At 34.1% G+C, this 121,896-nt stretch overlaps 8 protein-coding genes across 11 annotated transcripts in view; 5 read left to right on the top strand and 3 right to left on the bottom strand.

The window, feature by feature from the left end:
- Positions 1 to 5,673: 5,673 nt before the first annotated feature.
- LOC101887290 (syntaxin-16) lies at positions 5,674 to 7,090 on the top strand. The gene is made up of 3 exons (XM_005184406.4): positions 5,674 to 5,876; positions 5,942 to 6,075; positions 6,141 to 7,090. Exons 1-3 carry the CDS (start codon positions 5,793 to 5,795, stop codon positions 6,976 to 6,978), a joined length of 1,056 nt encoding a protein of 351 aa, XP_005184463.1. The 5' UTR covers positions 5,674 to 5,792; the 3' UTR covers positions 6,979 to 7,090.
- On the bottom strand, positions 7,003 to 8,060 carry LOC101887459 (RNA-binding protein pno1). The gene is made up of 3 exons (XM_005184407.4): positions 7,765 to 8,060; positions 7,615 to 7,708; positions 7,003 to 7,551 (listed from the first exon to the last, which is right to left on the bottom strand). Exons 1-3 carry the CDS (start codon positions 7,953 to 7,955, stop codon positions 7,138 to 7,140), a joined length of 699 nt encoding a protein of 232 aa, XP_005184464.1. The 5' UTR covers positions 7,956 to 8,060; the 3' UTR covers positions 7,003 to 7,137.
- Positions 8,061 to 9,104: 1,044 nt separating this feature from the next.
- LOC101887636 (uncharacterized) lies at positions 9,105 to 10,170 on the top strand. The gene is made up of 2 exons (XM_005184408.4): positions 9,105 to 9,273; positions 9,334 to 10,170. The coding sequence occupies exons 1-2, from the start codon at positions 9,199 to 9,201 to the stop codon at positions 9,982 to 9,984; spliced, it is 726 nt and encodes a 241-aa protein (XP_005184465.1). The 5' UTR covers positions 9,105 to 9,198; the 3' UTR covers positions 9,985 to 10,170.
- A 1,926-nt stretch (positions 10,171 to 12,096) lies between these two features.
- On the top strand, positions 12,097 to 15,357 carry LOC101901636 (sialin). 2 transcript variants are annotated; one of them, XM_059132097.1, is made up of 2 exons: positions 12,097 to 12,888; positions 12,984 to 15,357. In XM_059132097.1, exons 1-2 carry the CDS (start codon positions 12,657 to 12,659, stop codon positions 14,543 to 14,545), a joined length of 1,794 nt encoding a protein of 597 aa, XP_058988080.1. In that variant the 5' UTR covers positions 12,097 to 12,656; the 3' UTR covers positions 14,546 to 15,357. The 2 variants fall into 2 exon arrangements, with proteins under 2 accessions (XP_058988080.1, XP_005184461.1); XM_005184404.4 differs by having other exon boundaries at positions 12,101 to 12,894.
- A 3,452-nt stretch (positions 15,358 to 18,809) lies between these two features.
- LOC101901364 (neprilysin-1) lies at positions 18,810 to 83,461 on the bottom strand. Of its 3 annotated transcripts, none has more exons than XM_059132067.1 (11): positions 83,273 to 83,461; positions 42,995 to 44,212; positions 28,478 to 28,531; positions 28,278 to 28,405; positions 24,882 to 24,999; positions 23,809 to 24,812; positions 23,523 to 23,685; positions 23,343 to 23,462; positions 20,001 to 20,047; positions 19,780 to 19,929; positions 18,810 to 19,711 (listed from the first exon to the last, which is right to left on the bottom strand). In XM_059132067.1, the coding sequence occupies exons 2-11, from the start codon at positions 43,632 to 43,634 to the stop codon at positions 19,439 to 19,441; spliced, it is 2,697 nt and encodes an 898-aa protein (XP_058988050.1). In that variant the 5' UTR covers positions 43,635 to 44,212; positions 83,273 to 83,461; the 3' UTR covers positions 18,810 to 19,438. The 3 variants fall into 3 exon arrangements, with proteins under 3 accessions (XP_058988050.1, XP_058988051.1, XP_058988052.1); XM_059132068.1 differs by lacking the exon at positions 83,273 to 83,461 and adding an exon at positions 58,774 to 58,835; XM_059132069.1 differs by lacking the exon at positions 83,273 to 83,461 and adding an exon at positions 57,925 to 58,131.
- Positions 83,462 to 98,399: 14,938 nt separating this feature from the next.
- On the top strand, positions 98,400 to 104,089 carry LOC101889629 (protein THEM6). The gene is made up of 3 exons (XM_005178939.4): positions 98,400 to 99,894; positions 103,390 to 103,604; positions 103,669 to 104,089. The coding sequence occupies exons 1-3, from the start codon at positions 99,732 to 99,734 to the stop codon at positions 104,014 to 104,016; spliced, it is 726 nt and encodes a 241-aa protein (XP_005178996.2). The 5' UTR covers positions 98,400 to 99,731; the 3' UTR covers positions 104,017 to 104,089.
- A 6,770-nt stretch (positions 104,090 to 110,859) lies between these two features.
- Positions 110,860 to 111,974, bottom strand: LOC101887780 (protein THEM6). The gene is made up of 3 exons (XM_005178928.4): positions 111,916 to 111,974; positions 111,504 to 111,671; positions 110,860 to 111,437 (listed from the first exon to the last, which is right to left on the bottom strand). Exons 2-3 carry the CDS (start codon positions 111,637 to 111,639, stop codon positions 110,992 to 110,994), a joined length of 582 nt encoding a protein of 193 aa, XP_005178985.2. The 5' UTR covers positions 111,640 to 111,671; positions 111,916 to 111,974; the 3' UTR covers positions 110,860 to 110,991.
- Positions 111,975 to 119,757: 7,783 nt separating this feature from the next.
- LOC101887498 (tetraspanin-9) overlaps positions 119,758 to 121,896 on the top strand; it is a 30,495-nt gene continuing 28,356 nt past the window's right edge. The window contains exon 1 of the mRNA XM_005178926.4: positions 119,758 to 120,234. The gene's annotated coding sequence lies outside the window, so the exon portion shown is untranslated. The remainder of the gene's footprint in view (positions 120,235 to 121,896) is intronic.

Below are 121,896 nucleotides of genomic sequence, written 5' to 3'. Positions count from 1 at the left end.
TTGTACGCCGGAAATGAAGCGAAGAACCTCATTTTGTATCCATTCTTGGGTGGCACGTGCTGAGTGCGATGGTGCTGAGTCCTGTTGGAATATCCAATGTCTGCGGCCACAATGTTTGCGTGTCCAAGGCTTTAATACACCCTCCAGAATATTTTCGCGATAATATTCGGCATTTATTCTGATGCCACGGTCGATTAATACAAGCGGAGAGAGACTATCGGCTTTTATGGCGGCCCACATCATTACCATGGCCGGCGCTTGAGTTCTGGCTTATAAATGACAGAAGTCTGAAGTTGGTTGCAGTTTTTTCATATTTTTTGGTGTTCTCTCCAAACTTTGATCGACCACCACTTCCTAAAATGTATTTACTTTCGTCGGTAAATAGAACACGATTCCAATAATCAATTCCCTTGTCGATCTGTAATTTGGCAAACTCTATGCGAAGTTTTGCTATTCTGCTTCTAACACATTGCTACATGACGCACATTTCTTACAGTTCTCGAATGGAAGAGATTGTCTGAATATTTTTCCACATGTTCCACCAATTTCGCAGCACTCATTTTTGGATCCTGACGTACTTTCTTTAGAATACTGCTAACATCTAGTTTAGGCAACTTTTGCGGTCTACCAGATCAGTTGTACCGCTTCCATTAGAATTTTATAACAGTTGAACGGCTTTAATTATTTTTTTTAAGATTTCTTCATATGAATTATTTTCTTTACGTAACGTAATTATTATAATTCTAAATAAAATATGAGTTTATTTTTGATTTTCCATTTATAAAGACTCGCGATGTACCAAGAAAATTTTATGGAATACTTTGCACACTAAAATACTTCAAAAAAAATGGGAGTTCCCCTTGCTCAGCGTTTACATTCTTTCATATTTGTAGGAGTTGCTACTTTGTATGTATACTTTTTTCCCGCCAATTTTACATTATGTTTCAAAAATTTTTATTATAAATATAAACAAACTTACAACTTATCGTCTTGAAATCGTCATGGCACAATAAAATGGTAAAGTAGAGCTACCAGCTGTTTAAAATTGCTAATCTAGTTTCTAATTGTGCCCGACTTCTGCCAATTTACTGTATTTATTTATTGTTTTGAAATATAAAAACGCAATATTTTCAAAATCAGTGATTGAATAAAGTAATTTACATTACGGGGGCGCATAATAATCAGTTTTGCCATAGAATTGAAAGATTGAATAGTTTGGATCATATTTTTGAAAGAAGATCCGGATATTTCATTCTTTGTTCACGCTTTTTAACCCATTTTAAAAATGAGGAAAATTTTCAAATAAATGAGAAAACTTGTTGCATATAATTTTTGATAATTCTGGCAGGAAGCGGGTATAGCCTAGTACTGTATTTCTGTAGTTTTACGAAACTGCTCTACCTCCTTATTGTACCATGGAGATCGTAAGGCGTATGTTTTAATTTACTCCAGACATTTCCATAGAGGGTGTTGACTTAGTCGTTTTATTTTATTTAATTTTATCCAGGTAGATTAAATGGTAGTTCCGCTATAAGATTGGTAAGAGTGTTGTCCTTATCACAGCCAAAGCTCTTCTAAGTTCATTTTTAAAGAAAACTTTTATTTTTTGCCGAAGTTTTAGTTAAATTTGAGATGGTAAAAGCGTCGTATTCAATTTTTGGCCGAGCGAAAGCTTTGAAAACTTTTGATAGCGTCAATCCAAATTTGCAGCCTCTTAAAATTTTAAAAATGAACAATTGCGACAATTTCATGCTGATGGGGACAAAAGGACTCCGAAAACTTTACTATTTTTTTTTTTTTTTGTTTATGATTTTCGAATAAAATTAATAACGATAATTTTGTCCATGTTGAAGTTTAGATTTATTAGTAAACATTCTATTTTTAAATTAATTATTTATCGTGACAGAGAAGGGAAAAATCATCGGCAATTCGGAATAACATTTGCACATTCCTGATGGATATTTTATGCGATATTTTACATTTGTCATGGCCATCAAGAAGCCTCGCTTGTTGCCTAAATCATTCTGTAAATTCCTTATAATATTCATTTTCAATTCTGACAAAAAAACACTAATTTCCAACACCTTCCACAATCCTACTTGGCCTCAAGACTAAAACTACAAACTAAATTTAATTTCAATAAACAAAACCCTTAAAACATACATTAAAAGAGAAATTAAAAAAAAAACAGAAAACATTTCCAAAAAAGGCAATAAATAATGTTTAAGCTTAACTAAGTCAATGAAAACCAATAAAAACATCAAACAATATAGTTATATTTAAAAAATAAATATTTTCAAAGAAAATGGTTGTAAAATAACTGAAAGAATAAAAAAACAAAACAAACAATTTAAATAAACTACTTTTTTGTAAAATGCCAACTACTAAAAAGTTTTATGAGAAAAGCATGGTAACTGCAAAGATATGAACAAATGGAATTGTTAATAATAATAATAGAATATTTCGATTTTTCTCATACATATAAAAAAAACAAAATAAAAACAAGGAAAAAACGACGAAGAAGAAGAAGAATTGCAGGTTTAAATATCAAAAAGAAGTAATAAAAACAAATAATTTAAAACAATTGAGTAAAAACATAGTTGAAAAAAAAAACAAATTAAAACATGAAAATAAACCACAAAAATATAATCGAAATATGAGTAAAGTTTAAACAACAAACAAACAAATCAATGAAAATCCAAAAACAACAAGAACACATTGTTAATGTTAATATCACACAACAAACAAAGAAAAAACACACACATGTAATAAACAAATTAAATTAAATTTCATATAAACTGAATCGAAGAAAACAAAATTAATAAAGCAAACAAATGAATAAGTTGAAAATAGAAATCTCAGGTGTTTTCAATTACGAAATGTTAAAACAGTCGTTGGTAAGTATCGACAGATATTCCATCATTAATTCCAATTTCAAACAAACGAAAAAACTCAACAAATCCTTTTCCATTAAAAACTATTTTTGAAAAGTCCTCAATTTGTGTAGAACAATTCGCCGAACGCCCAATTGTGTTCCAGCTGATCGGCGTTTATTGATTGTATTTATCGATAATAATCGATCATTGTCTATGACGTTTAACGGTCGATCATTGTCTATGACGGTTTTTTGCATTCCTCTATATCCTTTATTTGCTTTTTTGTGATAATTTCTGTTGTTGCAATAATTGTTTGTCTGATTGAACAATAGAATTGTTTGGAACAATATACCCTTAAAAAAATATGTACAGGGTGAGATAAAAAAACTGCAACAAAGTCATTTGCAATATTTTTTACATTTTTTTTAATTTTATTGAATTAAAGCAAACCATGTCGGAAATAGCATCAAATTTTAGAATAAGTTTAGATTTGTTAGAATTGGTCACCTTTCGCACGAATTATGGCCATTGGTATTTCGGCCCAATCCCGGCGAAGCGCTTGCTTGAGGTGATCGACACTTTGGTGATCGACACGGATTGGTATCCGGAGATTTTGGTGACCATTGTGCGCTGGAAATGAAGCGAGGAACCTTATTTTGTAACCATTCTTGGGTGACGCGTGCTGAGTGCGATGGTGCTGAGTCCTGTTGGAATGTCCAATGTCTGCGGCCAAAATATTTGCGTGCCCTCCAGAATATTTTCGCGACAATATTCGGCATTTATTCAAATGCCATGGTCGATTAATACGAGCGGAGAGCGGCCACTGCGACGCGTGTTTTGATCAAGTCGCTTCTTTTCTTTTCGAACCATTTCTGCTGATGTTGCTGTTTTCTTTCGTCCACTTCCTTGACGTCGGGTAACGAGCGATGGTACGAGACACAAAAGATTTATTCACATTTAAATGCTGGAGTGCTCTAACGATAGCCACTTGTGGTTTTCCATGTGGCTAAATTACTCTGGTGATCCTGCAATGTTTTTTATTTACAAACATATTAAATTCTTGCAGGTCCTGGAATAGAGTAATAGAGTATATGTTATCCCTTGCTTACAAAGAGCGCCACAAGTGAGGGAAATGAAAACTACAAAATCTTACATAATAGGCTTTTGCCTGTGCTATTTAAAATCCTTTTATGTTGTTGTTTTACTCAATAGAATTGCCATTCATTTCTTTTGTTTTTTTGTTATTTGGCAACCTTGCAAGCATTACTTTTTACCTTGCCATGTGAACACTACATCAGCTGTTATGGCCACTATCGATTAAAAGCAACAAACTATCGATATTATGCCAATAAAGCGACTATCGGTATTGCCATTAACTTTTTAAGCTTCATTTTTTCCATTGAAATTCGAAGTTCGCCATCTGAATTATCATTAATCATAAATTCTTACACTTTGTTTCTATGTTTTTATGGTATTTTGAAACAAAAGATAATTTATATGAAAAACAAATTGAAGAAAAAACAAACCTTTTCTCCCAAATGTATTTTGTTTAATTGTATACCTTTACTTGAGTTTTTATACTTTTCCATAAAACATTGACAGTTTTTATATTTGCTAATATATTAAATTAGTTAAAAACCTAATTTTGCTTTCGTTTGAATATATGTGTCTATGTCAGAATTTATTTCATATGCCAGCAAGAATCTACTAGTTTTGAATTTTTTTCGATCTTATAAAGGGGAAATTTGGTTATCATAGTAAGAACTTCTACATTTTTGATTTTTCTTTTTTCTAAGAATTTTTAAAACTACAAATTTGTTAGTATCAATATGATGTGAAAATTTCTGAAGTCTTTAAAAATTGTATATATACAATAGATTTATTAATAAAATTTTGACAATGACTTGTTGTCAAATTGATATATTTTGAAAAAATTGTAAACAATTAATTTAATTTTACCACGGCAGTGCCATTTCGTCCGATAAAATCGATAGAAAAAAACTATTAATCGATATCATCTTTTAAAATCAAGTATCGGTATTGCCATTGACCATTTGTCAGCTCTATTTTCAGTGTAAAGATTAGTTTTTAGTTTAACTCATGGTACAATGAAGAGAAGGTAGGTCAACTTTGAAAAAATTGCAAGTATAGAGGTCTACCTGTTTGGCTTGTAATGTCAGAATTACTATCAAAATAATAAAAAAAGCAAACAACTTGTTGCATTGATTTTGAATAAATAATTTAAAACCGCGAAAACTGAATGAATGGTCAAAAATTATTTTCAATATCATGTTCTATATGTCTCTTATGGTTTAATTCGCGACAAAAACTGTAGATTTTGTCGATGCATTCGTTGCAATAAGCATTTTGAAAACACCCGAATTTGAATATTTTCTGAACAACTTTTTATTATTGAAAAGAAGACACACACATAAGCAAATAAAGTTGACATATTAAGCCAGAAAAATGAAAAAATTAAAATCATATGATAGTTCTGCCCTACCTTGAATTCATTGTACCATGGTTTAACTGTGCTACAAATGATTAAGATGTAAATGCGTTATAAGATGGTTCCTTCTTATTCTCAATAGGGAGAGAAGCATTTTCAAACAAACGATAGTAGCAACTAGTTCCGCGCTCTTTAATGAAGATGTTATGTATTACAACAGAGTACCCCACGTCTTTGCTTTCTGTTTATTTTTTATCGGGTATTCCTTTGTGGCCTTCATATTCGTTTCGTTGGGACGTTTTTCATTTTTGTTTTCCAAAACAGCTGATTATGCTTTATTGTAATTGGAATGACAGCACGAAAAGTCAACGAAACGAAAAGTGAAAAGTGAATACACAATATTAATTAAATTTCCAATTTTAAACAATAACAAACGACATTGAGGATAGAAATTGAAATATAGCAAGATGTCGTCCCGTAATCTGACGGAGGTTTTCAACATTATGCGAAATAATGCATCAAAAAATCGCAATTTATATTCCGATGACAAAGTACGTTTGTCCTTGTAAATACAATATGGTTGGTTTCTTGATTCCCTGTTTTCCTTATTCTATAGGGTGGTACTGATGCTGAGTTATTGTTAAAACGTTCTGTCCATGATGCTGAAGAGGGTATGGAACTAAGAGATGATTATGGAAGTCAGCCGACATGGATAGATAAATTGGAAGAGGCCCAGTACAGCATGTCCAAGTAAGTTTTGCCCAGACAATGAGTGAGTAATGAATTGTATGTCATCCCTTATATTACTTTTGCAGAATAAAACCCAAATTAGACGAACTTGGCTCATTGCAAGCCCGTTCCTTACTGCGTCCAGCCTTCGACGAGAGCAAAGAGGAAGAACTAGAAATGGAACAGTTGAGCCAGGAAATATCCAAACTTATTACCTCAACGCATCGCCATGTTCAGTGTATACGTTATAGTTTAGGCGAGGGAGGAAAGTTAGAACAACGCCTTACGGCCAATGTGGTGACATATCTTATGATGAGTCTGCAAGAGCTGACACTTAAATTTCGTTATAGTCAAAATTCCTATTTGAAGCAATTGAATTCACGAGAAGAACGCAGCCAGCAGTTCTTTGATGATTTTAGTAATGGCAGCAATGGAGGAGAACGTGACAATTATGTTGATTCCTTTGACAATTTTCTACAACCCACCCCACCAAACACGGCAACAACACTCACGCGTAACAACTATTTATATGAAGATGATGATGAAGCCAAAGATAGTGAATTGGATGCCCATTTCCAAAGGCCAATGGCAAATCGCATGACCGAGCAACAACTGTTGTTGTTTGAAGAGGAAAACACACGCATGGCTTTAAATCGTGACGAAGAAGTGTCGAAAATTGTCAAGAGCATTTACGATCTCAATGACATCTTTAAGGATTTGGGTCAAATGGTACAGGAACAGGGCACCGTCTTGGATCGCATTGATTATTCTATTGAACAAACGCAGACGCGGGTATCGGAAGGAGTACGCCAGCTACAAAAGGCCGAAATGTATCAAAGAAAGAATCGTAAAATGTGTGCAATCCTGGTATTGGCAGGAATTACCTTATTTATGCTAATCTTGCTTATCTTTACAAAATTATAGATAGACTTGTGAATAGTCCCCAAATTATTTTTGTTTTTAAGATTTGTTTATATTTAAAAAACTTAATTTATGTATCTAAAAAAATATATCATAATTCACAACTAATCCTAAATCGTTCTTTGCAATTCATTTAATATACATATTTCCTTTTCTATGTATTTACATTCTTTCACTAACACGAGAAACCACATTACGGAGATTTCCGTAAACTTTACTTGGTGGAGATCCCATAATTAAGTTACAAATGGCTCTGCGGGCCAATTGAATATTTTGATAGCTACCCAAGAGATGAATTTTACTATCGGCCAATACAATACGTGTTTTGGTGACATTTTCAATTGTGAATTTCGTACGACCACCTTTACCAGCCAAACGACCAATAGCACGGCTCATATGGTCGCCACGGAGAGTTTTAACATCTTTTACCTCGAACGTTTCCAAGAACAAATCATCCAAACGTAACAGAGCCAAGGCATCGTCGACCTCAAAGCCGCAAAGGAAGGCTTTGACAAAATCCGCACCCTTTTGAAGATTTGAAATGTCCGGAGTTTCTGGGCTAATACGAAGTTCAACCTAAATAAAACCCCGAATTAGTTAAGCAACATGTTTATGAAAATGTTCCTTAAAACCACATACCTGTCTGGCTTTCATGTTGAAACGAATCTGTAGTTTCATGTGTTCCACAATGGGTGTGAATATTTTCATCCAATGTTCCTTCAGAGATGAATATCTGCAAAGAGAAATAATTAGTTGCACAATTCACAGAAAATGCAACAAAGTCATTACCTGTGTGGTGGTACAGCAATTTTACGCACTTCACTTTTAACGCGTTTAGCTTTAGGTGGCTGGTTCTTAGATACAGATCCCTCGATGCCAGTGGCTTCGTCCACTTGCATTTCCGTATCATCGTTGCGGGAACGCTTTTTGGCGACTCTAGTGGGTAGAATATCATCAACTTTAATATTTTCTACTTCCATTGTGTGAAATTAGGAACTTTTTTCCAGATAAAAATTCAAAAATAAATATTAAGAACGTAGTCTCGAACTAAACATGTGCCTGGCTGGACTGTCAAACTGACAACAGACAAAAAATGTCAACAATCAAGTGCTTTTTCTAACAACTGTGTAATTTGTGGTAGTTGGCAACGCTACGTGTATGGTTAGTCTCACACGTAACGTAGGGATGAAATATTTATTCGTTGAAGAAACAGTGTCTTCTTGTAAACATGCGAGAACATTTTATAAATAGTATTTTTGATAAATCTTTCACAAAATTATGGAACTCTTTAAATGCTAATCTTAAATCTTTGCATGTATCTCCGCAGAGTTTCAAACACAAACTGATAAATTACGGAGACGAAGATAAACATTTATTTCGTTTTTAATTTGGCAAACGAGATTACCTCTGAACAAAAATAATCATTTTACTTTCACCGATAAGGTGATCCGACACATGCGTGTGTAAAAAAGATGTATTGTTTCATTCATGTTAGCATTTTTAAATTGAAATGGTAACCTTTTTTATATTAAAATTAATGGTAGAAGAATAAACGTAAATGCATTAACGCTTTGGAACAATTGGTTTGACAGTTCATTGTCCCTTTGATGTGTCCATGCGACGACCTGCATTCTTCTACTATTTTAAAACTTATCTGTCATTTTCAATGACGCAAAAAAAAAAACCAAAAGGGGACGTTGCTTTTTTCGCGATTTCCTAGTGGTTCGCTGAAGTGCTGCAAGATTCCATGGTAGAAGAATGCAGGATGATGCATCAACGCATAGGAACATTGATATGTAAAAAAAATTAAAATGTTTTGGCAATTCCAAAATTAGTTTGGCAGTTCATTGCCGCAGCAGCTGTGTCAGTGCGACTACCTATATTCAAGATGCAAGATTTGTATATTCAACAGACAACTAAATATTATTTTTAACATTTTTGGAATATTGGTTCTGCATTTTCAAGTAATTATTAATTAAAATTTCCAAACAGATGAATTATAAATAAATTTCAAAGTTAATATTTTTTAAGAGAAAATAGTTTTGACATGTGAATTGGGCAATAGCGCCTTTAATGTGGAGTTGCCACTATTGTCAAAGGGTTGCCGTGATGTTTTTAATCTTTCATGGGTATTTTCTAGTTGGCAACGCTATGTCGTTATCATGCTGCCTGGTTAATTGTTTATGATCAGCCGTGTTTAATTCCGCAGGATCGAGGATTAAGATGCCAATTTTAATAAAAGAAGAATCATTTAACGGACTATTTTACGACGCAATGACTAAATCCGATGCAAATACCGTAAGTTGTATTGCCCTGGCAATTCTAACCTAATTGTGATAAACTAATTTTCATTATCAGGCCAATGTCAACGCGGATGGTAATCGCCAGCCCACCGTAATTATCATATTCGAAAACAGTGATGTCAACGCTGCTGTACACCACTTGGCTACCTCTCTGCAGACTCCATTGTGTCCTCAGGCTGTGGCCACTGTTTTAGTTCAGGAATCGATAAGGCCAGATTTCGAACAAAAGCTTCAGGCACAATTGAAACCCTTTGCTAATAATGAAATGAAAAATGAACAATTTATTAAGGTCCAAGAGACAATAAAAAAGATCAATGCAAAGGTGATAACAGTTGCTGGCGGCCCAACGTTGGTATGTGATTTTACACATGAGCATTTTGGTAATCATGTTGCTGGAGTTTGTACTCTTCACACTTTCCGCACCGCCAAGGAAGCAATTGCTTTGGTCGCAAAAGAAACATTAACATTCCCGAATGTTTCAATTTGGCATGAAAATCATGCATATGCTTACGAACTAATAGCTGCGTTGAAATCTCAAAATTTCTTTATCAACTGCTTTAATATGCCCTTGACTGTTTTGCAAGACCACCAGACCCAGGGAAAATCTTTTGTCGCCATGGAAAACAATTACCACTATGAGACTTTGTCACACAATGGCTCACAAAAGAGCATTGTTTTCCCCATTGGCAGCATTTTTGCAAACTGAACAATGCAGCGGAGAATCGGTAAGATGTAACGTACTAGAAGTACCTACTTGATGCATTTGTTTTATTGGTGATTCTATGATAAATCGGTATTGGAAGATTAACCAATACGTGCCTTAGATAACGTGTCTTTTTTATTTGTGTGTTTAATATCAAATATTGTAATAAATTTTTACTGTATGAAATTATTTAATTGTGTTTTTGCAAAGTTTATTATTTTATTCGTGGAATTAATCGTTCAGTCAACCGTGTGATACATTTTATAATTTTCTTGTTACCTTTTTTCGTTTTGTTTGTTTATAATAGCTACTCTTGTGGTGCATATTTTAAGATCTTCATTTCGTTTGTAACTTTTCGCAAGAAAAATACTTCTGAGGATCTATACATAGAAGCATTTCGACCATAGGAACTAATTGAGTTCACATCCAGTTGGCGGAAAAGTCTGAAATGTTTTCTGAAAGTAGACCTTTTGGGGGGAAATAAATACGTCCAGAGATATAGGGTGCCAAAGTTGCAAAAATACGACTTTTATATCCTACACCTTTGTAAAAAGGGTATATTAAATTTGTCATTCCGTTTTTAACACCTCGAAATATTCGTCATAGACTCCATAAAGTATATTTATTCATGATCAGCATAAAATTCTAAGTCGATTTAACGATGTCCATCTGTCTGTTGAAATCACGATACGGCTCATGTTATATGACGTAGAGCTTTACAATTTGGTACAGTAGTTTGCATTGTGTCTAGGATGGTTGGTATTGAAAATGAGATATATCGGTACCCGATTTGGGATAGCTTCCATATAATGGTATCTCCCTTTTTCGGTATTTTGGTAATTTAAGTGATATTATTCACCGGAATTGTTTCAAATTTCGTATTTGACCTAAGGCAGAAAATTGCCTGTACAGGTCAACGTCTTCGTATAGCCGCCATATAATGGTACCTACCGATATTCGGTATTTTGATGATTTTAGCGATATTATTCACCGGATTTGTTTCAAATTTGGTATTTGAAGTTCATAATGGGTACTACAGCCTAAGACAGAAAATTTTCTGTGCAGGTCCACGTTTTGGTATAGCCCCCTATGTTGCCTATGCCGGTCCACATCGTCGTATAGAACCTAATATAATGGCTACATTCGGAATTTTAAAGATTTTACGGGTTTTATTTGTTTTTTACTTGTTTACAGTTTTTTACTTGTTTTTTTTTTTTTTTTTTTTTTTTTTTGCAATATAAGATTCTCTGATGGCCTGCCTCTTGGACGGTTTTTCTTAATAAGGAATCTATAAGAGGCCTTCTGATGGGTTACTTTAAAAATCGACTAATTTTTACGGTTTTCTAAGACATATTTTTTAATTTTCTGTAAAATAACATGAAGCTCTTCCTCAAAGACGTCTGTTCTTGTTTAAAGGCCTTTTGGAGATTTTCAACAATTAAAAATCTTATGCATTTGGGAGACATTCTTACGGATTCCTATAATAAAAATAAAAATTTGGCTGTCTTCTGCATTTAAAAAATCTTATAACGGTCCCCAACTCTTAGAAGGTCTGGTGATGATTTTATGTAGCACTCGTCGACCACTAGAAGACAATCTGATGGGCTTCTATGGAATAAATTATAAAGTCTTGCACATATAAATCTATCCTTGGAGAATATGCTCCTGTAAAATAACTCAGAATATTTATTGGCGGTCTTCTGCGGATCTTAGAAAAACTATTAAAATACATTTTGGTGAGTGGGTCTTCTATGACATGACATAGATGACATATTGACATCCTTCTATTGATAGGACTCAAAAATTTCTTGGGGTCTTCTACAAATAAAGAATAAATTCTGATAACTTTTTATACATATAAGATTTTCTAACGGTCATCTATAGACCGATAACATATTTACCAACTTCTACTGAAAGACGATCTTTCAAACTCTTGGCGTTCATCTACATGGAAGACATTCTGAGATTTATGCTTTCAATATGTCCTTCATTTGTTCTAAGTAATTTATTTTACTATTTAACTAAGAAAATGATTTTAGTAGTGTCCAACCAAGCCGGTGTTGCCTTTACAGTTTCTATTGTGTTATAATTCAGCCGACTTGTTTTGCGTTTTTTTTTTGGATTTCCCTTCACTCACTGTTTCACATTTGAACACATTAGTCAGACTTCCTCAATGTTATTGGGTTGATGTTGCTGCTGCTGTTGTTGTTGGTAACAACACTTTGCACTCACGTCAGTACATCTCTAACAGTTGGTCGGTCGGTCACATTTGTTTATAGCTGGAGAGACTTTTGTTGTTGATTTTTTTTGTTTGTTTCTGTTTTGCTCTTTAACCACAAACACTGACTGTTTCTGAACTCCCCTCATTCGTCTCTCTTCTTCGCTCTCTCTCTTGTCGTATATCTGCTATAGGGGGGTTAGATAAAATTGTGTCGTGGCTTTCTCTAACGTTCCTCACTGTGTGTAATTTAGAGTTTTCGTTTTCATATCTAACTAAACATTCTTGGCGTTAAGACCGACGACCAACCAATAAACAAATTTTAAGCATATTGTGATTGTAATTCTTCCAAAGAAACAAATGTTTTATAAATAAACACGACGTAGTTTTAATATTGACGAAATCCGACGTAATGCCTGTTCCTTGTAAATGACAAAGTGTAGCAAACTAAAGGAATATGTCCGCAAATGTAAATATAAAAGTAAATTCGGTAATAACTGGAAATGGAGAAAATCCCCATGGCTATGAATCACAAAGAGCTGGTGCGAACAACAGAGCTCCAAGTGACGAGGAACAGGAAGATTTACATGTCTACAGTGGAAATATAATGTTGCCTCAAACCGATTCTGAAGATGATGATGATTTTGCAATTAGCAATGATGCAGATGCTCCCCTAATCAGAGGGCCAGGTAGAGGTATAATAAATTTGAATACAAATACATACATACACTGAATTTAATAACAATTGAAATTAACTTTTGTTTCTCTCTCTCCTCCCATCTAGATGATTGTGATTGTATTAACACCCGCACCATTTTCGGTTTAATGGGCTTCTTTGGATTTGCCGTTGTGTATGCAATGCGTGTGAATTTGTCAGTGGCAATTGTAGCTATGGTTAATCAAACAGCGATTCCACAGGAAAACAATAGTTCCATTGTTCTGGATGATACCTGCCCCATAGAGATCAAGCCAAACAAGACCACACCTTCTACGGGTGGAGACTTTGCTTGGGATGAAGCTACCCAAGGTCTGGTATTGGGTTCATTTTTCTATGGTTATGTTTTGACGCAGATACCCGGTGGACGTATGGCTGAATTGATTGGTGGCAAACTGATTTATGGATATGGTGTATTGATAACTGCCATTTTTACTTTACTTACTCCAATTGCTGCCTATTGGGATTTGCCCATGCTTATATTGGTGCGCGTTCTGGAGGGCATGGGTGAGGGTGTTACATATCCAGCAATGCATGTTATGTTGGCCCATTGGATACCGCCCAATGAACGTAATAAATTTGCAGCAGTGGTGTATGCAGGTTCAAATATTGGCACTGTCATATCTATGCCTCTGGCAGGATGGCTTTGTTCCCTAGAATTTGGAGGCGGCTGGCCATTGGCCTTTTATGTTTTTGGTATACTTGGTATTGTGTGGTTTGCATTTTGGATGTATTTAGTCTATGACAAGCCTTCAATGCATCCTCGCATAAACCCAAACGAAAGGGAGTACATAGAAAGATGTACCGGGTTAATGGAAAAGATTTCAGAACCCAAAATTCCTCGAGGCACTTTAAGTTGTAGTGAAGATGAGAATGAGGATAACTACCAAATAGATATGTCTTCCAATGACAATACCTCAACACCAAGCATACCATGGCGCTCAATCATGACTTCTGTACCGTTGTGGGCGATTTTAATTACCCAGTGTGGCCAAAGTTGGGCTTTTTACACCCAACTAACCGAATTGCCCACCTACATGAATAACATTTTGCACTTTGAAATCCAATCAAATGCCGTGTTGAATAGCATACCATACCTCACTTCATGGCTGGCGGGCATTGCCTGTTCAGCAGTGGCCGATTGGATGTTGGAACGACGTTATATCAGTACCTTGAGTTCATATAAATTTTGGAATTCCATTGCCTCCATTATACCGTCATTGGGTTTAATTGGAGTTGGCTATGTTGGTTGCAGTTGGCAATGGGTAACATTTATGTTGGCTGGGGTGGGCGCTTTTGCTGGAGCCATTTATCCGGGCAATCAAATGAATCACATTTCCCTCAGTCCATCGTATGCTGGGACAATGTATGGCATTACCAACTCAGCTGCCAATATATGTGGTTTCTTGGCCCCCTATGTCATCGGACTGATTATTAATCACAACAACACCATGTTGCAGTGGCGTAAGGTATTTTGGTTGGCAGGTGGCCTAAATATTGCTGGGAATTTTATTTATCTAATATTTGCCAGTGCCGATGAGCAAAGTTGGTCAAGACCCGGAAATCAACAACGAGCCACAAGAGAAGTAAGAGGACGAGAATTAAGAATCAACAATGAAATTACAACGTAATTTAAGTGCAAAGAGTAGCTAGTGGGTGCTCCAAGCCCTTTTTTTGATTTCCTTAACATATATTCCTAATGTACCTATTGTTAAACAAAAAAACAACAATTTAAATGTGTGATACAATTTACCTCTCGTATTAACAGTGTTAATATGAAACGAATTTGTTTTCAAAATAATAACAAATATTACTTTCTCCTACCAATTAAAAAAAAAAAAACAGTTTTAAATTTTAAATTAAAAGAAAAACAGAAAAGATATGTTAAAATAAGAATACCACCTTTAAGAGGTACTAAAGTATACAAAATATGTTAACCAAGGAATTTATTGAAACCATGACAAAGATAAAACCATAATGATTTATGATTTTTTGTAAACAAGTAATTTATCAAAAACTGTTCGCAAAGTATTATATATGTTTTTATAGCAAATACTGTTGTTAATTATAATCTCAATACTTTATGTACAGAATAAAATACATTTTATTTGTTTAACTTTAATGCCCTTGAGACATCTTGCCCTAAAGTGCTAATTCGTTTGTGTTACCAGCCTGAAAAAATTGACAAACATTTAAAGACTCTACTTCATTTACTCTATTGAATGAAAATAACGATCTTTTTTTTATCGAAATATTTGTTTTAAAAAAATATATATGTCTTGTAAAAAGTAGATAGTTCAATATTTTCCAACAAAAAAAGTTTGGATTAAACTTTATTCTAACGTAAAACAATGCTCAAATTATTAGAAAGAAAGTTTTATTTGTAAAAATACCAACCATAACGTATATTATACTCTAATAAAAGACAGAAATACAGCCAAAACAGGTATATCCAGACTTCTATTAATCAGTTGCATTAACACTCAGCATGGTTAATTTGTTCTTTGTTTTACTTGTGTCAATAGAATAATTTTTTTATTTTATTGTCATTTTTATTAACAACAAAAAATTGTGTGTTTCTCAATCAAGAACAGAACAGCATCTTTATAGAGATATTTCGAAGAATATAAACTGAGTTTTTTAATAACTGTATGTATCCCAAAAACATTTAATATCAATATCGTTTTCGTGTATTCCAAAGCGGATTTATATGTACGTATATGTGTGCCTCAAATGTCTTTGAAAAGTTAGTACAATTTACCTTTCATCCTACTTTAATTATCTACGCGAAATGTCTCTCGATCTCTTAAAAAATTATATAGTTTCTATTTTGTTCGGTAATCGATGCATATCATTTCATGTTGTTATGTTCCTTCATTGAAGAGACATTCCACAATGCGAAAACCTGCCTGACGTTGATGAAATTTATCTTTTTGCCTTCGATTGATCTGAATCTAATACACCAGATGATGACCCTTAAACTGTTCCACAGAAGAAATCATTCAAATATTTGCAACATAAACCCTTCGATTTTATCAATTTGGGTGAAGTTGGATGAAATCACAAAACTAAAATTGGTTAGGATTTTTTTTTAATTTTTAATTCTCCCGGTGTTTTTATCAACTATATCTTTAAAAACACGCGACTTTTGTAAAAAAAATAAAGCTCTATTCCCTGTTTAACAGATTTAACCGGACATTAGAGAAGCGAAACATAAACACATCATTTCCGGGACAAATGGACAATTTCGGCCAACTCCATCATGTTACCTCCCTTACAAATGGTCAAAGTTTTGAATAATTAAAAAAAAAATTGAATAATTAAAAAAATAATTAAAAATATGCATTCGTTTCTCTTCAAATTCCATACATCTCAATATAGTTGTTAACACAGGATCTGGTGAATATGGGATATATATGGGACCAATTCTTGTTATACCCCTCACATAACGTTATAAACATGAAGCTCATAAAACGTGAAAGAAACATCCGATTCTTTTCAAACTCGACACATCCCAATATTTCAAGTAAAAGAAGATCTGGTGTGAAGATGGAGTATGTCGAACCACTCGTGCTAGTACCTCTTCCACATCGGGTCAAAATTAAGAATTGGCATGAGGCTCATTAAATCCGAAATGAACATCCAATTCTTTTCAAACTCGACACATCCCAGAATTTCTATCAACACAAGATCTGGGGTGAAGATGAGATAGATCGGTATTCTCTTACCTCCCCCACAAAGGGGTTACAATTTTGAATAATCAAAACGCACATAAAAAGTGAAATAAGCATCTGATACTCTTCATATTTCACCAATCTCAATATTTTTGCTAAAGCAATATCTAGTGTAAAGATAGATATCGGCCCACCCATTCTGGTACCTCTCCCACAACGGGGCACTATTTTCAATAATTGTATCTCTCCTAACTAGCGAATCAAGTAAATGACATATCCTATATAAAGTGAAGGAAGTGTGTAATATTTATATCAGACTTAGATCATATACGAAATGGACAATATTGACCAACTACTCCGGAACCTTCTGTTAAATTTGGAGAATATCGATTCCGATAAATGTGTCTCCCATATACATACATACTGTAGCAACTTCAAATTTATGTCGTACCCTATGATTTTTCACGTTACTCTGACTTTATAGCTCCGCTGCCTTAATGTCTGTTTTTTAAAAAAGGATATTTCAAACGAATCGTTACAAATTTTTTTGAGAAATATTACATTGAAATGTCAATATTTGGGCAGCGATTCGTAGGAAATATCCATTAGCTAATAAAATAGAAGGTCTCCTGAGTGTATGCGACTTCGTTAGTTTATTCGTATACAATTTGATTTATTCATAGCATGACCTATATAAGGTCGGCCAGTAAGCCCATCTGATAACTAAGTCTTTGAGATTTGAAATTCAAAGGGAGTCAAATGGAAATAATGCAGCAACTTCTAAGTATACAGGGTGAGATAAACAAACTGCAGCAAAGTCAAACGGCATAATTTTTGTTTTTAATTTTATTGAATGAAAGCAAGAAATGTCGGAAATACCATAACATTTTAGAATAAGTTTAGATTTGTTCGAATTGGTCACCTTTGGCACGAATTATTGCCTTATTGCCGGCCAATGAAACCGTCACCCGCTGCCCGAATGTTGCTCTGAGGTATTTGGCCCATTCCCGTCTAAGCGCTTGCTTGAGGTGATCGACACTTTGGTATTTTTAGTGCCAACCTTGCTTTCCAAAGTACTTCAGACATAATAGTCCAACGGATTGGTATCCGCAGATTTTGGTGGCCATTGTGCGCTGGAAACGAAGCGAGGATCCTCATTTTCTAACGACCATCGGCTGTTATGGCGGCCCGTACCATCACCATGGCCGGCGCTTGAGTTCTGGTGGCCAACCGAAGGTGCACATTTTCAGCTGACCTCTTTGGCAAGTAAACATGATAATTTTGTTTGTTTAAAAACTCCTGGACAACAAACGTTTTCTCATCGGAGAAAACCAAATTCGGCTGTTCATCGCTTTCGGCCAAGCAAAGCAAGTCTTTAGCTCTTTTGAGCCTATTTTCTTTCTGTTGCGATGTAAGTTCTTGCACTTTTTGGAATTTCAATGGCTTTACTCCGAGCTCATTTTTCAATATTTGACGAATGGAATATTGCGATATGTTCAGCTCACGAGCCATTTTTCGGCCACTGCGACGCGGGTTTCGATCAAGTCGTTTCTTTACTTTTCGAACCATTTCTGCTGATGATGCTGTTTTCTTCCGCCCACTTCCTTGACGTCCGGCTACGCTACCAGTATCACGGTAACGAGCAATGGTACGAGTCACAACAGATTTATTCACATTTAAATGCTGGAGTGCTCTAACGCTAGCCACTTGTGTTTTTCCAGCCAAATATAAAGAAATCACACTATCAGGCTTGAATTCCATAACGAATAATATTTTTCTGGAAAATTCTCACGAAAATGCTTTAGTACGCTTGTTAACAATATAATGAGCTGTCACTGGAATAAATTTAACAGCTGCCGGACGAGTGGCTTAGAAATGACAGCAGTTTGAAGTTGGTTGGAGTTTTTTCATCTCGCCCTGTATATAAGATCGGCCAGTAAGCACATCTGACAACTAAGTCTTTGTGATTTGAAATTCAAAGAGAGGCAACAAAAAGTAATCTCCTTGACCTACCTTATATAGGCGTTGATTAGTAGACAATTTTATTTAAATTAAAAAATGTATATTAGACGTATCACAAAATAGAATTCCGAACCACATTTAATTGCCACCGTATTTAGTTTAATCTTAAACCAAATCAAGTAGAGAAAATCTCTGAATTAAAACACACTTTATATATTGAATGTTTTTTTGTTTTTGTTATTTACGATCTTTTTATTATTATTATTATACACATATGCAGGGTGTATTGGATTTGTATGTTTGGTTGCTTCTGGTTTATGTATTGTACTACAACTGTATACATAATTATTATTATTATAAATCATAGATTTCCGTTAGAGTTTTTTTTTCTCAATTTGTATTCAAAAACAAAATTTGCAGCTTCATTTCGTTAGGGATAACAAACAACAATCGTATTGCATTTTATAGTTTTTTTTTTTGGTTTTGTTTTTTTGAGTGGGAATTTTTTCGCTTTGATATGACATTGACTTGATGTGTATTTATGTACGTTTGTAGGCAGGTGGGATAGGAGGGGGTGGGAGAGAGAGGAGTAATTGTTCTTTAGCCGGTAAATATTTATATCTGTATAGATATAGATGCTAGATTGAATTTTTCACTATAAGATAGATCATCGTAAAATATTTGTTGTACACAAGAAAATATATATTTATCTAAATATATAAATGTGTGTGCATATATGTATGTGCTTTCGGTTTATCTTTTTTTTGTGATGAAGTCTTCTAAGTACGAGTACACATGTCAGTATGTTGTATGCAGGTGTGAGTGTGTGTGGTTAAACTGAGTGTTAGATGCTAAAACCCATATGCTGTTTCATCCAACAACTTGTGTTCACCATACACTGCACTTTTCCACTGGATTCATCGGTGATCCCAGTTCACACTTATAGGCTTCGGCAAAATCTTTGGAATTCGATAGAGGGCCCAGTACTCGTATTGAACCCGGCGAATGCACGGAGGAACGTATTTTCGTTAGAGCATCTTCGGGACGCATTGATCCACACCATATTTGAGCATAGTTTAGGAAAAACAATTGGTCATGTGTCAGATTCAGACCGGGCAAACGTTGCTCGGGCCCATGACGTTGCACCCATTTCTTATAGGCCTGAAGGCGAAGCGAATTGTAGAATTATTTTTACGACGTCAAATATTCTAAATCATTTTCGTACATACCCTGAATGCCTGCTTCAGACCTCCATTATCTGCTATATTTTCACCCTGTGTCATCCGACCATTCATGTACATCCCAACCTCATCAATTTTATATTTCGAATATTGATCGATTATACATTGGGTACGTTCTCGAAAGGCTTCAATTGTAACCTGTTGCAAAAAGAAAACATAAATTTGTTTGGAATGGTTGTGAAATGAAGTAATTATGACATGTGACCTACATTGTTCCACCACTGCATCATGTTTCCATCCTTATCAAATTGACGACCTGAAAAAATAATATTAAAAGTAATATTTATTTTTAACAATATATATTATTATGATCAGCTAATATTTTAAGTCGATTTAACGATGTCCGTCGGGCTGTTGAAATCTCTATACAGCCCACATTATTTGACATATAACTTAAACTTAAGCACAATAGTTTTTATTATATGTAGGATGGTTGGAATTGAACGTGAGATATCTCAGTTCATGTTTTGGTATAGGCTCCTCCTGATATGCGTTTTTTTTTTTTTTTTGATTTTTGCCACATTTTCAACGGAATTGTTCAAAGTGTGATATTACGATTTTGTAGAGGGTTCTCTCTTTTGGACACTTTTAAAAAATGTTTATTTAAATTATGTTATTTTTTATTATTTTTGAAAATATTCGCGGATTATTAAAAATAGACTGTATTCGTGAATTTTTCATAAATCGTAGACTTTTTTAAAAAAAATGTTTTTAATAATCGTTGTTTTTTTTTTTGAAAAATATTTGACAATCGTGATTTTTGGGAAATATTTTTTAGAAACCCCGGATTTTTTCAAAATATGTACGTGGATTATTTAAAAATACTTTTTGTTAATAATCGTGGATTTTTTAAAAGTTGGATTTGTTAATAATCGTGGATTTGTTAAAAATATTTTTTTTTAATTTTGGATTTGGTAATAATCGTGGATTTTTTAAAAGTTGGATTTGTTAATAATCGTGGATTTGTTAAAAATATTTTTTTTTTAATTTTGGATTTGGTAATAATCGTGGATTTTTTACAAATATTTTTGGATTTTTTAAAGAAATTCTTTAATAATGATGGATTTTTAAAAATATTTTTGGATTTTTCAAAGAAATTTTTTAATAATCGTGGATTTTTTAAAATATTATTTAAGAACGCATGGATTTTTTAAAATATTTTTCAGAACGCATGGATTTTTTAAAATCATTTTTATGAAATTTTGGGTTTTTTTAAATATTTTTAAGAAATAGTGTACTTTTTTAAAGTCTATTTTTAGAAATTCTGGGTTTTTTACACATTTTTTAGAAAGTGTTGATTTTTTTAAAATCATTTTTTAGAATTCGTGTTTTTTTTTACAAATTTTTAGAAAGGGTGGATTGTTTTAAGATAATTTTTTTTTGAAATCGTGTTTTTTTAATATTTTTTAGTAATATTTTTTTAGTAATATTTTTTAGATCGTGATTTTTTTTTAAATATTTTTATAAAAGGTGGATTGTTTTAAAATCATTTATTAATAATCGTTTTTTTAATATTTTTTAGAAAGTGTGGATTTTTTAAACCACTTTTTTAATAATCGTGGATTTATTTTTTTAAGAATCCTTATTTAATAATCGCGATCTTTTAAAAATATTTCTTTATATCGTGGATTTTTCAAAAATATTTTTTTTTCCAAAATTGTTCCCTTTTTGAAATTTGTGGATTTCCTAAAAATATGATATATAATTAGTTTCTTATTTTTAAAAATAGTTATTGTAATTGTGTTTATTTTTAAATATTTTTGACAATATTCGCGGATTATTAAAAATAGACTGTATCCGTGGATTTTTTCATAAATCGTAGATTTTTTTTAAATAATGTTTTTAATATTCGTAGATTTTTTTGGAAAATATTTGATAATCTGGCATTTTTTAGAAATATCTTTTAGAAACCCCGAATTTTTTAAAAATATGTATTTAACAATCGTGGATTGTTTATTTTTTTTTTAAAAATTGAATTTGTTAATAATCGTGGACTTTTTAAAACTAAAACTAAAACTAAAAGATAGATTTATTAATAATCGTAGATTTTTTAAAAATATTTTTGGATATTTTAAAATTTTTTTAAAAATATTTTTGGATATTTTAAAAATATTTTTGAATTTTTTAAAAATATTTTTGAATTTTTTAAGTATTTTTGGATTTTTTAAACTTTTTTTTTAATAATCTTATTTTTTAGTTAGCATGAATTTTTAATTTTTTAGAAATCTTGGATTTTTTTAAATATTTTTTAGAAAGCGTAGATTTTTTATACCATTTTTTATAAATCTTGGTTTTTTACACATTTATTCAAAATGGTCGATTGTTTCACTTTTTTAAATATTCTTTAGATAGCGTGGATTTTTTTAAATCATTTTTAGAAATTATGGATTTTTTTTACATATTTTAGAAAGGTTGAATTGTTTTAAAATCATTTTTTAGAAATCGTGTTTTTTTTAAATATTTTTTAAAAAGCGTGGATTTTTTAAAATCATTTTTTAGAAATCATGGATTATTTCACATATTTTTTAGAAAGGGTGGATTGTTTTAAGATCATTTTTTAAAAATCGGTTTTTAAAATATTTTTTAGAAAGCGTGGATTTTTTTAAAATATTTTTTTAGAAAACGTGGGTTTTTACCACGTGGTATTTTAAAAGCGTGGATTTGTTAAAATATTTTTTTTAGAAATCGTGTATTTTTTACATATTTTTTAGTAAGCGTGGATTTTTTTTAAATATTTTTTTAGAAATCGTGGGTTTTTAAAAATATTTTAAAAGCGTGGATTTGTTAAAATCGTTTTTTAGAAATCATGGAATTTTTAAAATAATTTTTTTAGAAAGCGTGGATTTTTTAAATCACTAGGAATTGTGATTTTTTTTTCCTTTTTTCGAAATAGTGGATTTTTTTAAATCATTTTTAGAAATCACATATTTTTTTAAAATTATATTTTGAATAATCGTAGATTTAAAAAAAATAGTTAATAATCATAAATTTTTTAATTTTTTAGAAATCACGGGATTTTCTTTAAAATATGTATTCAACAATCGCGTTTTTTAATTAACAATTGTGGATTTATAATATTGGATTTATAATATTTGTTAGAATTCGCGAATTATTTTAAACATATTTTTAATAGTCGTGTTGTTTGACAAATTTTTTAGAAATATATTTTTGCCAGAACATCCAGATCAATCGTGCATTTTTAAGATTTTTTTTCTGGAATATTCAGACTCATAATCGCGGTCTATTTAAGAATACCAATATTGGACTTTCCAACCAATAATTGTTAATTTTTTAGAGTATTCTTCTAGAACTGTCTGATCAATAATTGTGAATTGTTTTAAATTGTTTTTTTTTTAATTACTCTATTATACAATTTTTAATAATTTATGTTCAACGACCAATATCTTGGGTTTTTAAGATTTTTTCGATATATTTTTTATGGAGAACTGTCAACCCAATAGTATCCGTTTTTTAACATTATTTTGTCAGGGATATTTACAATGTTTTCATGTATAACAAGTCCTTCCATTTAGCCCTTGGTTGCTTCTTACCTTTATCATCGAAACCATGTGTTATTTCGTGGCCAATCACCACTCCAATGCCACCATAATTCAAAGATTTCGGAAAATGTTGACTATAAAATAGTGGCTGTAAAATACCAGCAGGAAAAACTGCAAAAAAAAAAAAATTAATTTTCTGTAATGAGCCATCCGCTTGAAATAGTTTCTTACCGATATCATTTTTATTTGGATTATAAAATGCATTTACCACCGCCGGTTCCGTGGTCCATTTCTCTTTGTCTACTGGCTGGCGCAAGAGTTGCATATTCTTTTCCGATTCCCATTTCAAGATGCTCAAAACATTTTCCATAAAATTATCAGGAACTATGGTAAGCTTAAAGGAGTAAATAAAATAAATTAGAGAAATTTTGAGAGAGGAAATTTTGGACCTAACTTGTGAGACCTTGAATATTTTTAAGACCTTGAATCTAATTTTGAATTTGAAATTGAGACTTACATTTACAAATTCCTTTTCCAATTCCTTGGCATCCGTTAAAATTTCCGGATAACCAATTCTCTCATTCATTGTATCGGCCTTCTCTTTGGCCACCGCTCTCGTTTCATCATCCATCCAATGATTTTCCGCTAGAAGCTCATTAAACGCCTCTCTTATTGTGTGAATCATTTCAAGGGCGGTATCTTTACTATTCTGATTGAAATTATCCCGAATGAAGAGCGCACCCACAGCCATGCCCAATTTCTTATTTGTCCAATCGACACACTGAGACCACCGCACCCTCTCCGTCTGTATACCCAAGAGAATTTTACGAAATTCCACTCTCTCCTTTTGATAGTCATCGATCATGTGATTCATAATGGACATCACCAAACGCCACATGACATAATTGTGAATGGTTCGGGTGTCGGTCTTAACCAGAATTTTACCCATTTCAATTAGATATGGCATGGCGTAGCTAACCAATTGTTCATCCGGTTTCAAGTGGACACTATTCCCCAGAGCGGTTTGCAGAAATAATGTCCAATTCAGTTGTGGCACCTCAGCCTGCAACTCGGTCAGGGTGATTTTCCGATAAATGGCACTGGTATCATGACGATCCGCCTCCGGAAGTGTGGCATTGACCAATTGTATTTCCAATTGCAGAACATCATTCAATTCCTCATTGGCCGTTGTGGCATTAGCTCCCATCAAAATGGCCGTCTGGGTCATGTACTTGTGATAGGCTTTCAAATCATTTTCACTTGACGCCTTCAAGTAGTAATCTCGCGACGGCAATGCCAATGGAAATTGATCGATTTGCAGGATATGTATGGAGGAGTTTTTATCATCGGCCCCCACATAGAGTTCGATGAGCACAGGTTCACCATAGACTCCACGCAGTGTACCAATCAATTCTTCTATGCTAATATTTGGCGGCGACCAATTGGGTTCTATGACCGGCCAGCCTCCCAGAGATTTGAGGACATTTTTTAAACGTCCCGCTCCGACTTTGCGTATTTGGGCTAAGAAAATGGTATTTTTGAATAATAATTCAAATGGAGTTCTCACTGTTATCGATTTCTTTTACTTACGTATATCGATACAGCTTTTGTAGAACATTTTCGCTTTTATCGTTGCTTGATTATCGAGATCATTGATAGGCTCTTCAAGTACTCCTTTGAGTATAACCTGTTGTTGATCTGCCAGAACCTGAAAGTTATTAACGATAATATTGTTATTAGAATAATTAAAAATATTTAAATAATCCAACAATTAAATTAATTAAAAAATTTAAGATTATCTATAAAAAAAATAATAGAGGTTACACGGTTTTTTAGGAACAAATATATTCTATTTTAACGGGGTACATATTAAGTATACAAAATTTCTTTTGTTCGGAGACCCATAATGAAATTTGATCTAGAATAATTCTTCCGTTGACACTTTTCCCAAAAACTGAAGTTTTACGGGAGATTTTGACTCGGATTGGATACGTGTTGTTAAATTAACACCAAAAAAGCAAAGACATAATTTTCACTTCAGGTACATAAATTTCGAATGTAATTTTCATGTAAGCTATTGTACCTAGATATAAGGTTTATTCTGAGATTTATAGTGAAATTTTGTGGAGAATATTTCTTCTTTTAACACTTTCCGCCTAGAACGAAATTTTATACTACTTTCAGGCGTCAACTCGAAAAAAGTCCGAGGAAATTTTTTTCAAAAAATTGGGAAATATTTTTAATTTTTTTTTTTTTGGGGAATTGCAAATATATTTATGGTCTACATATTTTTATCGTCTACAATGGATATAGAGATTTCCTTTCTTTGGTGACTTATAGTAAAATTTGATGTAGAACATTTTTATCGTTGACGTCATTCTTCTAACATGATGTTTTGTTGGAGATTTTTGCACAAAATCACAATAAGTACTTCTTTAACCCTAAAATGCGTTTTTAATATTTATAGATTTCTGACGTTTAGGTAAGATTTAAACTACCGAAGTCTTCTAGAACCTACAGTAGAATTTCATGACCAATAATTTTGCTGAATATTTTGACTTGCTATGATCCCATTTTAAGGTAGTTCGGAACCATGTTTAAAAAAATAACCAAAAAGACCCCTTTCTTTACTCGTTTGAGGGCTACAATTACAAACTACAATATTCTTTCTGTTTTTATCTGCAATATTGCCGAAGATGCTATATACCTGAAATTAACGGATTCCGAGGAATCTTAATCCGAAACTTTCCAAACGTGTGAAAGTGGGGAGAACTTGCCCCTCTATTTTGGTTACTTTTCGATGTAAACTATCAAAACGCTCATATCCGTGTCTTCTTTTTATACCCTCAGCCATATAGCTAGGGAGGATATACAATGTGAGTCAAGAGTCTGCAAGAAAGTCAAACGCCACTATTTTTACCTTCTTTTTTTAAATTTTATTGAATGAAAGCAAAAATAATGTCGGAAATAGCATCAAATTTTAGAATAAGTATAGATTTGTTCGAATTGGTCAACTTTGGTACGAATTATGGCCTTCAAACGGCAAATGAAACCGTCACACGCTGCCTAAATGTTGCTCTGCGGTACTTTGGCCCATTCCCGGCGAAGCGCTTGCTTGAGGTGTTCGACACTTTGGTATTTTTTAGTGCCAACCTTGCTTTCCAAAATACTCCAGACACAATAGTCCAAAGGATTGGTATCCGGAGATTTTTGTGGCCATTGCGCGCTGGAAATGAAGCGAGGAACCTGATTTTGTAACCATTCTTGGATGGCGCGGGCTGAGTGCTATGGTGCTGAGTGCGATGGTGCTGAGTCCTGTTGGAATGTCCAAGACCTGCGGACGAAGTGTTTGAATGCCCAAGGCAATACACCCTCCAGAATATTTTCTTGAAAATATTCGGCATTTTTTCTAATGCCATGGTCGATTAATATGAGCGAAGAGCGACCATCTGCTGTTATGGCGGCCCACACCATCACCATGGCCGGCGCTTGAGCGGTTTTTTGGTCCATTCACGGCGAAGTGCTTGCTTGAGGTGATCGACACTTTGGTATTTTTTAGTGCCAACCTTGTTTTGGAAATTATTCCGACACAATAGTCCAACGGATTGGTATCCGGAGATTTTGGTGGCCATTGTGCGCTGAAAATGAAGCGAGGAACCTTATTTTGTAACCATTCTGGGGTGATGCGTTCTGAGTCCTGTTTAAAATGTACAAGGTCTGCGGCCAAAATGTTTGCATGCCCAAGGCTTTCACATACCCTCCAGAATATTTTCGCAATAATATTCGGCATTTATTCTGATGACATGGTCGATTAATACGAGCGGAGAGCAACCATCGGCAGTTATGATGGCCCACACCATCACCATGGCCGCTTCAGTTCTGTTGGCCAACCGAAGGTGCACATTTACGGCTGACCTCTTTGGCAAGTAAACACGATCATGTTGCTTGTTTACAAACTGCTGGACAACGAATGTTTTCTCATCGGAGCGGAGAAAACCAAATTCGGCACTTCACCACTTTCGGCTAAGCGAAGCAACTCTTTAGCTCTTTTGATTCTATTTTCTTTCAGCTGCGGTGTAAGTTCTTGCACTTCTTGGAATTTCAATGGCTTTATCCCGAGCTCATTTTTCAATATTTGCTGCATGGAACATTGCGATATGTTCAGCTCACGAGGCATTTTTCGGCCACAGCGACGCGAGTTTCGATCAAGTCTCTTCTTTACTTTTCGAACCATTTCTGCTGATTTTGCTGTTTTCTTTCTTGACTTCCTTGTCGGGCTACGCTACCAGTATCACGGTAACGAGCGATGGTACGAGTCACAAACGGTTTATTCACATTTAAATGCTGCAGTGCTCTAACGGTAGCCACTTGTGCTTTTCCAGCCAATTATAAAAAAATCACACTATCACGCTTGAATTCCATCACGAATAACTTTTTTCCCTGAAAATTCTCACCAAAATGCTTTTGTACGCTTGTAAACAATATAATGTGCTGTCACTCGAATAATTTTAATAGCTGTCGGACTAGTGACTTAGAAATGACAGCAGTCTGAAGTTGGTTGCATTTTTTTTATCTCATCCTGTATATAATGCTAATATATTTTCACAAAACTAAAAAAAAATCGACAAATATTTTGTTGATATATATAATGAAAATATAGATTTTATATCTGTGTCAAATTATCGTTAAATTTTGCGTAGAATATTTTTGTCTTTGACGTCATCCGGCCAAGAATTATATTTTTTTTGGGACTAAAATATTTTGATCTGATACGATCACATCTAAATCAAGTTTTTGAACGTTTTTAATTAAAATGGCCTAAAATATCCATTTAATGACGCGATTGATGGTTAATTAATTTTCGGAAAATGTTTCGCATTTGTCTGCTAGTAATATAGCGGAACCAATATAATCGTCATAGTTCCACAGTAGTTGATTCGTTTTGTTTCGTCTCATAAATATCTTCTAGTAGGTCCTTAAACTCACCTCAAAAGTGCTTATAGAACTTCGATCTTCTGGTATTATATGGATTTTATTCCATGTTCCGCAGGCATATTGGAAAAAATTCTCGCATGGATTCGCACTGGTATCCATGGCTGATAGTAAATAGGCCGCTAAAAAGAAGAACAGCAATAAATATAACTCAATTTTTTGGAATATAATTGATTTGCATCATCACATCTTACCCGTTCTGACACATTCTTCTGTTAAACAGATGTCATCTTTCTCTGATATGAATTCTGAAAATATAGAAAAATAGAGGGGACAAATATTAAAAATATATTATTGTATTGAAAATGTAAACAATATATTTATATATATAAATGAGTAGTAAAATAGCTGACCGAGTGATCTATAATCAAGGCCCACATAAATCGGCTAAAGTTACAAACATGAAATTTTGACAAATAAGGTTTTTTTTGGTGATAATAACTCTTGGTCCGAAGGTGTCAGATAAGGCTGGGTTTTTGGAAATTCGTACTAAAACGGTGTGAATATTACAAAAAGGTACTATGTACCACTGTTTTTGACGAACCACTAGAGTAACAGACACTGATGGAGTGTATGATAGATGTACAATTTTTTTTTGGAAATTCGCACTAAAAGTGTACGAAAAATACAATAACGTACTACATTTGGTACCATTTCGTACCATGTGAACGGTTAGAGTTAAAAACTTAAATTTTTAAATGGGAATCAAGGCTGAAGAGTATGGTCGATGTAATGAGGTATTTTTAAAAGTGCGTTCCCATGCATTCTAAAAGTACTAAACGGTACAAAATGTGGTACAATATGAATTTAGAGGTACGGATGCAGCTGGAATTTAGAGTTTAGGATTGGGATATGGAGGTAGTTTTCGAAACTTGTACTTTTGTGCACGAAAAGTACTAAATGGTACTACATTTGGTACAATTTCGGTTTGGGTGAACCGATGGAGCTGCAGTTTTGTAAATTCTTATGGTACTAAATTTGGTACAATTTAAATTTTGGGAGAATCAATGCAGATGGAATCCTGAAATTTTGAATTGGTATTACTTTTGAGTGTAGGACTGAAGTATATATGTCGGAAGGTTTGGAAATTCGTACTTATGTGTTCTAAATGGTATTAAATTTCGTACAAATTGGAATTGTGGTAAACAGATAGAGCTGGAATTTTGAAATTTTGGAAATAAGATTTCTATGAGATTGTATGATGTAGGTAGTTATGGAAATTTGTACTTATATACACTAAAATGTACTAAATATGGTACAATTCGGATTTAGGTGAACCGACCGATAGGGCTGGAATCCTGAAATTTGGAATTAAGATTACTGAGAGTTTGGGATTGGGGTATATAGAAAGCTTTGAAACTTCGTACTTATGTGTACTAAATGGTACTAAATTTTTGGTACAGATTGAAATTATGATGAACATATAGAACTGGAATTCCGAAATTTGGAAATAAGATGTCTATGGGATTGTAAGATTGGTGTAGTTGAGGTAGTTTTTGGAAAGTTGGAGTGTAGAATTAGGATATCTGGGAATTGGGACTTGTGGGCTGGAATCCTGAAATTTGAAATAAGGATTGCTCTGGAAGTGTGGGATTGGGGTATGCATTAAATGGTTCTAAATTTGGTACAATTTCAATTTGTATGAACCGATAGAGTTGTAATCCTGAAATTTTGAAGTAAGATTACTGTTGCAGTATAGATTATTTGGTTAGGTAGCAACTTTTGGAAATTCGTACTTATGTGTAGAAAATGGTACTATATTTGGTACAATTTGGTAATGGGTAAACTGTTAGTGCTTGAAATCTTTAATTTTGTATTAGGATCGCTGTTCGTGTGTAGCCCGGACATATGGAGATGTTTTGGTAAATGTGCACTTTAATTGTACGAAAAGTGTTGAACGTGTACTATATTTGGTATCGGATGAAGGGATAGAGACACAATTCTGAAATTTGTACTAAGATTACTGAGGTTATCTGAGTCTGAGATTTGACGGTGGCATAATTGTACGAAAAGTTCTAAATGGTACTAAATTTGGTATTGGGTGAAGGGACATTGGTGAAATCATCAAATTTGATATTAAGGTCTATGTTGATATCTGGATTTAAGATATGGAGGTGGTTTTGGACATATTTACTGTAAATGACCGAAAAGTACTAAGTAGTGCTATATTTGGTACAATTTGATATTGGGTGAAAGAATAGAGCTGTAATCCTGAAATTTGATATAAATGTCGCAGTTGGTGTTTGTGGTTAGGATATGGATTAGTTTTAGAAATGTGTACTACAATTGTTTGAATAGTACTAACTGGTTCTAAATTAGGTATTGGGTGAAGTTAGGTATTGATGTCTCTGTTGTTATCTGTTATTGAGATATAAGAGTGGTTTTGAAAATATGTTCTATTTTGTACTTTTATATTTTGATTATAGATGAGATTTGGAAGTGGTTCAGAAACGCCTCCTATATTTGTACAAAAAGTACAAAATGTGGTATTGGAATATGGATGTCACTATTGGTTTCTGTGGTTGAGAGAAGGAACTGATTTAGGATATTCCTATATAATTGTACGAAAAGTACTGAATGGTACTATATTTGGTCTTGATTGAAGGTATATGAAAAAACTTTGTAATGCATTAGTTAAATGCATTTCGGACTACTGTACGTATACTTATTAAATTATGTCACGCAATATAACGTATACGCCTTGCATTAATGTAGACGATCACTCACATCTTTTCTCCACATTAAATCTTCCTTTAATTTCGATAACTTATCTTACTTACTTCTCACTTTTATCTTTCATAATTAATATGTACTACAACTCCCCCCTCCCCCGTCCCTCAAGCAAGGCTCTTTAGACATCCTTATAAAAAATATGAAGAGCATTTATTTTAATCAGTCGCACACTGAGTGTTTTTATGACAACATCCATTCACTTCCTTGTTACCTGTCTTCGGTTAAATAATTTTGATGATTATTTTATGTCACCAGTATGTCGTCCATGTCGCATGTCGGTTTCGTTGCACACACATACGAATATGAATTACACATATGCCTGTCAGAAATATGTTCAAAGTGTAAAAAGTAACGACAAAGTCTTCTACTTGCTTGTGATGAGCATTTATGCTGAGATTGTGAAGACATTCTTTTTTCCGAAGAGGACAGTGAAAAGCATGGAAACGCAATTCGTTTAAAGACAATGTTCGGTGACATTTGAATTATTTTAAACAGATTTTTTGTCACATAGGCATAATCAAATTTAAATATGTGTTTGTGAATCATTCATATATGTCAGCTTGTTTGATGTATGTATATTAGTAAGGTTCTATTGTCAGATTTAATTTTTATTCTCTTAGCCATATGACTAGAGATAATCATTTGATAAGCCAAATTGTACCTCATCGAAACAACGGTTTTAGACCCGTTTCAGAATATTTGGAGTCGATCTCCGTCCGTCTATCTGTCTGACTGGTTGGTGCGCACGATAACTCTCGAAGGGAGCCTCTAATTTTGTCTAAACTTGATACATCCGAATATTATTTTCAAAATTAAATCAAGTTCGGAGGCAGGCAATATCGATCCACTGCTTCTGGTACCTCCCCCACAAAAGGTTGAAATTTTCGAAAAAAAAAACTGCACAGAAAAAAAGGGATAATCCGATTTGCTGCAACTTAGCCATCAGTGCTAGGTCAGGTGCGAATGTGGGCAATATCGGTCCCCACACAGGGTCAAAATTTGGAATAATTATAACTCTTATAAAGTGCGGTGTAAGAGTGTCTTCAAATTACACACATTAACCCAAGGTGAAGTGAATCGGTCCACTCCTTTTGGTAATTCCCCCACAAAGGATCAAAATGTTGAATATCCATGAAGTTCATAAAATGGGAAATCCCAATCCAATATTTTTATCAACACAAGATCCGTAAGAAAAATGGTAGATATCGAACCATTCCTTCTTTTACCTCCCTTACAAACGGTTAAAGTTTTGAATGACCAAAACGATTATAAACTCCGAAATAAGCATCCAGTTCTCTTCATGTTTCACACATCCCATTATTTTTAGTAATACAAGATCTGCTGAGAAGATGGAATAAATCGTTCCACTCTTTCTGGTACCTCCCCCATAAAGTTTCAAAATTTTAAATATCCATGAAGCTCATAAAATGCGAAGTTAATATCCGATTCCATTCAGACTTGGCACATCCCAATATTTTTATCAACACAGGATTCCTAAGAAAAATGGTAGAAATCGAACCATTCCTTCTCCTACCTTCCCCACAAAGGGTCAAAGTTTTGAATAATCAAAACGATTATAAAATCCGAAATAAGCATCCGGTTCTCTTCAAATGACACACATCACAATATTTTTATTAAACCAAGGTCTGGTGTGAAGATGGATGGGAAAATCGGTCCACTCCGTTTGATACCTCCCCCACAAAGGACTAAAATTTTGAATACCCATACAGCTCATAAAACACGATCTGAACATCCGATTCCATTCAGACTTGGCACATCCCAATATATTTATTAACACAAGGTCCGTAAGAAAAATGGTAGTGATCGAACCATTCCTTCTGGTACCCCCCCCACAATGGGTCCAAGTTTTGAATAACCAAAACGGCCATAAAATCGGAAATAAACATCCAGTTCTCTTCATATCCCATTATTTTTACTAATACAAGATATGCTGCGAAGAAGGAATATATCAGTTTTTCTGGTACCTTCCCCATAAAGGGTCAAAATTTTAAATATCCATGAAGCTCATAAAACGCGAAATTAATATCCGATGCCATTTAGACTTGGTACATTTCAATATTTCCATCAACACAAGATTTGCTATAAAGATGGAAGAGTTCGGGCCGTTTCGTTTGGTACCTCCCCCACAAAGGGTCAAAAATTTGAATATCAATGAAACGCGAAATTAATATCCGATTCTATTCAGACCTGGTACATCTCAATATTTCCATCAACACAAGATCTGTTCTAAGGATGGAAAAGATCGGACTACTCCTTCAAAGTTCCAAGTTGTGATTGACCTAAACGATCATAAAATCCGAAGTAAGCATCCGATTATCTTTGTATTCCACACAAGCCATTATTTCTACTAACACAATATCTGATGTGAAGATGGGATGTATCGGTCCACTCTTTCTGAATCCTCCCCATAAATGGTCAAAATTTGGGATACCCATGAAGCTCATAAAACGAGAGATTAGCATCGGATTCCATTCGGACTTATTACATTCTTAAATTTTCTTCAACACAACATCTGTTATAAAGATTGTGAAGATCGAACCATTTATTTTGGTACCTCCCCCACATAGGGTTCACAATTTTGTAAAACTAAACGTTCAAAGAAAGCAAAATAAGCAATTGCTAACACGAAATCTGTTGTGAAGGTGATATATATCTGCGAACCCCCTCTAGTACCTCATCCACAAAGGGTCACAATTTTCAATACTTATATCGTCATAACTTGCGAAACAAGTCAGTGATTCTAAATATTTCTCTTAACCAGAAACGAAATGGACAATACTGGCCCACTCCTTCGGCACCTACTCCATAGAGGGCCAAAAGTTTAAATACTCATAATATAAGTCAAAATATATTTGAATAATCGAACATTGGCTGAGGGTATAAATATGTCGACAAAACCGACTGATACTTATTAAGTTGTTTGTTTAATATTAGGTGGATTGGAAATTGATTGAGGTGTAGTATGAATTCCCAAAAATAAATGATATGTTTCCACATTTTAAGAAAATATTGAAATATCTTTGTTAATTTAAAATATCAAGATTTTAGCATTATTATATGTGTCTGCGTTTTCAAGTCTGCCCACTTCCCCCAGTTCTCTGTAATTTTTTCCCATTTCTTTATTATTTTCTCTTCTATTCTATTTTGAAAAAACCCAATCTGGTAACCTGGCTATGCAAAACAGGTCTCTTGATTAGAATATCTTTAACACTTAATTGAGTTGTTAGTTAATTTTGTTGATAGTCTTTGCGAAGATTTATTAATCAGCCCAATAATGATGACCAGTCAATATTTGTTAAAATATTCAAAACTAGTAAAAATCTTGTATAAATTAACAATAAATATTAATAAAACAATAAGGTATAGTTTTTGAATGTTTTCATGCAAATTTAAGACAGATGTTTGGAAATTATTGCTAACTGGTTAGAAAGCATCAATTGGTAGATATATGCTCCTCGAATATGAACGCCTGGGTACCGTCGAAAGTTTTTGTTTCAATTTCTGATTTCGAGATTTAATATTTTTACATAAAATTAGGAAAGGGAGTAACTTTTGTTGTTAAGGGATAAAAAAAAATTAAATTCTGTACTCTTAGATTCTGAATTATGAAAAAATTGCAAGTTGCTCATAAGTTGGAGTTTATCGAATTTTGCTTTGTGGGGTAATCAAAAGTTCAAAATATTTTACTGTTCAAACTTGAAATTTGCCACATAGTCTTGTTAAACGAATTTAAGTTGTTCTGCAACCACCATAAAATATTGAAATTACTATGTTATAGACAGAACTTTGAAATTTTACATATAAATTGATAGGATGTTTGGTATTGAAAATTAAATGCATCGGTCTACGTTTTTGGTATTTTGAAGGTCTCCGTTACAATTTTCAACCAAATCGGCTGTTATTTTACATTTCGGGTTATCAGTGGGTAGCTTTACACCTAGCAAGTTCAAATGGGTATAGTCCCTATGTAACGAAACTTTCGAATTTTGGGAATTTTGTAGATAACCGATTTGGTATAAAGAGATTAAAAATGGTATTTTAAGTTATATTAACTGTTATTTTAAGAAGGCATCCCTTACAAAATTACATCAAAATTTTAGACTTTCTCCTTTTTTAGACTTTCTCCTTTGGTCAAAATTTTGAATAACCATAAAGCTCTTAAAACGCGAAATTACCATCCGATTCCATTCAGACTTGACACAGCTCAATGTTTCTATCAACACAAGATTTGTTATAAAGATGGTAAAGATCGGACCATTCCTTGTGGTACCTCCCCCACAAAGGGTCAAAATTTTGAATAACAAAAACTATCATAAAATCCGAAATAAGCATCCGGTCCTCTTCAAATTTCACACATGCCATCAAAATATCAAATTTCATTTTTTATCACCCAAAACAAAATATAGCACGATTCAGTATTTTTCGTATAATTATAAAACATACTTCTAAAACCACCACCATATCTCAATCTCAGATACCAACAAAGACCTCAACGCAAAATTTCGGGATTTCAGCTCTATCCTTTTACGCAATACCCATTTTAGTAAGATTTAGTACGCATATCCAAAACAATCATCATCTTTCGATTCTAGACACCAACAGTGATCCAAAACTAGAACCATTTAGTACTTTTCGTACAATTATGGTACACATTTCTGAAACCACCTACATAGCTCAATCCCAGATACCAACAGAGACCTCAATGTCCATTATAGCGATTCCAGTTCTATACATTCACTCAATTCCAATTTAAGTACTATTCGTACAATTATACAATTTCCAAAACCACCTTCAAATTTAAATTACAGATACCAAGGGAGACCAAGGAAGAAGGGAGAAATATTCAATTATATTCGCTCAATACCAAATTTAGTACAATTTTAGTACACCAACACTGACCTTTATATTAAATTTCGATATTCCAGCTCCATCTTTTCACTCAATACCCAATTTAGTACCATTTACTACTTATCGTACAAATATAGATCGAATCTCAAACACAGATACCATCAGTAATCAAAGAATCAAGTTTCACCCAATACCGAATTTTGTACCATTCAGTACTTTTCGTGCAATTATAGTACATATTTCCGAAACAATCTCCATATGTCTAGACTACACATAAACAGCGACTCTTATACCAAATATCCGATTTCGAGCACTGTCTGTTCACTCATGGTGATGGTGTGGGCCGCCATAACAGCCGATGGTCGCTCTCCGCTCGTAATAATCGACCGTGACATCAGAATAAATACCGAATATTATCGCGAAAATATTCTGGAGCCTTGGAAACGCAAACATTTTGGCCGCAGACCTTGGACATTCCAATAGGACTCAGCACCATCGCACTCAGCACGCGTCACCCAAGAATGGTTACAAAATGAGGTTCGTCGCTTCATTTCCAGCGCACAATGGCCACCAAAATCTCCGGATACCAATCCGTTCGGCTATTGTGTCTGAAGTATTTTGGAAAGCAAGGTTGACAAAAAAAAAAAAAAAACAAAGTGTCGATCGCCTCAACAAGCGCTTCACCGGGAATGGGCCAAAATACCGCAGAGTAACATTCGGGCAGCGTGTGACGGTTTCATTGACCTTTTGAAGGCCACAATTCGTACCAAAGGTGACCAATTCGAACAAATCTAAACGTATTCTAAAATTCAATAAAATTAAAAAAAAAATTAAAAACTATGGCGTTTCACTTTGTTGCAGTTTTTTTATCCATCCCTGTTCATAAACAGTGACTCTTGACTCCGATTTCAAGCAGTATCTATTCACCCTGTTTTGGTGTAAATTATATTTTGCATATATTTCGTGGATTCCATCTGATCAGGTCTTGGATAGTTATTTTTATTAGCTTTCAAATGATATCTACATTGCATATAGCGGTTTTGCAGATCCGTGTATAAACCGGCTCTTGGAACCGGATTTTCGGCTCAAATATCCGAGTCCGCTCCCCCGGAATCAGGGTACAAATTCATACCTCTGGAAAAAAAATTAAAAAAAATATGAGAGTGTTTGCTAAACTAGGCCTTTAATTGTACCAATTATCGAACTATTTAGTATTTTTCGTACACTTGTAGCACATACTACAACCAACACCAACAGGGACTCCAATACAAATTTTCATAATTCCAGCTTCATCCGTTCACCCGGTACCAAATTTAGTACCATTTAGCACAGTTCGCACACTTAGTACATATTTTCAAAACCACCTTCATATATCAAACCTATTTTTGAAGCTTGATTTTAGTTCAGTTTTAAGCTCTATACGTTCGCATAATCAGACCCTTTCGTAACCTTTATGTCCGAATTTGGTAACCTATCCTGCAATTCGTCAGGGTCTCTCATTTCAAATTTCTGAGTTCTAGCTCAATACATTTGTCAAATAAAAAGTATTCAATGTTCAGTACATTTAAGTACTTTCCTTACCCTTGTAGTACGAATGTCAAAGATCACAGCCATATCACATGCCAAGGAACCAAAACTGACCCAATTTTCACAAGGCAACTCTTTATGTGTGCTCAACTGTTTATGTGACTTTTTTAAACTTTTTTCCAATGATCCGATACTAGAGACCTAAATTTAAATATCCTCTCACCCAAGAGAATTTTCAAAAATGCCTTCTTTTTTAAATTCCTTTTTACGTTTAATTATTCATTCAATAAACAATACGCCCACAAAACCACAGTCCTTCATTTATATCTCTTTTACATCCGGAAATAATAAAGGGATGTGTGAATTTTTGAATGAGTGAATGTCGGAAGGATGCCAAGCAGTAAGCTGACAAGTGACAGTCCTCCCATTCCAGAGATTACATTAAAAAGACGAGCGAACGAGCGAGCGACAGAGCGAACATCCATAATCGTACATTGTCTCGTAAATGACTTAAACGATTTGTGTGTGTCTGTGTGTGAGTGTGTCAGTCATAAAGTTGTATTCTTGAATGGCAGTGGGGTGGGGGTAAGCTACCACTTTTCGGGATCACATATAAACGTTTATATGATTGTGTATTTGCTTGGTATTTAAATGAAAGATGGGAGGGGAGGGAGTGGTTGTGGCGGCACCATTGTATGCCCTTAGATGCCGGGCAACCAACCAAGCAAAGGAAATGGAAAATGTTAAAAACTTGTCTCTCTGTCTTGTATTGACTGGCAGGCAGGTTGGTTAAGGCAGCCAACAGGCTGGCTATCCAACTGACTGCCTGTTGCTTCATTCCGTTGAAGATGATGGTGATGATGATACATTAAAGGAAATTATGTTTTCTTTTGCTTTTCGTTGGATGGCTATGGGTTTTCCAACATTGAAGACCAACCGCATTATTGTTATGGCTTTTGTTATTGCCCGTTTATGGCTCGACTCTTAAAGGGTCTTAAACAGATGGCGGGAAAAAAATGGAACACAAAAGAAAACTGTCCCCGCTTGACATAAGAACTGTGGAGAATGTGTGGGCAGAAGAAGAAGGAGAAACAGAAGTCTATTTAAAGATAGAAATCATTAGAAAGACGTTTCAAATTAAAGGCAAGGGTGAATTCCGTTGTCTCTCTCCCTCTCTCTCTCTCGCTCTCTGCCTTTAAGGTTCCAAAGTCTTTAAGAAACATAAATAAATCAAAGAAACTTCCAATGTGCTGGAAATAGATTACCATTGATTTACTTTCGGTTAATTAATCGAATTTTCTTATCTCCTCACTTCACTTTACTACGCTCCGTGCCAGGTGAACAGCTTTGAGGCTATGCGTCTTGGCCAAGAAAAATCGTTGATAAAGATATTATTTTGAGTTGCTTAAATTAATTTCAAGTACTTTTCCATTTGATGGATGAATCAAAGGAATGTTGAGGTATTTTTACTTATTTTTATTTCTATTTTTTTGATAATCATTTATGATTTGACTTGTCTCTTTGGCAAACTATTTCGTATTTGAACAATAACGGCAATTGTTATAATTTTGTGTCTGAACGTCGCAACGATTTGTCTCAATTTGTTTTTATTTTTTTAAGGGGAGGCTTTGATTAATTTGAAAAATTGCCAAATAAAATTAATACGTCATTTGTTATTGAATCAAAATTAATATTTCTATTAATTCATATATTTTTGAATGATATTAGTTTTGGAACGCTTGGAGACAATTATGTCAGATTTGCAAACAACCTTAACACAATTTAAAATTTCTACTGTAGATTCGAAATTAAACGATTTCGATTTCACATAGATAAAAAATTATACAAATCGCAATAAGTTTTCCAAACTTTGAACATGAATAGTTACACAGAATTAGTTCAAAGGTTTCCGGGCCGTGTTATCTTTCGAAAAGGTGATCAACGGTTAACCTCCGAGATTTTGTGATTAACCCCATGGAAATTCTTCTTTTGGAGTCACGTGAAATATAAGGCCTTCGCCAATAGCCCATTATTTAATTGAGACCTCAGAGGTGAAATTCGTGAGGCTTTTGAGTACATTGAACTGCTATTTTGAGATTTGCAAAATCATATGGTCCAGTAAGCGCCCTCGTGGTGGCTATGTGGCTCATATTGTTTTTTATGGCATACTTTTCTCCTTGTTTTGAAATAATCAATCTGATGACTTATTGAAAAACTAGCTTTAGAGTTTTAATGCCAATTATATCTTCCCCCACGCTAAAGGGAAAATTCAGCAGATTAATTGTTTGTCATACAGTTCTACCATAGGTCCTAGAAGACGCCGGAAATAAATATTAAAAACACATTTTAGGATTAAAGCCGTACTTTGTGTGAGCTTGTGCAAAAATCTCCATCGAAGCATCATTCTAGAAGGACGACCTTATAGATGAAAATATTCTTCATCACATTTTCATTCATCATCGAAGCAAAGAAACCAATACTTTCACGGAATATCAAAAAGAAAAAAATATTTGCATAAATGTTTCTAAAATATTTACTAATTTTTTGACCAGTTTTTACTCGGACTTTTTTCAAAACTTTGACCCTTTGTGGGGGAGGTACCAGAAAAAATGGTCCGATCTTTATACCAGATCTTGTGTTGATGAAAATATTCAGATGTACTAAATCTGAAAGGAATCGTATGTTAATTTCGCGTTTCTTTTGAGCTTCATGGATATTCAAAATTTTGAACCTTTGTGGGGAAGGTACCAGAAGGAGTGATCCGATATATCCCATCTTCACACCAGATTTTGTGTTAGTAGAAGTAATGGGATGTGTGAAATTTGAAAAGAACTGGATGCTTATTTCAGATTTTATGATCGTTTTGGTTATTTAAAGTTTTGACCCTTTGTGGGGAGGTACCAAAAGGTTCCATCTCTACCTTTTTTAATAACAGATCTTGTGTTGATACAAATATTGAGATGTACCAAGTCTGAATGGAATCGGATGTTAATTTCGCGTTTTATGAGCTTCATTGATATTCTAAATTTTGACCCTTTGTGGGGGAGGTACCAGAAGGAGGTGACCGATATATCCCATCTTCACAGCAGATCTTGTGTCAGTAGAAAAAAATGGGATGTGTGAAATATTATTTCGGATTTTATGATCGTTTTGGTTATTTTAAATTTTGACCCTTTGTGGGGGAGGTACCAGAAAAAATGGTCCGATCTCTACCATCTTTATACCAGATCTTGTGTTGATGGAAATATTGAGATGTACCAAGTCTGACTGGAATCTGATGTTAATTTCACGTTTTATGGACTTCATGGATATTCAAAATTTTGACCCTTTGTGGGGGAGGTACCAGAAGGAGTAGACCGATATATTCCATCTTTACACCAGACCTTGGACTAATAAAAATATTGTGCTGTGTGTAGTTTGGATATAATCGGATCATTATTTCACATGTTATAAGGGGGGAAATTTTTAAAAATTGTTGACCCTTTGTGGGGGTGGTACTTGATGTAGTTGATTGATATTGTCCATTTTCGCACCTGACCTAGCATTGATGCAAATATTAGGATTTGCAAAGTTGGGACAAAATCTGATTATCTTTTCTCGTTCTGTGCAGTTAATTATTTTCTTTGAAAATTTTGACATTTTGTGGGGGAGGTATCAGAAGGAGTCGACCGACATTGCCCATCTCCGAACTCGATCTATGTTTGACAATAATATTACGATGTACCAAGTTTGAATTAAATCGGATACTCCCTTCGAGAGTTATCGTGCACACAGGTCAGACAGACAGACGGATGGACATCGCTAGATCGACTCCAAATGTCGTAAAACGGATTTGGTCCAAAGTGACCTAGGATCTAAAACCGTTATTTCGATGAGACACGTTTTGGTCGTATCAAATGATATATACCCTCTATAGCCATATGACTGTGGGTATAAAAATTTCGATCAGTTTTATGGACTTTTTCCCCATTCGCTGCAAATTTTCTTATAATTTCACTGTAGACTGTCTAGGTTGTGGAAAATTCCAAGTTGACTTCGCATCATTCGTTTTCCGATCAAAGGGAGTTCTTACGCCAAATGTTGTTAAGGTCCTTATACTGTTTTGACTATATGCAAAGGGTCCCATATAGTTTGAGACATACAGGGTGAGATGAAAAAACTCCAACCAACTTCAGACTGCTGTAATTCTAATCTAATCTAAGCCACTCGTCCGACAGCTGTTAAAATCATTCCAGTGACAGCTCATTATATTTTTTACAATCCTACAAAAGCATTTTGGTGAGAATTTTCCAGAAAAAAAGTTATTCGTGATGGAATTGAAGCGTGATAGTGTGATTTCTTTAAATTTGGCTGGAAAGCCACAAATGGCTATCGTTAGAGCACTCCAGCATTTAAATTTTTGTGTCTCGTACCATCGCTCGTTACCGTGATACTGGTAGCGTTGCCCGACGTCAAGAAAGTGGACGGAAGAAAACAGCAACATCGGCAGAAATGGTTTGAAAAGTAAAGAAGCGACTTGATCGAAACTCGCGTCGCTGTGGTCGAAAAATGGCTCGTGAGCTCAATATATCGCAATATTCCATTCGGCAAATATTGAAAAAATGAGCCGGTGAATAATGTTACTATAAATATAAAAATACCGAATATAGGGAGGTAGTGCTATATGAGAACTACACGAAGACCTGGACATACATAGGCAATTTTCTGTCACAGGTTCGGGAAATATTCAAAAATGAGCCAGTGAATAATGTTACCATAAATATAAAAACACAGAATATAGGGAGGTAGTGCTATATGAGAACTATACGAAGACCTGGACATACATAGGCAATTTTCTGTCACAGGTTGTAGTACCAATTAGGATCTTCAAATACGAAATTTAAAAAAAAATCCGCAGATAATGTCATTCCAATCATCAAAATATCAAATATAAGGAGATGCCGTCATATGGGGTCTATACCAAACCGTGGACCTATACAGCCCATTTTCAATACCAAAAGTCCTGTGGACCTAACTCATATTTGAGTATTTTATGAACCTACTTCATTTCGTTCGGAAGCTAGAGTGGTTTCCACAGACGGACGGACATCGCTAAATAGACATAGAATTTTATGCTGATCAAGAATACATGTATATTTCGTCGGGTCTACAATTTCGTGATGTTACAAACGGAAAGACGGAATGGGGAGGGTATAAAAATTCGGAACTGAAAATTGTCCTACATTGAAATTTGTAAGCAGTTTGTTTTTAAAATTTTCCACCAAATGTGTAAAAATCGTATCGAAATCTAAATTTCCCTTTTTTTCTGTGAAATTCGCACCTTTGGCCTGTTGACACCCCATATCTAGCTAACAGGCTTCTAAAACAAATAAACAAACAAACGTGTGAAAATGTTAATCACTGTCCCACTCTACGAATTTTCATTTGCCTCCAAACCAGATAGGACTACTTTGGCAATAATAAACAACAATAACAACAATTCGAAACAAATAACACATCAAATTAACATTGTAATACACGTATGTACATCTGTATGTAAATGCGGTTGAATGTGTCCAATGATAATGCCATGCAACACTCACCTGTGATATTGCTGATGTTTTGATTATTATCTAGGCTATGGCTTGCGGTCTGTTGACAGCGATAACTGCCAGCAAAATAAATGGCCATTGCTCCAATGGCAGCGCCCAAAACAGTCAAGGCCACAGCCAAAACCAAAAGTCGACACCTCAGCGATGACTCCTTCAGCAGCAGATCGCTTTGCGGTGAATGTTGTGACGGCTGGGTGGTGGTGGCGGCGGCTGTGGCGACATACGACATGGGAACATTGCACTGCAGTGCGGTTCGACTGCCACTGTCAGTGCCGAGAAAGACGACGGTCGGATGTTTGATGTGACCCACATTATTGGCACATTGCGGCTGTGTAGATGAATGGTGATGATGCATGATTGCATCGCTTCCGCACAAATCTGAATTAGTTTCAACACCGGCCAGGAGTGGTGATACGACTGAGGCATTCGTATTTTCGTCCTTTTGTGGAATAAGGGAATGTAGCGCTGTATTGGTGGTGTCATCGGCCATTGGACGTGGCACATCATCGTCCACATCGATGGCGGCGGTAATGCGATTGCCAGGACCACTACCACCATGGCCATTGTTTTTCATGACGTACGGTGTTCGGAGATAACCATTGTTTATGAGTTTATTGTTTTCCGTTGGCATCGCTGGGCCAATTCGTTTTGCTGGGAGGTGGGTGGTTGATGGTTGGGTGATGGGCTTTTGAATTCAATTGGATTGAAGTTCGTTTGGTTTTGGTTTTTTCTGCGGTTTTAGTCACTTGGTTTTGTTCCCTTTTCTCTCTGGTATGGGTGCTTCTCGCCCACAGATGTTGTAATTGTTTTAGAGGCTAGATTCCTAGGAATATGATGCTGTCCAGTGACGACTGGCATCAGTAGCTGACATTTTCAGGGGGTCATTTCCATATCGGCATTTTTCAATAATTTTCAATTTTTAGTTTTTTTTTTGTCTTCGCTTTCTCTTTTTTCTCGGGATAAGTTTTTAATTAAAAATTATTTCTTTGCCTTGCACATTAATTAAATTTCAATATTCCTTTTTCAAAATGTTTGCACTTATTTTCACTTCAATTTCAGTTCCACGCTAAAGTTTGTGTCTTTAACACTCATCACTGGACGGGCGCTAGAATGTCTCTATTCATTGGCTAGATTTGAAATTTTTTGTTTGAGTGGTATTCCTGTTGTCTTTTCAATATCTCTGATATTGATATCGTTTACCGTTATTCGCTGTAGTTGGGTGAAATAAAACATGTTATTATTTTTGTTTTTTTTTTTCTTTTGTTTTATCATTTAAATACACCTGTCTGGGTGGCATGTGTACTTGGTGGGGGTGGGCTTTCAAAATTTTTATGTATTTCATAGTAGCCAAGTCATCGGAATATATCAGCGAACAAAGTTCAATTTTGAAATCATGTGAAAGAAAGAAATTTTGTCATACCAGGATTACCCGGAAGGCAGGGTAATTGAACATTATTAGCTTGTGATATTATATCAGATCTTTATATGACAATTTAATAGCAACTATGTCATCATCATTTGAAAATAGTGTTTGAAACAGTGAAAATACTATAAATCAGGGAGGGAGGGGGGTGAGTGGTGCGGACGTCGTTATCTTGCCCTGCGATACAAATTCTCGACACATAATTTTGGACATTTTAATAAAATGTTTGGATAGGTGCATCAGTTTTGAGTTGCAAGTCACAACAACAGTGATGTAGTCGTTTCATAATCTAGGTAGCTCTCTTCTGAAGATCTGAATTACACTGCACGACAAAATTCAAATTTTTGCAATAATTAGAGGAAAAGTCTAGCAGATTATGAAAGTAAAGCTAACATTGAAAAAAACATTAAGTTTGGCCTGGCCGAACTTTTAATACCCTCCAACTTTGGATAAAGAAAACCTCTTGTATAGAAAAGTATCTGAATTCTAACTGGCTACTATACATCTACTATTTTGATAGACCAAATCCGCTTCAGGACATTTGGAGTCGATATAGCGATGTCCGTCCGTCTGTCTGGTTGGCTGGTGTGCACGGTAACACTAAAAGCGAGGAAAAGTCTAGCAGGGTTTGAAAGTAGAGCTAACATGTAAAAAAACCAATAAGTTCGACCGGGCTGAACTTTTAATACCCTCCAACTTTGGGTAAAGAATAAATTTTTATAGAAAAGTATTTGAATTCAAACGTGTTCTACTGTAAACTACAAATACCAGTAAGACCGTTGCTAAATGTTGCTAAATTTCTCAAAAAATCGTAAAGTGTGTGAGGCCGTTTTATGGGGCCATACCAAAATGGGAACCTCCATAGACAATTTTATATTTCAAGGATTGTCATCTACCAAATCTTCTAAAATACCAAATTTGAAACAATTTCGTAGATAAATAAGACTAGGATTATCAAAATGCCGAATATCGGTGGGTATCTTTATATGTGCGCTATAGGAAAGCTATAGCAAAACGTGGATTTATATGTATGTATACTATGTTCCGCCACCGGAGCTAGAACCCATTATGAACTACAAATACTAATTTTTGTACAAATCCATAAAAAATGTGGAAAAAATCATCAAAATACTGAATATCGAAAAGTATCGGTATATGGGGGGCTATACGAAAACGTGGACCGATACATACTATGTTCCGCCACCGGAGCTAGAACCTATTATGAACTACAAATACCAATTTTTGAACAAATTCGTGGGAAAATGTGGCAAAAATCAACAAAATACTGAATATCGGGAAGTATCGTTATATGGGGGCTATACAAAACCGTAGACCAATACATGCTATGTTCCGCCACCTATACAAATACCAAATTTTGGACAAATCCGTGGAAAACTGTGGCAAAAAAAAAATCAAAATATCGTGAAGTACCGTTATATGGGGCTATACAAAAACGTCGACCTATACATGCAGTGTTCCGCCACCGGAGCTCGAACCCAATATGACCAACAAATACCAATTTTTTGGGAAATCCGTGGAAAAATGTCGCAAAAAGCATCAAAATACGGAGTAACTGGAGGTACCGCTGTATGGAAGCTATTCCAAAACGTTAACCTATACCGCCAACGCCACGAGAGCTAAGCCTCATTGTGACCTACAAATACAAATTTTAGACAAATCGGTGAAAAAATGTGGCGAAAATCATCAAAATACCGAATATCGGGAGGTACCGGCCATATCAAAACGTGAACCGATATATCTCATTTTATATACTTAAAATTTTATGCTTATTATGAATATATATACTTTACGATGAATATTTAGAAATGTTACAAACGGAATGACAAAGTTAACATACTCTCCTTTTCTAGGTGGAGGTGGGTATAAAAATAGAAACCAGGTGTGTCGGCGTTTTGAAGTCATCATCTCAAAGTAAAATAAAGAGAGATGAGAAGTACCCATTCATTTGATTCGGCCAAAACGTTCCTCATCGAAATAACGATTTAAGACCCTAGGTCTTTTTGGTCCAAATCCGTTTCTGGACATTTGGAGTTATTCTAGCGATATCCGTCTGTCCGTCAGGCTGGCTGGTGCGCACTCTGGAAGAGAGTATCCGATTTGGTCTGAACTTGGTACATCAGAATATTATGATCAAACTTACATCGGAGATGGGCAATATTGGTCCACTCCTTCTGGTACCTCCCCCACAAAAGGTGAAAATTTTTAGAGAAAATAATTTTCCATACACAACAAGAACGGATCATTCAATTTTGTTCAAATTTTGTTAATCCCAATATTTGTATCAATGCTATGTCTGCTGCGAAAATGGAAAATATCGACCCACGTCATCATGCACCAGCACCACAAAGGGTCAAACTTTTCAAAATTTCACATATACCCATATTTTTACTAACTCAAGACCTGGTGTGAAGAAGATCAGACCACTCATCATCAACAAAGGGATCAAATTTTTGTCTAATAATAATATCTCTTATAATTTGCGAAATATCTATCCGATTCTCTTAAAATTTTACACATCCCAATATTTCCATCAACACAAGATCTGAAAAGATGGTAGAGATCGGACCATTTCTTCTGGTACCTCCCCCACAAAGGGTCACATTTTTGAATAACCAAAACGATTATAAAATGCGAAATAAGCAACCGTTCTCTTCATATTTCACGCATCCCATTATTGCTACTAACACAAGATTCAAATTACCCACATCACAATATTTGTTGTTAACCCAAGGTCTGGTGTGAAGATGGAATATATCGATCCACTCCTTCTGGTACCTCTCCCACAAAGGGTCAAAATTGTGAGTACCAATGAAGCTTATAAAACGCGAAATTAACATCCGATTAAATTTAGACTTGGCTCATCTCAATATGTCAATCAATACAAGATCTGTTATAAAGACGGTAGAGATTGAATAATTCCTTCTGGTACCTCTCCCACAGAGGGTCACATTTTTGAATAACCGAAATGATTATAAAATCCAAAATAATCATCCGACTCTCTTCATATTTCATACATCCCAATATTTCTATTGCCACAAGATATGCTGTGAAGATGGGATATATGGTCCACTCCTTCTGGTACATCCCCCACAAAGCGTCAACATTTTGAGTATACGTGAAGCTCATAAAACGCGAAATTAACATCCAATAAATATTTTTATCAACACAAGTTCTACTAAAAAGATGGTAAAGATCCGACCACTTCTTCTGATTCCTCCCCAAAATAGGAAGAGCGATTCTTTACAAGTGCTATATAAAGACAAGGAATTGGCCCATATACTCTACACATGGCACGTCGCATTATTTATACTATATTTATTTAGGTCTGATACGAAATGAACAATATTGGCCCATTCATTCGGAACCTACTATAAAGAGGGTCAAACATTTTAATAATCATAACGAAAGTCAAAATATATTTAAATAATCGAACATTGACTGAGGGTATACATCTGTCGTCAAAACCGAGTGATACTTTTTAACTTGTTTTAAAAATATTTTAGCAAAGAACCTAAAATACCATTTTTGTGTCCCGGTTGAGGGTTAAAAATTAAGACCAAAATAAATCTCCCATTGTTATGTGCCGTCAGGTTTGTCATTATTGCCAAGAAATGTGTTTAGCAAATTGTGTCCTCCGTTGCTTTTGAGAAATAGTTATAGCTGCTTAAATGTGTGAAAACAAATCTCTACTTAGATGATATTTTTAACTCTTTAATTACTTTCATCTATTATCATTATGTTTAGCATGAAAACCATTAAAACTTTGTAAAATTTTAATATTTTTATGTCGGACTCGAGAAAAAAACAATTTTAATAATGACATGGTCAACATGTTTTACATTTGTGTGTTTGTCTATTAATAGCTTGTGTCTCATCTATATGTGTGTGTGTGGTATGTGTGTTCCATGTTCTCAATGTTCTCTCTCTCTCTGTCTGTTTGTTGGTCACTTCGCATAAATATTTCATAACTAAACTAACACGATTATTTCAGTTAAGTATTTTGAACTGTATTCGGTATTGCAAGTTTGTATTCAAATAAACCTTTTCTTTTGTCATTTTGTTAAAGTGGCTTCTTCATATCTCTCCCCTCCTAACAACAACAAGAAATTCCATAATGGCCCACCTGCCTGCCTATCTGCCAACTACCTCCCAACCATTGTTTAATGTAATTGCATACCGTCCTGGCCACTTGTCGGTTGGGATGTTCTGTCGTATAGATCTAAATGTTTTCCTAGAAATACCATTAAAAAGTGCAATAATAACGTTGTGTCATTGTGTGGACTTATGTAAGTATGTGTGTATGTACGAATGTTGGTGCTGTCTGTTGCTGCTGGTGGTGCAACAGTTATTAATACTTATCGTTAGAGGAGAAAGGTTAACAAAACAGAAAAAAAAACGAAACACACAACAAAAGGAATAATGACAAATTCATTATTTTTTAATTGAATGTTGCTCCAGCAATTTATGCCAGGAAGAGGAGCAGGCCATTTAAGGTTATGCAGTGGATATCGGGTATTAGAGAAGTTTTAAATGTAGAAAATATTATGAAAAGGTTTCGAGAGAAAATTTAAAAAAAATAAGTAAAATAGTATCAGTGGGTTTTCCAGCCTTAAGTTATGATTATTCAAACTGTTAACTGTTCCGAAGCAGTTGGCCAATATTGATTCGTATCTGTCCTAAGACTGATATAAATATTACAATGTGACAGACTTGGACTATATCGACTACTTCCTTTGCTTTATATGAGATATGGGCAAAATTTTGGAAAATGTGGAAATATGCGTCAGGTAACGTATACAGCGGACCGAAGTATTTCATTTTCATGCTTCATACAGCTAAAAATATTGGTATGTGCAAAATTTGAAGGAAATCGAACATTTATATCCAATTTTATGCGAAATCATAAATTCCGATAAATTACAAATTCATATCAGATTTCTGGCTAAGGGAAATATTTAGATGTAGCAAGTTGTAAGAATCGCCGACTTGTTTCGCAAGTTATGGCAGATATAAGTATTCAAAATTGTGAACCTTTGTGGGTGAGGTACCAGAAGGGGTTGGCAGATGTATATCATCTTCACAACAGATCTTGTATTAGCAAAAATGTTTGCGTGTGGGAAATTTGAAGAGAGTTGAATGCTTATATGGCTTACTTTAAGCGTTTGTTTTCTCAAAATCTTGAAACCTATGTCGGGGAGATACCAGAAGAAATAGTGCGATCTCTACCATTTTTATAACAGATCTTGTGTTGATGGAAATATTGAGATGTGCTAAGTCTGAATGGAAACGGATGTTAATTTTGCGTTTTATGAGCTTCATGGATACTCACAATTTTGACAATTGGTGAGGGAAGTACCAGAAGAATTGAATCGATATATCCCACCAGACCTTGGGCAAATAAAAATGCTGTGATGTGAGTAATTTGAAGAGAATCGGATGTTTATTTCGGGTATTATGATCATTTTGGTTATTCGAAATTTTAACTCTTTGTGGGGGAGGTACCAGAAGGAATGGTCCTGTCTCCTCCATCTTTATAACAGATTTTGTGTTGATATAAATATTGAGATGTACCAAGTCTGAATGGAATCCGATGTTAATTTCACGTTTTTTTAGCTTCAGGTACCAGAAGGAGCGCACCGATATATTCTTTCTTCACAACAGATTTTGTGTTGGTAGAAATAATGGAATGTGTGAAATTTGAAGAGAACCGGATGTTAATTTCGCTTTTTATGAGTTTAATGAATATTCACAGCAGATCTTGTGTCAGTAGAAATAATGGAATGTGTGAAATATTAACTCTTTGTGGGGAAAGTACCAGAAGGAATGGTCCGATCTCTACCGCCTGTATAACAGATCCTGTGTTTATAGAAACATTCAGATGTGCGAAGTCTAAATTGAATCGGATGTTTATTTCGCGTTTTATGAGTTTAATGAATATTCGAAATTCCCACCTTATGTGGGGGAGGTACCAGGAGGAGTGGACCGATATATTCCACCTTTACATCAGAGCTTGGGTTAATAAAATTATAGAGATGTGTGAAATTTTAAGACAATCAGACTCTTAGATCACATTTTATGAGAGTTGTAATTATTCAAAATTTTGACCCCTTGTGGGGGAGGTACTTGGTAGAGTGGACGGATATTGTCCATTTTCACACCTGTACTAGCACTGATGCAAATATTCGGATTTGAAAAGTTGGAGCAAAATCGAATTATACTTTCTCTTTGTGTGCAAAAAAATAGATTTTTTTGAAAACTTCAACCTTTTGTGGGGGAGGTACCAGAAGGAGTGGACCGATACATTCCATCTTAACACCAGATCTTTGGTTTATAAAAATATTGGGATGTGTGAAATTTGAAGACAACCTGACTCTAACATCACATTTTATAAAAGTTGTAATTATTCAAAATTTCGCGCCTGACCTAGCACTGACGCAAATATTCGAATTTGCAAATTTGGAGCAAAATCGGATTATCGTTTCTCTCTCTCTGTGCAAAAAAAAATCCTTGAAAATTTCGACCTTTTGTGGGGGAGGTACCAGAAGGAGTGGCGGTATCTCACGCTTTGGCGGTATCTCTCTAGCCATATGGCTGAAAGTATAATAATGTGTGCTTTAGTAAAGCATTCCAAAAATCTCAACTCTTACATCAAGAGTGACACTCTTGCCAAATTTGAAAGTTTAAACTCTTGTCAATCGTTGAATAACCAATTTTTGTATATTTTAGTATTCTTCGTAGAGTTGAAGTTAAATATTCCATTAAAAAGAACAAGTAAAAACCAGTAAGGAAAGCTCAAAAGTCGGACGGGGCCGACTATATGATACCCTACACCACTATGCATATTTAGTAGAGCTCTCGTAAAAAGGTTTATACAGGGCATTTCAGAGCTCTATGAGATATTTGGTACAAAATCAAAATCTATCTAAACCTATCGTGCATTTTACGAACTATAGCTATCTCTGAACCGGGTTTCTCCAAATTTTACGTATTAGCTTCTAGACTGAATTCGGTCTTATGTACAAAAATTCGGGTGATTTGGGCTGATATTGACCATTTAGTGCACAACGATTTTCACTAAATTTGATATACTGGCTTCTAGGCAGAATTTGGTCCGATGTACTAAAATTCAGTCCATTTGGACTTATATCGGCCATATATATATATATATATATATATATATATATATATATATATATATATATATATATATATATATATATCATTATATATATATATCATATATATATATATATCATTTGATCGTGTCCGTCAACTAAATTCTTCAAATGTCCTGAAGCGAATAAGGTCCCAGTATTTATTGTCCCAGTTTGCCAATACATCCCATACATGTATTATGAATATATATATATATATATATATATATATATATATATGGCCGATATAAGTCCAAATGGACTGAATTTTAGTACATCGGACCAAATTCAGCCTAGAAGCCAGTATATCAAATTTAGTGAAAATCGGTTCAGATATAGATATAGCAACCATATATATGTTTCATCCGATTTAGTGTTTTAGTCCCATACATTCGTAATATTCACTCCACAACCGTGATATTTGGTACCAGGTATTATATGGAACACAGGAATAGCTGTTTTAAATTTTATCGAAATATATATATATATATATATATATATATATATATATATATATACTTTATGTGGTCTACGATGAATATTTAGGGATGTTACAAACGGAATGACAAAGTTATACAGACCATCCTTCCCTGTAACAAACTCCTAAGGTCCCAAACGGATAAGGTCCCCGTATTTATTGTCCCAGTTTGCCAATACATCCCAATGTTGTTCAATGCATAAAGTAACAAAACAGCAATGAAACTACACATTCCCACAAACATGTATAAGCCTTGTACAATGTACATATGTATGTATGTGTGCCTGTACATCCCTGTGGTCATATTCACATACATATTAATTTTCGATGACCCCATTAACATCACACAAACACCCCATTTGTTTGTGGAGGGGAATCCTGAATGCTTCGCCATTCAGTTGTGTGAGTGAGCACATGTGTGAATGGTTGTGTGTGTGTGTGTGTGCGTTGACAACTTTGTTTTTTATTATTGCTTTCTTGTTGTTGCTTCTGGTGGTAGAAAAAAAAAAAGACCGCCATGGATATTGCTACAACTTCATAACAACAAGTGATACGACAGGATTCCTTTAAGGCCAACACAACGCTCAGTTGTTGGGTTTTTGGTTTGAAATGTATTTAAAGGATTAAAGGATAAACATGAGTGTGAGTGTGTGTAGATGTGTGACCATCAAAATCTACTAGTTGCATATTTATATTAAAGAGTGATATGACACTGTGTGTGAGCAAGTGTGTGTGTGCGCGAAGAATCTATGTTGGGGTACATAAATCCAAACGATAAACAGAACATTGACTTAATTGATGTTGTGATTTTATGGAATTTGTAGTAGTTGTTGTTATTGCGTTTTGCTCCCCCACCTAAGGCTAGACAACATGACGATAAGTGTTTTTTTTCACTGTCAGTAAATTAACTGGTTTTTTTTCGATCGTTCGTTCGTAATACATGGCATGAGCTATGAAGAAGATGTTCTTTTTTTAATATGGAAATGTGCTGCTGTCATTTTGTGCAATTTTAACACCTAAATTCGATAATTAACAACTGTTGCATGCAAAAGGCTAAATTATTTGTATTTTGTGTTTTTTTTTTTTTTTGCAATAATTTATTAATAATGTTCTTGATTGGCTAAGTTCGATTAGCAAGTGGTTGGCTGGCACTTGAAATTTTGTTAAAACTGGTATTATTTTTTTTTTGATCTGTGCCTGTTGCTGAGTCATTGCTTTCGATTAACCTAATTTTTGGTTTTATCACCAGGCAATTTTGTGCGGAATTTTTGTGTATAAAAAGTAGAAATGTACATATTGGGACTAAATCGGGAATTCTCTTCGTTTGGAATAATATTAGTCCGGTTTGTGAAAAATAATACCGCATATGCTTCAGAGTGTGGATACTATACCACAGATATGATCATTTACAAACTTAACAAGTAAAAAAAAAAAACATTAACTTCGGCCGGGACGAACTTTTAATACCCTCCAACTTAGGGTGATGGAAATTCCAACTAATTCCAATTTTTAGACAAATCCGTGAAAAAATGTGACAAAAATTATCAAAATACCGAATATCGGGAGGTACCGTTATATGGGGGCTATACCAAAGCGTGGACCTATACATACAATGTTTCGCCACACAAAATAGGACCCATTATGACCTACAAATACCAATTTTCAGACAAATCCGTGAAAAAATGCGGCAAAAATCATCAAAATACCGAATATCGGGAGATACCGTTATATGGGGACTATACCAAAACGTGGACCGATATATGTCATTTGCAATACCAACCATCCTAGGAACAATACAAATTATTCTGCTAAATATTGTGCCTGTCAAATAATGTGGCCTGTATCGTGATTTCAACAGACAGACAGACAGATGGACATCGTTAGATCGACTTAGAATTTTATACTGATTATGAATATATTCAAAGTTAATATACCCTCCTTTCCAAGATGGAGGGTATAAAAATCTGTGGAAATCACTCTAGCTTCCGAACGAAATGAAGAAGGTTGATACAATTTTACTCAAATGTGTATTATGTCTGCGGAACTTTTGGTATTGAAAGTGGGTGGTGTAGGTCTCCGTTTTGGTATAGCCACCATATAACGGTACCTCACGATATTCGATACTTTGGTGGTTTTAGCGACATTATTCGCTGGAATTGTTTCAAATTTGGTATTTAAAGTTCGTAATGGTTACTACAGCCTAAGACAGAAAATTGTCTGTGCAGGCCGACGTCTTCGTATAGCTCCAATATAACGGTACGTCCTTATATTCGGTATTTTGATGATTATAGCTACATTATTCACCAATTTTTTTATTCAAGTTTCGCATTTGAATATTGTAATGGTTTATGACAAAAGTTGCCTATGCAGGTCCATGTCTTCGTATAGACCCCAATATAACGGTTATATTTGGTATTTTTAGGATTTTAACAGAATTTTTGACGAATGTTATTTTTTTTGGAAATTTCCAAATTCTTTCCAAATAGTGGAGGGTATCCAAAGTTCGGGCCAGCCGAACTTACTGTTTTTTTACGTGTTTTTTTTGAAAATGTCTAAATAGTAAATTTGACCGGACCGAACTATATCGACTACTTCCTTCACTTAATGTGAAATATGTGATAATCTTAAGAAAATGTTGAAATGTGCGTGCGGTTCCAGACATAGTCGACCGATGCATTCTGTTCATTAAATACAGATAAAAATATTGGTATGGGCAAAATTACAAGAAAAGCGAACAGTTATATCCAATTTCAATATTTGTCTTAGGTTTCAGGTTAAGAGAAATATTTAGATATAGCGAGTTGTAAGGAATCTCTGACTTGTTTCGCAAGTTATGACAGATGCCTGAAGGGTTTAGCAGAAATATATCATCTTCCCAACAGATCTTGTGTAAGCAAAAATGTTTGTATGTATGAAATTTGAAAAGAACCGGAAGCTTATTTCGGATTTTATGATCGTTTTTGTTATTAAAAATTTGGAGCTAAAATGTTGACCCTTTGTAGGAGGGAGGTACCAAAATAAATGGTCCTATCTATACCACCTTTATAACGGATGTTGTGCTCATAGAAATATTGAGATATATAATTAAAAATATTGAACCTTTGTAGGGGAGGTACCAGAAGGAGTGAAGCGATATATTCCATCATCACACCAGGTCTTGAGTTAAAAAAAATATTGTCATGAGCGTAATTTGAAGACAATCGGATGCCAATTTCGCATTTTCGCACCTGAGCTAGCACTGATGGAAATATTAGGATTTGCAAAGTTGCTGCAAAATCAGATCATCCTTTCTCTTTTTGTGCAGTAAAATATTTTTTTTTTTTGAAAATTTCGACCTTTCGAGTGACCAAACGGAGTGGACCGGTATCGTCTATCTCCGAACTCGGCCTAAGTTTTATAATATTATTACAATGTACCAAATCGGATACTCCCTTCGACAGTTTTCGTGCGCACCAGCCAGATAGACATACAGGACGGACATACATAGCTAAATCGTCTCAGCTCGGCGAGATAGGAAGATCGATATATCACCAACATATGTACAGAACCAAATATCATTTTGGAGGTATGTCACAGAAGATAAAAAATCTATATCAACTAAAATCTGTACCAATTTTTATGAAAAAAAAAATATTTCTTAATTTGTCCGATAAAATGTGAAGAAAAATTCACTATTAGTTTCATATATACCTATTTCTAGGTTTTTATGAAAATTACATTAAAAACATTTTCAAAAATGGTCATAACTTCACCGCTCTATTTAAGTTACCTTCCGATGTAAATATTTAAGACGGCGATACGCGTGTTTCATATTTTAATCCCCTCCACCATACAATGGAGGACAAATTAAAATTGTCATTCCGTTTGCAGCACATCGAAATATTCGTTGCAGACTTAGAAAATATATATATATATATTCTTGAGTAGAATTAAATTACGGTGCCAAATTAGATGACAATCAGTGTTCTCGTGATCCCTATCGTTGAAAAAAAAAAAAAAGAAAAATAAATAAATAAATAAAAAGCAGTAAGTTCGGCAGGGCATCCACCATTATGAATGAATTTCAAAATTTTCCAAAAATAAATTCCGTTAAAAAATCTTTTTAAATTTTAAAAATACCAAATATAGCCGTTATTTTGGGGTCTATACGACGAGGACCTACACGTGGCATTGTTTTTCATAAGCCATTACCATATTCAAATTCGAAACTTGAAAAAATACCGTATATAGGGAGGCACCGTTATATCGGAGTTATACGAAGACCTGGACCTGCATGGATAATTTTCTGCCACCGGCTGTAGCATCCATTACGAACTTCAAATACGACATCTCAAACATTTTCGGTACGTATTGTACCTAAAATCGTCAAAATACAGAATATAGGGAGGTACTGATATATGGGGCCTATACGAAGACCTGGACAATTTTTTGTCACAGATTGTGGTTCCCATTACGAACTCTAAATACGTAATTTGAAACTACTCCAGTGAATAAAGACGCTAAAATCATTAAAATACCGAATATTGGTAGGTACTGTTATGTGGGGGCTATACGAAGACGTGGACCTGCGCAGGCAATTTTCTGTCATGGGCTGTAGTATCCATTATGAATTTCAAATACCAAATTTGAAACAATTCCGTTGAATAATGTCGGTAAAATTAATAAAAAACTGAATATCGGGAGGTACCGTTATATGGGGGCTATATGAAAACGTGGACCTACATACATGGCTCATTTACGAACTTAACCTGCCTACTAGCAAAATAAACGTCTGTACAAATTTTTAGTCTTTTACCTCGATTCGGACAAACGGACGGACTTCTCTCCATAAATCGACTTAGAATTTTACGCTGATCAAAAATGACATGAGCATTTCGAGGAGTTGCAAACGGAATGACAAAGTTAATATACCCTCCATAGTATGGTGGAGGGTATAAAAACAAGTAAAAGAGCAGCTACGTTTGGCCGTGCCGAACTTTTAATACCCTCCACCATTTGGAAGGAACTTGACATTTTTCAACAAATTTCGAAAATACCATTTAAATGGTGAACTCTATACGGGTGCTATACGAAGGCGTGGACCTGCATAAGTATTTTTTTTTGCCATAGGCAATAGAATACATTAAGATCTTCAAAGACAAAATTTGAAACCATTCCGACGAAATATGCACTCCACAACAATGATATTTGTTACCCTATATCTCATACAGCTCAGTAATGCCTCGGCCAATTGTTATCGAAATCAATTCAAATTTGGATATAACTTCCATGTATCTGTTCATCCGATTTCACTGTTTTGGTGCACCAAACTGGATTTTTCCCTTGGGTGAAACTCGGCTCCCATAGATCTTTTGCTGAGATAAATACATTTTTTTTAATATAATCCTTCTCGAACTCATATCGTGAACTCTATATCAATGTTTTTATGGTACGAGAGGTGCTAATGACTCTGTAAATTTTTGTTGGTGGAAATTACAACTGCTATGAAGCCATAAAACGTATTCTTAAACTGTTGATAGTTGGTATGATCTACCTCACATAAATGCCCAATATAAATGTATGGTGCATGGTGGTGAAAGGTGTCATATAGTTGACCCCGCCCGACTTTTTACCTTTCGTTGGAGGTATATATGTTTAATAAAATTTATAAAATTCAAATAACATTTCCAAAAAATTATATTTCCTTAGCTTTCGCATTCCTAACCCACTGTGTCGTCGTGCCAATCATAAATGTTCTTCTTCATTCACAAATGTAAACATTCGCGCTCTTACAACAGCACCCAAAACAAAATACAAACACACACACACACACGCGCGCACACAAACATTAAATATTGCACTTTACTGCGGCTGGTATTGTTATTGTTCACGCTGCTGGTGCTACTGTTACTACAACTTATTGATGGTGCTGCTGTTGTTGTTGTTCTTTAGAAACAGCGTGTGAGCGATTTTAAGTAAATGTAGAGCTGGTTATGGCCATCAGCAGCGCACCGACACTCGCTGCAGGGGGGGCTCGTCAATGAACACGTTTGGCAAAAACACACACACACACACCCAAATCGCTTTCGGCAAATTCTCTTAATTGGCGATATGCTCACGTTACACGTACCAGCGACCGACGGCCAAATAAACGTAACGGCTGAGGGCCTGAACGCCAAGCGACAAATAAACAAATGGACACACACGGATCCGGACTCGGACACGCACTGAACTTAACCCATTCAAAATTCGTAGTTTTTTTTTTTTGTTGTTGGTGAACAGGTGTGTTGTGCAGACGTGTGAGTGTTCTCGTTCTGGGTTTGTGTGTTTTGGGTGCGTGATTGCCTCAGCGATGTTGTTTTGTGTTTTTTTGTTTTTTTTTGTTTTTTGCAATAAAACACGAAAATCCAGTTAATATACTTTTCTAATTTCGCATTTGTTTAATTTTCTTTTGTTGTTAATTTATATAAATTTTGTAAAGATTTATTAAATGGCATACAATCAGCTGGCTGTTTAAATAAAATAAATTTATGACCAGCTCGACCACCGTTGCGATATCAGAGATACGTTGCCGATAACAAGGCGATGGAGAAGAAATTCTAACTGATTTTTCTTTTGTTAATAAATTTTGCCATTGTTTAATGGGTTGTTGTTGTTCTTGTTTTATTTCACAAAATTACTTTTTGGTTGAGTTTTATTTGAAAAATTCAAGTACTTGAACTCTGCCGTTGGTCACTAAAAATACTCCGCTTAGCTATTTTAAAACGTAACTTTCTGTTCGAGTTGCAAGTCCTGACTGAAATTTTAAATCGCACCACATGGCATTGTGACCGACCGGTGGCGGTAAATATATTTTGGTTCGATGGTTCGTTGATGATGTCCTTTTTGGTTGCCACAACAAGTTGTGAAGTGGTTTATAGGGTTGCCATCAAGTAAAGTTTGAATACTTTTGCCCGGATGAAACAAATATATAGAAGTGAAGAAGTGTTGCCATTTTTAGCGGAACAAACCCTTTTGTCAGCTACAAGTGACAACAATGTTGAATTTTCACGCCGAAGTCACGATTTAAGCCTTGATCTGTTTTTAGTGCATTTTATGACCTTAGAATGCTTGTATTATAAAATCGGAGGAAACACATATATCGGAGCTAACGCCATATCTGAACCAATTTAGTAAAAACTTGGTGGATTTTATTATATATCGTTTCGTTTCAGGAAATTTGGAGACGATCTATCGATGTCCTTCCGCCTGTCTGTCTGTCTGGTGCTCACGATAGCTCTCGAAGGCAGTATCCGATTTGATCCAAACTTGGTACATCGTAATATTATTGTCAACCTTAGATCGAGTTCGGAGATGGGCAATATCGGTACCATTCTGGTACCTCCCACACAAAATGTCAACATTTTCAGAGAAAATAATTTACTGCATAGAAAGAGAAAGGATAATCCGATTTTGCTAGATCAAAAAAAAAAAATGTGCGAAAATGGACAATATCGGTTCACTCAATCAAGTACCTCCCTCACAAACGGTCAAAATTTGGAATAATTATAACTCCTATAAAATGTAATGTCAGAGTCCGATTGTCCTCAAATTACACACATCACATTATTTTTATTTATCCAAGGTCTGGTCCCCCACAAAGGGTCGAAGTTTTGAATAATTATAACTCTTATAAAATCTGAAGTATTTACAATATTTTTATTTATACAAGGTCTGGTGTGAAGATAAAATATGTCGGTCCACTCCATCAAGTACCTCCCCCACAAAGGGTCAAATTTTTGAATAATTATAACTCTTATAAAGTTTGAAGTAAGTATCTGATGGTCTTCAAATTACACTCATCACAATATTTTTATTTATCCAAGGTCTGGTGTGAAAGTAAAATATGTCGGTCCATTCCTTCTGGTACCTCCCCAACAAAGGGTCATAATTTTGAATATTCATGAAGCTCATAAAACACAGAGTCAATATCTGATTCCATCAAGATCTCAATTTTTTCATCAACACAAGATCTGTTATTAAGATGCTAGGGATCGGACCATTCCTTCTGCTACCTCCCCCACAAAGGGTCAAAGTTTTGAGTAACCCAAACGATCATAAAATCCGAAATAAGCATCCTGTTCTCTTAAAATCACACACGTCACAATATTTTTATTAACCCAAAGAGGGTCAAAATTTGGAATATCCATAAAACTCATAAAAGGCGAAATTAACATCCGATTCCATCGAGACCTGGTACATCTCAATATTTTCATTGACACAAGACTTGTTTTAAGATGGTACAGATCGGACTATTTCTTCTGGTCAAAGTTTTGAATAACCTAAACGATCATAAAATCCGAAATTAGCATCCGGTTCTCTTCAAATTACACACGTCACAATATTTTTATTAACTCAAGGTTTGGTGTGGAGATGGAATATATCGGCCCACTCCTTCGGGCCAAATTTTGAATATCCATGAAGCTCATAAAATACGAAATTAACATCCGATTCCATCAAGACTTGGTACATCTCAATATTTTCATTAATACAAGATCTGTTATTAAGATGGTACAGATCGGACTATTTCTTCTGGTACCTCCCTCACATAGGGTTCCAGATTTTTGAAAAACAAAACGCTCAAAAAAAGCGAAACTCTTTTCAAATTTCACACATACAAACATTTTTGCTATCACAAGATATGCTGTTAAGATGATATATATATATCTTTACCTCTCCCATAAAGGGTCACAATTTTCAGTTCTTGTATCTGTCATAAATTGTCAAAAAAGTCAGCGATTCTTTTAAAATTGTTATGTCTAAATATTTCTCTCAACCAGAAATCTGAGATGAATATGGAATTTATGATTTCGCATAAAATTGGATATAAATGTTGGATTTTCTTGTAATTTTACCCAAATCAGTCGACTATATCCGATAACAAACGCACGTTTTAACATTTTCTTAAAATTATCACATATCTCATATAAAATGAAGGAAGCAGAAGCTAAGCATATTTATATCACATTTATTTAGGTTCGACAATATTGGCCTATTCCTTCGGAACCATCTCCATAGAGGGTCAACAATAATAGCAGAGGTCAAAATATATTTAAATAATCAAATATTGGCCTATACGTCTGTCGGCAAAAACAACTTAAAGTGTATCAGTCGTTTTTGCCGACAGACGTATACCCTCAGCCAATATTTGTGTTTCTTTTTGTCGAAAACACCGAAATGGGTAACCCTAATTTGATTAGATCATCTTGTTTTTGTAGTTTTTGTTTTTTCATTTTGGCTTAATTTCGGTGATATCAGCATGATGTGAATTGTTAACTTCAAAACATCAACAATTGTATAAATCAAGAAAACATTGTCAATTCTTAACTCAATTTTAATGTGGCGAATGTATCAATAAATCAGGGTTTATCTTTCGGTGTACTTTGTTATGGTGAGATTGAAACATGAAAAATAAATTAAATGGGATTAATAAACAGTCACAAATAAAATCAAAACGGAATGCAAAATCTTGGTAAAATGGCGATAGATCGCTTTGAACAATATGCCGCACAGTGATATGGAAGACCGTAACTTTTGAACACATATAAAGGACTAAATGGTACAAAATTCGGTACTGGGGGTCTGGAAACTCTGTACTATAATGGTACGAAAAGTACTTAATAGGACTTACAATTTGGTTGAAGGATTGGAGCTTAAATCCTGAAATTTTGATGTGGATGTCAATGTTGGTGCCTGTGGTTAAGAAAAGGAGGGTAAGGGTATAATGTCTTTGAGCATCTGTATGTAACGTGGAGAAAGAAGCGATATAGACCCATAGTTACTTTTGAGGATCTTCATAGAGTGAATTTATGCATGTCAGTCCGTCTGTCCGTTCATGTATTTTTTGAACAAAATTCAGATCGCATTTATTATACGATTGAGAAAAAAATTTGCAAACAATATTTGTTTGGCTCAAGACGAACCCTTATGAAATTCGCATCAGATTTAGATATATCTCTCATATATCTTCAACCGATTTTGGATTAATTGTGCCCCAAATGCTAATATAAGTCCAAATGACCTGTGTTTTGGTACATCCCACCGAATTCAGTCTAAAAGCAAGTACATCAAATTTGCTTCATCGCTTCAGATATAGCTGTAGCTCCCATATACATGTTTCCTACGATTTGGGGTTTTAAGATCCTCGCATGCGTAATATGCACTTCAGAAGAATGACATTTAGACATCAGATAATGCTCGAAAAAAAAACCTCTGTCAAATTGTATCGAGATCGGTTCAGATTAGGATATAGCTCCCATATATATCTTCAACGGATTTTGGGTTAATTCTGCACCAAATGGCTAATATCAGCCCAAATGGACTGAATTTCGGTAATTACTACTGAATTCATCCTATAAACCAGTACTTTAATTATAAATCGGTTCAGATATAGCTATAGCTATAGCTCCCATATATATGCTTTATCCGATTTAGGGTTTAAAGTCTCTTAGAAGTGTAATATGCATTCCACGACAATGATCTTTGGTACAAGATATCAGATATAGCTCTGAAATAAGTGTATCAAATTTTGTCAATATCGGTTCAAATTTGTATAAAGCTCCCCCGCTCTTCAACTGATTTCGGGTTAATTGAATTGAATTTTGTTACATCTGACCGAATTCAGTCTGGAAGCAAGTAGTATTCATTCGACAACAATGATATTTGGTACCAGATATCTTATAAAGCTCGGAAATACCTTTGTCAAATTTTATCGAGAACGGCTAAAATTTGAATATAGCTCCCATATATATTCCTAATCCGATTTCAGGTTTATTGAGCAATTAATGGCTAATATCAGCCCAAATTGAGTGAATTTCGGGATGTACGTTTTCATTTTGTGCAACTCGGCTCCGATATATATTTTATACCCCAATTGGCTGTTGAATTTGTAATGAATTGTATGCTTAGATACCGTCCAATTTTTCGGATTTCTAACTCTTGAATCCTGAGCATGTCAAAATAACTCTCTCCCAGCTAAAGACTTTGACTTCAAAAACCGATGGACATATATTATTTATGAGTTCATTATACCCTCAGCCATATGGCTACAGAGGGTATATATCATTTGATACGGTCGAAACGTGCCTAGTCAAAATAATGGTTTCAGACCCTAGGTCTCTTTGGACCAAATTCGTTTCAGAACATTTGGATTCGATCTAGCGATGTCCATCCGTCCGTCTGTCTGTCTGGCTGGCTGGTGCGCACGATAACTCTCGAAGGGAGTATCCGATTTGGTTAGACCGAGTTCGGAGATGGGCAATATCGGTCCACTCCTTTTGGTATATCCTCCACAAAAGGTCGAAATTTTCAAAAATATATATTTTTTGCACAGAAAGAAAAATGATAATCCGATTTTGCTCCAACTTTGCATGTCCTAATATTTGGGTCAGTGTTAGGTCTGATGCGAAAATTGACAATATCGGTTCGCTCCTTCTGGTACCTCCCCCACAAAGGGTTAACATTTTAAATAATTACAACTCTCATAAAATGTGATTTGAGAGTCCGATTGTCTTCAAAATTTACACATCCCAATATTTATATTAAGCTAACGTCTGGTGTTAAGATGGAATATATCGGTCCACTCCTTCTGGTACCTCCACCACAAATGGTCGGAATTTTCAAAAAATACCTCCCTCACAATTACTCAAAATTTTGAATATCCATGAAGCTCATAAAAAGCGAAATCAACATCCGATTCCATTCCAGACAAGGTACATCTAAAATATTTCCATCAATACAAGATCTGTTATAAAGATGGTAGAGATCGGACCATTTCTTTTGCTATCTGCTTTAAATAGGGTTCAAGATTTTGGAAAACAAAACGCTTAAAGAAAGCGAAATAGGAATCCAACTCTCTTCAAATTTCAGACATAAAAAGATTTTTGCTAACACAAGATCTGTTGTGAAGATGCTATATATCTGCGAACCCCTTCTGGTACCTCACCCACAAAGGGACCCCTTTCAATAGATTTTCCCCATAAATTGGATATAAATGTTCGATTCATAATAATATTTATATCATATTTATTTAGGTCCATTATGAAATGGACAATATCGACCCATTCTTTCAAAACCCACTCCGTGGGGGGTCAAGAGTATGAAAATTCATAATAGATGTAAAAATAGTTTTAAAAACCGGCCGATACTTTTGTATAAGCTGACTTGTGGCAACACTCCTGCCTTGTAAATGTGTTAGTTCCACATGAATTTCCAACCTATGCGCATGCCTTTGTATTGCAACAAAGTTCTTGGTTGAAACAAACATGTATGGCCAACTTGTCATAATCTTGTTTTCATTTAACATCAGCCCGTTGGGTGATTTGTTGCTTGTTTAGATGGATGGTTGGTTGGTTGGTTCATCAAAACGAAAACCATGTCAAATTACATTACATTAGGAAAGGTTACTTCTTCGCCGATGCTTGGACGTAGTCGCCCCCTCACAGAAAACGTTTCCAAGTCTAAAAGCACCTGTGTGCTTCTCTGCCTCAGTGGAGTGTGGTTGTTTGTTTATGTTCGTGTTGTTGTTAAGGAAATATTGTTGTTTGCTTGGTTTTATTGGCGCACATATCCGCAAGCATTTGTTGTCCGTTCGTATCCTTTTGGAGAGTACGTGTTTGAATCATTCACAATTCTTTTTTTCTTTTCAATGAATTTCAACAAGTTGTTGTCCTATATTTATGTGTGTGAGTTTTTTTTTTCTATTCTTCTGTGTGTGAAGGATTGTTAGTGGAATTGTGGGTGTGTGTGTGCGCGCGTTTGGAAGAATATTAGTTTGATTTGTGTGTTTTTGGTTTGGTTTGGCATAAAGGGATGGAGAATGAATTCTAAAGGGCCTTTTAGTATTAAAGAACTGAAGGAAATATTTAATCTTTAAAAAATCTGGGTAAAATTTTACATTAATAGAAAAATTATTGACCGCATTATACTTTATCCATAGACGACCTTTGGAAGGTCATGAAATTATGGATGCTGGAAGTGGGTCTTCTGCACTTAGAAAACCTGAAAAAGTCATTTAGAAGTAAATCATACAAAATCATATTAAACTGCTTTAAAATACGGACATTTTAAGGGACTTCAATCTACTGGCGACCTATAATATAATAGGGATAAACAAAAAAATAAAAAAATAAACATTCCAAAAAAAATAAAAAGTTAATAAGCACTAAGCAGTGGGCCGGGCCGTACTTTAAATATCCTCCACCAATTGGATCAAATTTCGAAATAATAAAAATAGAATCCGTTAAAAATTCTGTTAAAATCTTAAAAATGCCGAATACAGGGAGTTATTTTGGGGCCTATATGTAGACGTGCGCCTGCATAGAAAATTTTCTGTTACAGGCTAAAGTATCCGTTACTAACTGCAAATACGAAATTTTAAATAATTCCGGAGAATAATAAAAATAATATTATCAAAATACCGATTAACAGATATTTAGGGGCTATCCGAAGATCAGGACCTGCATAGACAATTTACTGTAACAGGCTGTAGTACTTGCTATGATCTAAAAATAAGAAATTTGAAATAATTCCGGTGAATAATGTATCTAAAATCGTCAAAATACGAGTATGGAGAGGTATTGATACATGGGGGTTATACGAAGACCTGGACCTGCAACGATAATTTTCTGTCATAGACTGCAGTACCCATTAGGAACTTCAAATACGAAATTTTACACAATTCCGGTGAATAATGTCGCTAAAATTATCAAAATACTGAATATCGGGAGGTACCTTTAAAGGAGGGCTATACGAAGTCCTGGACCTGCATAGGCGACTTTCTGTCATAGACTATAGTACCCATTAGGAACTTCAAACACGAAATTTGAAACAATTCCGGTGAGTAATGTTGCTAAAATCATTAAAATACTGAATATCTGGAGATACCGTTATATGGGGGCCATACGAAGACGTGGACCTGCACAGACAATTTTTTGTCATATGCTGTAATATCCATTACGAATTTCCAATAACAAATTTGAAACGATTCCGGTGAATAATGCCGCTAAAATCATCAAGCGAATATCGGGAGGTAACGTTATGTGAGGGCTATATGAAAACGTGGACCTACATGTCCCATATACGAACTTAACCTGCCTACTGGAAAAATAAACACGTGTGCAAAATTTTAGCTTCTATCTCAATTCGTTCAAAAGATAGAGTGATTACAACAGACAGACGGACAGACAGTCAGGCAGACAGACAGACGGACATGGCTAAATCGGCTTAAAATTTTACGCAGATGAAGGATATATATACTTTGTGGTGTATGACATGAGTATTTCGAGGAGTTACAAACGGAATGACAAAGTTAATATACCCTCCATAGTATGGTGGAGGGTATAAAACGAAGAAGCAATAGAAAAACACCAACAGATTTTCAATGGAGTTTTTCTTTAACCTTTCGAATTATTATGAGGATAGCAAGAAGCTTATACAGAAAATTAAAAATGAAACCGAAAAACAAGATCTGGAAAAGTGGAGTGGAAGCTTCAGAAAGCAAACTTAACAACAGCAACAGGAGACATTGAGCACGAAAATCCCGGGGCAGTGAGGAAACCCGGGAACCATAACATAACAATGGAGCAACAGTTTCGGGCGTTACATGAGAAGATGTAGGAATTAATGCCAGAACAATTGACGCAGATGATGCTAGGCCAACAACTACTTTCACTTTCGTAACGTCCTACAGAAATAGGTCCAATATTGCTTTCATGAAATGAAAATAGGCACAAAGCATTATATTGTGGATCAAAAGGTCTACATCCTGCAAAATAGTAGTTTTCCTTCAAGATGTCGCAAGCAACAGTCCAGCTCATGAGTGAGGTGCGATATAAGGCCCTTTTCCCCCACTGAAGCCCTGGTCTATTGTTTTCATTCTCCTACTTTAAGGAGTGTGACAAAACTTTATTTTATGTTAGTTGCTGTTCTTGTTGCTGCCTTTTGCCATTAGTCTTCGCCTGTGAATTGACTAACTGACAGACACTCACAACAATATCTACTTTATTCCGCTTGGATGTAATTGCAAGAAGAACAGGACAACAACAACAAGTGTATCACTTGGAGGAACAAACAACTTTAGAATCACACATGGAATAATAATGTCACCTCTTCCTGGTTATGTCGTCGTTGGCACATCCACCATACTTTGTGCGTGCGTGTGTGTGTGTGTGTGAAATACGTAGTGGGTGAGTTTGTGCGTGTGTCCACTATTTCACATAACTAAGTGCATGCACAATATTGTTTTATTTCTGATGTTGTTGTTTTTTTTTTCTTTTTCATATTTTCTTTTTTCAAAAAGGACTCACATATCTTAAAGAACGTCCGCACGTACACACACACACACACATATACACACGTTTGCTGGGTGCATATTTCAGTAAATACATGCCTGCCATAGAAGCTCACAACTTTGGAATTTATGACACTCTGCGAACGAGAAGAAGGTCATATCTATCGTAATATCTTTACTTCGTTCAAACAGTCATGTCGGATAAAATAGCATTGTTTGCGATGGGAAAATTCTTGGCAAAATCTACGTTAATGGCTGTTTGAAAAAAATCCTTTAAAAATCCACGAATTGACTGAAAACACTGTCCAATTTCGGGGAAAATCCCGCAGGAACATAGAATGAAGAAGGTGAATTGAATCAAGAATCGTAGCATAAGGTTATGTTCCTTTCTCGCATCTGTACATTTGGTCCTTTGAGCCGTATAGAGAATAGAATCTATAACCGAACGATGCGGTAGTGTTTCTATTCTCACTTTCACATTGGTCCTTCGAGCCGGGTAGAGAATTGAATCTACACCCGAACGATGCTTTAGGGTTTCTTTTCTCATTAGAAAGATTAGGAAAGTAAAGCAAGTTTTGAAAGTTCACATGGAAAAGTAGCCAAAATAAATAGATGAGTCAAGTTCTCCCTTCTTCCACACTTTTAGAAATTTTCGAATTAAGATTCCTCGGAATCCGAACATTTTAGGTATATAGTGTCTTCGGCAATATTTCAGATAAAAATACAAAGCATAAATGGGTCTCTTTGGACATTTTTTAAGTATGGTTCAAAACTTCCTTTGAACGAGATCGTAGCAAATCAAAATATTTTACAAATTTTTTTGTCATAAAATGCTACTGTAGGTCCTAGAATCTTAGCAAGACGTCAGGATTTGTAGTATATATAAAAAACATTTTAGGGTGAAAGACGTACTTTTTGTGATTTTGTGCAAAAGTAAAATGTGATTTTTGTCTTTGACATCATCCTTCTAAAATGATGGTTTGTTGGAGTTTTTATACCCTCCACCATAGTATGAAGGGTATATTAAGTTTGTCATTCCGTTTGTAACCCCTCAAAATATACATTTTAGACCACACAAAGTATATATATTCTTGATCAGCATAAAATTCTATGTCGATTTAGTGATGTCCGTCCGTAGTCCGTCGTCGAAGGTTGATAAAATTTTACTCTAATGTATGTTATGTCTGCAGGACTTTTGGTATTGAAAATGGGTCATGTAGGTCCACGTTTTAGTACAGACCCCATATAATGGTACCTCCTTATTTTCGGTATTTTGGTGATTTAAGTGACATTATTCGCCGGAATTGTTGCAAATTTTGGTATCTGAAGTTCGTAATGGATACTATAGCCTATGACAGAAAATTGTCTATGAAGGTCCACGTCTTCGTATAGCCCCCATATCTCCCGATATTCGATATTTTGATGATTTTAACAAAACTATTCACCGGAATTGTTTAAAATTTGGTATTTAAAGTTCGTAATATATACTAGAGCCTATGACAGAAAATTGTCTGTGCAGGTCCACGTTTTGGTATAGCCCCCATATAATAGTAGTCCCCATATTCGATATTTCGATGATTTTAGCTACATTATTCACAGATTTTTTTTCGTTTCGCATTTCGCATTTGAATAATGTAATGACAGAAGTTGCCTATGCATGTCCACGTCTTCGTATAGACACGTCTTCGTATAACAGCTACATTCGATATTTTTTAAGATTTTAACAGAATTTTTAACGGATTTTAAAATGGTGGAGGGTATTCCAAGTTCGGCCCGGCCGAACTTACAGCTTTTCTACGTCTCCATAATTACTGAAAAAATTGAATTTTGTCGCACTGTAATATAAATTCTTTTAAGGTCCACGAATATTGAAAGATAATTTTATATAATATTGTCCTTGAAAAGTATTCCTAAGGAATCCTTACATCCCTGAATAAATTCACGTTATTACCCTAATTTTTTTTAAATCCTTAAGAAATATTCTCCTTGATAAAAATATTTTTAAAAAATTTCCCTGAAAAATATTTGAACGATTTAATTTAGAAACCCACGTTAATATCCTTTAGAAATATTCCTTAAAACATTCTTGAGAATCCACGTTAATGTCCCTTAAAAAAATATTCTTTAAAATTTAAAGTTCTTCAAAAAAAAAAAAAAAAAAAAAAGAAAATTAAAAACCAATGTCCTTCACAAAATATTCCTATTCCAGACATTTAAACGTATTTTTTTAATTGCCAAACTCGTTCCAAATGTTGAAGGGTATTCAAAGTTCGGTCCGGTACTTACAGCTTTTTTACTTGTTAGCTCTACTTGAAAAAAATTTCCTTGAAAAATATTTGAAAAGATTTCATTTATGTCCCTGATTGTCCTTTAAGAATATTATTTAGAAACCGACGTTAATTCCTATAGAAATATTCCTTAAAAAATATTCTTAAAAATTAATGTACCTCAAAAATTTTTTTCTTGGAAATTCACGTTAATGTCCTTCAAAAAAAAAAAAAAAAAAAAAAAAAAAAAAAAAAAAAAAAAAAAAAAAATCTCTAAAAACCGCAAAATATTCCTAAAAATCGACGTTAATGTCCTTCAAAAATTGTACATAAAAAACCAGGTTAATGTCCTTCAAAAAAAAAAAAAAAAAAAAAAAAAAAAAAACAAAATCTCTAAAAACCGCAAAATATTCCTAAAAATCGACGTTAATGTCCTTCAAAAATTGTACATAAAAAACCAGGTTAATGTCCTTCAAAAAAATTTCATAAAAAACCAGGTTATGTCCTTTAAATATTTTTTCATAAAAATCCACGTTAATGTCCTTAAAAAATATTCACAAAAATCATTTAAAATTGTTTTTCTTGAAGATCCACGCTAATGTCCTTTAAAATTATTTTTCTTGAAAATCCACGCTAATGTCCTTTAAAATTATTTTTCTTGAAAATCCACGCTAATGTCCTTTAAAATTATTTTTCTTGAAAATCCACGCTTATGTCCTTCAAAATTGTTTTTCTTGAAAATCCACGCTAATGTCCTTTAAAATTGTTTTTCTTGAAAATCCACGTTAATGTCCTTCAAAATTGTTTTTCTTGAAAATCCACGTTAATATCCTTCAAAAATATTCTTACAAAATATTCTTGTCCAAATCCACGATAATGTCCTTCAAAAAATATTCCTAAAAATTTCAAGTTAATGTCCTTAAAAATATTCTTAAAAATCCACGTTAATGTCCTTACAAATATTCTTAAAAATCCACGTTAATGTCCTTACAAATATTCTTAAAAATCCACGTTAATGTCCTTCAAAAAATATTCTTAAAAATCCACGTTAATGTCCTTCAAAAAATATTCTTAAAAATCCACGATAATGTCCTTAAAAATATTCCTAAAAATTTCAAGTTAATGTCCTTAAAAATATTCTTAAAAACCCAGGTTTATGTCCTAAAAAAAAATTCCCAAAAATCCACTTTAATGTCCTTTAAAAAATATTCTTAAAAATTCACGTTAATGTCCTTTAAAAAATATTCTTAAAAATCCACGTTGATGACCTTCAAAAAATATTATTGTCCTTCAAAAAATATTCTTAAAAATCCAAATTAATGTCCTTCAAAAATTTTTCTAAAAAATCAAAAAATATTCTTGTCCTTCAAAAATATTCTTAAAAATCCACGTAAATGTCCTCCAAAAATATTCTTGTCCTTCAAATAATATTTTAAAAAAATCCACGTTGATGTCCTCCAAAAAATATTCTTGTCCTTCAAAAAATAGTTTTAAAAAATCCACGTTAATGTCATTCAAAAAACATTCTTGTTCTTCAAAAAATATTACTAAAAAATCCACGTTAATGACCTTCATAAAATATTCTTGTCTTTCAAAAAATATTCTTAAAAATCCACGTTAATGTCCTTCAAAAAATATTATTGTCCTTCAAAAAATATTCTTAAATATCCAAATTAATGTCCTTCAAAAAACAAGTTAATACTCGTGATTGTCCTTGAAAACTATTTTTAAAAAAATATTCAAAAAATCGCATTGATGTTCCTGATTGTCTTTGAAAAGACCTTCTAAAAATCCACAATCATTAGTATGCTGGCCGTTGGAAAAATATTCCTAAAAATTTAAATTATTCTGAAAAAAATCATTGTTCGCGTCAGACAGACTGGGTGCCTTTTGATTAATTTTCAACTTTATCAATGCGTACATGTGAACGTATTTCTTGGTTGATAAGCTGACATCGCAACGCTATGCTTCGTAATTAGGTATTCACCCAATTTGTGCCTATCAATACGATTATTAATAGTCATGCATCATACTACGTTAGTACCAACTCAAAATATAACGCGCCTCTAAAGGTGTAAATACGTCACAGGCGGTTTATTGTCGGCATTAAATTAATAACTTTCTTCGATTTAAATTTTTTTCGATATGGCTTTGAGTAACGGCATGATCTCATGAATTCGGAACACAAAAGTCATGAAAATAGTTCAATAAATATTAATAAAAGTTAATTAATTTTCTTTTTATTATTTTTATATGAAGTCTGCTGCTATTTAACTCCCCACTACTGCTCTGCCTTGTAGTGACATCAAACATTGTCGAGCAAATGCTACGTTCATCTGCACATGATTTTGTTATCATGCAAACGGAAATTAAGTTAAAAATTTAAAACTTTTACAAATTGAAGTGCGGTATCACACGAGCGAGTGCGAGTGGTGCATTTCAAAAACACATTCGAATGGGAAATGCAATTTCTGAGAGCGTTCCTCTTCTCGAACTTCTTCCTTCGCATATGAATATGTCTGGAAGTTTCTTGTGCTGAGGCTCTGGAAATTCTTTGCATCTCCTTGACAAACATCCGGTGGGAAAAAGGAAATCATGTGGAAAAGGTCAAAGGAGTTAACTCATATGAGTAAAGGAATCAACTGCACAATTGAGAGGAAATAAATTTTGATGATTTTAAGGAAACAAATCATATTGAAAATTAAGCTAAACAAACAGGTGTGTGGTATTTTTAAATAATAAATGCAGATGTTTTTAAATTTAATTAGAATAAAAATAATTAGAATAAAATTGAAATAAAATTTATATTTTTGTTTGTTTATCTTGCATTAAATTCGCTAAGTTTAGCTAAAAATATTAAGGGGTTTATTGTTATATATAATATTTTTATCTGTTCTGAGTTGTGGGATTTGGAGCATTCTGTAGCCAATTTTCGTTTCCACAGAAAAAAAAATAAATAATAATAAAACAAAAATTAAAAATATATTTTAAAATCCACGATTTTAGTTCATGGTGTCCTTGAAAATTTTTCCTTTAAGCAGGACTTTTGTCTAGGAAGGAATATTACGGGAAGTCCCTAAAAATGTTAAATAATTTTCTAATTTTTTTCTATTCCACTAAAAGTTTTTGATAAAAATAAAAAAAACATATGTTTTTTTTTTCTTTTAGAAAATAAACGATCAAGGCTTGGAGTCTTTGTCTAATGGTTTTGTAAAATCAATCGATTTGGCCAAATATTTTTTTAAAGTTTTTAAAAATTAAGTATTTTTGTTCAGGTCCATGAAATAAATTTTACTCAAAAATATTGACGCTTATTCTACCTGTCGACGTTGACACAAGTCGACTTCAAATACGACATCTCAAACAATTTTGGTGAGTATTGTACCTAAAATCGTCAAAATGCCGAATATAGGGAGGTATTGATATATGGGGCCTATACGAAGACCTGGACCTGCATAGACAATTTTCTGTCGCAGACTGTAGTTCCCATAACGAACTCTAAATACGTAATGTGAAACAATTCTGGTGAATAATGACGCTAAAATCATCAAAATACCGAATATTGGGAGGTACCGTTATATGGGGGCTATACAAAGACCTGGACCTGCACAGACAATTTTCTGTCATAGGCTGTAGTATCCATTACGAACTTCAAATACCAAATTTGAAATAATTCCGGTTAATAATGTCGCAAAAAACATCAAAATACCGAATATAGGGAGGTACCGTTATATGGGGGCTATACGAAGACGTGGACCTGCACAGACAATTTTCTGTCTTAGGCTGTTATATCCCTTTGGAACTTCAAATACCAAATTTGAAATGATTCCGGTGAATAATGTTGCTGAAATCGTCAAACCGAATATCGGGAGGTATCGTTATATGGGGGCTATAGGAAGACCTGGACCTGCATACAAAAATTTTTGTCATAGGCTGTAGTATCCATTACGAACTTCAAATACCAAATTTGAAACAATTCTGGTTAGTAATGTCACTGAAATCATAAAAATACCGAATATCGGGAGGTACCGTTATATGGAGGCTATATGAACCTGCCTCCATTCAAATATATTTGCCATATGTTGTAGTACCCATTAGGATCTTTCAGTATGAAATTTGAAATGATTCCGGTGAAGAATGTTGCTGAAATCATGAAAATACCGAATATCGGGAAGTACCGTTATATGGGGGCTCCTACAAAATTTTTTGTCATAGGCTACCCTTTACGAACTTTAAATATGAAATTTTAAATAATTCCGGTAAATAACGCCGCTAAAATCGTGAAAATACCGAATATCGGGAGTTGCCGTTATATGGGGGCTATACGAAAACGGACGAAAATGGGCCGACATGGCCCATTTACGAACTTAATCTGTCAAATGGGAAACTATGCATGAATGCAAAATTTTAGACTTCTATCTCAATTCGATCGAATGATAGCGTGATTACAACAGATAGACAAACAGACAGACGAACATCGCTAGATCTTCTTAGAATTCTACGCTGATCCAGAATATATATACTTTGTAGGATTTATTAAAAATATAACAAGGAGTTGCAAACGGAATGACAAAGTTAATATACCCTCCATAGAATGGTGGAGGGTATAAAAAACTGTCTTGTTGTGGCGGAGGAACCAGAAGGGGTGAGCCGATTTCTACCAACTTCTTCTGGTGAATAATGTCGCCAAAATCATGAAAATACCGAATATGCGGAGGTACCGTTATATGGGGGCTATATGAAAACCTGGACCTACATGGCCCATTTACGAAATTAACCTGCCTACATGTGTGCAAAATTTTCTCAATTTGTTCGAAAGATAACGTGATTACAACAGACAGACATGCAGGCAGACGGACATAGCTAAATCGACTTAGAATTTTACGCTGATCAAGAATATATATACTTTTTTGGGTCTGACATGAGTATTTCGAGGAGTTACAAACGGAATGACAAAGTTGATATACCCTCCATAGTATGGTGGAGGGAATAAAAATGGCATCGATTTTTTGTTGATAAAAAACCTTGTTGTCTAAAAATTTCTTAAAAATCTAGCACTTTCTTCTAATTCGCTGCAAATCTTGGTTGTGGAAATTGTCACGTGGACTTGTTTTTTTTTTGGGATCTTTGACCAAATGTTTTTAAGGCCGTATATAGATTTGACCATATAAGTTAACGTTAACTTCTTTATTTCTGTTTCTGTTGCGCGTGCAAGTTCGATGGCACTTAAATATGCTTGCAAAATGCTTACAATGCATTCATGTCATTCATTCGTATAAACAACAGATAAATGCTTACATTTTAAGAAACCTAACTCTAAGAAATAATAAAATCAAAAGTGCTAACGTTGCACTAAATACATTGTCCAACAAAACTTAATTTTAAGAATAAAGGAAAAATAAAGTCAGTCCCATTTTGTCACTCGAAAAAGAACGTTATGTTTAATTGGCGCCCAACGAAAAATTAAAAGCACCCAAACGGCTGCAAAGTTAATAAAGGCACCTCATGAAGCTGCAAACTGTCAACTAAAAATTAAAGCACCCAAACGGCTGCAAATTAATAAAGGCACCTCATAAGCTGCAAACTGCTAACTAAAAACATCAAAACCTGTGGAAGAAGGCACCTCATAAAGCTGCGTACTGGTAACTAAAAACATCAATAACCTGTTGAAGAAGACACCCTATAAAGGCTGTAAATCAACACTAAATCCCCAAAAGCTGTGGGAAAAACTTGTGGAATACGGAGAATCAACAGGAGACGGCATGCTCTACAAAGTTTTATTGTAAGTTTAGAAAGAAAAGTGATAGTGTTTAAGTGAAGAAAAAAAACTAAAAACATTGATAAAAACAATTTCCCTATTATTAATTTTGAAAAGTTAAAACAAAACAGACGGCATGCTCTATAAAGTTGTATTGTAAATTTAGAGATAAAAAGTGATAGCGTTTAAGAAAAAAAAAAACCCAAAAACTAAAAACATTGATAAAACAATTTTCCTATTATTAATTCTGAAAAGTTAAAACAAAACAAAATTGTAAAAATATAATTTGTGTTCTAAAAGGTTAACAACTAAATAGTGATCGTTTAAAATGTCCAACCCAAATAACCTTATCCGACCACCCATCCTTAACGTCAATAACTCCGACGGACAAAATAATAACGGACAGAATAATAATAACAATAATAGCGCAATAAATTCAGCAAACATGGAACAAACCATTGCCAGAATCTGTGCACAGCAATGCCAAATTGCCATAGCCCAATTTTTAAGACCTAGTTCAGACATAGCAGGCGAAGACGAAACTATCGACGTCAGATATAGAGAAAACTTGACAGATTTAGACAAAGTACCCGACGTAGTGAGAAGCTTGAGAGAATTTTCAGGAAAAGCATCGGAATTCAGCTCTTGGAAAAAGAGTGTCGAAAGGATCCTTAAGTTATACGAATCTACAAAAGGTACCCCAAAATACTTTGCCATCCTTAACACCATAAGGAATAAAATCATCGGTAATGCCGATGCGGCCTTAGAGTCTTACAATACACCCCTTAATTGGAGTAGTATTTCAAAGTGTCTAACGCTTCACTACGCAGATAAGCGTGATCTTACGACACTAGAATATCAAATGACAACCTTAATACAAGGTAACAACAGTATCCAAGATTTTTATCAAGAAGTGTATTCACACCTTACGCTTATTATGAACAAATTGTCATGTCTCGATGTAGGTAAAGAAGCTCTAGATATCCTAGCCCAAACTTATAGGGATAAAGCTTTAGACATTTTCATAAGAGGACTAAAAGGACAAATGTCAATTCATCTTGGCATGAAAGAACCGACGGATCTCCCACAAGCACTACAATTATGTCTCAAAATGGAAAATCAATTCGCTAGAGCACAATTTGCTAACTCACACAATCCAACAGTTAAAAATAATAGACTAAATTTTCAGAAACCACCCCATCCAAAAACTCATTTTCAAAATACGAATCAGATGCCATTTTACCCACAATTGGCATATTTGCCACAACACTCTGGTGTTCGACAAAATAATTCTAATCCTCCTATTTATCCTCGTAATAATTATAATCAACATAATTACCCCCAAAATCAAAATTTGCAACCACCAAGACCAACAGCACCAAAACCTCAGCCCAAGCCTGAGCCGATGGAAATAGATGCTTCCATGCAATCCCGAGCTGTTAACTACATGAATAGGCCAGCACAAAATAATAGATTTTATGGAAAGAGACCATCAGAACATTCTGACCAATTTAGGAGACCTGATAAGGCACAAAGAAATTTTCATGTAGACACAGATGAATTAGGTCCCACCGCTGAAGAATACGAAACAATGTTAGAGCAGTATGAAAATCAAGAACAATTATCTGATCTCAATGATTACATAAAAAATCAATATGATGTTCTTGACAACGATGACAAAGAAGATACACAAGAATTCGTAGATATTCATTTTTTAGATTAACGAATTCGTCCTTACCCTATTTTGAATGTAGGACGAATTCAGGGCAAATTCTTAAAATCTTGATTGATACGGGTTCAAATAAAAACTATATCCAACCTGGACTTATAAAAAATCCTTTAGAAAATAAAACCCCGTTTTTTGCAAACTCAGTAGGAGGAAAAACAGCAATAACACAACACACTTTTATTAATCTTTTTGACAAAAATTGTTGCCCTCTACAATTCTTCCTTTTACCAACCCTTAAATCTTTTGACGGAATTTTAGGAAACGATAGCTTAAAAAAATTATCTGCTGTCATTTATACGTCAAAAGACTACATGCTTATAGACAATAGAATAAAAGTGAAAATAAAGCAGAAATTATCTAGATCTGTGAACACTATCGACCTTAGGACAGACCATTTAACCCCACAAGAGAAACAAAAATTAGATCTAGTGATCCAAAGGCATAAATCACTCTTTGGGGAACCAAATCAAAAACTTACTTACACTACGACAGTAGTCGCCGATATTCAGACTACCAATGTCGAACCAGTTTATTCAAAATTTTATCCCTACCCTATGCATTTGAAAGGAGAAGTAGAAAAACAGATAAAGGAACTCCTCGATCAAGGTATAATTAGACCTTCACGGTCACCATACAATTCACCCATCTGGATCGTGCCAAAAAAATCGGATGCATCAGGCAAAGTGAAATACAGAATGGTGATAGACTATAGAAAATTAAATAAGGAGACAATTCGAGATAGATATCCCATCCCAGAAATAAACGAAATGCTACCACAAATAGGAAAAAATAAACTGTTTAGTGTATTAGATTTAAAAAGTGGATTTCACCAAATATTACTTAGGGAAAGTGATAGAGAAAAAACTGCCTTTTCTATTAATAATGCAAAATACGAATTCACTCGACTTCCATTTGGTTTGAAAAATGCTCCGTCCATATTCCAACGAGCCTTGGACGACATTCTTAGGGAGCACATTGGCAAAATATGTTTCATCTATATGGATGATATAATAATATTCGCAGAGGATGAAGATTCACATCTCAAGAATATTTCAACCATATTCGAGACATTAGAGAAAGCCAATATAAAGGTACAACTCGACAAATGTGAATTTTTGAAAAAAGAAGTTGAATTCCTAGGTTTCATAATATCCGATTCCGGTATAAAAACAAACCCAAAAAGGGTTGAAGCAATAGAAAAATTTCCACTTCCGTTAACACTAAAAGACTTAAGATCATTTTTAGGACTTTGTAATTTCTACAGACGCTTTATTAGAGATTATGCCAAAATTTCTAAACCTCTGACAATATATTTAAGGGGGGAGGCAGGACGTGCGTCCAAATACGTTTCCAATAAAATGGCCATAGATCTCGATCAAGAAGCAGTAGAAGCTTTTAATAAATTAAAGAGAATATTGTCATCGGAAGACGTAATATTGGCATATCCCGATTTTAATAAAGAATTTGAACTTACTACGGACGCTTCGCACTATGCAATGGGCGCAGTGCTTTCACAAGATAATAAACCAATTGTATTTTTGTCTAAAACTTTCAAAAAGGAAGAGGAACATTATGCAACAAACGAAAAGGAGATGCTTGCAATTACTTGGGCTCTCAAATCCCTCAGAAACTACCTTTACGGTTCTGCCAAACTTAAAATTTATACCGATCACCTTCCACTGACATACGCATTGAATAATAAAACAGCTAATTTCAAGCTAAGAAGATGGAAAGCCTTCCTTGAGGAATTCAATTACGAATTACTATACAAACCCGGTAGTACAAATGTAGTTGCCGATACACTATCAAGACCTCCTAAAGAACCAGAAGAGATAAATGCTCTGACTTCGACCCAACACAGTCATGAAAGCTCATCTCATAATTTAATACAATACACTGACGCTCCGATAAACGCATTTAAGAATCAAATTCTCATCTCTTCAGAAGATGATGAACCATCTTATAAATTTGAAATTGTCTTTCCAACTTATCACAGACATACTATAAATGAACGAAATATTACACCAGAATTTCTCAGAGACATTTTGAAGAAATATTTAAACCCATCGGTAACAAACTGCTTAAAGACTAATGACGAAATCTTGGGAGTATTGCAAGAAGTGTTCCGTGATAATTTCACACAATACAAAGTCAAATATTCAAGACAAATGGTAACCGACTTGAAAAATGATGAAGACCAAGAAAACAAGATTATTGCTGAACATAATAGAGCACACCGAAATAGCGTAGAAAATAAAGCACAGTTATTGACAAAGTACTACTTTCCCAGAATGCAAGCTAAAATTAAGAAAATAGTCGATCAATGTAAAGTTTGCAAAGAAAACAAATACGATAGACATCCTAATAAGATAGGCCTACAGGAAACACCTATCCCACAAAATCCTGGACAGATTGTTCACATAGACATTTACATAACCGAAAAGACATCCGTATTGACGGCTATAGACAAGTTTTCTAAATACGCTCAAGCAAAAATTCTGAAATCAAGATCAGCAGAAGACATTAAAGAACCACTTAGGGAATTAGTCATATCCTTTGGAATTCCTGAAATAATAGTTATCGACAACGAAAGATCTTTTAATTCCAAAGCAATAGTTTTCATGTTAGAAAATCAGTACAACATCAAATTGTTCAAAATCCCGCCGTACAGTAGTACTGTAAATGGGCAAATTGAGCGGTTTCACTCTACACTGTCAGAGATAATGCGATGTCTAAAAGCACAGAACTTACACAAATCCTTCTCAGAGCTTTTACATAGATCCATTTACGAATATAATAACACAATACACTCAAGCATTCAAAAGAAACCAGTTGAAGCATTTCTTGGAAAAAGGGCAAACATGAGTCAGGATGATATAGAGAAAGAAAGATCCGAAATTGCCCAAAGGCTTAAAGAAAAACAAGCAGAAGATATTAACTACCACAATAAGAAAAGGACTCAACCAAAAACCTATACGCCAGGAGAAATCATATTCGTAAAAGAGAATAGGAGACTTGGGACAAAGTTAAGTAAGGCATACAGACAAGAAATAGTAAAAGAAAACCAAAATACAACTGTTATTACAGAATCAGGAAAAACCGTACACAAAAACAATATCAGAAATTAAGAAATCAAATATTTTCAGATTTTTATTCGCCACGGCGACCGCCTATGTCAAGATTTTGGACTATACAAACTCTCAAATTGTTGCGTTTGATTCCGGTTTGGCAAAAATTCAAGATGGTAACTTCAGGATAATTCATATCATTGACATCGACAAATATCAAGAAACAATAAATTCCCTACAAAACATCCTTTCCCAGAACATAACCAAACACCATTTCCTTCATCCCTTCCTAACCCATGAGCTGATAGAGATTCAAGGATACTTGGACCGTTTGAAGCCAAACGTGAAAAATAAACGATCATTGAATTTTATAGGTTCAGCGTGGAAATGGATTGCTGGAAATCCAGACCACGATGATTTTGAAATAATAACTCAGAAAACTAATGAAGTTCTAGAAAACAATAATAAACAAGTTGTAATTAACAAATTGTCATTGAGAAAAATTAATGAGTTAACACAAATAACTAATGAAATAATAAAAAGTATAAATTACAGTGATGTAAACAGAGATAGATTAAGTTCAAAATTAAAATTTAAAATAGAAATATTAAAACAAGAAATTGTAAATATTCAATACGCTATCCATTGGGCAAAAATAGGAATTGTAAACTCATTCATACTTTCATCTGACGAGATAAATATTATTAAAAATATAATTGAAAAAGATTCAATACCGTTTGTTAATGTAGAAGAAATCTTTGAATTTGCTCAAATAAAAATCGCAACTAATAATCAATCTATCATTTATATTATTAGAATACCAATGACAGACAACAAAGTTTGTAATAGATTATTACTGAAACCTATAAAATTTGAGAAGTTCGTCAATAAATTAAAATTCGAAAATGTAATAATGTGCAAACAAGATTTAAAATTATACGGAATCAAGAGTGAATGCATGAAATACAATAATATAAGTATCTGTAATAGCATAAACTTAGAAGCTATAGAGAATAACACCTGTATTTCTAATTTGTTAAATAGCAAGACATCGAATTGCACGGTAACTGATAACAAAACAGTACCAACAGTTGAAGAAGTTTCTCCAGGGGTAATCCTGTTAAATAATTTCAATGAAACAATCCTAATAAATAATGTTGCACAAAGACTTATTGGATCGTATGTCATCCAATACAGCAACACTACACTAAGTATTTCCGACAAATCATATTCCTTTTTTGAAATAAGCCATATTCAACCATTACCAGCGATTCTGCAACCTAGGGAGTCTGTTCTCAGTATAGAAGAGACGCTCTCTTTAGAGTCAATTAAAGAAATTCAAATTAGTAACACAAAAGCCATAAATTTATTGGGAGGCAAATACGAGTGGGGTCAAACCACAAATTTTGGACTTACCTCCTTCGCGATAATATTGATAATCGTTTTCATTATAAGGTCCAAGATCTGCAAAAGGGGAAAAGAAATTATACTCACCCCGTCTATAGCAGATTCATGTCCGTATGACGCACGTAATCGTGTTCCTATGCCGGAAGTAGTGGAATTGCCGGGAATACGAAGAATTTCTCATATTCCCTATTTTTGACCGATCGAGGACGCTCGGTTTAAAGAGGGGAGGAGTTAACGTTAACTTCTTTATTTCTGTTTCTGTTGCGCGTGCAAGTTCGATGGCACTTAAATATGCTTGCAAAATGCTTACAATGCATTCATGTCATTCATTCGTATAAACAACAGATAAATGCTTACATTTTAAGAAACCTAACTCTAAGAAATAATAAAATCAAAAGTGCTAACGTTGCACTAAATACATTGTCCAACAAAACTTAATTTTAAGAATAAAGGAAAAATAAAGTCAGTCCCATTTTGTCACTCGAAAAAGAACGTTATGTTTAATTTATATAACCCCTTAAGTTTGAGATACATTTCGCAATATTTAAAAAGATCTTCGAAATTTAATGGAGGTTTTTTGATAAGGTACAAAATTAGTCATATAGAAAATGGGTTATATTGGTCCACTTTTGGGAATAAGGGTTACTCCGATATCAAGCATTTATTACGTTTCGGCCATGTGGTTTAATTAATTTCGCCAAATTTTGCAATTTTGTTGTAATGATATCCCTTATGTTATTTATTGCAAGTTTTTTGGTCATATTTTCCAATCGGTATGTCATGGGAGGTGGGACCCATTGCGAACAATAAATACCAACGCAAAGGAAATTACGCTGAAAAACGTCTCCGAAATCATCCAATTACCGATTTTTGCGAAAGTGGACCTGCTCAGACAACTTTTGGTTTTCTTCAGATTTTGTTATAGTCTCATTTATATTTTTGCTTCATCCCATTTTGTACTTTATCCAGACCAAAGTTAATCTTATTTTTATGTCTGAAATACCCTGGTATAGCATAAGACCTCTTATAATTTATGATCGGCTCAGATTTCTATATCTCCATGGGATTATTTTTTTTTGCCCATCCAAAACAATCCATCAATTAACAATTAAATAAAAAATCAATGAAGATTTGTATTCCGAGTCCCTTTTGCCACTAATCTGATCCTCAATTAAAAATGCATTTAAACTGTGTATAAAATTAATTCTAGTAGCTTCAGAACAATTCCTTTTAAACGAAACTGCAATTCCATATGGTCACCATTGGCACTCTAACACTCACACACATACAGATACATGAGCAGATAAATGCAATAAATCAAGTCAATGAACAGGACATATTAAATAACACACACACACACACGCACACCCATCAATGTTGACATAAGCTCAGAGAAATACACATAAAAAGATATCGACTTACTAACAGTTTTATAACATATTTCTCATTAAGTTTTATATTATTCTTTTTCTGAATTTAATAACAACAAATTGGTATTTGATTTATGCCTTTTGTATCCCGGGTATAATTCCCCATATTTAATAACATGCCGCAATAATGGAAACTGCAAAGCTTTATCACGTTTTTGGCGCTTGTTATTTTGTAGCATATGTTAGAGTTCGCTTGCCTAAGGCTTGCCTCTGGCTCGGACACTTACTGTACGTCGTAGCAGCATACACATATGTACATTAAAATGGATATTGTTGTCGTTGTTGCACTTGTTGTAGGTTTTATGGCAACAATAGTTTACGACAGATTTACCAAGTTTATAGGCTTTAATGTGGGTTATCGAGAGAGAGAGAGAGAGGGAGATTGATGTTTTGTTTTAGTTATTGTTTTTGGCATGCAGTTTAATCCAGTTTTACCGATTTTGGTTGGGTTTTTTGTTTGCGGTTAATGGCGGGCGTTGAAATTCAAATCAATAACACTACGATTTTGCGACTTGGAATATATGCCATCGAATAACATCTGGACATGGTGTTCCAAAATACACCCACTTGACTTTTATGGGGATGATTGACTGACCGACTGACTGGCTGGGGGTTGTAAAACAAAACCAAAACAAAAAATAAATAAATAATTGCCTCAATAAAAAAAGCCGACACCAGCAACACAAACAAAACACTTTTCAATATTTTTTGTATTTTCGCGACATTCACGTTGTTGCCCTGTTTGCATTTGGTCTTATGGCATCTTATTTCGAACGTCCAAACAAACCGATAATTCGCACACGACTAACTGGTTTTAAGTTGGCTAAAAAGAACTTTACCTGCCGCTGTTTTTGTCTGTTTTGGGTTGACAGCGTTGGGTGGCGGCATCGTCGTTGTCGTCGCTGGCGTCGAACATGCACATGTAAACAATTGCAAACACTGCTCTCTCTCTCTCCGAAATCGATTTGAAATGAAACGTTTTGTTATCAATACATTTCTCTCCGTTAAAAGCCAAGACACAAGTGTATTGAAGGTATGAAAGCGAAAGAAGAGAGTTTATGGATTTTCAAAGAGAGTATACGATATTTTACCGATGTTCTCTTAAGTAATGTTAGATTTTAATTTAACCTATTCTTTTAGTGAAGATATTTATATTAGAATATTTTTCATGAAGCTGACGGAATCTTCGGTTTAGAAACGAATTCATCGTAAATGGGCTATATAGGTCCATGTTTTCTTATGACCCCTAACAACAGCGTTTTTTATTACATTTTTCAACGAAACTTTTTCAAATTTGGCATTTGAACCGGTAATAGGCAACAACCCCTGTGGCAAAAAGTTACCTTTATAGGTTCACTTTTTGTATATAGCCCCAAATAATGGTACCGCCTTCTTTAGGATATTTTGCAGATGTATCTTGCAATATTAAATGCCGATAGTTTTATTTTGAAAGGGTTTCATTGTTTTATGGTGGAAGTTATTAAAAGTGCTGAACGTAACGCTCTTCACTACTCGGTCTACTAAAGCTTATACATGCCAGGAACATGTCGTGAGAAAAGCAGGAAAATGCCCAATTTAGTCCGCATATACGAAGGGTTTTTCCTTCAGGTTTATTAATTTCATAGCAAATGCCAAGCGTGCAGGAAACTGCAATCTTTTGAAGATGAGTGACATTTCTATTGCAATTAGTGAATTCGAGGTAGCAACATACTTCCCCGTAATAATCGTATCCTCAATTAAATTGTTGTGCAGTTTTTTACTGTTAGCCTAATAACATTGCAAAGGCGTTGATGGTCAAGGCTTCTTAAGAAAAGCATATCCCAATCTGAACCGATTTGAATATAATTTGACAAATTTTACTTTTACACCAAATTCTGTCACAGGTACATTACGTGTTGGGCGATTCTAATTCATTTGTATAATTTATTAATGTAACCAAATTCCGCCACACATTCTGAATTTTATTGGAATCGGACATACATATTTCGTTTGGTGCATAACATACATGAAATCAGCCGAAATATATATGGGAGCTATACCCAAACCTCAACCGATTAAATATAATTTGGCAAAAAAAATTTTTTTTGGTTCCAAATTCCATCTCTTTGTCCGAATTTCATTGGATCGAACATACATATTGTGCATGGTGCAACAAATGTATGGGAGCTATATCCAAATCTGAACCAATTTCAACATAATTTGACAAATTTATTTTCTGATCTCATCCCGTCACACATTCCAAATTTAATTGGAATTGAAATACATATCGTGTTTGGTGTCCCAAACTAACAAAATTTGTCAAAAATATATATAGGAACTATATCCAAATCTTTGCAGATTTCAATATAATTTGGCGAATTTATTTTTGTACTAAATGTAGTTATTCATACCGAATTTCAATAAAATCGGACATCCGTATCGTATGTTTGGTGCATCAAATTCACATCCAACGGAATAGATATACGGTGCTATATCCAAATTTGAACCAATTTCAACATAATTTGACAAATTTATTTTCTTATCTCATCCTGTCACATATTTCAGATTTCATTGGAGTCGAATATACATATCGCATAATACAAATAAACGAAATCGATGGAAAATATATTTGGGAACTATATCGAAATCTGCACCGATTTTAATATAATTTGGCGAACAATTTTTTTAGACAAATTGCATCACGCTTTTTAATTGAAATGTGACGTACACAGTATATTTAATGCATCAAATACATGAAATCGGCCGAAAATATATATGGAAACTATATCCATATCTGAACCGATTTCTATATAATTTGGCGAATTTATTTTTATTTCAAATTCAGTTACGTATTTCAAATGTGGAGACTACATCTGTAATGGATCAATAGATATATGCATATAAAGTCTAAACTTTTGGGAGGTACCTCCGATTCTGATGCCTTCTCTCCAGCTTCAAGTGGGATTTCGGAAATGTATATAGCCAATGTTACATTCAGGCGATGTTGTAGTATACTTGGAAATTTTCAGAAAAATCTGTGCAGCGGTTTTCAAGTTCATAAATTACAAACAAACAAACATACAAACATTTTTCTATTTTATACTCGTAGATATAGATACAGGCTTATTGAAAATGGGCTTTATTGGTCCACGTTTAGATATTGCGGTATTTTGATGATTTTAGCTACATTTTCCACCGGAATTGTAAAAACTTTCGTATTTGAAGTTCCTAACAGATACTACAGCCAATTGCAGTAAATTGCAGATGCATGTCCAGGTCCGCGTATAACCAAAAAATAACGGTATTTCGGTATTTTAACAATTTTAGCCTCACTTTTCTGGCAGATACTGGTTCACGTTGTACTGGTTCACGTTTTCGTAAAGCCCCACATGACTGTATCCGGAATTTTTAGAATTACAGCGGTATTTTTCAACTGATTTTTTAAATTTTACAAGTTTATTTTAAATGGTTATTGAAAATTCGGCTAGTCCAAAGTTAGCTGCTATTAAAGTTGTTTCTGATCATTTTTAAAATGTCTATAATGTTTTTATGTTGCATTTTTAAATGTTAGATTGGAACATATTTGTTCAGAAATTGTTGTGCAGTGAACGAACATGTTTTAATACTTATTTTAATAATCCCTAACTGAGTTTTACATAAATTGGGTTTTGTTACGTGGTTATAATAAACAATATCATAATTAATATAATAATAAAATGTCATTATTAATCTCTTATAAACCATTTTTTAAAATTATTACTACAAAGTTTGTATTTCAAACTGTCGTAGACCGTTACAATATATTTGGCCGAACGCTTTTACGAATATTGCAACAATTGGGCAACGCTGTTTCGTAAGGTTGGAAGAGGAACACAAAAGAACATAAACGAATGATTGAACCAAAAAAGAAATTGAAAAACAAAAGTTTGAATAAAATGGAAGATAAGATTAAAATACGGTTGGATGTTGGTGTTTTTAATCAAGCAACCACTGCTCCAAGTGACTGTGGTATTCAAATAAGAGAATTTTTTTTTCATATTCTCCCAAATAAATACGGGTCAATACCGTCTTATTAGAGTTGTTTTAAGTGCTATTGTTATTTTCAGGAACACCAATTGTGCAGAGTATCGTGTTTTGGAACAACTCTACTTAGATAAAAACTCTCGTTTTTTCAATTATTTCCAAAGGTAGTTATTTGTACTCTGTTTCCGGTAATGTTTTTTTGAGGATAGCCGGATATTTGATCCAAAATTACGGGTCCACAACCCTTGTTACATCCGGATCTACTTATCCGATATTGGCAAGATAGCTATAATTTGAAAGCTCATGGAAATAAATATCCGTGGTTATTGAAAACGATTCGGGAGTTACATCTAAATTTTAGATTTTTTAGATCCGAGTTTTTTATATAACCCCAAAAAAGTTTAATAAGGGTAGTCCATAAAATTTGTACTTAATTATGGCTACAGGCAATCTACGTTTTGCTACATTTTTTGGATACAGAGATACAGAGAGTTTCCAGTGATATAGATCCTTGAACCCGGACAACCCGATTCTATTCGGTTCATTCTGTTCAGTTTTTTTTTTAAATATTTATTATATTATGTAGGTAGACGGCTTTCGACCGGGGCTTGAAATTTTCTTCTCTGGGTATGTCTATCTACGCGAACTATAATTGTTCTAAATTTGATACTTTTTTAAATAGTCGACCTTAGGCCGGGACTTGAGATAATAATAAATATTGTAGCATTTTAAAAAGTTTATAGTGTCAAATATAATTTTAAAATCCTTTGTGGGCCCCAAAAATTAGATATTTTTGACTTTTGGCAGATTTAAAAAAAAAATCCGGGATAAACAATCTATAATATTTATACACCATTTGAACCGTGTTGAATAACCCCAACATGTGACCACTTGTGGAATAGGTATTTTCAATAGCATTAGGCTAAATTGGTTTAGGAGGTCTGGGATTTCCACCTGGTTGATTCGATTATAGGGGAATCCGGGTCTGTTCCTAACGAAAAAAAAAAATAAATTTACCGGAATGAGGATATGAATACTACCACTGGAAAATTTTTTCAATAAATTCCAATAGTTTTAAGTAAACTAGAGTTAAGCCAAACCCAATTTCATCCGTGTCGGTTAGTAGTAAGAGTAAGAGTGTAGTAGCTTGAGCAATTTTACTGACAACAATGCCAGGATTATTTTTTCCTCCTCCTCTTAAAATAAGATCGTGTCTACATAACAGGAATTTAAAAATATTTTCTTTGAAAATTGCGACCTTTCGGGGAGGTACCAGAAGGAGTGCACCTATATTGCTCATCTCCGAACTCGATCTTAGTTTGATAATAATAGTACGACGTACAAAGTTTGTACCAAATCGAATACTCCCTTCGATTATTTCGATGAGGCACGATTTGGCCGCCATATGGCGGAGGGTATAAAAAACGTATGAATGGAAGCAACTTTGTCTGAAACCCTCAAAATACCTATAAATTAGTAAAGTATACTAATACAGGGCCTATCTTTTTGCAGGGAGAAAATTTTTTAGATCTGAACTCAAAATATCAAGTAATTCAAGATTGGGTTAAAAATTATGCTCGGAACCTTCAAAATACCGAAAATTAGAAGGTACAGTAATATGACATTATTCACCGGAATTGTTTCAAATTTGGTATTTGATGTTCGTAGTGGGTACTTCAGCCTATGACAGAAAATTGTCTGTGCAGGTACCTCCAGATATTCGGAATTTTTTCCAATTTGGTATTTGAAGTTCGTAATGAAGTCTAAGACAGAAAATTGTCTGTGCAGGTTCATGTTTTAGTAGAGCCCCCATATAACGGTACTTGCCGATATTCGGTATTTTGATGATTTTAGCTACATTATTACCGATTTTTTTAAGTTTCGCATTTGAATATTGTAATGTCGTCTTAATATAGCAACCATGGTACAATGAATTCAAGGTAGGGCAGAACTACCATATGATTTAAATTTTTTTTATTTTTCTGGCTTAATATGTCAACTTCATTTGCTTATGTGTGTGATTTCTTTTCAATAATAAAAAATTGTTGAGAAAATATTCAAATTCGGGTGTTTTCAAAATGCTTATTGCAACGAATGCATCGACAAAATCTCCAGTTTTTGTGGCGAAATAAACCATAAGAGATATATAGAACATGATATTGAAAAGAAATTTTGACCATTCATTCAGTTTTCGCGGTTTTAAATTATTTATTCAAAATCAATGCAACAAGTTGTTTGCTTTTTTATGGTTTTGATAGTAATTCTGACATTACAAGCCAAACAGGTAGACCTCTATACTTGCAATTTTTTCAAAGTTGACCTACCTTCTCTTCATTATACCATGATAGCAACTACGTTCGGTAATTTTAAGATTTTAATGTTTTTGAGAATTGCCAAATTCGTTCCAAATGGTGAAGGGTATACAAAGTTCGGCCCGGCCGAATATACAGCTTTTTTACTAGTTTAGTTCTGATAACTTAATAAAGCCGGTAGATCTGTGTTCTCCTTTTCATGCAAAATACAATTATGTCTAAGATACGGTTATTGTAAATGATAAATTTAATAAATTTTATTTTAGTTTAATATTCTAAAAATGTACACCACTAATGAGTTTTGCATTATTGTTTTAAGTCAGCATTTGTTTATAACTGTTTTCCATTTTTTCTTTGCTCTAGGCTTTTTATAAAAAAAGTCTATTAACTTAACTTGTCGCAACTGTGAAATGTAAACATAAATATCCATTTGATTGCCTGCTAACGTTTTAGAAAATTTATATTAAAATAAATGTTATCGCATTAGCTTAAGCAAGCAACGTGGTTCAAAACATTTACTAGTTTGCATTATAACACTTGAATAGAGTTGTTACCAATGGTCGATGCAATAGCAACGATCTCCGTACTTTTTTTTAATTTTTACAATAGAATAAACACATATTAAATATATAAAAAGTAATTTTTAAATTTTCTTGAATTTTATAACAAAATTATATTATATTTGTAAATAATTTATTTTGTTATAAACCGCTTGATTTAAAAATTACCAAAAAAAAAAAAAAAAACAGGCTTTTTATTTTTTTTTTTGCGAAATTTGCGAATTTGCTAACATATTTTTTTGGCAATAAAAAATATTAGGACATATACCTTAGGTTGCTCGAAAAGGGATTTCTTTACTATAACTAAACATAGCCTTAATTTTTGTATTTTTTTTTTCTTGAGAATTTGAAATTTTTAGTTTCTAAATGAAAACGGAAATATGATTACGAATTGTAAAATATGGTCCGGAGTTATACATAAATAGACAAAAGCTTTTTAGAAACGATATACTATGATTAGAGTTTTTTATTCATATATTATATTATAATACATTTTTATTTGAAACATTTTTTCGTTTGACAAAATGTCAAAAAATTTAGTTCGTTGGGAGATTCTGATTCAGTTTTGAAACATTTAGAATTAATGGGCAAAATAAAGAATTTGATTATTTTGCTTTGGTAATGATATTTGGTTCATATATAATGTGAATATCGATTTCATGTATTTGCAAAAATTTTATGTAGAATTTTTTCCATACTCCATCCCCTTAAAGTGATGTGGATTAAACCCAAAAGTATAATAATATTTGGTGTCGAATTTTTAATTGAGTTTTGAATTTCTTAGAACCCTTCCATTTTGAAGTTTACCGAGGAGGATATTAGTGACCAACATTTTTCTGGCCAAAACTATTTTGACGTCTCCATATATAAACCTTAATCAAAAATGACTTCAATTTTCAAATTTTAGTAACATTTAGTACGCTTATTCAAAACAATCTACATCTCTCCATCCTAGACACCAACAGTGATGCAAAATTAGAACCATTTCGAACAAATACAATACAAATTTTCAAAATCACCACCAGATGTCAACACCAGACACCACCAGAGACATCAATAACAAAATTCGGGATTCCAGCTCTGTACATTCACTCAATACAAAATTTAATAATATTTATAAATTATTGTACAATTATAGCACAAATTTCCGTAACCACCTCCATATGTTTACCACTGACACCAACAGTCACATCTATGTTAAATTTCAGAATTTCACCTCTATTCCTTTACCCAATACCAAATTTTGTACCATTTAGTACTTTTCGAGCAATTATAGTACACATTTGCAAAACCATTACCAAATACCAACAGGGACCTCAATATCAAATTTCGGGATTCCAGTTGTATATATTCACTCAATTAAAAATTTTGTAACATTTTATAATTTTCGTATACAATCACAATTTCAGTCACAAACAATTTCTCGGTTTTAGCTTTATCCCTTCACCCAATACCAAATTTAGTTCAATTTAGTGCTTTTCTAATAAGTGTTGTACATATTTCAAAAACCATCTCCATATCTCAGTTTCAGATACCAACAGAGACCTCAATATCAATTCAAGCCCCATTCCTTCACCCAATACCCAATTTCGTACCACTTATTCCTTTCGAATCATTATAGTACACATTTCCATTAGCACGTCCATATCGTAACTACAACATAGTTCTACCTCAATATAAAAATTCGTGATTCCCACTCTATATATTCACTCAATACTAAATTTGATAACATTTAGTACTTTTCGCATAATTATAGTACATATTATTTTATTTTCAAATTGTACCATTCCACAATTCTAATTTTGTACTAAATTTAGTACTATTTAGTACTCAAATTATCATAACACCCTGCATCGATATAAATACCAATTTCAGGATTCCAGCCCTATCGCTTCACCTGAATCCAAATTGTATCAAATTTAGTACACATATGTACGAATTTGTACCAATTCCCACAATTCTACACTCCAACATTAGGATACCGCCAAATTTAGTACCATTTAATACATATAAGTACGAATTTCCAAAACCTCCTACATAACCCAATCCTACAATGCATTAGTAATATTATTTCTAAATTTCAGCATTCCAGCTCTATCGGTTCACCCAAATCCAAATTGTACCAAATTTGGTACAATTCAGTACAAATTTCCATAACTACCTACTTCATACAATCCAATAGAAATTTTATTTGCCAATTTCAGGATTCCATCTCTACCGGTTTTCTCAAAATTGAAATTGTGCAAAAATTAGTACCATAAGTACTAATAAGTCCATAATATAATTAAGAATATTATTTCCAAATTTTAGCATTCCAGGTCTATAGGTTCACCCAAATCGAAATTATACCAAGTTTAGTACCATTTAGTACATTTCGTGCACGTAAGTATAAATATCGAAGACTACTTTCATATCCCTATCCTCCGCCAGTAATGATAATTTTGAATTTCAGAAATCCAGCTCCAATTGTTCCTACAAATTTGAATTGTACCGAATTTAGTACTTTTCGTATACACTTCCAAAACTATCTCCCTATAACGACCCAACTCCTCAACCTGGATTTTCATTCCATATTTCAAGTTTTTAGCTCTAACGGTTTAATTTAATTGTACCAAATGTAGAACATTTTAGTACCTTTCGTACAGTTATAATGCGAATTGTCTTTAAAAAATATGTAACTCAAAAAACTGTATCTAATATATTGAACATCACTGTGCAAGTGCCTAGCCAAAAGGAAAACATTGTGATACCAGTTTCAGGGGGTTTTTTATAAGGAACTCATACTCATATTTTAGTATATACAAATATACCAGTGTATACAGATGGTGGCAATAAATGGTACCAACATTTATATATTTTTATGTATTTTGTAAACTACGTTCCAAGAACTTACAGATAGGTAAATACTGCTCAGTTCCAGAATGTTTACACTCTTCATGTTCTGAAACAGAGCATTTTATGCAATATACTTTATTTCCAATTTAATGTTACATTTTATATAATATAAGAATTAACCGATTTTTGGAACCAACTGTATACAGGCAAAGTTACATACATATGTAAACAATTTCACTTGGGGTTACACTTGTAAGTCAACCAACTTTTATCCATCCATACACACTCACACACAAACACACACATATATTTGGATGTAAATATGTTTACATTTCTACAACCAGAAGAGATTACGTATTTTAGACGCATGCGTCGAGATGAATCCGAGTGTTGCCATTTTTAATTTTTTTTCGATTTTGTTATTAGGAATGAAAACTGATCAAAAAGGTTAAAAACTTAAATTAGGCTATAATCGTAAAGGATTCCCAAGGCTTAAACCATTGTAGAACTTTTAAAGACACTTTTGGAAGGACGGAAGGAAGGTAAAAATCGTTGATTCTAAAGAATTCTCTGAAGGGCTTAAAGGCATTAATCCTCGTTTTTAAAATATTGTTTTTAAGGACGTTCAAGCGTGAATTAATGAATTAATAAAAAAAGTTTGTACGGACAACTATCCCTTAAATTAAGATTCTTTAAAAAATGAAGTGACTCTTAAATTGCGGATTTTCTAAAAGAACTCTCAAGCCCAATACATTTCTAATTCGTAAATTTCTAATTCAATTTAGCGATGGCCGTATATCTGTATGTCAGTTCTTTGTAATCACCCTATCTTTCGAACGAATTGAGAAAGAAGGCCAAATTTTTGCACATATGTGTATTTTAGTAGGAAAGTTACATACATACACCATATAATGGTACCTCCCAATATTTTGGTGCTGTTAGCGACATTATTTACTGGAATTGTTTTAAATTTCGTATTTGAAGTTCGGAAACGGTGCAGCCTAGGCAAAAAATTACTTATGCTGGTCCTCGTCTTCGTATAGCCCCCCAAGTAACGATTTTTTCATGTTCCTTTCAAAAGGAGGAGGGTATTAAAAGTATTTATTATATTATTTTTAATTGTAGTACTTTTAATGCTAAAATTGTGATTTTTTTAAAATGGTTTTGGAGGATATTTTAAGTCATTTTTGGAAGAACTTCTCAGACCAAGGCAGGAGTTTTAAAAGAAACTTTTGGAAAAATCAAAGCCAAAAACGTGATTTGTTTAAAGACAATTTTGAAGGAACTTTTAATGCTTAAATCGTGAATTAAATAAAACAAGTTAAAAAGCACTAAGTTCGGCCGGGCCGAACGTTTAATACCCTCCACCATTTGCAACGAATTTGGAAATTTTTAAAAAATAAAATCCTTAAAAAATTCTGTTAAAAATTTTAAAATACCGAATATTGCCGTCATATTGGGGTCTATACGACGTGGACATACATAGGCATTGTTTGTCATAAGCCATTACCATATTCAAATTGGAAACTTGAAATAAACGGTAAATAATGTAGCTAAAATCATCAAAATGTCGTATATAAGGAGCCGTTAAATTGGAGCTGTGCAAAGACCTGGACCAGCAGGTCACAGGCTGTAGCATCCATTACGAACTTCAAATACCACATTTCAAACAATTTCGGTGAATAATGTCGCAAAAATCATCAAAATACCGAATATCGGGAGGTACCGTTATAGGGGGGCTATACGAAGACGTACACCTACACAGACAATTTTCTGTCTTAGGGTGTAGTATCCATTTTGAGCTTCAAGTACCAAATTTGAAACAATTCCCGTGAATAATGTCGTTAAAATCACCAAAATACCGAATATCAGGAGCTACCGTTATATGGGGGCTATACGAAGAAATGGACTTGCACAGACAATTTTCTATCTTAGACTGTAGTATTCATTACGAACTTCAAATACCTATTTTCAAACAATTCCGGTGAATAATGTCGCTAAAATCATGAAAATACCGAATATAGGGGGGTACTGATATATGGGGGCTATACGAAGACCTGGACCCGCACAGAAAATTTTCTGTCACAGACTGTAGTTCCTATAACGAACTTCAAATACCAAATTTGAAACAATTCCCGTGAATAATGTCGTTAAAATCATCAAAATACCGAATATAGGGAGGTACCGTTATATGGGGCTATATGAAAACGTAGACCTACATGGCCCATTTACGAACTTAACCTGCCTACTGGAAAAATAAACATGTGTGCAAAATTTTAGCCATCTATCTCAATTCATTCGAAAGATAGCGTGATTACAACAGACAGACAGACGGACATCGCTAAATCGACTTAGAATTTTACGCTGATCAAGAATATATATACTTTGTTGGGTCTGACATGAGTATTTCAAGGAGTTACAAACGGAATGACAAAGTTAATATACCCTCCATAGTATGGTGGAGGGTATAAAAATGTGTGAAACATTTAAATGAGAAATTTTTTTAAGAGAAATTAAAACCAAAAATGGGATTTTAATAACGTCAGCCATATGGCTACAAACGGTATATATCATTTGATACGGCCAAAATGGTCCTCATCGAAAAAAAAAACGGTTTTAGACTTCAGGTCTCTTTCTACCAAATCCGTTTCAGGACATAGTCGATCTGCAGTTGTCCGTCCATCTGTCTTGCTGGCTTGTGCGCACGATAACTCTCGAAGGTAGTATCCGATGAGGTTTAAACTGGGTATATCATAATGTTATTATCAAACTTATGGTAACTCTCCCACAAAAGGTTAAAATTTTTACATAACATGTTTTGACGTATAGAACAGGAAAGGATCGTCCAGTTTTGTGCAAGCTTTGCAAATCCTAATATTTGTATCAGTGCTAAGCCGAGTGAGAAAATGGACAATATCGGTCTACTCTATCAAGTACTTTCCCACAAAGGGTCTCATAAAATACAAAAACACCCTCCGATTCTTTTCAAACACGGCTGATCGCAATATTTATGTCAACACAAGATTTCGTGTGAAGATGGAATATATCGGACCACTCTTTCTGGTACCTCACCCACAACGGGCATCCGAGCATCCGATTATTTTTAAACTCAGCACATCTTAATATTTTTATCAACGCAATATCTGTTGTGAAGATGGAATGTATGGGACCACTCCTTCTGTTACCTTCCAATAACGGGAGAAAATTTTTACCGTGAAGCTCATGAAACGCAAAATTAACTTGCGATTATTTTCAAACTTGTCGCATCTCAATATTTCTATCAATACAAGATCTAGTATTTAAGGAATATGTCGGACCACTCCGTATGGTACCTTCCCCATAAGGGGTTAACATTTTTAATAATTATATGTCTTAAAAGTTGCGTAATAAGAATCAGATTTTCGTCAAATTTCACATATTCCAACATTTTTAATTACTCAAGATCTGGTGTGAAAATGCGATATATCGGACCACTCCTTATGGTACCTCCCACACAAAGGGGTTAACATTTTAAATAACCATGATGCTCATAAAATGCGAAGTAAGTATTCGATTATCTTTAACTTTCAGACATCCCAATATTATTACTAAAGCGAGATCTGGTGTGAAGATGATAGATTTCGTCCATGCCATCTGGTACCTCCCCCATAAAGGGTCATCATTTTCAATACTAACACCTATATATGTATGGATCTTCCCATCTCGCTGAGATGAGTCGATCTAGCTATGTATGTCCGTCCGTCTGTCCATGTTAATTTGTAATCATTCTACAGGTCACAATTATGGCCCGATCTTCACGAAACTTAGAATGGAGGCCAGAATAGAACCCAATTACTTTTGGAGATGATCGCATAATTTTTTTATTTTTTCATATTTTTATCGCATGCAATTTTTTCAATTTGACTTATAATATTGAAGTGTATATTTCTTAATATTTTTTCACCTTACAACACAGGTTGAAGTTATTATATACAGATTGCCATAATCGTCCGATCATCACGAACATTTTCACAAGGCTGGAGTTAGGCTCAGAAGGTCTAGAACTATTGTTTTTAAAGATGTCCGCAATATATTTAGGGGTGGAAATGGACCAACAACTAAAAATGTTCCTGGTTTTGCAGCCGTTATAAAGGTCAGAAATAGAAACCAAAGGACACGAAATTTCGCATGAAGTTAGAGTTTAGGACAGCGGATAGAATGAACCACCACTTTTGTGTAAAAAAATGCCAACATTACTTACAGGCGATATCCGAAATACACAAAAGGCGAAATTTGGAAAAAAAAATATTTGGGGGTTCAAATGAACCAAAAACAGAAAAAAATTCCTGATCACAGAATTGACGCCAATCGACATGCCTGAGGAGAGAGTTAAGGACAGGGAAAAATTCTAGCATTTTGGATGACCATTATAAATGGACCATAACAACTAACAGCACGACGGAGTGCGTAAATACTGGGCAAATGTCCCTGGTCATAATTTCAAAAGCGAAGTCTCCCAAAATGGATTTGGACATAAGGTGGCATCTAACATGTTATAAAAGATTAAAATGCCTCTGTCAAATTTAGTGAAAATGGATTCAGAATTGGATATGCCTCCCATATATTCCCTCTGAAACCAAATTATAACTGCTCTAAAGCCAAATTTTGATAGGCGGTATGATCTACTTCAAATAAATTTTTTGTTACTGAAGCTCTACTAAATATGTGTATTTGTGTAGGGTATCATATAGTCGGCCCCGCCCGACTTTTGACATTTCCTTACTATATTTTTTTATACCCTCCACCATACTATGGAGGGTATATTAATTTTGTCATTCCGTTTGTAACTCCTCGAAATACTCATGTCAGACCCAACAAAGTATATATATTCTTGATCAGCATAAAATTCTAAGTCGATTTAGCCATGTTCCATATAACGGTACCTTCCGATATTCGGTATTTTGATGATATTAGCGACATTATTCACCTGAATTGTCATTTGAAGTTCGTAATGGATACTACAGCCTAAAACAGAAAATTATCTGTGCAGGTCCACGTCTTCGTATAGCCCCCATATAACGGTACCCCCCGATATTAGGTATTTTGATGATTTTAGCGACATTATTTACCGGAATCGTTTCAAATTTGGTATTTGAAGTTCGTAATAAATACTACATCCTAAGTCAAAAAATGAGCCATGTAGGTCCACGTATTCATGTAGCCCCACATAACGGTACCCCCCGATATTCGGTATTTGGATCATTTTAGCGACATTATTTACCGGAATTGTTTCAAATTTCGCATGTGAAGTTGGAAATAGATACTTCATCCCATGCCAGAAAATTGTCTGTGCAGGTCCACGTCGTCGTATCGGCATTTGGTATTTTTAAGATTTTAACAGAATTTTTAACGGATTTTATTTATTATTATTATTTTTTTTTTTGGAAATTGTCAAATTTGTGCCAAATGGTGGAGGGTATTAAAAGTTCAGCGGGGCCAAACTTACAGCTTTTTTACTTGTTCCTGTTAATATGATCCGTTATGGTCGATTTTCTAAAAATCATAATGGCAACCCTAGCGAGGACTGTTTTGAGCTCTCAGGCTCTCCGCAATGACAAACATTTGAAAATTTCATGCCAGGCCATTGAAATTATCCCACAAAACGAAAGCAGTCAGTCAGTTGTAGTCTTTAGTTCTTTAAGAATTGTAACATTTCCTAACTGGAATTCGAATTGTTCGTTTACGGAAAAAGGGGCAAAAAAAGAAAACACAAAGAATTGCAACAACAAAAAACTAGCAACAATAACATTATTGTTCACCCGTATTCCCCCTCGTTACCCGTCACCCACCTACAAATGTTTAATTAAATAATAGTGAAATTGTGAAAAAAAAGCTAAGAAATAATTAAAAATTCTAACGAAGAAGCCTTTTTAGATTCCCGGTTGTTAAAGACGCCTTTGAAAGTGAGGGAGAGTGAAGAGAGAGGAAAACGAGGAAGAAAAGAGAAATGCAAACGCTTGCTATGCAATTAAAAATGTAATAACAATTTATATATAAATCAGTGTGGAAAATTAGTTGTGTTACAATGTGTGTAGCTGTTGTTGCTGCTGCTGCTGAGGCTAACCGTGACCAAATCTCTGGCTGATGTTGATGCTGTTGCTGTGAGTGCGTCGGTGGCGGCTATATTGGATGCTTGGTGTGGACAAGATTTCCGCCTTCCCCAACACCAACTGTATTACGCATACTCTTGTTCTTCCACACACACACACACACATACACAGCACAATAGCAAGAAGAAGCAGAAGAACTACAACTACTGTATGTGTGTATGTGGCTATATGTGGGTGTGTGTTTGTGTTCCAGTTGAGATGAAGTAATCCTGATATTGACCCACATATTATATTGCCAGTCCCCCAATTGCCACCTTGTTGTTGGACATCTCTAACCCTTTTCCGCACACACACACAGACACAGACACAACTACAACAATAACAAATACGGCTCCCCAATGACTAAAAAGCGGGTGCGGAAGAATGTGTGATGCAACCCAGCTGAGGCAATTATTCAAGCAACAGTAGATAATGTAAATTGACCGGAACACCACAGTCACAGCCACAGTCACACCAAGAACAACAAAACAAACAGCAACAACAACAAGAATAATAAACATCATCATTTATCCTTGGCAAAAACAATGAACAACACAAAGTGGCCATCAAAAGAAAATAATTTAACCTCAAATTATTACAGCAACGCCCGCCTCCATTCCCAGTCGGCCGCCAAGGCAATCACGTCAAGGAGTCACATGGACCGAGGAAGTTGTATAAAGTAGAAAAAAAGCGAGAGGAGAGTAGAACCAACCCCACCAAAATCACCGAATCAATCAATCAACCAATTTACAAAACTCTAGAATAAATTTATCTCCAGAAAAAAAAAAAAAAACAAAAATATTGAAAAATAGAAAAAATATTGAAAATTTTCAAAATTCTAAAAACAAAATGGCCTCGGAATATGGTTTTTGGTTAATTTGTTGTTTGTTTAGTATTTTGTTGCTGTATTGCCTTTTCGAACTACACTACTTCCTACGTATGTGCCTGTGTGTGTTTCTGGCTCGCTTTGTCAAAAGAAAATGTCATATCCTCGAAACGACAACGGTTTCCGGTAGGTATTTCTTGTCGCTGGTGTAAATCTTTTTTTTTTTTTTTTTTGTAAATGATAATTTGATATGGCAGTGTTAAATGATTTCACATTAATGTTTTTCCCCCCAATGTTTGCACAAGACAGTGGGTCATAATTATAACGAAGTATCTGCATTTTTGTCTTTGAGGATTAATTTCTTTTTTAAATATTTTTGGTTTCAACCGAAAAAATAACTGAAGGGAAAGACGATATCCAATGAAATTTCCGTATCAAGGGCATCCGATTTCCATATAATCATAACCCACTGTACTACACACCCCCTTTTTGTTGTTCTTGTTCTCCAACAAGCTGGCAAAATTTAATTAAGGCGTCGTATAGAAAATCAATAAGAAAAACATTTATTTTTTCTGCTTTCGTCATAATTACAGACTTTGCCAAAGGCTAATTTTCGCAAAATGAGAGAAAGGAGGCAGACACGTGGTCGTCCTTGTTGACCACACATATAAAGAATTTTTATATGAGGCAAATATTGAATCCATTGCCATGGGTTATTCCAAATATTTCTCAATAAAGCGGATTTAAAAGAGAATATTTCAAATGGACCATATAAGGCACTTAGAAGGACTTTTATACTCTAGTGGTAAGGGTATTATGTCTTTGTGCATTTATTTGTAAGATGAAGAAGGAAGCGAGATAGTCTTTTAGTCACTTTTGAGGATCTTAATAGAATAACTTTCTGAGTAGATTTATGCATGCCAGTCCGACCGTCCGACAAAATACAGATAGCATTTATTATTCAATTGAGAAAATCTGTTAAAAAAAAAAAAAAAAAAAATGACCCAAAGACGAACCCTTTTGAAATTGGTGAGAATCGGTTCAACTTTAGATATAGCTCTCATATATAACATCAACCAATTTAGGGTTAATTGTGCACCAAATGACCTGAATTTTGGCACATCCGACCGAAGTCAGTCTAGAAGCAAGTACATCAAATTTGGAAAATTGGTTTTGATATAGCTATTAAGTCCCTGCGTAAAATACACAAGAATAAAATTTGGTACCATATATCAGATACGGGACAGAAATACATCTGACAAATTTTATCAAGATCGGTTCAGATTTAGATATAGCTAGCTATAGGATTAGATTAGAATAAAGCTTTCCTGTATATATTTATCCGATATGAAGTTAATTGTGCACCAAATGGCTAATATCAGTCCAAATGTCTAGTCTAGAAGCAAGTACTTTAAATTTGGTAAAAATCGGCTCAGATTTGGTTTAAGTCACTCATATTCGTAATATGCAATCTACAACAATGATATTTGTTACCAGATATCTCATAGTGCTTAGAAATACCTTTGCCAAATTTTATCGAGATCGGTTCAGATTGGGATGTAGCTTCCATATATATATATATATATATATATATATATATATATATATATATATATATATATATATATATATATATATATATATATATATATATATATATATATATATATATATATATATATATATATATATATATCCTCGTTCGATTTTAATTTTATTGAACGCCATATATGTTATATTCTTTGAAATTGGATGTATTTCGGCACATTCGACCGAACTCAGCCTAGAAGCAAATATATCCAATTTAGTGAAAATCAGTTCAGTCACAAATGCCTCCGTCTAATGGGCTCTATACCTCCTGACTGACTGACTGACTGAGAATCAACGCCCAGACGAATCGGTTAAAGCTAAAACAGGGTCAGTCTTAGTGTTTCTGGTTTTTGGAAATTAGTTCTAAAAGGCCACTAGAAGTACTAAAATGTTCTAAAAAGTGAATACCTTACGTTGGTAAAAAGCGTAATGAGCTAGAATTCTGAAAATTGGGAATGAAAGTCACGATAGATGTACCAAAGGGTTTACGAAAAGTTCTTAAATTGTACTAAACTTCTAAGATGGTACCATTTGGTATTATACGAACGGATAGCTCTGAAATCTTTAAATTTGGTATGGAATTCAACGTTGGAAAGTAAGTTTGATACATGAAGGTGGGTTGGAAATGTGTACTAAGTGTACGAGCTGTACTAAATGGTGCTAAAATTTGGAAAAGTTTGGTTTAGGGTAAACGGTTGAAGCTGAAAATTTGAAGTTTTGTATTGGAATCCCAGTTGATGGGAGGTTTTTGATAGAAAGGTGGTATTGGAATTTGGTAATTTGGTATTGAGTGAACGGATAGTGCTTGAAATCTAAAATTTGGTATTAGGCTCGCTGTTCCTTTGTGGAAATGTGTACTATAATTGTACAAAAAGTACTGAATGTTACAACATTTGCTATTGGGTAAAGGGATAGAGATACAATTCCGAAATTTGATATATAGTTTACTGATGATATTTGTGTTTGAGTTTTGGCTTGTGGCTTGGAAATTCGACCTAAATTTGTGAATGGATGGGGTTGGAATCTCGAAATTTGATATTGATATCTGGGATTGAGATATGATGTTGGTTTTGGAAATATGTACTATAATTGTAGGAAAAAAGCTGAAATCCTGAAATTTGAAATGGATGTGGCTGTTGGCGTCCTATATTTATACGAAGAGTACTAAATTTTGAATTAGGTGAAAGGATAGGGCTGGAAATCAAATTTTTATATTAAGGTCTCTGTTGGAATCTGAAATTGACATATGGAAATTGTTTTAAAAATGTGCTGTATTTGGTATTAAGTTAAGCTATAGAGCTGGAATGTCGAAATTTGATATTGAGATATCTCTATAGGTATCTGGTGTTGAGATATGAAGGTGGTTTTGGAAATATTTACTTTAGTTCTACTAAACGGCGGAAATTACAGAGCTGAAATCCTGGAATTTAATATTAAGGTTAAGGTTGGTATCTGAGGTTAAGATGTGAAGATTATTTTGAAAAGTATTAAATTTGATATTGGGTAAAGGGATAGGGCTCGAATCCTCAAATTTGATATTGAGGTCTCTGTTATCTGGGATTGAGATATGGAGGTTGTTGTAGAAATATGTACTAAAATTGTACGAAAAGTACTAAATTGTACTTAATTTGGTATTATGTGAAGGATAAGATATAGATGTAATTATTAATATTTGATATAGATGTCACTATTGGGGTCTGAGATTCAGATATGGAGGTGGGTTTGAAAATGCGTACTATAATTTTTCGAAAAGTACTAAATTGAACTAAATTTGGTAATGGAGGAAGTTAAAGAGTTTAAGTTCTAAATTTTTAAATGGATGTCACTGTTGGTGTCTGTGGTTGAGAGGGATTGTGATATAGGGGTGGTTTTGAAAATGTGTACTAAAGTTATACGAAAAGGTAAAGGTGTGAGGTATTGATTGACTGAGGGTATAAAAATGTTCTTCGGGAATTAGTTTTAGTTTTTTTTTTTATAATTCGTATTGCCGTTAAAAACAGATAAATTCTTAACAATCCTCTTTGTAAGCTCGTTTTTAATCACATTTTCTCTCTCTCCCTCTCTCTCTCTCTCTCTCTCTTTACATTTTAGGTATCTGCTTGACGAATGACATCGATACATTGTTGTATCACATGAATAATGCACGATATTTAAGAGAGCTGGATTTCGCGCGAGTCGATTTCTATGAACGCACCAATTTATATCGTACAATTGTGGCCAAGGGTGGTTCCGTATTTCAGGGAGCGGCGACGATAAGATATAGGCGATTTATAAGACCCTTTCGGAGATTTAAAATTGCTTCCAGGGTAAGTCCTTTCCACCTCTGCTAATAATGAATTCAAATCATAATTTCCCAACCCCCCCTTACAGATAATCTATTGGGATGATCAATCTGTGTTTATGGAACATCGTTTCATCCGGCCCTCGGATCAATTTATACACTGTATTGCGATATGTCGTCAACGAATTGTCGACTGTTCGGCGGAGGATGTCATGAATGAATTACTTTCACCGAAAACAGCCCAGCTACAGGCATCGCGAAATACTCTCAGTTCTACTGTCACCCTCGATCATGCCATAGCCAGTACAAATGTTGATCAGGATATGGCCGAAAACGGTCAGGTGCACACCAAAATGAAACCAGATATGCCTCCAGAAATCCAAAAGTGGATCGAATACAATGATTTGTCGAGTAAGAACTTGAGACCGACTTGCTGATTGCCAGAGTGGTGTGACAGTGGGCCTTTCTAGTTTTACAATCAATCCAGCTGCAGCGGATCAAAATGTGAATGTTGAATGTGAAAAGTATTGTTTATGTTTTCCTTTTATATTTATATTTGTATAGAGTAAATTAAAAGTATTATTATTTTTTGTTTTTTTTTTTTATTTTGGTTATTCATGTACAATCTACTATGGTATTTATCCTACAATGGTGTCTATATATTTTAATGAAGAACAAAAAAAAAAAAAAAAAAAAAAAAAATGATGAATTTAAAAAAAAAAAAGAAAACTGAAAAACAAACTAAAATAAATTACTGTATTAAAATTAAGGCGGGTCTGTTATTTATTTTCGTACCCCAATTTCAGGATCGGTAAAGAGAATGAATTATAAATGGTTTTATGACATAGTGGAAATTAACAAGTAAAAAAGCAGTAAGTTCGGCAGGGCCAAACTTTTAATAACACCTCCACCCTAAGGTAAAGGAAACATTAGAGCCCATTATGACATATTCATGGAAAAATGTGCCAAAAATCATCAAAATACCGAATATCGGGAAACACGGCTATATGGGGCTATAAAAAAACGTGGACTATACATACAGTGTTTCGCTAAAAGAGCTAGAACCCATTAAGACCAACAAATACCAATTTCTAGACAAATCCGCGAAGAAATGTGGCAAAAACCATTAAAATGCCGAATATCGGGAGGTACCGTTATTTGGGGGCTATACCAAATCGTGGACATATAATTACAATGATTCGTCACACGAACTGGGACCCATTATGACCTACGAATACCAATTTTCAGACAAATCCGTGAAAAAAATGTGGCGAAAATCATCAAAATACCGAATATCGGGAGGTACCGTTATATGGAGACTATACCAAAACGTGGACCTATAATTACAATGATTCGTCACACGAATTGGGACCCATTATGACTTACAAATACCAATTTTTAGACAAATCAATGAAAAAATGTGGCAAAAACCATCAAAATACCGAATATCGGGAGGTACTGTTACATGGGGGCTATACCAAATCGTGGACTTATACATGCAATATTTCGCCAAAGGAGCTAGAACCCATTATGACCTACAAATACCAATTTTCAGACAAATCCGCGAAAAAATGTGGCAAAAACCATTAAAATGCCGAATATCGGGAGGTACCGTTATACCAAATCATGGACCAATACATGCACTGTTTCGCCACCGGAACCCATTATGACCAACAAATACCAATTTGTAGACAAATCCGTGAAGAAATGTGGCATAAATCATCAAAATACCGAATATCGGGAGGTACCCTCCTTTCCAAGGTGGAGGGTATAAAAATACTGAATATCGTAAGGTGCCGATACATTGGGGTGATATACAATATTGTGGACCTATACAGACAAATCTACGTTTGGGGGTAAAGTACTCACAATGAACTTCTTGTGTGGAATTTCAGACAATTCCATTGAGAAATGTGGTTAAAATCATTAAAATACCGAATATCGGGGTACCGTTTTATGGGGGCTATACGATATCGTGGACCACTATAGACAATTATCTTGCAGGGGTAAAATACCCACAAGGAACTCCTTGTGTGGATTTTCAGGCAATCCCGTTGAAAAATGTGGGTAAAATCATCAAAATACCGAATATCGGGAGGTACCGTAGAACTATATAGATAATTCTCTCCCGAGGTATAAAGTACCCACAAGGAGCTCCTTGTGTGGATTTTCAAACAATTCCGTTGATAAATGTGGGTAAAGTTATCAAAATACCGAATATCGGGGGTACCGTTATATGGGGGATATACGAAAACGTGGACCGATATAGCCCATCTTCAAACTTGACCTGCCTGCAGACAAAAGAGAGATCTGTGCAAAATTTTAGTTTCCAATCTTAATTCGTATAGACTGTAGCGTGATTACAACAGACGGACAGACGGACGGACATGGCTAAATCGTCTTAGAATTTTACGCCGATCAAGAATATATATACTTTGTTGGGTCTAAAATGATTATTTCGATGAAATACAAACGGAATGACGAACTTAATATACCCTCCATATGTATGGTGGAGGCTATAAAAATTTTTACTTCAATGATTTGTCCAATAAAGTGTTGGATATTCGAACAGGTGGCTCTTTCAATGCATTATGTAGAAGCTGTAATAAATTTAACAAATCGTATTGAAATCGGCTGAGATTTGGTGCACGAAACACGCTATTTATCTCCAATTTCAATGAAATTTGGAATGTGAGAGTGTCGAATAATATTAAAATCGGTTCAGATTTGTATATAGCTCCCACATACATTTTCGTGGATTTCGCGTATTTGATGCACCAAACTGGCTATTTAAGTCTGGGTTTTTGGAAATTCGTACTAAAAGGGTACGAAAGGTACTAAAATTTACTAACTATTAAATACTTTTTGTATTGGACAAATGGAATGAGTTGTATTTCTCAAATTCGGAATAAGAGTCACAGATGGAGTGTAGGATGAATGTATTAAAAGGTTTTTGGAAATTCGGAGTTTAAGGCTACGAAAAATTTCAAAATTGTACTAACCTTTTAAAATGGAAACTTGAATTTTTTTTTATAATAATTAAGTTTGGAAATAGTACAGTTTGGCTCAGGGTTAGCCAGTGAAGCTGCAATTTTGTATTGGGGTCCCTATTGGTCGTAGGTCTGTGATAAAGCGATGGTTTTCGAAATGTGTTCTACAAGTGCACGAACAACCAAATAGCACTATATTTGGTACAATTTGGTATTGGCTGAGCAGATAGTGCTTGAAAACTGAAATTTGTTATTAGGATCACTGTTTATGTGTAGCCTGGACATATAGGGTGGTTTCGGAAATGTGTATCATAATTGTATAAAGAGTGCAGAACGGAACTATATTTGGTACAATTTTTGCGTTGGCTGAAATTTGATATAGAAGTCTCTGTTAGTATCTGGAATTGAGATATGGAGGTGATTTGGAAATTTTGTATTAATGGTATCAGTGTTTGATAAATGCCAATAGCTTGAAAATGCGTCCTATATTTTCACGAGAAGTACTAAATGGTACTATATTTGGTACTATTTGATATTGGATGAACGGATAGTGCTTTAAATCGGAACTGTTGGTGTAAAAGGGCGATGTTCATGTGTAGCCTGTGTACTATGGAAATGTGTACTATGCTTGTACGAAAAGTACTGAAATGTACTATGTTTGGTACAATATGGTATTGGGTGAACGGATAGTGCTTTAAATCGGAAATGTTGTTATTAGGGTCGATGTTCATGTGTAGCCTGGACATATGGAAGTGGTTTCGGAAATATGTACCATAATTGTACGAAATGTACTGAATGGTACCATATTTGGTATTGGGTGAAGGCATAGAGATGAAATTCTGAAATTTGTTATTTAGGTTCTTAATGGTTTCAGTGTTTAAAATAGGGCAATGGTTTGGAAATGCGTCCTAATTTTGTACTATAAATGTACTAAATGGTACTAAATTTAGTATGGGGATGGAATCAAGTTGGTATTGGGTGAAGCGATAGGGCTGAAATTTCATATTTAGATCTCTCTTGGTATCTGGAATTGTTATATGGAGGTGATTTGCAAATGTGTACTATAATTGTACGAAAAATACTGAATAGTACTATATTGTTGAAATTGGGCGGTTATTGGATATATGGAGGTTGTTTTGGAAATGTATGCTATAATTGTACGAAATGTACTGAATGATACTAATGGTATTTGTGTTAGAGATTTGGCGGTGGTTTGGAATGCGTCTTGAATTTGTACAAAAACTACTAAATTTAGTATTCGGTTTGATGTCGAGGTCTCTATTGGCATCTTGAATTGAGATATGTAGGTGGTTTGAAAATGTGTACTATTTCGAATTTTGGTATTAAGTCGCTTTTCATGTATCGATACGGTTTCGGAAATGTATTGGGTGAAGTTATAGTACTGGAATCCTCAAGTTTAACATTGAGGTCTTTATTGGTCTCCGGAATTGAAAAATTTAAGTGGTTTTGGAAATTTGAACTGTTATTTTCCAAAATCCCGAGCTGAAATCCCGAAATTTGACATAGTGTTGGTGTCTGATATTGAGATATAGATTTTTTTAATGCCTGTTTTAACTATGTGAAAAGAACTAAATGCAACTTAATTTAGTATTGGGTGAAGGGATAGACCTGAAATTATGAAATTTGATATTGCGATCACTGTAGGTTTTTAGGGTTTACGTATGGTGACGTTAAAATAATTTTTGACAGATATGGTTGATCTAATATCCAATTAACTCTAATACTTAGTTTGGATTTTAAAAAGGTTTCAAATATAAACGAAAACTACCACTCAGATGAAAACCATTATATGGGGACTATACGAAGACGTGGACCTGCTTAAGAATTTTTTTGTCATAGGCTGTAGTATCGATTACGAACTTCAAATACCAAAGTTGAAACGATTCCGATGAATAATGTTGCTGAAATCATCAAAATACCGAATGTCGGGAGATACCGTTATATGGTGGCTATACGAAGACGTGGACCCTTTTTGCCATAGGCTGTAGGCTCCTTTAAATAATGTCGCTAAAATCATAAAAATTCCGAATATTTGGAGGTACCTTTATATGGGGGCTATACGATAACGTGGACCGACACGGCCCATTTACGAACTTAAGCTGCCTCCTGGTAAAGTCGTCTTAGAATTTTACGTTTATACAGAATATATGTAATTTGTATGGTAACGGAATGACAAAGCTAATATACCCCCCATAGAATAGTAGAGGGTATAAAAAAACCCACGTTGTCGTTGGGCCCATTAAAAGGTACCTTCCGATATTCTGTTTTTGATTATTTTATCTACATCAAATCAAATTTCACTCATACCTGTTGACACAATATCAAGTGTGAAGCTATATCGGGCCACTCCTTCTGGTACCTCCCCCACAAAGGTTTCAACATTTTGAATAACCACGAGGCTCATAAAATGCAAAATAAGCAATCGATTCCCTTTGAAAACCGGCACATTTAAATATTTTTATTACCAAAAGATCTGGTGTGAAGATGGTAGATATCGGCCCACGCCTTTCTGTATCTACCTCACATCGGATAAAAATATTGTATAATGGTATCTCTCATACAATGGGAAATAAGCATTACACTATCTTCAAATTTCACACATTCCAATATTTCTACTAACACAAGATCTAGTAAGATGGACGGATATAAAGGAGCACTCCCTCTGGTACCTCCCCCACAAAGGTCAGCATTTTTAATGACCATGAAGCTCATAAAACTGAACTGAACATCAGATTCTTTTCAAACTGGGCACATCCCAATATTTTTGCCAACACAGGATCTTGTATGAAGATAGAAGAAAAAGGGCCAGCATTTAAAAGTAAAATAACAGTAAAGAAAGTCCTTAAGTCGGACGGGGCCGACTTTATGATACCCTACACCACTTTGCTAATTTAGTAGAGCTCCACATAACAATTAAAAGTTTTTATGGGAGAATTCAATCATACACGCTATGATTATAATTATCGTTTAAAGTTCAAAGGACTAAATTTGCCGAAGCATTTGTATCTTTTAAATTCAGACTTGTATTGCCAATTTGGTGCAAAATTAATTTGTTAAAGATATATATGAGAGCTATATCCAAATCTGAAATTTGGCAAATATATTTCTGAGCGTTATTTGATATATTTCCCTGAATATCGTTGTTACGGAGTGCATATTACGGCTATGGGTAACAAATACAACAAATCGGATGAACAATATATATGAGAGCTATAGCTATATCTGAATCGATATTCACCAAATTTGACATACTAGCTTCTAGAGTCAATTCGGTCGTAAGTGCCAAATTTCATCCCATTTGGGCAAATATTAGACGTTTGGTGCACAATAAAAGGTAAATCGGAAGAAGTTATATATGGGAGCTATACCAAATCTTAACCGATCTCGATAAAATTTAGCAAAGGTATTTCTGAGCTGCATTTGATATATTTCCTCAAATATTGTTGTTGCGGCTGCGGAGGACAAAAATAACAAATCGGATGAACAATATGGGAGTTATAGCTATATAGCTATATCTGAACCGATTTCGATCAAATTTGGCATACTTATTTTCAGGCCTAATTTGGTTGTATGTGCAAAATTCCATACAATTCGGGCTGATATTATACGTTTGGTGCACAGTAGAAGGCAAATCGGACGAAGATATATATGGGAGCTATATCTAAATTTTTACCGATTATCTCCAATTTCAATAGGGTTCGTTCTTGGGCCAAACAAATGATTTGTGGAAAATTTCATCTGGATCGGGTAATAAATGCGAAGTGTACTTTGTTTACAAAAATACATAGACAGACGGACGGACGGACATGCATAAATCGACTCAGAATGTGATTCTATGCAGATCACCAAAAGGAACTATGGGTCTATCTCGTTTCCTTTTGCCTGTTACAAACAAATGCACAAAGACGTAATACCCTGACCACCTTGTGGTGTAGGGTATAAAAAAGGGATATAAGCTGGGGTCTACTGAGCGAGTCATTTAAACCTGCCACTTTTCCACCTTCTTTAAATTACGAGCCAGATTAGGTATCGTTATTTCGTTTCTAATTTGTATTAATTTTAAAAAAACAAAATAATATAATACAAGGTTTCGTCGTGGAAGCTTTTAAGTCAAGTGTCATTTTTGTAAAGTAAAAAATACATAAATATTTATAAACAATTTCGATTTGCATTTAATTTGCCCGATGGCAAAAGTCCAGCCAGAACACAAATATTCGTTTCGAAATTAGGAAAGCCAAAAAAAAAAAAAAAAAAAAAAAAATTGAAGTGTACATATTTTCATCAAATATTTATTTACAAAACTGTAAGTACAAAAAAGAGTTATCCCGACAATGTTTATACAAAATATATTACAGTAAATTATCACTAACCTAACTTAATTTGTACAGATACTGCACAGTCTCATTTATCTTTACGCAATTTTTGGCTGGATACCTCAATGGCATCTAACCACAATTTCAACTCCCCTGGCATTTCGGGACGTTTACCGGCCTCGGGGTATGTCTTCATAATCTCCATGACATTACAGTTGGTAATGCATTGTTTGGACATGGCGACGGCACGAACGAAACCATCGGTCAAGGTAACAAATTGCTGTTCCAAATAGATGGCCTTATCGTCCCACCAAATCAGTTTGGTTTGAATTTTGTATGGATGGAAGATGGGAATGGTGCGACGATAACGGACACTGGAGGCACCCTGCACGGCACCACCACGACGTTCACGGATCTTTTCATAGATACCGGTCAGGGCATAGAAATGGAAACGGGCAAAGTCCAGCTCGCGCAAATAGCGGGCATTGTTCATGTGCTTGATGAAAATGTCCACATCCTGGGAGGTGCAGAGGCCTGGAAAAAAATCATTGCATTTTAGATTTTATTTTCAAAAATTTTCTTAGAAAAATTATAGCTTACCATATATTGTTGTTGTATCGGTAACTTTCCGCTTACTTTGGAACAGGCGGCCCGCAAAGACGGTGAAAACGCAACGTAGGAAATAATTAACATCCCAGATAATGTACAAGATGAGAGCGAATAATAGAAAACCCATGGTAACCGGTTTGTGTTTTTTTTTGTATACAACTGCAAGAGAAACAATGAAATTGGAATCAATATTTAAAACAAAAAAGAAACACAAAATTTTGTAATTATGCAGATTTTGAAATGTCCGAAGTTCAAGGTTTGGTCTTTCAACCTCAATGCTGGTGGCTCTTCATCATTGCATTTCGAAATGTATTCAATAATATTCAAAAATTTAATAAACCATAACACAGCAACAACTCTTTTGTAATTCCTCAAACCAAAAAAGTCAATATTCACCACTCACCTAGCCGACAAATCAAGAGATCACGTCCGAACCGCACAACTTAAGTTTACCAACTGAATGTTTTTATCAGAGCAGGGCCACTCTTCTTTGATCGTCTTCAAATTCAAAATTCACTTTCATTAACATAGATAAAACGGGTTGTGTGTGTGTATGGGTGTATCAAATAGATTGATTTTTATTTTTCTCTCTCTCTCTCTTTCTCTTTTATTCAATCGCATACAGGTGCATTAGTTAAAGCTTTATCGTTTCGAAAGCTAAACAACAAAATTTTGTAATTAGCTCAATGACTATATAAGTTTTGTTATGTGACGTGGGGCATATGCATGGTCTATGGGTATTAGGGTGGCACGCTTTTGGTTTAACGAATAGGTACCTCCCAAAATTTGTAACAATCTGAAATAGCCTGTTACATTTTTAAATTAACGTAGATCGTAATATTTTTCGTAATTTGTGAAATTTTAAGAACCATTTATTATACTTAGAGAATTTAGGTAATGTATCACCATTAGGTACTGAAATGGCACTGAATGTCTCCTTAGGGCCTTAATGGCTCACTTCAATGGAAAATTCATTATTCAAAAATTCTTTAATTTTATGGTCGCCATATCATAATCCCCATTGCAATTATGGGCATTACGACCAATTTTTTTCAGTGAAAACTCCCATAATGAAATGGGGATTAGGCCCATTTCAGGTTAGGTTTTGCCGACAGATGTATGCACTCAGCCAATGTTCGAATATTGAAATATATTTTGACTTCTGTTATAATTAATCAAATTGTTTACCCTCTATTGATCAATCTTTCGAAATTTTGAACCTATGTGGGGGAGGTACCAGAAGGTGTAAACCAATACATCTCATCTTCACAGCAGATTTTGTGTTAGTAGAAATAATGAGATGTTTGAAATATGAAGAAATCCGGATGCTTATTTTGGATATTATAATCGTTTTGGTTATGCAAAACATTGACCCTTTGTGGGGGAGGTACCACAAGGAGTGGTCCGATCTCTACCGTCTTTATAACATATCTTGTGTTGTTAAAAATATTCAGATGAGCCAAGTCAAAATGGAGTCAGGTGTTAATTTCGCGTTTTATTAGCTGCATGGATATTTAAAATTTTGACTCTTTGTGGGGGAAGTATCAGAAGGAGTGGACCCCATATATTCCATCTTCACAATAGACCTTGGGTTAATAAAAAATATTGGGATATGTGAAATAGAAGTCTCATACCACATTTTATAAGAGTTATTATTATTAAAATTTTTGACCCTTCGTGGGGAGGTACTTGATGGAGTTGGGCGATATTGTGCATTTTCGCATCTGACCTAGCAAATTGCAAATTTTAGGATTTGCAAAGATGGAACAACATCGGCTTATCCTTTCACTTTCTGTGTAGTAAATTATTTTCTTTGAAAATGTTGATATTTTGTGTGGGAGCTACAAGAAGGAGTGGACCGATATTGCCTATCGCCGAACTGGATCTAAGTTTGCTAATAATGTTACGATGTACCAAGTTTGTCGGATACTTCTTTCGAGAATTATCGTGAGCACCATACAGACAAACAGACGGACGAACCGCGCTCGCTAGATCGACTCCAAATGTCCTGAAACGGATTTGGTCTAAAGACACCTAGGTTCTAAAACCGTTATTTCGATGAGGTTTTTGGCCGTATCAAATGATATATACCCTTTCTAGTCATATGACTGAATACCGAATACCCTCCCTTTAAGTACCCTCCACCATTTGGAAGCAATTTGCAATTTTCAAATAATTTTCATAAAAATACCGCATATATGGAGTTACCGATATCTGGGGGCTATACGTGAACCTGCATAGACAACCTATGAACCTGCGTTCATAGGCTGTAGCACCCATTACCAATTAACAATACGAAGTTTCTGGTGGATAATGTAGCTAAAATCACCAAAATACCAGTATAGGAACTATACCAAAGCCTAGACCTATATAGACGCTTCTTTGCAAGGATGTTTCATACAAAATCGGGTTAAAATTGAGACTAAAACACCAAAAAAAAAAAAATAAATCTGTCGTTAAATTTATATGGCGGCTATAACAAAACGAAGACCAAAAGTTCTGCAGACCTAACATATAAAATGTTATCAACCTACTCCATTTCCTTTCGAACCTAGAGTGATTTCCACAGATGGGCAGCCAGACAGGTGGACGGACATCGCTAAATCGACATAGAATTTTATGTTTTATTTTATATTTAGAGGTGTTACAAACGGAATGAACAACCTCCATACAGTTGTAGATAAGGGTATAAAATAGAAGCCAAGTACATAGGCGTTTTGAAAGATTACACTCTAAGTAACCTTATTAAAGTGGGAAATTACCACTCATCCACATTTTTTTGATTTTTTCTGGAATCTGTGCATTTCAAGGTGTTTTCGGCCAAAATACTGACTGTCATCAGAATTACTTTGGTCAAAGATGTTAACCTTCAAAGGGGTATTTTTGGCCCTTTCCCAAAAAAAGGATTATAACAAGTCAAAATATTCTTCAAAATTATTTGTCATATCATTCCACTGTAGGAGCCAGAATATAAAAATAGTCTAAATCTTATCTAAACGCCATGAGTTTTTTTAAACAGATTACTTTTTAAAGTCGTACTGCACATGAGTTTATGCAGAATTATCGCATAAAGCATAAATTATCATAAGCATAGCTTAGGTTTAATAGTTTTTACGAAATTTATACTCGAAATTTCACGGGAATAAATATTCTAGCTCATATTCCAAATTAATTAATTAAAATGCATTGGGACTTGATGACAATTATAGTTTCGCTATAAGTTAAGCTTCTATGAGTTATGGTTTCAGCAAATTGTCTATAAACAAATACCCTTTGTATTTTTGTACCTTCTTTCGTAGGCGATTGTGAAATTTTTTGTAAAACATTTTAGTTCATTTAACTTAATTCCTTCCACGTCGTTTAATTCATAAAAAAACCAACTTAAAATTATATTTTTTTGGCATTTATATTTTCCACAACAAGGCACTTCAGCAGCTAAGATAATATTCAAAATGAGCGACCAAACAAAGCGGCCCAAACCATCCAAGTTTTCATTAAAGTTCATTACTATACAGTTTTGTAGATAAAACTTAACAAATATATACATATTGCATATGTGATAATAAATATATTAGCACTCACATATGCATATGAAGTTTTTTATTCCACAACAAGCGATATCTTTTATAGCCAGCAAAAGTTGATCGACCTACCCTAACATTAAAAAAAACACATATGGAGAGCTTTCTCAATTACATTAACACAGCTGTTTTGATTGCACATTTTTTTATCAACGACACAGAGAGAATTACAGAGAAAATATAATTAATTATTTTTGTACAGTTTCAACTTACAGATGTTAGGGATGACAATGTGGAATTTTTTGCACTCTTAGAAACGAAAATGATCCAACGGTGACATAAATATTATATTTTGCTATGTTAGACAATATTTAAGGAGTTATGGCCATTTTAAAGTATTCAATAATTCAACCTTAAAAAAGTGATCACAAATAATAGCTAAAACCGCCGAAAAGTCAATATTTAAAGAGCTATGGCCATTTTAAAGTATCCAATAATTCAACCTTAAAAAATTGGTCACAAATAATAGCTAAAAACGCCGAATGGTCAATATTTAAGGAGTTATGGCCATTTAAAAGTATCCGATAATTCAACCTTAAAAAAGTGATCAAAAATAGTTGTGGCCATTTCAAAGTATCCAATAATTCAACCTAAAAAAAGTGATCACAAATAATAGCTAAAAACGCCGAAAAGTCAATATTTAAGGAGTTATGGCCATTTTAAAATATTGAATAATTCATGCTTAAAAAAGTGATCACAAATAATAACTAAAAACGCCGAAAACTCAATATTTAAGGAGTTATGACTATTTTAAAATAATAGCTAAAAACGATGAAAAGTCTATATTTAAGGAGTTATGGCCATTTTAAAATATTGAATAATTCATGCTTAAAAAAGTGATCACAAATAATAGCTAAAAACGCCGAAAAGTCAATATTTAAGGAGTTATGGCCATTTTAAAGTATCCAATAATTCAGCCTTAAAAAGTGATCACAAATAACAGCTAAAAATGACGAAAAATCAATATTTAAGGAGTTATGGCCATTTTAAAATATTGAATAATTCATGCTTAAAAATGTGATCAAAAATAATAGCTAAAAACTCCGAAAAGTCAATATTTAAGGAGTTATGGCCATTTCAAAATATTGAATAATTCATACTTAAAAAAGTGATCACAAATAATATCTAAAAACGCCGAAAAGTCAATATTTAAGGAGTTATGGCCATTTTAAAATATTGAATAATTCATGCTTAAAAAAGTGATCACAAATAATAGCTAAAAACGCCGATAACTCAATATTTAAGGAGTTATGACTATTTTAAAATAATAGCTAAAAACGCTGAAAAGTCAATATTTAAGGAGTTATGGCCATTTTAAAATATTGAATAATTCATGCTTAAAAAAGTGATCACAAATAATAGCTAAAACGCGGAAAAGTCAATATTTAAGGAGTTATGGCCATTTTAAAGTATCCAATAATTCAGCCTTAAAAAGTGATCACAAATAACAGCTAAAAATGACGAAAAATCAATATTTAAGGAGTTATGGCCATTTTAAAATATTGAATAATTCATGCTTAAAAATGTGATCAAAAATAATAGCTAAAAACTCCAAAAAGTCAATATTTAAGGAGTTATGGCCATTTCAAAATATTGAATAATTCATGCTTAAAAAAGTTATCACAAGTAATAGCTAAAAACGCCGAAAAGTCAATATTTAAGGAGTTATGGCCATTTTAAAATATTGAATAGTTCATGCTTAAAAAAGTGATCACAAAAAATATCTAAAACGCCGAAAAGTCAATATTTAAGGAGTTATGGCCATTTTAAAATATTGAATAATTCACTCTTAAAAAAGTAATCACAAATAATAGCTGAAAACGCCGAAAAGTCAATATTTAAGGAGTTGTGGCCATTTTAAAATATTGAATAATTTATGCTTAAGGAAGTGATCACAAATAATAGCTAAAAACGCCGAAAAGTCAATATTTAATGAATTATGGCCATATTAAAGTATCCAATAATTCATGCTTAAAAAAGTGATCACAAATAATAGCTAAAAACGCCGAAAAGTCAATATTTAAGGAGTTATGGCCATTTTAAAGTATCCAATAATTCAACCTTAAAAAAGCGATCGCAAATAATAACTAAAAACGCCGAAAAGTCAATATTTAAGGAGTTATGGCCATTTTAAAGTATCCAATAATTCAAACTTAAAAAAGTGATCACAAGTAATAGCTAAAAACGCCGAAAAGCCAATATTTAAGGAGTTATGGCCATTTTAAAATATTGAATAATTCATGCTTAAAAAAGTGATCACAAATAATAGCTAAAAACGCCGAAAAGTCAATATTTAAGGAGTTATGGCCATTTTAAAATATTGAATAATTCAACCTTAAAAAGGTGATCTCAAATGATATCTAAAAACGCCGAAAAGTCAATGTTTAAGGAGTTATGGCTACCTTAAAGTATCCAATAATTCAACCTTAAAAAAGTGATCACAAATAATAGCTAAAATCGCTGAAAAGTCAATATTTAAGGAGTTATGGTCATTTTAAAATATTGAATAATTCTGGCTTAAAGAAGTGATCACAAATAATAGCTAAGAACGCCGAAAGTCAATATTTAAGGAGTTATGGCCATTTTAAAGTATCCAATAATTCATGCTTAAAAAGTGATCACAAATAATAGCTAAAAACGCCGAAAAGTCAATATTTAAGGAGTTATGGCTATTTTAAAATATTGAATAATTCAATCCTAAAAAAGTGATCACAAATAATAGCTAAAAACGCCGAAAAGTCAATATTTAAGGAGTTATGGCCATTTTAAAATATTGAATAATTCATGCTTAAAAAAGTGATCACAAATAATAGCTAAAAACGCCGAAAAGTCAATATTTAAGGAGTTATGGCTATTTTAAAATATTGAATAATTCAATCCTAAAAAAGTGATCATGGCCATTTTAAAGTATCCAATAATTCAACCTTAAAAAAGCGATCGCAAATAATAACTAAAAACGCCGAAAAGTCAATATTTAAGGAGTTATGGCCATTTTAAAGTATCCAATAATTCAAACTTAAAAAAGTGATCACAAGTAATAGCTAAAAACGCCGAAAAGCCAATATTTAAGGAGTTATGGCCATTTTAAAATATTGAATAATTCATGCTTAAAAAAGTGATCACAAATAATAGCTAAAAACGCCGAAAAGTCAATATTTAAGGAGTTATGGCCATTTTAAAATATTGAATAATTCAACCTTAAAAAGGTGATCTCAAATGATATCTAAAAACGCCGAAAAGTCAATGTTTAAGGAGTTATGGCTACCTTAAAGTATCCAATAATTCAACCTTAAAAAAGTGATCACAAATAATAGCTAAAATCGCTGAAAAGTCAATATTTAAGGAGTTATGGTCATTTTAAAATATTGAATAATTCTGGCTTAAAGAAGTGATCACAAATAATAGCTAAGAACGCCGAAAGTCAATATTTAAGGAGTTATGGCCATTTTAAAGTATCCAATAATTCATGCTTAAAAAGTTATCACAAATAATAGCTAAAAACGCCGAAAAGTCAATATTTAAGGAGTTATGGCTATTTTAAAATATTGAATAATTCAATCCTAAAAAAGTGATCACAAATAATAGCTAAAAACGCCGAAAAGTCAATATTTAAGGAGTTATGGCCATTTTAAAATATTGAATAATTCATGCTTAAAAAAGTGATCACAAATAATAGCTAAAAACGCCGAAAAGTCAATATTTAAGGAGTTATGGCTATTTTAAAATATTGAATAATTCAATCCTAAAAAAGTGATCACAAATAATAGCTAAAAATGCCGAAAAGTCAATATTTAAGGAGTTATGGCCATTTTAAAGTATCCAATAATTCAACCTTAAAAAATTGGTCACAAATAATAGCTAATAACGCCGAAAAGTCAATATTTAAGGAGTTATGGCTATTTTATCGTGTCCAATAATCCAACCTTAAAAAAGTGATCACAAATAATAGCTAAAAACGCCGAAAAGTCAATATTTAAGGAGTAATGGCCATTTTAAAATATTGAATAATTCATGCTTAGAAAAGTGATCACAAATAATAGCTCAAAACGCCGAAATGTCAATATTTAAGGAGTTATGGCCATTTTAAAATATTGAATAATTCATATTTAAGGAGTTATGGCCATTTTAAAAAATAGATTATTTCAACCTTGAACAAATAAGCAAAGGTAAAAGTCGGCCAATGCATTACGACGTTATAGTTTTAGGTATTCAATAGCCATGTGTTTAGCAAATGGAAACGGTGTACAACTCGTCGACCTGAAAATTTCTCTTTAAACTCTCCACTGAACTCTACAATGCATTAGTAAAACATAACACAACCTCGACATTACCGACATGATGCAAATATGTATGTTCGTCTGAGTGTGTGTGCAATGAATGACAAAGATAATGATGGCGACAAGTTCGACCCGTTTAGTTGATGATGGTAAGCCCCTCACAAATACGAGGGAGCTCTGTGCGTGCCTATCAAATAATACAACACAAAAATGGTTTGATAAGACCCACCGAACACACAACACTGCCAGCAAACAGCCACAAATATTCAGGCATCCATCCATCCATTCGTTTGCAGAGCAGAAGAACGAACATCACCTCTCCGGAGATACTCAACTTGGGCAGATAGACCACGACAATAACAACAGCACAACGTCGGTTTGTTGTGATATCTGAACAATTTGAAAAATGTCAAATTCAGTTCGTGTCGTGGATTCACAGCGTTCAGAACATTTCGAAAGATATCGGCCAGAAGCGAAACGTGTGATATTGAGAGAGCAGAATATCAAGTGATTCGAAACCCATTTCAGTGTTTGTCAATCAGTTGTACGCGTGAGTGGTCAACAAGCAGATGTGACAGAACAAGTTCTAAATAAATAAATGAATAAAAACAAGAAATATCGTCAACAGCAGCAACAACAACAACAAAATAAATTGCAAGCTTAAAATATTTTCGAAAAAAAATAATGATCGCCAGAAATTAGATTTGCTTTGAATTGAAGAAAATAAAATACCTACAAAAAAAGTAGAGAACAAAATCGACTTAAAGATCGTCGACGTCTAAAAATAATTAAAGAAGAAATAGAAAATACGCGCGGGACAAACAAACAGAAGATATCGAACGATTTACAACGGCAGTACGTGAGGTGTGTAATGATGATGAGATGCTTTAATTTTTAGGTCTTTTTTTTGGTGGAAAACTGTTTGTGCTTAAGCAGATTAAAAATAATTACAACAACAATGACCTATGAAATATAATTATAGTTGTTGTACAAAAACACTGCCAATGGAGAGAGAAAGAATGAAATAAAAATGGAAATGTAAATGTAAACATAACTAACAGCTAAGTCTCACTATGTGTGAGCTAAACCCCGGTCCTTTGTATGAGCTATACCCTGGGAAGTCTAATTTCAGTGGTTAACTTAAAACGCATGAAACTGATTTGACACTTATAGAGTGAAGGAGCGATATGCTTTGATGCCAAATTTAAAAATATCGGTTCACGTCATATGGAGTATCCCCAAAAAGGATTACAATTAGAAAAAAATATTCTAAAAATATTTTTTTTGTGGCAAAATAAGTATTAATCTGAAGATGACATATGTCGGTCTGCTATTTATACCCAAAATTTGAAAAAAAAAACCATACATGTTGAAATTGGGCAAAAATCTTGGAAAACTTAGCACATCCCAACAATATATCTTAAATCAGTTTAATCCTTCCTTCCTTCTCCTATGAACTATCAATTTTTGGAGAATTCTTGGATTCGATATAAACTTTAGAGTTATTCGAGGATTTCTTGGCTTAGAAAAGTAAACCCTACAACACTATGTGTTGGGTGTATGTGTAACTTTCATTGAGCCAAACATTATGTAACACCTCGAAATATTGGTTCCCGAATAAGGAAACTTTATATAAATCTTCCTATATCGTCAAAATGATCTACCTATGTATGTCGGTCCGTCCGTCTGTGAGTCTGTCCATATTAATATGTATTCACTCTACAGGTCACAATTATGACCCAATCCTCACGAACTTTAGCATGAAGGTGGTGCTAGGGTCAGGATTGAAGCCCGGAAAACATTTAGGAGTTAAAATGGACCAAAAACAGAACAAATTCCTGATGTTTCAATGGCTCTCTAGGTCGCAATTATAGATCAATCGACGCGGTCTTTAGCGTATGCCTAGAGTTTAGGGCTGGTCAGAAGCCTGCCATTTTGTTTGGTCATCTTACATTATATCAATGAAGGCGCGTTACTTAGACCGCTTATAACTCAAGAACGGCTGGACGGCAATAGACAATTCTCACGAATTCGAAATGGTCTCTTGCCAGAAAATGATAAAATCTAAGAAAATCGCATGAAAATATGCCAATAAAAAAGTGAATATTTTTATACCCTCCACCATACTATGGAGGGTATATTAACTTTGTCATTCCGTTTGTAACTCCTCGAAATACTCATGTCAGAACCAACAAAGTATATATATTCTTGATCAGCGTAAAATTCTAAGTCGATTTAGCGATGTCCGTCTGTGTGTTGTAATCACGCTACCTTTGGAATGAATTGAGATAGATGACTAAAATTTTGCATATATGTTTAGTTTTCCAGTAGGCAGGTTAAGTTCGTGAATGGGCTATGTAGGTCCACGTTTTCATATAGCCCCCATATAACGGTACCTCCCGATATTCGGTATTTTGATGACTTTAGCGACATTATTCACCGGAATTGTTTCAAATTTGGTATTCGAAGTTCGAAATGGATACTACACCCTAAGACCGAAAATTATCTGTGGAGATCCAAGTCTTC

This window comes from Musca domestica, unplaced genomic scaffold, assembly GCF_030504385.1.
Source record: "Musca domestica strain aabys unplaced genomic scaffold, Musca_domestica.polishedcontigs.V.1.1 95, whole genome shotgun sequence".
Classification (NCBI taxonomy): Eukaryota; Metazoa; Arthropoda; class Insecta; order Diptera; family Muscidae; genus Musca; species Musca domestica.
The sequence above is the reverse complement of the archived record's forward strand: the minus strand, read 5'-3'. Positions and strand labels throughout refer to the sequence as shown.

Excerpts from the sequence above, each read along its gene's own strand:
- LOC101887290 (XM_005184406.4), top strand. The coding sequence starts at position 5,793 with ATGTCGTCCCGTAATCTGACGGAGGTTTTCAACATTATGCGAAATAAT. Across the intron at positions 5,877-5,941 it reads ATTTATATTCCGATGACAAA|GGTGGTACTGATGCTGAGTT; the intron begins GTACGTTTGTCC and ends CTTATTCTATAG. Across the intron at positions 6,076-6,140 it reads GCCCAGTACAGCATGTCCAA|AATAAAACCCAAATTAGACG; the intron begins GTAAGTTTTGCC and ends TTACTTTTGCAG.
- LOC101887459 (XM_005184407.4), bottom strand. The coding sequence starts at position 7,955 with ATGGAAGTAGAAAATATTAAAGTTGATGATATTCTACCCACTAGAGTC. Across the intron at positions 7,709-7,764 it reads ATTGCTGTACCACCACACAG|ATATTCATCTCTGAAGGAAC; the intron begins GTAATGACTTTG and ends TTCTCTTTGCAG. Across the intron at positions 7,552-7,614 it reads TCAACATGAAAGCCAGACAG|GTTGAACTTCGTATTAGCCC; the intron begins GTATGTGGTTTT and ends GGTTTTATTTAG.
- LOC101887636 (XM_005184408.4), top strand. The coding sequence starts at position 9,199 with ATGCCAATTTTAATAAAAGAAGAATCATTTAACGGACTATTTTACGAC. Across the intron at positions 9,274-9,333 it reads CTAAATCCGATGCAAATACC|GCCAATGTCAACGCGGATGG; the intron begins GTAAGTTGTATT and ends TTTCATTATCAG.
- LOC101901636 (XM_005184404.4), top strand. The coding sequence starts at position 12,657 with ATGTCCGCAAATGTAAATATAAAAGTAAATTCGGTAATAACTGGAAAT. Across the intron at positions 12,895-12,983 it reads AATCAGAGGGCCAGGTAGAG|ATGATTGTGATTGTATTAAC; the intron begins GTATAATAAATT and ends CCTCCCATCTAG.
- LOC101901364 (XM_059132067.1), bottom strand. The coding sequence starts at position 43,634 with ATGCCAACGGAAAACAATAAACTCATAAACAATGGTTATCTCCGAACA. Across the intron at positions 23,686-23,808 it reads TGGAAAAGGAATTTGTAAAT|CTTACCATAGTTCCTGATAA; the intron begins GTAAGTCTCAAT and ends TACTCCTTTAAG. Across the intron at positions 23,463-23,522 it reads TCCAAATAAAAATGATATCG|TTTTTCCTGCTGGTATTTTA; the intron begins GTAAGAAACTAT and ends TTTTTTTTGCAG.
- LOC101889629 (XM_005178939.4), top strand. The coding sequence starts at position 99,732 with ATGGCCTCGGAATATGGTTTTTGGTTAATTTGTTGTTTGTTTAGTATT. Across the intron at positions 99,895-103,389 it reads CGAAACGACAACGGTTTCCG|GTATCTGCTTGACGAATGAC; the intron begins GTAGGTATTTCT and ends TTTACATTTTAG. Across the intron at positions 103,605-103,668 it reads GATTTAAAATTGCTTCCAGG|ATAATCTATTGGGATGATCA; the intron begins GTAAGTCCTTTC and ends CCCCCCTTACAG.
- LOC101887780 (XM_005178928.4), bottom strand. The coding sequence starts at position 111,639 with ATGGGTTTTCTATTATTCGCTCTCATCTTGTACATTATCTGGGATGTT. Across the intron at positions 111,438-111,503 it reads CGATACAACAACAATATATG|GCCTCTGCACCTCCCAGGAT; the intron begins GTAAGCTATAAT and ends ATTTTTTTCCAG.